The 126,768-nt window shown below is 37.5% G+C and overlaps 8 protein-coding genes, 1 long non-coding RNA gene, 1 other non-coding gene and 2 pseudogenes across 16 annotated transcripts; 5 read left to right on the forward strand and 7 right to left on the reverse strand.

The window, feature by feature from the left end:
* Positions 1-1,612: 1,612 nt before the first annotated feature.
* Positions 1,613-2,924, forward strand: LOC148586878 (uncharacterized). The gene is made up of 2 exons (XM_088514375.1): positions 1,613-2,003; positions 2,194-2,924. Exons 1-2 carry the CDS (start codon positions 1,613-1,615, stop codon positions 2,922-2,924), a joined length of 1,122 nt encoding a protein of 373 aa, XP_088370501.1.
* Positions 2,925-15,189: 12,265 nt separating this feature from the next.
* Positions 15,190-17,800, forward strand: LOC132175808 (pentatricopeptide repeat-containing protein At1g20230 pseudogene; annotated as a pseudogene).
* Positions 17,515-32,051, forward strand: LOC148586879 (UDP-glycosyltransferase TURAN-like; annotated as a pseudogene).
* On the reverse strand, positions 19,939-22,265 carry LOC132176547 (uncharacterized). The gene is made up of 3 exons (XR_009439533.1): positions 22,129-22,265; positions 21,154-21,204; positions 19,939-20,224 (listed from the first exon to the last, which is right to left on the reverse strand). It is a non-coding gene; the product is annotated as an uncharacterized LOC132176547 (long non-coding RNA).
* Positions 32,052-37,970: 5,919 nt separating the features above from the next.
* On the reverse strand, positions 37,971-42,463 carry LOC132173500 (Ribosomal protein S5/Elongation factor G/III/V family protein). Its single transcript, XM_059585018.2, has 4 exons — positions 42,366-42,463; positions 41,429-41,508; positions 41,245-41,332; positions 37,971-40,780 (listed from the first exon to the last, which is right to left on the reverse strand). Exons 2-4 carry the CDS (start codon positions 41,429-41,431, stop codon positions 38,340-38,342), a joined length of 2,532 nt encoding a protein of 843 aa, XP_059441001.1. The 5' UTR covers positions 41,432-41,508; positions 42,366-42,463; the 3' UTR covers positions 37,971-38,339.
* A 3,628-nt stretch (positions 42,464-46,091) lies between these two features.
* On the reverse strand, positions 46,092-46,429 carry LOC148586880 (seed maturation protein). The gene is given in 2 exon segments (XM_088514376.1): positions 46,092-46,332; positions 46,334-46,429. Coding segments are annotated over 2 exon segments (270 nt in total). The 5' UTR covers positions 46,363-46,429.
* A 4,680-nt stretch (positions 46,430-51,109) lies between these two features.
* Positions 51,110-53,522, forward strand: LOC132174825 (Pentatricopeptide repeat (PPR) superfamily protein). Its single transcript, XM_059586514.2, has one exon. The coding sequence runs from the start codon at positions 51,432-51,434 to the stop codon at positions 53,133-53,135; it is 1,704 nt and encodes a 567-aa protein (XP_059442497.2). The 5' UTR covers positions 51,110-51,431; the 3' UTR covers positions 53,136-53,522.
* Positions 53,523-56,474: 2,952 nt separating this feature from the next.
* On the forward strand, positions 56,475-63,405 carry LOC132173326 (SNARE-associated protein-like protein). Of its 7 annotated transcripts, none has more exons than XM_059584789.1 (4): positions 56,475-56,757; positions 61,675-61,839; positions 63,019-63,072; positions 63,162-63,405. In XM_059584789.1, exons 1-3 carry the CDS (start codon positions 56,505-56,507, stop codon positions 63,069-63,071), a joined length of 471 nt encoding a protein of 156 aa, XP_059440772.1. In that variant the 5' UTR covers positions 56,475-56,504; the 3' UTR covers position 63,072; positions 63,162-63,405. The 7 variants fall into 7 exon arrangements, with proteins under 7 accessions (XP_059440772.1, XP_059440773.1, XP_059440774.1 ...); XM_059584790.1 differs by having other exon boundaries at positions 63,179-63,405; XM_059584791.1 differs by having other exon boundaries at positions 63,211-63,405.
* Positions 63,406-86,546: 23,141 nt separating this feature from the next.
* LOC132176789 (small nucleolar RNA Z122) lies at positions 86,547-86,635 on the reverse strand. The gene has a single exon (XR_009439648.1). It is a non-coding gene; the product is annotated as a small nucleolar RNA Z122 (small nucleolar RNA).
* Positions 86,636-86,837: 202 nt separating this feature from the next.
* LOC132176601 (uncharacterized) lies at positions 86,838-88,561 on the reverse strand. Its single transcript, XM_059588856.2, has one exon. It carries the CDS (start codon positions 88,352-88,354, stop codon positions 87,131-87,133), a length of 1,224 nt encoding a protein of 407 aa, XP_059444839.1. The 5' UTR covers positions 88,355-88,561; the 3' UTR covers positions 86,838-87,130.
* Positions 88,562-119,677: 31,116 nt separating this feature from the next.
* On the reverse strand, positions 119,678-120,121 carry LOC148586881 (uncharacterized). Its single transcript, XM_088514378.1, has one exon. It carries the CDS (start codon positions 120,119-120,121, stop codon positions 119,678-119,680), a length of 444 nt encoding a protein of 147 aa, XP_088370504.1.
* A 5-nt stretch (positions 120,122-120,126) lies between these two features.
* LOC148586882 (uncharacterized) lies at positions 120,127-122,939 on the reverse strand. Its single transcript, XM_088514379.1, has 7 exons — positions 122,370-122,939; positions 122,035-122,324; positions 121,880-121,959; positions 121,494-121,762; positions 120,844-120,921; positions 120,456-120,702; positions 120,127-120,233 (listed from the first exon to the last, which is right to left on the reverse strand). Exons 1-7 carry the CDS (start codon positions 122,937-122,939, stop codon positions 120,127-120,129), a joined length of 1,641 nt encoding a protein of 546 aa, XP_088370505.1.
* Between the last annotated feature and the right edge of the window lie 3,829 nt (positions 122,940-126,768).

The raw sequence follows: 126,768 nt of genomic DNA on the forward strand, positions 1-126,768 counted from the left end.
TTGGATTTTGGATGAAATTCACCATGTCAATTTCTAATTCATCGTCTATATGTGACATGTTATTGAATTTGAAACACAATTATATGATGGTGTTGTATTTGTACAGCTTCTTTGTTGTTCTTGTGTTTTAGACTCGTTAAATCTTTATTTTGTTCTCCTAAAAAAGGTTATAGGTAATAGAAACATGTGAATTTACTATTTGAAATAAGAGAATGAATATGAAATTAAGGTTTAAACTGAGATTATGGATTTGTCTAAAATAGATGGTAAATTGCTTGAAGTAAGTGAGCTTTCACAACCTTCTTCTCTATGAAATTGTCCGAATTGCAAATAATGTCAAAGGGGGGCCTCTTATGCAAAATGAGAATCTCCAACAATTCGAAAAAAATTAATTCAATTCATTAAAATTATTAGTTTAGGATGGCCAATTCAATAAAATTATTCACTAAAAATCTTTATTTGTAGGATGGCCAATTCAAGATTAGTGTTTGAGGTCCACTATGGTGGTAGATTCAACAGGACACTTGGATGTGAGTACGTGGGGGGTGATGTGGTAGTCCATACAGAAAGTGTTGACTATGATGAATTGTCATACTTTGAATTGGAAGCCATATGTCGACACTATGGGTACAACTCAGGGGACTTAATATTTTTTCAAGAACCTTGTAAAAGTCTAGTCATTGGTTTGCATTTGATTACATCTTACCATAATGTACTATTTATGGTTGCATCCAATACTAGTCATAACATAGTTCACTTATTCGTTGTTTCTTTCGGGGAGGGTGTAGTTGATGAAGAAGATTGTGAGAAAGAGGATGAAGATGACGATGGAGGGAGGGTTGACCGTAATGACTCTTGGTGGCGTGATAGGATTAGTGATAATGAAGATCTATTTGACGTAGATGTTGATGACATTGATAGTGGGGCTAGACCATCAAATACAAAACCAAATAAGTCAAATGTAGTTGAGTGTCAGGAAGAGGAATAGGATAGGGATGAAAGAGGTGTTGATGAGGGTGATAATAATAGATGTGATCAACATGATAATGATGAGGGAGAGGGTGATGATGATAGAAGTGATCATCATGGTAATGATGAGGGAGAGGCTGGTGTTAACCAAGGTGAAGGGAATAACAGTAGCCGTAATTTAAAGAAATCTTGTGATGATGACGATGATGATGATGATGATGATGACAACTCTGAAATGGGTAGGAGTGATATACTTGAGTCACCAGTCATCAATGACGAAGATTGTGAAACACAATATGCATGCACATTAGATTTTCATGCTATGGATCTAGGGGATCCAGCCATTAAACTTGAGATGAAATTTTCAAACATTAAAATGTTTAGGGAAGCTGTGAGGGTGTACAATCTGAAGTAGGGAAAGGATGTCAGATTTAAGAAAAATGAAACAATGAGGTGCATAACAGTATGCAAGGGTGCCAAATGTAAGTACATGGTGTATGCAAGAAAGATGCCTGATGAAGAATCATTTCAAGTCAGATCTGTACAATCTAAATACATTTGTGGTCGAAAATACTGAAACACCATAATCAACTCCTCTTGGATAGCACATAAGCTAATTGGCAAATTTAGGGTTCAGCCCAACATGCCTTTGGATGTAATCCAAAATGAAGTGAAGGATAAATGGCGTGTTGATGTCAACCCAAGTATGATGTACAGAGCTATGAGGAAGGCCAAACAAAAATTATATGTGAATCTTGAGGACCAATATGGGAGGTTGTGGGACTATTGTGAAATCTTGAGGCATACTAACAGTGGAAGATACGTTGTGATGAAAGTTGACAGACCAAACCCAAATTTGCATCCAAAATTTGAAAGACTATATGGTTCTTTGGCAGCCATGAAGAAGGGCTTCTTAGAGGATTGCAGGCCGATCATTAGGGTAGATGGGATGCTTCCTAAAAGGACCATTCAAGGGCCAACTCCTTTCTATAGTTGGAAGGGATGGGAACAACATGTACCCAACTGCTTTTGCGGTTATTGAAGCCGAGGTCAAAAGTAGCTGGATCTGGTTCCTTGAAACCCTTGTGTCTGATCTTGGTACCCATGCTAGGCCTACATTCATTTCAGATCGACATAAGGTAACATTTTTTTTTCACATTTTAAATATTCATGCAATTTGTTTGAATAATGTTTTGGTAACATAAAATTATTTTATTTTGCAAGGTCTAATGCCAGCTTTTGAGGTTGTTATGCCAATGGTTGATCACATGATATGTGTTAGGCATTTATATGCCAACTTTAGAGACATTTGGGGGCATCGAGGGTTGGCATTGAAGGAACAGTTATGGTTTGCAGCGTCTTCATACACAGAATATGAATTCAATGATTATATGGAAGACTTGAAGAAGATGAATGAAGGCACATATGAATATTTGAGTAAGATTGACCCTAGTACATGGTCGAGGGCATGGTTTAGTGACTACCCAAAGTGCAACCTGCTAGTGAACAACATCTGTGAGTGTTTCAACTCATACATTCTGAAGGCTCGTGAGAAGCCCATCTTGACCAAGTTGGAGATGATAAGGAAGAAGCTGATGAGGAGATATCAAGCTAAGAGGGAAGGGATAGAGAAGTTGACTGAGAAGTTATGCCCTAGGATTGCTGCAAAGTTGGAAGAAATTGGGTTAGAAGCAGTGGATTGCATTGCACAGTATGCTGGTGATTCAATGTTTGAAGTTACTTGTCCGGATAATAAACAGTTTATGGTAGACCTTGGTAGAAGGAGGTGTAGTTGTAGGCAGTGGGAAATTACTAGAATCCCATGTCCCCATGCAGTGGCTACTATACTTTATGATTGTGGGGAACTTGAAGATTATGTTGATGAATGCCTTACTATAGAGGTGTACAAGAAGGCATATACTCCAGTCATATACCCAATGCCTAGTGAGGAATAGTGGATCAAAACAAGTCATGATAAATTGGAGCCTCCAAGAGGAAGAATTACCCCGGGTAGGCCAAAGAAGCTAAAGAGAAAGGCTCCTGATGAGAGCAGAGACCCGAGAAATCCATATCGAATGAGGAAATATAGAGCAAGAGTGAAATGTGGGAAGTGTAATGGCCTTGGACGCAACAAAAGGTCATGTCCAACAAATAGAAGTGAATTATCTAACAATAAGAAGTCGGGTACAACAATTGTAAGTTTCTCATACATATATATCATGTTTAATAATTATATGTTTTATAATATTTATAGTTCGCTGTTATACATAATACTCAACTTGTTTTTGATGTTGTGTGTGCAGTCACGAAGTATTGGTTCCAAAACACCTAAAGTGACCAAAGGCGAAGGCAAACAAACTGTTGTGCAAAAGGTAGTTGAAGGACTTGCTATTTACTTTTATACATGGTAATATTGTGATACTCAACTTATTTTTTTCTTATGTGTGCAGTCACAAAGGGTTGGTTCCAGTACACCTGAGGTGAGCAAAGGCAAACAAACTGTTGTACAAAAGGTAGTTGAAGGACTTGCTATTTTCTTTTATACATGGTAATATTTTGATACTCAACTTATTTTTGTTCTTATGTGTGCAGTCACAAAGGGTTGGTTCCAGTACATCTGAAGTGAGCAAAGACAGACAAAAAGTTGTGGATTATTGCGTTTATTTTGTTCAGTGATTTGGTATTATTGTAACAAGTTATTGTACAACAATTGTGCTAAAACTTAAATGATATTTGCCATCAATCTCAACCAATTTTGTTTTTTAGCAGGATATGTCTTTAATTAAGGCATTATATGGTGGTGGACTATTTTGTCCACAATCATCTACTGTTTTTAAGGTAATTAAATCTAACCTCATACCTGTTTCCTATTTGTTTTTTTTTACCCTCATAATTATCTTTTATATAACTTTTTTTTTATTATTATTATTATTTTTTTTTACATATAAAGAAGAAGGGTATATCCAACAGGAAAGCATCTACAAGTGTTGGTGCACATTCCAAGAGAAAGGAAATTGACATCCCACAGCTTGTTGACGAGCGAGAGCACACACCTCCCCCTCGATTTGCTGATGAACGCAGAGAATTACCACCCACCAGGGGTGCTGTCGAAGGAAGAGTATCACCTCCCCCTGGAGCTGCTGATGAAGGAAGAGTATCACCTCCACCTAGATATGCTATTCATGAACATGGATTTGGTGCAGGCATTGTATTACCTCCAGCATGGGGTGTGTCACTTAGAGCCTTAATAGATGATCTAGTACTTCCTACATTGTCCATAGGAGGGCCTGGAACAAGGACTCGCCATTCGAATCGAATAGCTAGTATTTGTCATAGTGTTCCAACAAAAAAAAAAAAAAAACACTAGCCCAATACACATTGACCTAACTGAAGATGATTGTCAAACTGAAACTGCTGCAAGAAGAAGGCCATCGACTAGGGGAGGCCGAAGTTTAGGATTTGCAAGAAAAGGCCCATTAACTAGAGGTGGTTCAACTATATCAACTGGAACTAGGGGTGGTGCAGCCAGGGGTGGGGCCACAAGGGGTAGTGCAGCCAAGGGTGGTGGAATACCATCTGTGGTAGGCAGAGGTGGTGCAAATGCTTCCTCATCATCAGATCAAGTGAAAGGCAAACGCATTGTTATAACAGTCCAAAAGGGAATAGAAATTATGGAAGCCAAGAGGAAAAGAAAAAATCCAGATTGGAAGCCATAGCAAGAGATGTTTTAGACTTGTAAATTATCATAATGTTAGTTTTGGTATGTTAGGTGTTATGTACAATGACATGTAAATTTATTGTTTTGGTATGTTTTGTGGTTTGTAATTCACGCCGATCTTTCGATGTTTGATAGCAACTGGTATTAGGATCTTTAATGAAATTTATAGCTTTGGTATTTTTGGTATGAGGATCTTTCAATGTAATGTACAACTTTGATATTTTTGGTATGTTGTTTTGCTATGAGGATCTTTCAATGTAATGTACAGCTTTGGTATTTTTGGTATGAGGATCTTTACTGAAATTTACAGATTTGATATGTTTATACAGCTTTGCTCCACTAACTATTATTTAATGGTGTTATCCACTACATACTTGTTGGAAGGTCTTGAACACAATAATGCAAAATAAATTCCACTTGAGACTAATGGAGTTAAACTAGGGTTTAACCCTAAACCCTAAACCCTTAAACTAAACAAATCCCACATGGGACTAATGCCTTTAAACTAAACAAATCCCACATAGGACTAATGGAGTTGGCAAATTCATGATCCAACATAGCGACTAATGTCTTTAACAAAATAACTCCACATAGGACTACATAGTTCTATCACACTACACATTGGTTACTATATTAACATATCACAAAACCACAACAAAAAACTACAGCACGATCCACTAGCTTCACCATGACGGCTAACCTCAGGACAGCATCACACGACCTAATTTGCAGACATGGTGACCATTGGGAATGTATCCAAAGAAGAACATGAATAGTGCGAACATCATTATGATCCATGAACATACAATGATTGTATAGTAATTCTTCTTCATTGCATTCATATTTATGTCCACAATCTCGATTTGTTTACAATACTGGGATATCTCATTCAGCAATTGTTCCTTCATATGCCGAGCTTCACTCTCCATTTCTGCCTTTAGCTGTGCAGTTGTTTTCTCATTTTTTGCTTTCACCTTCCCAACTTCAACTTCAACCAATGTTTCATATTGTTTCGCTTGAGCCTCCAAATATTTATGCCTTTGATGCAAACAATGTATCACCTTCTTACCAAAGGAACACATTTTAGGATCAAGCCATTCAAAGAATCCACAGTCTTGGTTAATCTACAAAACACATTACAACTAACAATTACCAACCGAAATTAATTAAATAAACTAAACAAAAGCAGTAAACAATGATGGTTCATATACTGATTACATAAAATATCAAGTACTTGCCTTCCAGTTTTCGCAACTGACAAACCTCCTTCCAAAGTTTTTCTTAGTGTTGGCAGTTTTGACAATAGTTGGCCGCTCGCAGAAGCAACCGTGCTGCACCACAGATGAAGAACTGCTATGAGCAGAACCAAAAAAGCTTGCACCTTCATTTGAGGTATCCATTTTACATGATACAGTAATACATAATTAGTCCACTTGCACATTTGTTTTATTGTTGATCACATTTCAAAGCAACCAAACTACCATCATATACTCGAACTCAAGGGGTAATAATGCATGCATGTGACTAAGGTATTCTGAAACCTACACTATTCTTTTTTGGCAAAATAATTAGAGAAGGAGATGAGTTGAGGAAGCGTATTTCAGGCTGAGCTTCGGGCTTATACTGACGAGCTTTGTCTGCTCCTCTCCTTCTTTAATTAATTACATAGCACTTTATTAACTACTACCTTAGACCACAGAAAATAACGACAGCCAACCAAGCTACAAGTCCTTACAACTGTTCACTACACAGTTAACTCATCAATTAATTGTTGCAGCATGAAAAACGTAATGTTTATTAGAGGCTAAACCCTAATAAAGAAGAAGAAACAAGAGGCAAATAATATTTCCCTAAAGAAAAGGAACTCTAAACAATATTCCCACAAAACCCCTAATTTTACACAAAACACCTCATTTTACACAAAACCCTAAAACAGTAGATGATCTTATATTCTGAAATTGGGGCATACCTCCTAAGAAAGCTAATTGTTGTCATCTGTGTGTCGAAGAGGGGAAATGGCAAAGAAATCTCCACGAGTTCGTTGCGGTCGCTGGGTTAGGAGCACGAGAGTTCTGGAACTCTCTTCACGTTGTCGTGCTTTAGGTGTGAGGTGTGTGGGTTTGTTGGAGTTAAAAAGATGAGGAGCAACACGTGTGTGGGTGGGGTTCAAAAGGGGAAGGGTAATCACGTAAAGCCATTAGGTTAGATTGAGGGAAAAATTGGAAGATAATGGGTTAATATGTCATGTGAGAAGCATGTGGGGCGAGTTCCATCCATTTAAACGGAAAAATTTAACGGAGGGTTTAAATTGAAAATGTTTGAAACTTTAGGGGGTACATTGCCAATTTTTAAATTTTGGGGTTCAAATTGAAAAATCCCTGAAACTTCAGGAGAGTAAACTGTATTTTCCATTATCAATTACTAGCTTGCCCTTACAGTTAGACCCCCTAACACTACCAGCATCTGCCCTCAATCCACCAGCAGCTCTTGATCTTGTGGCTAACCCCAATAATTTCTTCTTCCTGGTTCTAACTGCACAACCTGCCTGCAGATTTAAAAAAAAAAAAAAAAAAAAAAAAAAAAAAAAAAAAAAAAATCATTAAAATCAGCTATAAGATAATCAATTCAAAATCAGCACATACAATTAATAACAAACACATACATTGGATTGGCCAGTTGGTTGGAAAGCAGACGGTTGTGCAATCTAGCTCACCACGCTTGATTGGGTTGTTTGAGTTGTATCATGTCCAGTACCAATATTGGTTGTTTTACCTCCTCTCTGCCATTTTCTTCCAGTACTGGTTGTTTTACCTCCCCTTTGTCTTTTACTTCTACTGATCCAACCAGAAAATAACATAATAAAAAACTATCAATGAAGGACTAAAATTAAAAGAATTAAATTAACATAATTTAACAAAACATTGACAAGAGATTAGTTCTAACTTACTATATCAAGATTCCAATCAATTCCTGCAGTGGATCTTTCATCTTGCCTCTACCTTGCAAGGCATGTTCTCTTGTTGTGACCCCATTTCTTACATCGCCCACATTGGTTCTTGTTGCCTCCTTCCTTATTATGTTGGGATTTCTTGGCTCCTCAACCTCTCTCTGTCTTATCTTTCTAGGTCTCCCACGACCTACCATTGCCTTTGGTGGTTCAATAATAGTTAATTGCTCTTAGGCCATTGCTCCTCATTGGGCACGGGATAGATGATGGGTTGATATGTTTTCAAGTACTTCTCCTTGCTATAGTAATCACTAAGAAAGTCTATTGGATTTCCACCATAGTATAAGATGGCTGAGATGGCATGATTGCATGGTGTACTAGTGCATCTCATTTCCTACACCCACATGTTATGCCATCAACATTGACTGCAAATCGTTTGCCAAGACATTCGACCTCAAAAATGCCATCGCCGGCATATGTGCACTAACAACGGCTGACACCATCCTCTTCCTTTTCCAACTTTGCCATTATTTTTGGTCCTAAACTACCCTCCATTACAGCAATCAACTCCCTTTTCCGAACATACCTCCGCATTAACTTATTCCTAATCCCTTCCAACATTGACAGTATTGTCAAGTGACGGTACTTCAAGACCCATGAGTTGAAACACTCACTACAATTGTTGTATACCAAGTTAGACTTCGCCATGGTGTTGAACCATCCACTAATCCAAGTACTGGGATCAATCTTTGCAAGATAATTGTAAGCAGGCTCACTAATTTTCTTCATCTCTTCCATCGCACTATGGAAATATGTATGAGTATAAGATGAGGCAGCAGTCCAAAGCAGTTCCTTCAGTAGTATCCCCTGGTGAGCAACAATTCTAAAATTTGCATACAAGTGTCTCATACATGTACGATGCTCAACTATAGGACAAACATGTTCGAGGCTTGCTACTAGGCTCTGCACATATGGTAAGAGAAAATATGGTAGACTTTATTTGTAAACGACAGCTTTCGTAAGTGCGATTTTGGCAAAATAATTTCAAGAGTGTTTTCGTAAGGTTCTATCTGAATGGGCAGGGGTATAACAAGTATATCAACAAAAATAAATCACATGCGCGGCACATGAGATGACCTCCGTTAGGATTTCACAAAAAATCTTAACAGAAGGGGGTAAGTGGAACAAAATTAAAGTTCGATATACTAAAGTGATTGATTTTAAACTTTGGAGGGGTGTTTGCAAAAAACGCATAATTTCAGGGGTTAAGTGAAGTTACCCCTATATATATATATTGGAAACTTCACTTACCCCCGAATTGTTACTCTTTTGGAATGTTCTCCTAAAGTTCAAAAACCCTCAATTTAGTGTATCGAACTTTTAATTCTTTTTCAATGTCCCATCGGTTAGGATTTTTCGTTAAATCCCAACAAAATTCTCAAAATTCCCCCCTTTTTTTTTAGAAAAGATATTTTAATTTTTTTTGCAAAGATTGAGGCATTGGTATTTTTGCAAATAACGTTAAATTCGGACCATCGCCTTAATCTTTGCAACTTTTTTTCCTAAAACAAATGGGGGCATTTTGGGAAAAGTAAACAGAAAAGTTAACGAAGGGGTGAGATTGAAAAAACGTGAAAGATGGATACACTAACTTGAGAGAAATTGGACTTTAAGGGGGACATTACAAAAGTGATGACAATTTAGAGAGATAAAGTGAAGTTTTTTCTTTTTTTCGTTGCCCATAATCACAAAAACATTTGTGAATGTTCTAGGTTGTTCCAAAGGCGTGTATACTTTCTATTTGAACATGCTTCTGTGGTCCTAACCTTTTTTTTTTTTTTCCTGGGCATAATGGGTAAGTCAAGGAGACCAATTGTGGCTATCTTAGCCAGACATGACTATAGTAACACCTATTTGCTGGGAGGTGCACATGAGGGGCTTAGACGGTAGGAACTACAAGCGCTCCCTCAAGTCCGACTGAGCCATAGCCTGACCCAGTCCCCACCAAGGCATTAATTAATGATAATTTAAGGCGGCTAATACTAATTAAGCATGTGTGGAGATTCTCCATTTCGGAAATTTGAACTCACGCCCTAGTACATTCTCTGACCACTTGATAATTTCTTTGAGTCATTGAACTACCACCCTTGATCCTTGATGGTAGTCCTAACTTTTGATAATAGATGATAGTCAAGTAAGAGTGGTGATGAAAGTACATACATTAGCGCAATATGTTGTTTGACACATATATGGCCAAGTGAATTACTGGACTACTTGCTTATGGTTTCTCTCTGCTACATCTTCACACAAGATTGCTCAAAAAAATTGCTAGAACGTACAAAATTAAACCATTAAAAAAGTTCACATTGACCATTTTGATATAAAATGGAAAAACAAAAACATTGCATGTCATTTTTGCAACTAAAAACATTTTTTTAGTTTTGTTACCAAGAGTAATAGTCAAAAAGCGTTTAAAGTGTAGTTACCAAACAATTAAACAACTGTTAAGCTTATCAACGTAATTCCAAATAAGCTTTAAAATTAATCTTAAATGAATTTTTAAGGTTGGAGACCACACCTCATGAAACGGAGGATATTAGTTCAAATCATATTTTTCTTTTCTATCCCTTTGTGCGGACATGTTAAAAAAAAAAAAAAAAAAAAAAAAAAAAACCTCAATAAATTTTTACAAATGAATATTTATAATCTTTTTATCATAGGCTAGTCCCGGGTCGCAGGAAATCGAAGCCCAAATAAGAATGCCATGAATTGGTATTTGACCCACTTTCCACAGCTCTTTTGACGTTTCCAATTTGGTTATTGGGTGAATAAAAAGTTGGAGAGCAAGACAGCGAGAGTCCATGTACCATGTAAGTTGTGATTTCAGGGGATTCTCTGTAATGGCTGGTAAGCTCGCATTCCTCCATTTATTTTCTTGAGTTGAGTGGAATTCAAACTACATTTTAGGAATTTATGAGTTCAAGCCCTGAATAGTTTTCTTTTTCTTATTTTGATGTAATTATAATGGGCGATTTTGAAGGCAAAAAAGGAGAAGAAGATCAAACGGAGAGGGAGGGCGTGCGTGGTGGTACTCAGGAACCTTGGCCATAGCCCTCGGATGCAGTATCATGCTCTCTCACTTGCCCGTCAGGTGTGTTCAATTTTTTTTTTTTTTAATTATATATATACACAATTAGATGATCCTAGCTTTCTGTGGTAAATTATGAATATCTCCTCGCTTCCTAATTCCATCACTAGCGAGTTCCTCTTAGCGTACCACCATCGCCTTGCTTTTCTAGAGAACTTGTAGGTTGCGTACTTGACTCTTTGCTCCTCAGTGTAGTCCATAACTCGTAGCAGTTCCTCCAAGTTCGTAAGACAATCCTTCGCCACTCTAGAGTTTAGGTTCCCCTTAAACTTCGGGAAAAGATGCTCATAAAACTCCTTGAAAAGAGCAACCCTTGATTCCACTTGGAGTCCCTTCTCCACGTACATTGACCAAAGCCTCTGCGAGAAGACTTGCCACAATTTCTAAAGCTTGTGTTGTGTCCAGAACGTTCCTTGTCTTTTCATTGAGCTAGGATGGTCCCTTACCATTGTTGCTCCCAATGCCATCGTGCAATGACATCTTTGCAGTCACAATGATCATAGAGCCCTACTTCAAAGCGCTACGTCACGTCTCGCTCAAAATGTCAAACCTAATCGCAAACCTATTCTTACTAAGGGCCTAAACTACTACCACCTTATCCAAAGTACTAATGCAGATCTAAGCTTAAGACCGTAAGTAACTATCTTAGTGCAAATCATACCTAGTCTCCAAAGTTACATCATCAAAGCGGTCCTAACCCTGACTTCAATACCATATCAAATTCCTAAAATTCTCAAGTCCAACATCCTCAAGATCGTCAAGATTCAAACCTCTGTATCCCTTCTATAGATTGAATCCATCCTATGCTCTGGTAGATTATCTCCTAGCACCTAATAGATCAGTTCCTAGAGTCTGCTAAGCCAAAAGCTCTGATAAATCTAGATTGAATACCTAATCGATCAATTCCTATGGTCCAAAGAGCAACTGCTCTAATACCAACTGTAATGGCCCGAAAATTAATTAACTTGTAATTAATTCCACGGTTCGTCTTCCAACCTTATCCTTCACAAAACAAGACTCAAGGACCTCTACTCCTCGAAAATAGAGGATACTAAACAGCGGAAACATCAAGATTCTATAAACATTAATCATTACAACCAGAGCGTCTACCAAGGAACATCAAAGTAGCTAAAATCATACCATCCACATCATCATTACAAGAGATCTATGCTACACCTTAATATGCAAGCATGCTTCAAGCTCTTAAGTCTACAGCATAACTCAGAAGTACTAGTTACTATGAGTACTCGCCTAAGCTTGCAATAAGTCCTTAAGCATCTCCCGGATCGAATCCTCTAAGGTAACCGGATGCTTTGCGGTATCCATTTTCTACTAAACAATCTATAACAGTATAATTGTACATATGGAGAAGAAAAGAGAAATAATACAAGGGTAAGTCTGACAACTTAGTGAGTATAAATGCACATGACGTACCCGTCATTAAATGGTGAACTCAATTGTTTATAAAGCACATGCAATATTATGAGATGACAGTTTATCATAAATGTGATATAGATATAATATATAATTATAATATAGAATAACAGTAATAGTTCAACCGTATAGTCTACCCAAAATATTACCCCTTCTCAGCAGGATTGACGCTATCCCAAGGGACCTGTAATACAAAGCTAGTGCCCTAGCTATTGTAAGCTACTGTACATAACATTAGTGATACGACCGAGTCCAACCTAGGGTGGCTCACACCATTAATGATGTTCGTCCTATAGTGACCATCCATTAGGGAATGGCTGCACCTTGGTTACGAAACCATTGGATCCAAAACCTACACACACACACACATTTGACCATAAAGTTAACTTGTATAGTAAGCCCATGACCATTATACCGCACGTACCGGTATATCATGTCATACGATGCAATTAGTCTTATCAGTCTTTTACATACATAGCTTTATAAGCCTCATTGTTATCTTATTAATCAACACACGTTTTCATAAAAGAAAGTTCACGGTAGTTCCAAAATGTATTTCATGAGAGTTGCAAAATATGCATATTTGATATATATAAAATTGACGTGCAATGCAGGAAAAAGTAACAATAAGCATCCATGTGAGTTTGTACTCACCCGGGTCGTAAGGCTCCTCCATAAAATTTCCTTGAGGCTTCATAACCTCAAATACTAAGAAAAGACCTATCATCAGTTCTAATCCAACTAAAATGAACCTAGAACATGAAAACATAGGCTATCGGATGACTAGCCAAAGTGGCGTTCCCTGAAACACTTTTGACCATACGTCCGGGTCCGTGGCCGTATGTCTGCCCAGAAGGCTCTTACGTCCGGTCTCGTGGCCGTGCGTCCACTCAGAGAGTTTTAGGAACCTCATTTGGTTCAACTGTCCTCCTATCCTCCCAAATCGATTTCTAAGGCTACTAAAATGCTCTTTAAGACTATCTAGCTCAAAATAAGGTCGCCATGCAATAGAAAACACAATGTAATGCTAAGCCCAACTCTAAACAAGATCAATGGTAAAACATGTCTAAAGTTTCAAACCAACGTCTAAGCTACTCTAGAAAGTATTAAAGAGCATAACGACTTAGAAAGAAAAGTTAAGCGCAGAGAGTTACCTCCTAGAAGCAACCTTCAAAAAAATACCTCTCCTTCTCCACAAAAGGGCTTCTGGTAGCCTGGGGGCGAGTTTGAACGAGAAAAGGGTGAGGGGTAGGGAGTATTTATAGGTGACGAAAAGTTGAGGGCGCTACCAACTCTTCGAAAAAGTAGAGGACATCCGGTACTATTGGGGCGTACGTTTGCGTACTATTCAGCCAACGATCCAAAGGTTGCATCGTACGTATAGGTATTATCCAATGGTCAATTCAAAAAGTAGAGTACATCCTGTACTATAAGAGCGTATGTCTGTGTACTATTTGCAGAATACGGATTACTATTGTCAGCGTACGTCTAGTGGTCCCCATTCGTACGTCTGCACTAAAAACAAGGGCGTACGTACGGTGGTCCCCCCCGCGTACGTCCTCAATTACAGACAAGAGCGTACATCCCGCAGCCCTAGCGTATGTCCAGTCCGAAAGTTCAAAATTTCCAAAATGCCCTTCTAGCTGTCCCTATTGACCCAAAGTCCAAATTAACCCTCTAACTAAGCTACCTAAACTTAATTAAATATTTGGGTCACTTAGAGTAACGATTTATAGTCCAAATTAACCTTCTAACTAAGTTACGTACCTAAGCCAAGGCTAAACAATTTAAAAAGTGGGGATAAATCATTGTGACGTCCCACATCGCCTAGGTATGGAGATGGGAATGTGCTTATATGTATACTTACACCCTTAATGACAACAACGCGTTTTAAAGTCATGATGGTTATAAACCCATCAGAACTCCGCAGTTAAGTGTGCTTCTACGAGAGTAATACCAGGATGGATGACCTCCTGGGAAGTCTGATTTGAGGGAGCCAAAAGCAGACAATATTGTGTGTCATTGGGTTGAATTATTACATCAACCAACAACCTTCCTTTCCAGTTTTGTCTATTTTAGTTTACATAATGCAACTATAAAAATACAATAAATGTTATACATCATACTTTTATTTCATTTTTATTTTAGTTTGTTGATGTGATACTGTCAATCAGACTTTGAATTTTTTAACAATGGCGATTGGCAATGTCACACCAACAAAATAGAATAAGCCTATGTTTTCTAACATTTCTCTAAAAAAAAAAAATTTTAATAAAATTTCCTTGGGGCTGTATGCCGATTTCACAAGTCTCGGTCTAGTCTCCTAGGTAAACTATGAAAACAAATGAAAATTTAGGGTATTGGAAAAAAATTAGAAACTTGTTTCAGTTCTTAAACTAAAAACTGTTCTCAAATAGCAATTTCAGATTTGGCCCCACAATTAATATATTAATTTGAAGAGGATACGTGTATTTATCCTAAAATCAAACAAATCGGCATACAGCCCCAAGGAAAATCAAACATTTTAGAGCAGTCACATTGGGCTACTCAAATAACTAAAAATTTATTTTGGTTAGGCCTGTAGTAAAAAATACCAAAATAGAGTTTTCCCATATGGCAAGCTACTTTGGCTAGAGATTTAACTAGTTGTTATAGTGCCCAACAAATTTATTAAGTAATATAGCTCAACAATGCATAATTTAAATTAATAAAAAATTCAATTTGATTATATTTTCTTTTTAGGAATAGTGAAAATAAATAAAAAGAAATAATATTTTAAATAAAATAGTGAAAATAAATAACTAAAGTAATAGGCATGATATAAGTGTTTTGGAAAATGAATAGTTAAAATAAAAAAAACTTATTTTTTAACTAAATTTTTTTAAATGTTTATTTTTTTGTACTTACTTAAATGTTTATTCCCTTCGAACGCGTGGAGTTTTTCTTTTGCGCTCTAAGCGGTGTCGTTTCTTCTTCTCGTTCGGTTACCATTCGCTTGTTTTCCCTCTTTCTGACTGTAAGAAACTCCCAAGCTTTGTACATGAAAAGCGCAAGAGGCACTAAAACCTCAAAATCCCATGACTCCAAAGCTGCCCACTAACCTTCCCCCTCTCCTAGGCTTTAAGCTCATCAAGGCTTCGTGCTATTCTGGTGATTTACAACGCGCACGCCACCTGTTCGATAAAATTCGTGAACCAGACCTACGTACGTGGACTATCTTAATTTCAGCTTACACACAACATGGGTTTCCTTGGGACGCTATAAAGCTTTACACTACATTGCGAGCACGAGAAATCAATCCCGATAAACTAGTACTCCTATCGGTTGCTAAGGCATGCGCCACTTTGGGTGACATTGTGAAAGCCAAAGAGGTTCACCATGATGCGATTCGCTTCGGGTTTCACTCGGATACTTTGTTGGGTAATGCGTTGATTGATATGTATGCCAAGTGCAAGTATGTTGAAGATGCAAGACGGGTTTTTGATGATATGCGGGTAAAAGATGTGATTTCTTGGACCTCGTTGTCGTCTTGTTATGTTACTTGTCATCTACCTAGAAAAGGGTTGGAGGAATTTCGTGAGATGGTGCTAGATGGGGTGAGACCCAATGTGGTGACGGTGTCTTCAATTCTGCCTGCGTGCTCTGAACTCAGAACTTTGAATTTAGGACGAGAGATTCATGGGTTTGTAGTGAAGCATGGAATGGGGGAGAATTTATTTGTCTGTAGTGCGCTTGTTAGCATGTATGCTAGTTGTCTAAGCATAAGGCAAGCCCAATTGGTATTTGATAACATGTCTCAACGAGATAGTGTGTTGTGGAATGTAATTTTAACAGCATACTTCTCAAATAAAGAATGTGAGAAGGGTCTTGATTTATTTTATCATCTGAGAAATGAAGGTGTTAAATTAAATGATGCTTCATGGAATGCTGTCATTGGCGGGTGCATACAAAATGGACGCACTAAATGGGCCTTGGAGATGCTTGGACAGATGCAAGATATGGGTTTCAAACCTAATCAGATAACAATTACCACTGTCTTACCGGCTTGCGCAAGTTTGGAAAGCTTGAGAACTGGCAAGGAGATTCATGGTTATATCTTTAAACATTGGTTTATTGAGGACTTGACGACCACAACAGCTGTTGTTTTCATGTATGCTAAATGTGGTGACTTGGAACTATCACGAAGGGTCTTCAGTTTGATGCCTAAAAAGGATACTGTTGCTTGGAACACAATTATCATTGCAAACTCCATGCATGGGAAAGGAGAAGAAGCCTTGTTGCTCTTTCAGAAAATGTTGGACTCAGGAGCCAAGCCCAATTCTGTTACTTTTTCTGGTGTTTTGTCTGGTTGTAGTCATTCACTACTTGTTGACAATGCCCTCTTAATTTTTGAATCAATGAGTAGGGATTACTCAATAGAACCTGACAGGGATCACTACTCCTGCATGGTTGATGTACTTAGCCGTGCTGGTCTCCTAAAAGAGGCATATGAGTTTATACAGAAAATGCCCATAGAACCAACTGCTGGTGCTTGGGGAGCATTGCTTGGTGCATGTAGAGTACATAAGAATGTGGAGTTAGCAAAAATTGCAGCGAAGCGGCTTTTTGTGATTGAACCTGATAATCCTGGAAACTATGTATTGTTATCCAATATTTTTGCCACTGCCAAACTATGGGATGAAGCCTCAGAGATTAGAAAATTGATGAGAGATAGAGGAATTACAAAAGAACCCGGCTGCAGTTGGGTTTAGGTGAGGAATAGTTTCTACTTTTCTACTGTTGGTGGTAAGAAGAATGAACACTGTGATAAGATGTACAAATTTTTAGATGAATTGGGTCAAAGAGTTTCCAGTGCTGAATTTGTTCTGAAAGATGTGGATCAAGAGGAGAAAGAGGGGATACATTGTGACTGCAGTGAGAATTTTGCAGTTGATTTTGGGATACTCAATTTGATTTGGGTTATATAGAAATTACGGATCTTTGGGGACTGCCATAATGCCATTAAATTCAGACCAAGATTGTTGGTGTGCATATCATTGTCAAAGATCCCTCCAGACTCCACCATTTCAGGGCTGGGAATTGTTCTTGTCATAAATTTTTGGTGACTTTCCAAATCCACCTTATAGGATGAAATCCTAGTAAAAATAAAAACCAGTTTACGCAATGCTATCCAGGAGGTGCAGGTGCAGAGGATAGAATCAATTTATTTATTAGAGTAATAACTATGGGAAAGCACTGGGGACTGCTATTCATCCTGATCTGAATATACCCTAACAGTTAGAGATCCTTAATTAGATGATGAGTTCAGATGTGGGGATCACTTGGCTTGTAAGGTAGCTGGGGAAGAGCTGGTTGTCTAAGACACTGCCCAGGTGCCACGCAAATCCTGAACCTCTGTGGCATTCATTTGAACCGAGAGAGGATATTTCACTTCTCAGTTTACTAGACTTGAGAGGTTTTATGGTGTAAAGCAAGATGTGGACATTATTTATGTTAGTGAAATTTTATTTTTGATGTTTTCTTGAACTAAATTAATTTATGAATGTACTTAACTTTTAGATAGCCATGATGCATGGATTACTATTGTATATATCACCCCATTGGGATTAGTATACCGCAAAAAATGGGACAATGCAAAAAATCTGAATTATTCTCAGGTGTGTTCAATTTTGACTTTGAATGTTCTTTTTTTTTTTGTTTTTTTGGGATATTAATTATATACTTAACTCTCTGACTCATGGGTTGCTGCTGCTAATGCTAACCAGTCGCAATTGAATATACTGCAACAATGCAACCAAGCAAGCTGAGAAAATTAAGTGCAATAATCATTTTTGGAGTGCCTAGTCACCGATGGCCCGTTCAGCCCACCACGTCAAACAAGTGTCGAAAGCCCTTTTGATCCTTGCTTCCTTCAGGCCACTTTCTTACACCACAGACCACTTGGAACTTGGGCCTTGAATCCCACTCAAACTCGTCTAGATTAGGGGTCCGAACGAGAGCCTATGGCTCCGGTCAACGACAGGCCGAAACTACAAAATGAGTCCACTAAACGCTATATAAACACTATCAACAAGTCCCCTAAACCTCATTCCCTTTCTTAAACCAAGAGAAAGCTACAATGTTATCCAAGATTTAGAGAAACACTTTTGCTTCACTACCTTGCAAGTTCACTTAGATTTGGGTTTTATACATATGGGTTTTGCTATTGTTATCATTACCTAGATGATTTTGGTTTTATACATATAGGTTTTGCATAACACCTGGCATCTGAAAGTTTATTTTTCAGTAAATAAGATGACCTCTTAGTTTGATTTTCCACATTTCTTGTGTAATATTTGTGATGTGATCACATCTGCCATATTAAAACAAAATCTTTGTAGTATTTATTAGATTCTTAGACTAGTATTTTTGGTTTTGTGTGTGTGTTTCTTTTTGTTTTCTGATTAGTTGAGCAGGTAAATTTTTTTAAACAATGACATCTTTCTTTCAGAACCTCATATAAGAATTTTGGCCTTCACTTAGAAGCAGCGGTAATGTATGATAGGTGTGTTGCTGCAATATTAAATTAAGATGATTCAACCAATGAAGAGGTTATCTGGAAGGAAATCTCTTAGGGAAAACAATACTTGTACCCTAGGTTGTTGTTCATCATAACAGGTAATGATGAATTCTGTTGGCTGGATTTTCCAGCAAGACACACTCCAAGGACAGTAGATTAAACAAGGGAAACACAAGAGAAAAAGAAGAACAACTTGCTGCAGAAAATGAGTAAAAAAACAGAGGAAAAACAGGGGAGAGGATGAGCTTTATTCTGAATAGAGCTTCTAGCTCTTTTTCGGTTCTATTTTTTCTTCTTCTTACATTACAACTTTTCTGTAGCTGCACAATACAAAAGACGAGAAACCTTTTACAAAAGTAAGTTCTAGAACCACACGTGGCTTCACAACAAACACACATTTTCATCTACTACAAACTAGATTTTAATAAGCACAACCAAAGGTAAAAATTGACAAGTCAAAGCACATTAATTTGTAACATTCTCCCCATTAATGTGCTGTTCTTGAACTCCCAATGCTTCTCTCAATTGCTGGAATTTCTCCTTTGGCAATGCTTTGGTGAAAATGTCAGCTACTTGCTCATCTGACTTGCAAAATTTTCAGCTCCACTTCACCTTCTTCAATAGCTTCTCTAATGAAATGATGTTTGATTGCAATATGTCTGTTCCTGCTATGGTATACTGGATTCTTGGCCATTGCTATGGTTGATATGTTGTCACAATGCAAGTGTACAGCCTCTTCTTGCCTCTCACCAATATCTTCAAGTATTCTTCTCAACCAAATTGCTTGAGATGTTGCTAATGCTGCTGAAACATATTCAGCTTCTGCTGAAGATTGAGCAACTGATTGTTGCTTCTTTGAGGACCAAGAAAACACACCTGATCCAAGTGAAAAGGCATAACCTGAGGTGCTTTTCATATCATCAACATAGCCACCCCAATCACTATCACAAAAACCAAGCAACTTTGTGACGACCCGCTTGATAAAATCATGTTTAAAAATTTTTCTTTTAAAAACCAATGACTCACAACAAAGCAAATTGTCACAGTGGCATGGCGATACCGCAATATGCCACGAACCCATGCATTAACCTGGTTGACAATATTATAAGTCTCACAGAACTATATGCATCATCCATAATTATTTAGAGTTTATATCTTTACAGCGAATATAAATAACATAGACATAACTTAACACATTTGAGCTGACAATACATCTATGTGAATAATGCTTACATACAAAAGAATGGCTATACAAATGTGTCATATGCGACACGAGCCATGGACAAAATACCAACATCTAAGCATATACATAAATGCTCTAATAAAGAGGGCTAATAACTAGTCCAACAGAATCAACCCCCGACGCATCTAGGCCTCAAACATCGTGGCCCAAATACATGGCAATAGGATCCTCATCTACCGTCTCTGTACCTGCATCCACAACATTGTCTGCACCACAGGAATCACCACCACCCATGATGCAGGCGGATTTCATGAGCCAGCCGTCTCCATAAAATAGAGACGCTCAGTAGTATAAAACTTACTAGTTTTATCAAAAATAACAATTGAACTTTGTTCACACTTACAAGATACATAGCTCACAATAAAACATAGGGAATTCATCATGCAATGTTTAGCCATAACAATGTACATATATGTTCCATCTTATACCAGTCACATATGCATATTGATACATCTAGTATAAAAATCATACAAAACCAATCATCATCATTATACAATCATATGCTATTCATGCTTATCCTCATACTCATCATCTTGTGCTGGTTCCATTCTGAGGCCAACTCTACGGTAGGAAACTTGTCATCACTACCGGGAGCCGTCACCCCGTTTCACTTATACATATGAGGCCAGCCCTGCGGTAGGAGACTTGTAATCACTACCAGGAGCCGTCACCCCGTTTCTCTTTTACATATGAGGCCAACCCTACAGTAGGAGACTTGTCATCACTACCGGAAGCCGTCACCCTGTTTCTCGTTATGCATGGGCCAGCTCTACGGTAGGAGACTTGTCATCGCTACCAAAGTTGAACCCCATTTTCATATCAATGCATATGCCATGTTCATGCTTATGTCAATAAATCCTTGAATTCATATGCTATCATAACTCATATCATAAAATCATAGAATCATGTCATAAACTATGCAAACCATCAAAATGCTCATAACAACATAATCATCACATTATCTTGCAAACTCATAAAGCTCATAGAAACATTTCATCAATCATTCATCCAACACATCTCATAAAACATCATCAATAGTCATAGTATCTCAAAACATCATGCATCAATCGTTCAACCAAAACATCTTTTATACTTTAAAAATAGTACCCTTTTGCCCAGTAAGTTAAATACTTACCTTGTTCGCTTGAGTACCCTTCGGTGGATTCTTGACTCAACCGCAATGCACCTAAACATTTATATAATAAACACATAATTAAGCTCTATTCTTAGCTTAACAACTCTCACTATTTAAAAATACTTGAGCACTACAAGTATCACGTTCTATTGGTCATCCCAAATCTATTCAACTAAAGCCCTTAAAATCCATTATATATATATATATATATATATATATATAAAGCTAATGCATTAATTATCTAATAGCTTAGTTACATTGAACTATGATTCTACATCATAATATATTAAATCACTAAATTTTGATGCATATACATAGACTCTAGGTTAAGCATTACACTTAACCCTATAATTGTTATTCTCTTCTAAGCCATTTAATCTAGCAATTTACCCCCAATTTTATAGTTCTCATAACACTTACAACAATCATTATGATTCTATTATGACATATTAGAACATAAACCCTATAGTTATCAATTTCCATGGAACCTATGAAAACCTAGGATTAATTAACACTTTAAATGTAATTAACCCATTTAGATAGCATTCCTAGTGTTCACATACCAAAAGCCCCAATTTAATTCAAACTACATAAAATTAGGGTTTATGTTCATACTTTACCAATAGGTAAAATTAGAGTTTCAACACATTAATTCCATAACCCGGAACTTGTATAATGCATAGCAATCTATAACACATAAAAGCCCCAAGCTAATTTTAGGAATTAGGCTTCTAATTAAAATTCTCCAATTTTTGGACCTAATTAGAAATTCCCCAAATTATTATGATTTCTAGCTTAGAATGCAATGGGTAGGACAAAACCTTAAAGAGAAACTAGAGATTCAACCATATAACAAAATCTCATTCAAGAACCCTAATTTTCAGACCAAAATCAAAGCCCCACAAATCCTCACAATTTATAGCTTCCATCCCCACAAGTATAACGAAAATTACAAGAAAAGACTAAAGCTTTTACCTCACAAGCACCCATGGCCGAAACCCACATTAACTTCCTTACTTTCTTTTTTCTTCTTCTCCTTCTTCTTTTTCTTCTTCTTTCGAACGGCCAGCAACACCTCTCTGTCTCTCTCTCTCTCTCTCAATCTACAGCTCTTTCTCTCTCTAGCTCGTTCTCTCTCTCTCTCCCTATCGGTGTGGTGTGCATACGTGAGAAGAAGGAAAAGAGAGAAGAGAAAGAAAAGAAAGAAGGGAGGGGGAGAGTGCACGTGAGATGGGAAAAGGGAGAAAGAAATGGGATAAGGGAATAAGGGATATCCCACATAGCCAATGGTAGCCCAACACGTGGTATTAGTTAGATTTCCTTTTTATTTTAAAGCCCCATCTTTCATAATTTGCTATATTACCACACCTCATATTAATTCTATCTTTTTTCTGTTCTCTTTAATTCCCCACACTACATTTATTTATTCTAACCACAACTTATCATTACCATTAATCATTTACAACACTATAACTTATTATTACACTTTATTATTCTAATATCATTAACCTATTTTATTTATTGATCAATTGTCACACTAACATTATTATTAGTTAATCTCTTTATTACTAAAACATATATTACATAAGTATATCATCATTAAATAATATTGCTATTATATTATTATCACACAAATATTATTATTGTTATTAATCAATCTCATATATATCTAAATTATGATGAAATCATTATTATTATTATATCTATTATTCTAAATTATCCCATGTGCAATTTATCCCATTAATTAATTCATATTACTATAAGGTTACTAGTATAGCTTCATTATTTTCTCGGATCTTACAAACTTTACCATGGAATTTCTGCAATACCTTATTCCATAACTTGTGGTGCCTTGAATGTATCTAAGCACCATTTTTGCTACTGCAAAATGAAAATGGCTTGGAGAATGCATGAACCTTGATAGCAAACTTGCTGCAAACATAACATCAGGCCACGTAGCGGTGAGATATAGCAAGTTTCCAACCAAACTTCTATAGATAGTAGCATCCACCTTTTTTCCTCCATCTTCCTTCTTTAATTTTTCATTTAATGCAAGTGGTGTAGCCATTGGTTTGCAACCAACCATTCTGAATTTTCTCATAATTTTTTCAGCATACATTCTTTGTGAAATGAACACTCCTTTGTCTTGATAAACTTCAATACCAAGAAAGTAATGTAGCAGCCCCATATCACTCATCTCATACTTGTTCACCATATCTTTCTTGAATTCTTCAATCATTTTAGCATTGCTTCCAGTTAATATCAAATCATCAACATATAATGCAACAATAAGCAAATCAACATTACCTTGATGCTTTACATACAAGGTTGGCTCACTCTTGCTCCTTTTGAAACCACTTTCATTGAAGTAATTGTCAATATGGCTATACCATGCTCTAAGAGCTTGTTTCAGCCCATACAAAACTTTTCTTAGCTTATACACTTTCTCTTCTTCACCTTAGATGACAAATCTTTGAGGTTGTTCAACATACACCTCTTCTTTCAACTCTCCATTCAAGAAGGCTGATTTGACATTAAGTTGGTACAATAACCAACCTTTTTGAGCTACTAAAGAAATTAAAGCTCTCACTGTATCCAAGCGAGCTACTGGGGGCAAAAGTTTCATGAAAATCAACTCCGGGCTGCTGTGAGTATCCTTTTGCAACTAGCCTTGCTTTGTTTCCTTGAACCGACCCATCTACATTATACTTCACTTTGTAAATCCATTTCACACCAAAGATTTCTTTGTCTTGAGGCCTATCAACCAACTTCTATGTTTTATTTTTTTCAATAACTTCAATTTCATCTTCCATAGCTTTTCTCCAACTATCTTCTTTCATTGCTTCTTCAAAGTTTTCAGGTTCAACAACACAAAAGTTGCACCTTGCATAAATATCATCCAAATTCCTCAATCTCATTGGACTTGAGCTTGGAGAAGTTGAGCTTGAGCTTGGAGATGATGGTGAGCTTGGTGATGGAGTTGAACTTGATGATGGGTGAGTACTATCATTATTGCTTGCACTTCCTTGAGCTGGACTTTGATGTAAAACAGTCACCGGAACCAATTGTTCTTCAACTTGGCCTTGCTCCCAATTCCATTTAGATTTCTCATCAAATAAGACATCTCGGCTGATGATTACTTTGTTGGTTTTCAAGTTGTGCAGCCTATAGCCCTTTGACATTAAGTTATAGCCAACAAATCTCCACTTCTCACTTGTCTCATCCAGCTTGTATATTTTCTCCTTTGGAATTTGAGTATAGCAAATACAACCAAACACTTTGAGATGCTTGATTGATGGCTTTATTCCACTCCAAGCTTCAAATGGTGTTTTATCCCACACGGCCTTGGTTGGACATCTATTCATCAAATAAATAGCTGTGTATACAGCTTCAGTCCAAAATGCTTTTGGTAAGCCTTTTTCATGCAACATAGACTTGGCCATCTCCATAACAGTTTGATTCTTCCTCTCGGATACCCCATTTTGTTGTGGAGTATAAGAGATTGTCAACTGCCTCTCCACACCTTCATCTTCACAAAATTTATAGAATTGATTTGAGATATACTCTTTCCCTCTATCACTTCTCAAGACTTTAATAAAACAACCACTTTGCTTTTCAACAAGACATTTAAACTTTTTAAAGATATTAAACACTTCAGATTTTTGTCTTATGAAATAAACCCCAAGTCATGCGACTATAAATCATCAATAAAAAAAAAATGAAATACCTGTTTTGAGAATGAGAAGGAGTTTGCATAGGCCTATGTTAGTATGCACCAATTCTAGCATCTTCTTAGCCCTCCATGCTACATCTTTGGAAAATGGTTGTCGATGATGCTTCCCAAGAGCACAACCTTCACAAACTTCATTCTTTCCATTAATAATAGGAAGCCCTTGCACCATATGTTTCTAATGTAGTAGCTTGAGACTATGAAAATTCAGATGACCAAATCTTTTATGCCACAACCATGATTCATCAATTACACTAGCTTTTAAAGCCATGTCTTTGGCATATTTGAAAGTGAGTGGAAAACTTCTATTTGGAGCCATTTTAACTTCAACCACAACCAATTTTTCTCTTCCTTCATCATAAACTGTACAAGTACGGCCTTCAAAATGAAGAACATAATCATGCTCCATAAGTTGTCTAATGCTAAGCAAGTTTTGATCAAGCTCCAGAACAAATAAAACTTCACGAATTTTCTTCAGCCCTCTCTTGGTTTCAACTCCAACATTGCCTTTCCCTTTAACATCTACCAAAGCACCATTTTCCATCTTCACTTTAGAATGGAATGAAGTGTCTATGTGAAGGAAAATTTCCTTCTCCGGTATCATGTGATTGCTACAACCACTACTTAAGAACCATGCATCATTTTTCTTCTTGGAAACATGTTGACAAGCATAGAACAAGTTCCCTTCACTTTCTTTCTCCTCAGTGAAATTAGCTTGTTGATTGTTCTTCAAGAATCTACAATCCTTTTGCAAGTGGCCAAACTTTTAGCAATTAAAACATTAAGGCTTTCCTTTGAACCAACAATCTTTTTCAACATGACTACTCTTCTTGCAAATATTATATCTTTGTGAAGAGCCTTCCACACTTGGTTTTCTTTCATATCTACCTCTACCTCTTCCTCTTGGACTTCTTCCTCTTCCTCTTGCTCTAAAACTTCTACCTCCTCTAGTTGAGTCCCCTTCACCTTGTTCATGACATAATGCTCTCTTTTCAAAAAAATTTGAATTAACAGTGAGCTTAGATTGAAATGCACTCTCTATTGACTTTTCGGAGTGTCGTTCCAACCTTTGCTCATGAGATTTCAATGAACCCAACAACTCTTGGACACCTAAACTAAAGAGGTCTTTTGTTTCTTCAATTACACCCACCATAGGATCAAATTTTTCATGCAAGCTTATCAATATTTTTTCCACAATTCTACGATCAATCATATTTTCACCATAAGCTTTCATTTGATTTACCAACTCCAAAAATCTAGTGGAATAATCTTTCACACTTTCATTTTCTTTCATTCTCATATTTTCAAAATCTCTTCTAAGAATTTGGAGTTTGATGGCTCTTACCTTTTTATCTCCTTGAAATTCTTCTTGGAGAATGTCCCAAGCCTCCTTAGCTCTTGTTGCTCCCATAATTCTTGGAAAAATAGTTTCAAATCATCCCAAGAGCTTCTGCATCTTTGCTTTTGTTCTCCTTCAATTCCTATTTTTGAGCTTCGGTCAAGGTTGATGTAGATTCAGGTATTTCATATCCTAATTCTACCATCTCCCATAAATCTATGGAGACAAACAAGGTCTTCATCTTTATAGACCAAAAATCATAATTTTCACCAGACAAAATCAGTACCTAGACATTGCTCCAATTCATGCTTGTGTTGGCCATGGATTCTCCTTCAACTTATCATCTTCTTTCTCTTCAAATTTCTGCCCAAAGCTCTTCTTAGAACTAAGCTCTAATACCAAATTCTGTTGGCTAGATTTTCCAGCAAGACACACTCCAAGGGCAGTAGATTAAACAAGGAAAACACAAGAGAATAAGAAGAACAACTTACTGCAGAAATTCTGTAGAAAATGAGTAAAAAAACAGAGGAAAAACAGGGGAGAGGATGAGCTTTTTTCTGAAGAGAGCTTCTAGCTCTTTTTCGGTTCTATTTTTCTTCTTCTTACATTACAACTTTTCTGCAGCTACACAATACAAAAGACAAGAGAAACCTTTTACAAAAGTAAGTTCTAGAACCACACGTGGCTTCACAACAAACACACATTTTCACCTACTACAAATTAGAGTTTAATAAGCACAACCAAAGGTAAAAATTGACAAGTCAAAGCACATTAATTTGTAACAAATATATATTTACTTATGCACACAATTGTGCACACACCAACACAACTATAGAAAGTGTAGCATCAACTTTGATGCAAACATATTTTGACTTACGATCTAGTTCTCCCCAATAAGGTAAAGGGCTTGAAAAGGAAAAGTATGAAGAGAAACTAAGGAGGTTACACCTCAAATGTGTGGCATTTCGCACTATGTGGCTGTCAACTGAGGATTACCCATTGCTCCTGGGTAGGTTCTTTATTCTTGATTTCTTCTTCTCTTCTTTTTTCCAGTAAGGTATTTAATGTCAACATATTTGCTACATTGGTAGGATAGGCAAACCTGGGCATTTGTCTGTACACTTCCTTATTAGGGTTAGACCTTCCAATGAAGGTAATTTAATTCATTGTCAAATTTCCTGTTATGACATAAAGCTAGACACTGGGCATGTAGAAATGTTTAGGAGCACAACCATTCTTAAGGAATAGTATTATAACTAGAATCAAATTAACAATGGTGTATTAGGTTGTGGATATGTTTGGTTGTAGACTGCCTGTTTGTGCTGTTTTGTACTCTTGGTAAGCTTTAATTATGGCTTCTTTAGTACAATGCCTTTATGTGGGCTTGACTTATGTTGTATGTTGTTTTAATGATGGTTTGACAGTTTTTGAAGCATTGAAGAACTTGTAAAAGTTGAGAGAAATTCATCGTCTTCAGAGCTAGCTAATGAACTCTTGGTAAGTTTAATTACTTGACGAAGGTCATGTACGGTCATTAGTTGTCAGGTAATGAACAATTTCTTCTGGTATAACATGTCATACATATTGAGGTATATATATATATATATCTTCTAAACCTATAACATCGATATACTTGTAAACATTTAAACATATCGCCATGTTGTATGAAAAATATGTGAATGTCTATGTATGAATATACTAGTGTCATTCTTCAGAGAGAACAAATACTGGACAATTTTATTCTAAACAATTTTTCATAACGTTTAAATTGACCATTTGGCTGGCATAACCAGTTTGTGTCACTTCACTCCTATATGTGCATAATATGATTGAGCATGGTGTTTTTTACATGATTTTGTTTACAGATGATTCACCTTAATTGGGGCTATTAATAGGAATGGAAGCTAACAATGATAATTCTGATGTATCAAAACAGCTGCATTTCATGAATCTGAAAATTAATACATTCTATGCCCAACTACTTTCTTGATGCTCCCATTCTTGACAACAATTTATACCTTTATTTGCTTTTTAAAATGTAATGGATCCATTTAATTAACATTGGGTGAGTATATGTAGTCTTGTTCTTAAAACTTTAGAAAATATACAGAAAATGAAAAAGTTTAGGACATAGAGTGGCAATGTATAACTAGGTAATTGGTGCTTAACAGTGCCTCCATCAAATTTATCGCAGGACTGGTTCATGATTGTCAGCACTTAATATCTATGTCTACTTCTAACAATACTTCATATTCACATCCATCATTTGAACTGTGCTTCTTCTTTTTTTTCTTTTTTTTTTTTTGATGGAAAACCCCCACAAGGCAACATAATAATGTAAATTTGAAGGGAGTAAGCTTTGGCGTGGTGATCATGTGTAATTTAAAGCAATAGAACTCCAACATAGTTGAACATATCCTCCTGAAGCTGTGGGCAATTTGGCCTACTACATCGGACCTAGGACAAGAAAGGAAAATTTGAGAAATTGATAGTTTAAACATTTCTATATTTATCTAAAATGTAGCAAAGGAAACGAATGTATGATAACTATAAAGAAAAGTTAATCTTCCTTCGAAGAATTGCTAAGAAAGTGTAGGTAAAGAAGCACACATTGGAAGCCAAATACAGAAAAAGATATTAGATCTTTTTGTTAATTTCTTATATAATGAAAGAAGAGGAGAATGGATGAGTCAAATAAATAAAGTTAGAGTACATTCTGTTTCATTTTGGTTGTTGAGAAAACTAAAGAATAGAGGGAATTTTTAATTATATGTGGTAGAACCGAGGAATGGTTCAACCCCAAAAACAAACACATAGGCAATATATATATATATAGAAAATAAATTGTAGTACTTAATAATAAAACATCACAACTAGAACACAAGTATTCTTTTTACAAAGTGAAAAACCCATTGAATACATCAAAGAGAAAAACCATTCTATGGCTGCTAAATCCAAAAAAATCACTATTACAAGGAAGATTCAAAATACACACATATAAACTTACAAAGCCCCTTTGTAAATCTAATATTTCGTATGACGACAAGCTTCCCGCTTGCTTCCGTGCTAGCTAATATTTTTAAAGTGCATTTCCTCACCGATCCATCAGTAAACTCTTTGGTGTACAAGGGTTGTGTATGGTGTGGTTTGAGCAAAATCAAGAACAAAGTCCCATGTGAGATAAAGCTTCAAGCTTTTTAGAATCCGCACTTGGGTTAACCATGGTGAAGGAAGGTGTACATCTAGAGGGATTCTAGGATGTAATGTTTTCACTTTCTTTTTCACTAAAAAGTTCAAAGTTTGGTTGAGAGCAATGCGAAAGATAGATGCTAAATGAAGTCAAGATCTGATTTTCATCCTGCAAAAAATACACATCGCATCATGACGGGAGACATTCATGTCAAGAAGTGCAATTAGGATTTCATCGCTAACTTTCTGACATTTGGCAACTTTTAGCCGGTCACGTCAAGACGGGCTTTGCACGGGACAAGACATAAACTTTCTGACTCTATCTTCGTCTTGACAGGCTTTGAACAGGGTGGTAAGGCAGTAGTTTCTCTATAGCTCTGTGTTATGTCTCCATTGTGACGAGCTTCAACGAAAGAAGGCAGTTGCTTCTCTATGGCTCTGCTTCATGTCTCCATCTTGACAGGCTTTGAATGGAAAACACAAACCACTCAAACACTTCTTTTCACTCCGAAACCTTAGTTGATGAAAGATATTACATGTAAGATTTTGACCACTAAATGAAGCCAATTTCTAAAATTTAACAATATGTTTCGTTTTTTCTATTTCAGTTTATTATTTTATGGTGTATTTGGTACCTATTTGCCAAGTGGCAAAGTTTGGTCACATGAGTTTCACATCCCCTATTTTGATTATTCTAAGAGTAGTTCACTGATGTAGGTGTCAAGTTGTTAATATTTCAGAAGTATAGGTAAGAAGAGTGCAATTAAACCCAATCCTTTAGGGGAAAACAGTTATTTTTATGATAATATAAATACACACCATCTCATATGGATCATAATCTGGAAAAAAATAAATAAATAAATAAAACTAGGTTAGGGTGTCAACATGTGATGGGGCCAATTTTTCAAAACATGTGCTTACCAATTATCTGGGTCACAACAAAGAATTATCTTTTCCAACATTTAAGCTGCCAAAATGATAAATATTAGTTTTTGTGCTTTCAGCGTCAACCGAGTCTGTCTAATTGTGAACTCCTAATTGGTTTTCGGCCTCAGCTGTGAACATTTAAGTTGTCAAACTGATAACTATTATTTTTTGTCCAATATTTAAGATTCCAAACTGATAAATTTTTTTTTTTACCTACCCAAATATTATGAACTCCCCAATTCGTGATCTTTTCAATTAATCTGGTAAGTTCGTACCAACTGGAGTTAATTTGGGATCCTTGGATCCTTCATACAATACACTCTAGTTTATGAATATCATTTTGGATAAATACCACCTTCTCCCCCCAACACCCCACGGACATCCAGGACAAGAGAAGAAAAGGCTATATATGCTTTGGCATCCCTTGTTAACAAATAAGTGCAATTTGCTCCCTCCACTAAAATGCATTGCTATTACATTCTCACGCATTTTACTTATTTTGATATCTTGGTGTATTATCTAACATCTTGAGGTAGCTAGCTATTGAAGTTGATGAAAATTGGAAGCATCCTATATATATATAGGTGCTTGTTTTAGTATATTGATTTGTTAATATCGTTTACTAAGTTGCTTTTGAGTATTTTTTGGAGAAAACCTTTTAAATTCTCTTTGAATCTTCATGCTCTTCAAGGGTTTTCTAGATGGATGTGACGATCTGAAGTTGCTGAGAAATGGAACCTTGGAAATGGGTTCATCTGGAAGGTGGGCTACCGAGTGGGAAGCACATGCCAAGCCATTAGTATCTAAGGCAAGTCTATTCTTTCATATTCTCATATCTATACTAGAAAGTGAAATATAGGATACATAACTGATGCAGATCAGGTCACTCAAGAATTCGGACATAAGCGTTTGTTCGCAGGGGCGTTCAAACAGCTGTTCGAACGTGCAATTCTGGAAGGCTGGCAGAAGACCCCGTTCGGAGTCCCGTCCGAACGGCCTATGTTTCTTTATGTTTCTTTGTCTTGGCCTTCCGGACGGGCGCCATCAGTTTGTTTTATTTTCTAGCCGATTTTATGTTGTTATTTTATTAGGGTTAGGGTTTTAGGGGTATTTATATCATATTTTATTAGGTTTTGGGCTATAAATATATGCTTATAGCCTCTAGAGAAAGGGGAGTTTATGTTAATTATTGATTTTTATTAATGAGAATTAATCATAGTTGAGTTTATTCCTCATTTTCCTTCAAAACCTAAAGAGTATTTAACTTTTCAAGAAGAATTCTCAGATAATTGATAGACTCAAGATCTAGAATTACCTATATGCTGCTTTATTGTTATCTTCACTGCAACCTACCAAGTTAGATTGCATCAGTTGATATCAGATCTCAATTACTTTCCATGAATGGGGAGGAGTGACCGTTGTACAAACATGAACAAGGTGTACGTGTGCACGGAGACAGCCCGTAAGGAGCAACCGGCAATTTGCATGCGACACATTAGTGGTGGGCCGAACGGTTGTCGTCGCCAACCAAGACAGCAATTCACAGAGGCAGAAGGCAAATCTATTGCTGAACATTGGCAACACACGAAGGATCGACTCAGAGCTATGAGGGATCAAATTGAAGACCTCACAACCCAAGTATCCGACTGGTGTGGTCAACATGGGAATGGATCCGGAAACCCTTTTGCGGAGCACAGAATGCACGGACGTTAGCACCATGTGCAAGCTTATGCCAGTAGGTGGGTGAATGGCTTCGAACTCAATATTTTGAAATTCTACAGGGATCTACAACTCTTCAAAGGGGTGTCCGATGAACAACGAGCCTCTTTGGTGGTACGCACATTCCAAGGAAGAGTTGCTGCGTGGTGGCAACAATTGAAGCAAAATAGGGTGCCGCAAGGCAAATTGAAGATCAATAGTTGGGAGAAACTATTGAAATACATGCGAGTCACCTTCTTGCCCCATAAGTATACCATGAGCCAAAAATCACAGAATTGGAGACAAGGGTCTATGGCTGTGACAAGAAAAATAGAAAACTCTTACAAAAAAAAGGTGTTTAGGGAAACATGGGATGAGGCAAAGAGTCCACGACAGGCCAATTTAACCTTTACCCAATAACCTCAAATCCGTCTATCCAATCTATATGTGGAGGGGCAAGGTGAGTCCGTTGATGAGGAGTTCCTAGAATCTGAGATCCTTAATGAAGAGTTCGAGTATAAAGATGTTGAAGATCCTTCACAATGGTTCGTGGATTGGGATTCCCCCACCAACCTATGATGATGATGTCGGTGAGGAAGATCCCATTAAAAGACCTTTGCCATCCGACCTAGAGGAAGAGTATGTAGAAGAAGGGTCTTCTCCTATGTTTGACGGCACCTACCCCGAAGAAGATGACCCATTGGAAGAGGAAGAGCCCACGGATGACATCACCGATTATGAAGAGGTTGATGAAGACCTGCCAGGTGAATATACTACTTTTAATGGTGAAGAGGTTGATTATGTTGATTTCCTTGGTGTTGAAGATATTTTAAACTCTCCTAACAATGATTATGATGAGTTTGATGTGGATCAGAAAAATTATAGGTTCATAAGGGAAACAGCGGCTGACCCATTCTTGAGTATTTTCATGGCACGTGGGAGGGAGAAGAGACAAGAGAAGTAAGGCAAATCCGAAGAATTGTCAAGTGGTGTGTGGGACCTCACAACAACCCTCAAAGTATTTCAATGATGAAGAACACCATGCTTATTATGGGCTGTTGTCTTGTTTTGATCTTGAGGAAGGGCAAATGGAATGAGTTGATAGGGCATCTGAAGGACCGTGGAAAGAACCGACTGAATTCGAGGTCGAATTGTCTCCAACCAGGGGAAGATGATACAGATTGGATAGCTCAAGAATTCGGACAGAAGCGTCCATTCGCAGGGGCGTTAGGACGGCCGTCCAAACGTGCAATTCTGGAAGGCTGGCAGAAGACCCCGTTCGGAGTCTCGTCCGAACGGCCTATGTTTCTTTATGGTTTTTTGTCGTGGCCGTCCAGACGGCCATATATCCCGTCCAAACGAGCACCGTCAGTTTATTTTATTTTCTAGCTGACTTTATGTTTTTATTTTATTAGGGTTAGAGTTTTGGGGGTATTTATGTCATATTTTATTAGGTTTTGGGTTTTGGGCTATAAATATAAGCTTATAGCCTCCAAAGAAATGGGAGTTTATATTGATTATTGATTTTTATTAATGAGAACTACTCATAGTTGAGTTTATTCCTCTTTTTCCTTCAAAACCTAGATAGTATCTAGCTTTTCAAGAAGAATTCTCAGATTATTGATAGACTCAAGATCTAGAATTACCTATCCACTGCTTTATTATTGTTCTTCGCTGCAACCTACCAAGTCGCATTAGTAACATTTATTTATAATGATAATTGTTGGGGTCGTTTTCCTCTCTCATGTTTGAGTTCCCTAGGTGGCCTTTAATTTAGGGGATAATACAATTTGTTCTAAACCTCATGAGAGATTTTGACTTTCAGGTTATCTCTCAGAACTTTGATTGGCTAAAAGTTACAATGTTTCATCAGTTAATGGTCTCTCATCTGTTGTATTGTACTAAAAGGTTACCTACTTTTATATGTTGAGTTGATATCTCAGGAAAACTGGGTGTCTGAATTGGAATTTTATTTGTTGTATTTTGCTAACTTCTATCTTAAAGAACCAAAGTATACTTAATTGTAAGGGTGAAAACCCGGTCCCGGTTCCCGGTTATTGGCCAAAACTGGGAACTGGAACCGGAGTACCTGGTTTTTGATTTTTGAAAACCGGAACTGGAACCGGGTTCCTAGTTAACTGGTTATACAATAACCGGCCGGTTCCGGTTGGCACCCGGTTATCCAAACTGGGTAACTGGTTTTTAAAATTTTTTTGCATTTTGGGTTTATTTTAGGTATTTGGCCTAATTTTTGGGCTTATTTTAGGTATTAGGTTAATTTTTGGGCTTAGTTTAACCATTTTGTGCCCCATTTAAAAAATAATAATAATTCAAAAATATTAATAAATATACTAAATTCAAATATATATATATATATATACCCGGTTACCCTGTTAAAATCTGGTATTTAAAAACTCCAAAACCAGTAACCAGAACCGGGCTCCCCGGTTACTAGTTTTTCCCAACCTGTTTTCCGTGTTTTTTTTTATATATATACCCGGTTACCCTGTTAAAATCGGGTATTTAAAAACTCCAAAACCAGTAACCAGAACCGGGCTCCCCGGTTACTAGTTTTTCCCAACCTGTTTTTCGTGTTTTTTTTTTTAAATAAATAAATAAATTAGGCTTACAAACAAATTTTACAAAAAAAACTTTTACAACATAATGTGGCACAATATAATTGGATTTCTCAAAAGTTGAATTTATCTCATTTTCAATCATGTTGTGCCACATCGTGTTGTAAAAGTTTGTTTGTAAAATCTTGTTTGTAACCCTAGCATTCATCTTGTTTTTTTACACGCCTACTTAATTGTGATGATTTTTTAAAAAAAATAAAGATTTGATCAACAAAAATTTCTGGTTAATTGTACTATCCCTCATTTTCTTCTTTTGTGGTGCAAGGGAGATGCTATTTAGGTTCTGTTTTTATGTTTTATGGCTTAAGAGAGTAGCACATGACATGGAACAGTAGCATGTAAATCTTGTGCCACTCGAACAAGAATTATCGGTTGATAATTTATGTTATGTGAAAACTTCAAAACTCATGGCCATCTTATGCATACTTCGTAATAAGTGGATTGCTAGATTTAGACCATTCATTTTGTATCAAATGGTTTCATTTTGTTAGTGATACTATGAAATTGGTGTAAATTGAGGTACATGCATCTAGGGGTAGGGATTAATCGGTTACCGATTACCGACCGTTTACTGAAATTAACCGAACCGATATTAACCGCAACCGATAGTTATCGGTCAGTAATTGGTTAAAACTTATATACCAATAAGCTTATTTGTCGGTAATCGGTCGGTTAATAATTTGTTATCAAAAAACCGATATAACCGATAAGGGGGTACAAATGTAATTCTCAATTTTTTTATTTTTCAAAATATACAATTTATAAAAAATTTGGTGCATCTTGGGCATTATTGTCTTCAAAACTGTAATCAATTTTTTTTTTTCCAAAGTTACTACCCAAATGTTTTATCATGGCAGGATATATTATTTTGCGAAATATGTCATCATCTTATTGGATAATGACACATCACTACAAACCAACTTTTGAAAAAAATAAATAAATAAATAAAAAATAAAAATAAATGTAGTATTTCTCTGATTGATTGGGTCACCATTGATGCAACCAACTGGTGGGTCTATCTATGGCCACGTCCAACTGGGTTCACATGTTTAAGTATTGAGCTAGCCCATTAGGGCTAGGTTTATTAATTCAATAGATCAAAAGCGCAATGAAATTACAATCCCAAGCCCAGAGCAACATTAGTAAGACAAACCAAACCTCAATATTAATTATGCGGAACGTAAAGGTCTACATAAAGAGTAATGTTACACATACTCTTACTTCTTTACATCCACTTCTTTACACTTATAGATGGCTTTTAAAACTACCATTAAATTTTAAATTGATCTTTATTAGATTTTAATCTAATAGTGATTTTAAAAGCCACCTATAAATGCGAAGAAGTAGATGTAAGGCATTTTTACGTGCTTTAGTGAATGGGATAATGCATATTGTACCATAGTGATGATAATAATGAAAATATTAATAGTAAATAAGTTGAGATATTGCATGTTACCAGTGGGCTGGTGAGTTGCGTGTTGCTAGTATCATATAAGGTAAGGGTGATAATTAGCTGTTAAAACAACAATGATATAATGGCTTGTACCGAGGGTATAAAAATAACATAAATAAGACTCTACTAAACCAAACGATCATTGTATAACTATCATTAATGAAACAGTAGACTTATTTGTTTGTCTATGTAAACATGGTAACGTCATATTTAAATAGGCTATGATGCTAGCTAGTATGGAGGACTCTAGTGTTTGTTTTGGTTTGTTTTGGTAATCACTGATGTTCTAGCTATGTTGTTTTGATATGTAATTATTTCCTTCGTTATGTATTATAGGACTCTTTAAGCTTATGTTTCCTTATAATGTATAATTACTCTTAAACATGTTTGCTTATGTGCAGCATGTGACACTTATGTTTATTTGATGCACTAGTGTGTATTTATTGACGTAGAAATGTCACGTCCGAAATCAGATATTTTCACTTACGCTTTTATTGTGTAAAGGCAAAGAGTTACAATTTGTTGATACAAAAGTTTTTGTTTTTTTGTATTGCTTTTCATTAGTGCTCGCCAGTTAGTTTAAAAGAAACCAGTTGGATAATTGAAGAGTATAATAATGAAGGACTTTGTCGAATGGGTTTGGCTATATATCCTTTACTCTATTTTGTAACATAATGGATGCTCTTTCCTCAACCCAGATGCAAATTTGTTTCGTTTGAAACTGATTTGTGAAGATTAGGGAAAACATGAATTTTGTGAACAACTAAATCAGCCCCATAGAGACATGATTTACGAGTAATTTAGTTTTAGACACATACGTTTGCTATAAGGGTAAAGCCCTATAGAGCTACATTATGCTCTCTTATTGATTAATATGATTGCTTAAGAGGCTATATTTATAGAGCTTACAAATGATTTGAATTTATTCAAAACGAATCTAATCCTAATCAAATCCCTTCATTTTGGGCAATTCAATTTCATCAAACCTCTAAATTTAGCATAATCCAATCTTCATTATAAAGATTTTTATCTTTATCATCTACTCTAACATTCTCTCTCAAACTAAAGGTAAAGATTCTGGAAGCTTAAGTTTATAAAGAAATGTATTTTATTTTGCTGCGCAGGTTGGAGATAATGGCCAGAAACTCGCTAAAGTTGGGAAGAATTAGCAATGGTGACCGGAGATGAGTCTTTAACAACAATAGGCTAAGAAACTTGGGGTAAAAAAGGCCTAAAATGAGTCAAACAGGGGCCTAAAATGCACATAGGTCATCAAACAAAACCAACAAAAGTCGGACCTGTGCAATTAAACAAGACCAACAAAGGTCTAAAGACTAGGCGAAAAAATGGGTCACATGGATCAAATATGGCCATTTGGCTTTATTTTTTATTTTTTATTTTTTATTTTCATTTTTTATTGAATGATGCAACCTGACACAATACCTGATGAGATAAGAAAAATTGTATGATGAAGCAAAAGACTCGAGGGACAATTCAGGTAGACTTTATGCGTGTGGTACATGTTTCATGACCACCAATGGCCCACACAAAAAAACAGTAACGAAGCACAAAAATTATTGGGTCTGAAAAGGAGTAGAACAGCTACAGTGATGAAACACGAGAGGCTGCGCACTCTTTGACCACACAAGAGAGAAAGAATAAAATATTTATTTTTTATTATAAAAAATAAAAATATCATAAAAAAGAACCATCTCATTTCACAGATCCAATGAATCCCGACAAATTCAATAGTAAATGCACATAAATTTTATCATTTCTCATTGCTCACAGCTAAATAGAAGTAAAAGAATTTGGCACTAGCCACGTAAGAAAAGAAGCAACACATTACGAACAAAATAGTATAGCAGAATGCAAATTAATGAGTCAACGAAAGCATTCGGGTAAGCACATACTCTTTAAGTCTTATCAATCCGAAGGGCTGAAGATATAGCAATTATTTTGGCCCTTGTAAAAAGAAAACTAATTCTTAAAAGGTGCAAATGTAAAAATACAGAGCATCTGAAGTTGTTCTAAATCCAAACATAACGTTAAAAAAACAAAAACAAAAAGGAAAAACGAAAAACCAAACAGTTGATTAAAATCCATAGAGTGTGCTGCTGCTGCTGACGACTCCTGCTCCACGGTAACAACATTGAAAAGAAAACGCAGGCAGCAGAGGGTTAAACAGGTTGACAATGAGAAAAGAAATGAAACTTATAGCTTGTCCTCGAACTCGGAAAGCGGGGTCATCTGCTCCTTCAAGCCCTTTCTCTTGCGGATGTCTGCAACAAGCTGAGAAGCCTGTGATCCAGCTTCCAATGGATCTGATGCCATCATGTCCCAGTGATCAAAGACACATTGGGGGAAAGCTTGCCCTGAGGTTGCAGCCCTCAAAGTGCTTGAGAATCCGAAAGATTCAATGACAGGAAGGTATGCCTTGATGTTGTATAGTGGGGTACCAGGCCTCTGAATTTCCTCAAACACATGCCCACGTTTCTGGTTAAGAACACTGTAGATACCACCAAGTGCCTGCTCAGGAGCTTGGATCTCAACCAGGTATACTGGCTCAAGAAGCCTGGGCTTGGCTGTAATCTGGGAAGCATAAATAACCCTCCTAGCAGTTGGAATCACCTGACCACCTCCTCTGTGAATGGCATCAGCGTGAAGAACAACATCACAGACTTCGAAGCAGATACCCCTCATGTTTTCTTCAGCCAATGCACCTTCCTTAGATGCCCACTGGAACCCTGCAACAACAGAATCCTTAATTTCATTCAGGTACTGAACTCCCTTACACATATCAACCACCATGTTAGGGCCAGTGGTCTCAGGGCCAAAACACCAGATTTTCTTAGCTAGATCCTTATCCCAACCAAACTCCTCAGACAAGATTTTGGAACGAGCTTTAGGATCATCCCTTGGGCCGATGCGGCCATCATCAATGGCCTCTGCAAGCCCCTCTTCCATGGGACGTGCTTCCATGTACAGACGGTTATGCTTGTTGGGCGACTTGCTCATCACAGTACGGCATGACTTCTCAAGGACTGTCTCACGGAAGGAGACAACAGGATCAGACTTGATAATCTCCGCTCCACCCATGAAATCATCCTGCAAATCCTTCAAACAGATCTCAAGGTGGAGCTCTCCAGCACCGGCTATGATGTGCTCCCCAGACTCTTCAATAGTACAGACGACCATAGGATCTGACTTGGCCAAACGTTTCAGGCCCTCAACAAGCTTAGGAAGGTCAGAGGCAACCTTGCATTGAACAGCCACACGCACAACAGGTGACACAGAGAACTTCATGGCTCGGATTGGGTGTGCATCAACTTCCTTCTCGTTTGTCAAAGTAGCGTTCTTGGTGATATATTGATCCAAACCAACCAACGCAACAGTGTTACCACAAGGCACATCCTCAACTGTTTCCTGCTTCTTACCCATCCAGATAACAGTTCTCTGCACGCTCTTAACATACAAGTCCTTCTTTTCCCCAGGCACGAAGTTGGGACCCATGATTCTGACCTTCAAACCAGTTGAGACCCTTCCAGCAAAGACCCGACCAAAGGCAAAGAACCTACCCTTATCAGATGCAGGAATCATTTTTGATACATATAGCATAAGAGGCCCATCAGGATCACAGTTCCTGATAGCATTAGCATAAGCATCATCAAGGGGACCCTCATACAAGTTTTCAACACGATACCTTTGGGCCTTGGATGGGGAGGGAAGGTGAAAGATCATCATTTCCAATAGGGCACTACTTGCTGGAAGCCAGGTCTGCATCACACGTTTCATCAATGCCTTACCCATTAAGTCCTTCTCTTCCGACTTCATGGTGACACCAAGTTTCGTCAACATGGGCCACAGTTTGTCCTTCTGGTCATTCATGCAAGTGTTGATAATCTGCTTGATAGGTTCATAGCAAAACTGAACAAAACCACGCTTGCAGGTGGGAGAGCCAGTATTCTTGCTGGTCCATTTCTTCGTAGCTGGGTCAAAGAAGTTCTCACCCCATAGCCGTTCCATCATTTTTGACTCGTCAACTCCAAATTTGGACGCATACATCTTTGCAAAGTTTGTCAGTGTAAAGGCCCAGCCATGCAAACCAGCAGAGAAAGCAACTGTTCCTTTCTCGGGGTAAACCTGGACATCACCAAGGAGGGGATCTTCATATGTAGCCATGATGACATTAGCATTCTCAATAACCCTCTGGAATGTTTGGTAAGCCTCCTCTCCATCAACCTGGAGCTCAAGAAAACACCTGTCCATCTTGTTAACTGTCAAGACAGGCCTAATCCTTTCTCCCAAGGCCTGTCGAAGCACGGTTTCTGTTTGGACACAAACACCTTCGACACAATCAACAACCACAAGTGCACCATCAGTAATGCGAAGAGCAGCAGTAACCTCCGATGAGAAGTCAACATGCCCGGGGGAATCGATGAGATTGATAAGGTACTCATTCCCATGTCTCTCTCCCTTGTAGCTCTGCAGAGCCTCATCAGTCATCTCATAGTAGAGGGAGATACCAGTAGATTTAATTGTTATGCCACGCTCCGCTTCATCCGCACGAGTATCTGTCATCCGGACATCACCTGCAGTTTCTTGTGCAATGATACCAGCAGCAGCCACAAGAGAATCCGTAAGTGTAGACTTCCCTGAAATTTTATAACCAAATACATCGTTAAAACTTGAAGAACCAAAACATTCAAATAACATTGTTAAAGTAGTATAAGGCATACTATAGAAAGCCATAGAACAAGGGCTAAAGTTCCAACATCAAATAACCTTCCTGGACTTCAACAAACCAAACAAAAGATATTGCATAATAGGAGGCATACAAATAAAACTAAAAGTAGGCATTTAAAAAACGACAAGTCAAAATGAGCATCCATCTTGCCCCTAACGGATGTAAAAACCTCCCACTTATGCATGCTACAGTCAACTGCAATACCCCCTATCAACAATACCACAAATTTATTGCTCGACTAGTCCTCTCTTGCTAGAGACAAATGTTTAGTCATATATGCAGATATAAATTTGCATAAATGCAAAACTTACATTAGAAAACTTTCATAACTAAAAATAAACCTAGTAAGCCAAAGTAAAATAGAAATCATACCATGATCAACATGCGCAATAACAGACATATTACGAATATTGTGCTTGTAGTCCATAATCCTACGAAGCTCGTCTGCTGTGAACTTCACCTGCACACATCACAAACAATTTTTCATTAACCACAAATACAAAATAGAAAACAAAATCAGCAACCAAACAAGCCATATAAGATATAAATGACGTACCATCTTGGCTGGCCTTTAAATGGCACGAAAAAAGAAAAGGTATTCGCACCGAGGTCTTCCTCCAAGAATCAAATTAAAACCTGCCCACAAGAACAAAAATTTTAGTCACGGTTTACATTGACACACGCACAGAGCAAAGAACACAAATATAATATTGTTTTAACCCAAATTATACTTTTTTTTTCTTTTAACAACCATAAGACAATCTATAGGGGAAAAACACATTTGCTGAGAACAGGGTCCGCACAAATCATAGAATCCGCGTCACCCAAGAAACAGTATGAGCTCCATTCAAACATGTAACTCTCAGCAGTCATTAATCAACAATCTAAACATCCTAAAACCTCTTACAATAGTTGTATTTGTTTCAAGAAGATAACATATATATATATATATATATATATATATATATATATATATATATATATATATATATATATATAGCGATTTAACCAGTTCCATGTAGGATAATTTTCGGGGGTGCGGTGCACGGGACGGGGACGGGGACGGGGTTTACTCTGCAGGGTGGTCCGAAGTAGGTTCCTCGACACAAGAAAAATAAAATAAAAAAACTACACGCATATGTATATATATGCAAAGGAACAGAGAAGAAAATTCAGCAAAGAAAAAATAGAATACGGAACCAATCAGAATCAAATGTAAACATTATGCATATATACATATAAGTTATAACATAATTTTGTTCGATGCATAAATACTGCACCCTCCCAACAAATCATCAAGAAAGCCAATACAATACTATTTGCTTATCAGCTGTTTAGAATCTGGATTTAAAAGAACAACTATAAAAACGATTCTCAATAATCAGTCTCGTCCGGATCTCCAAACGAACAACACGAAAAAACGCAAAAATATACAAAGAAAGCGCAAATGAATCATTAAAAGAAGTGAAGCTGAGGACGAAGGAAGAGCAAACCTGAGGGCAGCCTCTCTGAGATGCAAACGTACTGTGACGGTGAGTGAGCGAGCGAGCGGGCGAGAGATGCCTATATCTATATATATACACATGTATCTTGTGGTCGACCTCGATTTCGCCTAGGGTTTTGTTATTCGCTGGGCTGGGTTGGATTTCGCTGACTTGGGCCCCGAGCCTACTATTTTAAGGCCCAAAATAGAATACCAAATTAGCCCCTAAAATGTCTGATGACTGCGACTGCTATGTCTCAATGCATAGTATCGATATTTTAGGTTAATTGATTAGAAACATGCAGCAAACTTAAGTGGGATTGGATTAATAAAAATAAAAATTACAAAAAAAGCGAGTTGGAAACCACAAATTAAACTACAGTACATACATCAACAGTGCAAGATAAAATTTAAAATCTTTAAATAGGCCCAAAAAAAATGGCTTGGTGACGGAGAATAGGGAAAAAAAAAAAAAAAGACTTAGGGACGGTAAGGTCTTTTTGATTATGGACACCACACCCAACTGGGTCTTTAAACCCTGGCTAGATCATGGGTCTATGTGATAGAGATAAGATTAATATTAGATAGGTTTAAGGATTAAAAATTGAATTGAAATGATCCCTAAGGGGTAGCTCAATCGGCTGTGAACCACGCCTTATGAAGCGAAGGTCACAAGTTTCGAATCCCCCTACCCCTTTCCTTGTGTGGACATGTCAAAAAAAAGAAAAAATAGTTGAATTGAAATGATTATTTAAATTAGAATTATATTAGAATTATGTTTAATTAGAACTCTTGTCAGTTTATACTTCTACTGTACTTTATTTAAAGAGCATATTGTTGTTAGTGGAAAATAATGAAGAATTATTAAGCAAAAGTTTATTTGTGGTCTATTTCTAATCATAATTGGATTTGTTTGTAGTCTCTCCTATTCGAAAGGAGTTCAATATTTCTGTTTATAAAGAGTGGTTTATAAGGAGTTGATGTCCATCACTTTGACCATTAAGACCCACGATCTAGTCATAGTTCTCTTTTCATGATATTTTTTTAAGACTCATTTGGTAGGGAATAAAATAATTATTTCTTTATTTGGTTGAACATTATTTCAAAGAATAGCTATTACCAGGAAAATAATTATTACTTTATGAAAAGAGATGGAATGGTTTTCCAACCTTTTTTTTTTTATTTTTAATTTTTAATATAAAACTAAATATACATTTAAAAAAAAAACTGAAAATCACAAAACCATAAAATGGGACCCTTTTTCCCGTGTTGATTGTCTTTGTTGTCTCCTCCTTGATGTTCTTTCTCTCTGTTTTTTTTTTTTTTTTTTACTGGGTTCAATATCTATGTATGAGAAAAACGAACCAGCATCTCCATCAAAAGCCAAGAACTTTCCTAATAAAGTGTGACCCATATGTCAGTAATTTAAATTATAATTAGGAGTGTTTCGTAATTTATTTCGAATAAATAATAATTTGTGAAACTAAATAAATTAAAATTAATTTTATTATAATTTTTATTCAAAGGAACAATTGTTATATATTAAAAATTTGACATACCTATAAATAGTAACGACATAGGTCAAAAATAATTCTCTTTCTTCTAAATTTTGTTTTGGGTTTCTGTTGTTGAGACGTTCTTTGATTGAGCAAATATTGCTAAAAATAATTCTAACGTTTATGTTTTTTTTTTTTTCTAATTGAAAAGAGGGGGGAGGGGCGACCAGTGTAGATTTCTCCCCCTGGGCGTGACCATAGGGGCCCCCCTCGCCATGGAATGTCCGGTTTGAGCCATAGCTACTGCCTAAGCGGCGAGCCCGTCACCACAGCCCCACAAAGGTGCGAGTTGGTAAAGCCCAGAGTTGAGCACGCACTACTACCACAAGCGGGTTCGAACTCGTGCCCCTGGAGGGAGGGATTTACCCGGCTGCTTTACCATCTCGACTACCACCTTGGTGGTTTCTAACGTTTATGTTAATTTGTTCAAGAATGCCATTTTTGTTGGTTTTGGTTTTCTTTCTGATATATAGCCTCTATCAATAAATATCAATAAAATTAATTACGTAGCGAAACGTCTGAGTAGACTTGAAAGACACCGCATGCATGCTGTAGTGGAAAATGGTACCGTTTTCCACTAAACGGTACCGTTTTCCAATGTTAAAAATTAGGTTTAAAAAATTAATAATAAATAATTCATTAAAACTTAAAAATTATAAAAAAATAATAATTAAAAATCTAAAAGTATTAAAAAAAAAATTAATAAAAAATGGGCTTTCATTGTTCCAGGTCGTCGTTCATCATCTCCTCCGGCGGCGGCATGTCGAAATCCTCCTCCATTTTCCCACGCACAAGAACAATGCTCAAAACTTGCAATAGAGATGACCTGTGCTCACTAGCAACCTTTATGTCTGTGTTCATGTGCTGCAGAAGCTTGAGAAGGACACCAGGAACAAGATTGGCAATGTTTTGTACCTTCAATTTGCATTACACTGAAAATCCAGATGGAGAAATATTCAAGATTTCAAATGTGAACACAAAAATCTTGCAGAAAGGGTCACAAATATAGAGTTTTTTTTTTTTTCTTGTGACATTCTCAAGGTCAGAAAGGGTCCCATTCTCAAGGTCTGCGCGTGGAAAAATGGAGGAGGATTTTGACATGCTGCTGTCGGAGGAGATGATGAACGACGACCTGGATTTGCCGGACGAGGGCCCCATTCTCAAGGTGTGTGTGGGAAAATGGAGGAGGATTTTGACATGCCGCCGCCGGAGGAGATGATGAACAACGACTTGGATCTGCCGGACGAGGGCCCCATTCTCACGGTCTGCGCGTTGGAAAATGGGGGAGGATTACGACATGCCGCCGCCGGAGGAAATGATGAACGACGACCTGGAACAATGAAAGCCCTTTTTTTTTTTCTTTTTCTTTCTTTTTTTTAATTTTTAGCTTTTTAATTATTATTTTTTTATAATTTTTAAGTTTTAATGATTTTTTTATTATTAATTTTTTAAACCTAATTTTTAACATTGGAAAACAGTACCGTTTAGTGGAAAACGGTACCGTTTTCCACTATAGCATGCATGCGGTAGTTTTTCACTACCGCATGCAAGCCAGATTCGAAAGACAGAATATGACATCGATATCTCCGAAGCGATCTAGTTCGAACTCACCTACACAAATTACAATGTCTTACACATCCCCTCGTACGTGTAGAGATGTTAAAAAATAAATAAAAATAAAAAATAATATGACATCGATCCCAATAAGCCAAACAAAGCCCACTGGTGAAAGGAAAAAAAAAAAAAAAAAGGGAAAATTTCACTTTAACTCCTTGAAGTTTCACTCGATTTTACAAATTCTCATAGCTTTTAAGTCTCTTATTTTGGACCTGTAAACTTTCAATTACTCTCAATTAAAACCCTTAGTTTTAACAGTTAAAAATACAAAAAAAAAAAAAAAAAAAAAAAAGATCAAAATATCTTTGATTTTATTTTTTTTAAATAAAAAAACGTTTTGAAAGTTTGAATTTTATATAAAAGTCAGGGGTATAACTATCATGTAACGTTTAAAATCTGACATAGGGTCCACATTGAGAGTAATTGAAAGTTCAGGGATTCAAAATGAGAGATTTGAAAGTTCAAGGAGAATTTGTAAAATCGAATGGAAATTCAGGAGCCCAAAATGAAGTTTTCACAAAAAAAAATAATAATAATAATAAAATAAAAACAATAAATTTGAATCAGGCCACTCTCTTCATGTTTCCACTGGTGTTGATGGTGGTGGCGTCTCCGCCACTTTCCGAGTCACGGTGTTGTTGAGCTTGGCCGGTAGAATCTGCAGGATGAAGGGCTGCGCCGCCTTCAGATATATTTCGGGCGCCGGAAAAGAGATCAACCGGTTCAAAGTCTGCTATCTTCCCACCTTCAAGAGGCGTGTCGTGCTTGTAAAGCACCCTCACAACTTCGTCATCATTAATCCTCATACTCGATATCATCCTTGCTCTTCGCCATTCTCTCAATGATCGATTTCTCTTCTATGTGTGTTGGGGTCGTCTCCGGTGACTATATAAGCTTATTATTGCAGTACGTGGTAGATTATATCAAGGAGAAGTCGACAACTATAACTTAAAACTGCCGCGTGGCTTCCTTTTTGCTCTCTCTTAGATTTGCCTCACCGCCATGTTTTTTCTGTGGGAAATGTTAGAATGCAATAATTTTCCTACATTTTCACCACAAAAAGCTGATGTGGCAGGTCACTCTTAATAATTTATTGTTAAAATTTTCTTTTATTTTTAAATCAAAACAAAAACTGTACAAGGGGGGTGGCTAGTCCTGACTGGCCACCCCCAATGGCTAAATCCAAAAAAAAATAAAATAATTCTTTTTGGTCCTCAGGGTGGCCGGACCACCCCTAAGAGACTAGGGGTAGCTTCGGCCACCCTAGACCATCCCTTGCAGTTTTTGTTTAGTTTTTTATAGTTTTTTATTGTTTTAATTTTGACTTAAAAATAAAAGAAAATTTTAATAATAAATTATTAAAAGTGGCCTGCCACATTAGCTTTTTATGGTGAAAATGTGGGAAAATTATTGCATTCTAGCATGTTGAAATTTCTTAGCTTTGCAAGAATTTTTTTAGGCATTTCACAGAATGTGTAGATGATTTGGAAAATGAATAACTACTAGTAGAAATAGAAGAGTGTTGAATATAACAATACATATGCAAATATTGGAATTGAATCAAAATTACAAAAAACTCCATATATTTTTTTTCAAACTCAAAAAAATAAAAAAATAAAAAAAAATAAAAAATACTTGAAATAAAATGGGTGGCCGACCACCCATTGGTGTTGTTGGCCACCCACAAAAGCGGCCAGGGGGTGGCCACCACTTAAGCAAATATGGGCCCAAAATGCGGTAGGGGTAGTCGCACCACCCTAAACGACTAGGGGGTGGCCCCCCGAGGCATCTAGGGGTGGTGCGACCACCCCCGACCTCTTCTGCGGGTGGCCGACCACCCTAATAGGTAGTCAAGCCACTCACTTTATTTTTCATATTTTTTTATTTACTTTTTATTTTGTTTTAAATTTAATTTTAAAAAAATTTATATGGGTATTTTTGAAAAGGGGAAATATAATATGAGTCCTTAAGTTAACGCGTCAAAATTAAAAATTCCCTAGGTTTTTTTTTTTTTTTTTTTTTTTGTACAATTTACTCCTTGGGTCAATCGAAACTACAACAAACTCCCTACCGTCAAAATTTTTTAATAGCCGTTAAGGCCACTAAAAACGCATCGTTTTACCTTATTAAAATATTAAATTTTTATTAATTTAATTTAAAAAATTAAATCTAAAAAAAAAAATTTAAAAAAAAATTGAAGGGTGGCCATGGATAGCTGCAAGCCACCCCATGGGTGGGCCACCCCTCCACCGATGGGGTGGCTCGCGGCCACCCCATGGGTGGAAAGGGGTGGCCGCGAGCCACCCCAAACCACCTGGGGGTGGCTGGCGGCTGCCCCATAGGGTTGTTGCCACCCTTGGCCAATCCCTCAATTTTTTTCTTTTTTTTTTTTTAAAAAAAAAAAAAAAAAAAAAAAAATTAGATTTAATTTTTAAAATTAAATTAATAAAAAAAATTAATAGTTTAATAAAGTAAAACGGTGCGTTTTGAGTGGTTCTAACAGCTGTTAAAAAATTTTGACAGTAAGAATTTTATTGTCATTTCAATTGACCGAGTAAGTAAATTGTCGAAGAAAAAAAACCTAGAGAGGTAGGAATTTTATTGTCATTTCAATTAACCCAGTGAGTAAATTGTCGAAGAAAAAAAACCTAGGGAGTTTTTAATTTTGGCGCGTTGACTTAGCCTCCTAGGGACTTATAATATATTTTTCCTTTTCAAAAATGTATTTCATTCCTTAAGGATTAATTAAGCCACTCATTTTTAAGTTGCTTAACTAATCATGTGCGTATGAGATTAGTAGTCTCATAAGAATAAACTATTCCCGGGAATAATGTATTATCAAACAAAGAAATAGCTATACCTAGGATTAGTTAGTTTATTCTAAAATTCTATTTTACAAACCAAACATGGCCTTATTGTTTAATAACTAATCTTGTTTTTTTTTTTTTTTTTTTTTTTTTTTTTTTTTTTATGAATAATAACTAATCACAATTTAAAGTCGATCAACTAGACCAATTTTTTTTTAGTTTTTTAAGCTTATATATTCATTTTTATAACAAAGAAAAAATAATAATAAAATAATAATAATAAAATAATAGTTAACTAAAGGCTCCGTTTACTTCGACGTAAAATGGTTTCCAAAAAATAATTTCTATATTTTACGGTGTTTACTTCGACATAAAATAGTGGTCAACGGAAAATATTTTCCTTTTGACTGAAAATTCTTCTTTAATTTTCGAAAAATGGTTTACGGTTTTGAAAACCGTAAACCATTTTCCAACTATGAGCATCTCATTCTTAAATCAATAGACATTGCCAAGACCCACTCAGAACCTTGCCGAGACTTGACCGGGTTTCACCCAGGACTTGACCGGGACCTAACCGGGACTTGCCCGGGACCCTCACGGGACTTGACTGGGACCTGCCCGAGACCTACTCGGGACTTGACCGGGACCCGCTAGGGACTTGCTCGAGACTTGCCCTGGGCCCCAGCGGGACCTGCCCGGGACTTGCCCGAGACCCGCCTAGGACCTAACCGGGACTTGATCGGGACTTGCCCAGGACCTGCCCGAGACTTGACCGAGACCCGCCTGGGACTTGCTCGAGGCTTGACTGAGATCCACCCGGGATTGCCTGGGACCCCGGCGAGACCTGCCCAGGACCCTAACCGAGATCCTCCCTGGACTTGACCGGGACCTGCCCGGAACTTCACCGGGACCTGGCGAGGTCCCGGACAAGTCCCGGTTAAGTTTCAGTGGGGTCCCAGGCAGGTTCCTGCGAGGTCTCGAACAAGTCCCGTGCAGGTCCTGACGGGGACCTTATTGGAAAGTAAAAAATAAAAAAATAAAGATATTAAAAAAAAAATTATTTTCCGTGTGCAAGGTAAACGCTGTAAAATGTTTTCGACGGAAAATATTTTCAGGTAAAATGGCTTTCCTGAAAATATTTTACGAAAGAAACTATTTTACGTCGAAATAAACGAAGCGTAAAATAGAGGAAGATATAAAGAGTTTGATATTTGGTTTATTTTAAAAGTGACTCTTTAAATTAGAAAAAAATGATTTTATCTTTAAATTTAACTTTTGTTTAAAGAGCTCACTAAAAATGCTCTCAGTTAAGTAACTGAGCTAACTATATTGTGCCAATTTAGTATACATATAGTTTTTTTTTTTTTTAATCAAAGTGACATATATAGTTAACTACTTAATTATACTTACATAGTCAGTTGCTTAGTAATATTAAGGGTGCGTTTGAGAGTAGGTTTTTTAAAAAATAATATGTGATTTTAAACTAAATCGCAACTTTAAGGTGTTTGGGATTGCGATTTAAAAAACACAAATTTTAAAATCGCAAAAAAATCTGCGATTTGCATAAGCTGATTAGAGGGTGCTTATTTGAAAATGTATGAATTTAAAACAAAATCACGATTTCTATTAAAAAGATATTTGGCGCAATAGTTACATTTTTTAGAACGGGAATGAAAAAAATATCAAGAATACCCACCTAAAGTATATTAAAACCCTTATTTTATCTTTTTTTTTTTTGTTTTTTTCTTTATCCTCTCTGTCTTGTTTATCCTTATTGGTAATTTGGTCATGAAACCGTAATTATATGCTAATGTTATCCAAACACTCAATAGATAAAAAAAATACTTTTTAGTATGTTTTACCAAACGTCTGTGCGATTTTAAAAAGTAGCGATTTTAAAAACGCAATTTTTAAAAACGCAATTTTTAAAATCACACTTATTGAAATCGCACTCCCAAATGGGCCCTAAGTTAGTACTAATTAATAACTTAATACATTAGTTAATACGAAGTTAGTATGCATTTATATACATACATACATGTGTGTGTCACAGTGTCAGCATGTGTATGTGTATGCGTGTCATACTTACCTGTGTCTTTTTTTTGTGGTCGTAAATCGAGTTTAAACGAACAAATTAATTTATTTATAGTCCTAGTCACCATACCTACAGCAGCGGTTGTGGGTGTTCACCATACCCACCGTCCACGGCTGCTGTGGGTTTCACAAGAGTCACGACACTATTGTGTGTCGGGATACTTTTTATGTATTGATTGATTTATTTATTCTGAGTTTTTAAGAATATTTTTATCTTATTAAAAAAAAATTAAAATGTTTTTGTCTTACAGTTAAAATTGAGCAGATTAACTGATTACTGACTAATTATCAACCGCCTACTGAATTGATGGAACTGATATTAACTGCAACCGATAGTTATCAGTCGATAATTAATTAAAAATTTTATACCAATTAACTTATCTGTTGGTTAAAATTCGATACCGAAAAACGATATAACCGAGAAAGCTAAAATTAAAATTTCGCCATGTTTTTTCAACGTTACGTAGGTAGAAATTTCTAAAATTAAATATAATTTTTTCCTCTTATTTTCCAATAGCGAATTCCTTTATAAAATAGCTGCTTCGTGTTAACTCGGGTCAAGTCAACTTGGACTTGTGAACTCGGGTCAAGTTAACTGCTTCGTGTTCCGAACGCGTGTGATGGCACGTGCTGTTCACGAATCTTTCTCGCTTGGATAACAGTAGAGGGAGTTGTGGATGTGTCTGGCCCCAACCATTTTTCAGAAGAATCAAGATTGAAAGAAACATCATCAACTGAAATCCAGTGTATGTTGATCCCTCTTCCTCTTTTCTGTTCTGTTCTTGATTCTTGATACTCTCTCTCTCTCTCTCTAAATTTGTTTTTGCTGTAAAAGATTCTCTGGCCCCTGGTTATTTTTTCATACTGTAAAGATCGATTGTTATATCTATAAGGGCCAACCCAGAATTTCGATTATCGTTCCCTATGCGTAGAGTAGAAATTCAAAACCTTGCATTAGAAAAGCAAAATCTCAACTTCTGAAACTACAATTGATTCTTTGCCATGGCAACCCTGCTGAATTCAGTGTCCCCTATTGGGAACCAATCGCTAGAAACTACAAGAAAGGGTTGTGGGTTCTTCTCTCAAATCCCAAATCTCCACACATTTTCGCTCAACAAGGGCTTTTCTAGAGTTTTGGCATCTACCCAGATCACCATTTCTCCAAAAGACACTGTTGTTACTCTGCCCAACTGGAGGTCTGGGAAGAGCGACGTGAGAAGTAGGGAACTTAGACTCAATGATGCATTTCTTCATTTGGAGTATTTGGTAGGGAAGGGCCAAAAGCCTGATGTAGCTCAAGCAACTCAGCTCTTGTATGATCTGTGCAAGGCAAATAAGATGAGAAAGTCGATTAGAGTGATGGAGATGATGATTTGCTCTGGTATTATACCTGATGCAGCTTCCTACACCTACTTGGTGAATTATCTTTGTAGAAGAGGGAATGTTGGGTATGCAATGCAATTGGTGGAAAAAATGGAGGAACATGGCTTTCCAACCAATACTGTTACTTATAATTCGCTCGTTAGAGGACTTTGTATGCATGGTAACTTAAACCAGAGCTTGCAGCTTCTGGATAGATTGATGCAGAAGGGTCTGATCCCAAATGCATTCACTTACTCCTTCTTGCTTGAAGCTGCTTATAAGGAGAAAGGAGTAAATGAAGCCATGAAGCTGTTGGATGAGATAATTGCCAAGGGTGGGAAGCCTAATTTGGTTTGTTACAACATTTTGTTAACTGGGTTGTGCAAGGAAGGTAGGATCGAAGAGGGCATTCGGCTCTTCAGGGATTTCCCTTCCAAGGGGTTCATTGCAAATGTTGTGAGTTATAACATTTTGTTGAGGAGTTTGTGCTATGAGGGGCAGTGGGAGGAAGCAAATGAGCTTCTGGCTGAGATGGATGGTGAGGATCGCTCGCCCTCAATCGTTACTTACAACATATTGATTGGTTCACTTGCTCTGCACGGCAGAACTGAACATGCTCTTGAGGTATTAGAAGAAATGATGAGGAGACGGTTCAAGCCTACTGCTGCAAGCTACAACCCAATAATTGCTCGTCTCTGCACTGAGGGGAAGGTAGATCTTGTGGTTAAGTGTTTAGACCAAATGATTTGTCGTCATTGTACTCCCAATGAAGGAACTTACAATGCGATTGCTGTGCTCTGTGAGGAGGGGATGGTGCAAGAGGCTTTTTCTATAATTCAAAGCTTGGGTAATAAGCAAAACTCCTCTATGCATGATTTCTACAGAAGTGTGATTACAGGCCTGTGCAGAAAAGGGAATACATTTCCAGCATTTCAGCTTTTATATGAGATCACAAAGCATGGATTTACGCCAGATTCCTACACCTATTCATCGTTAATCAGAGGATTGTGTATGGAAGGAATGCTAGATGAGGCTATGGAGATATTCTGGGTAATGGAAGAAAATAACTACAGGCCTGATACTGACAATTTCAATGCACTTATACTTGGATTTTGCAAATCTCAAAGAACAGATTTGTCCTTTGAGGTATTTGAGATGATGATTGAGAAAGGGTATATGCCTAATGAAACAACTTACACCATTATTGTGGAAGGGATTGCCCACGAAAAAGAAAATCAGCTGGCAGCTAAAGTTTTGAAAGAGTTGCATCTTAGGCAGGTTGTGAGTCAGAGTACAGTGGAAAGACTTGTTATGCAGTATGACCTTGAGGGTCTCCCAGTATAGATAACATGAGAATACCAAGAGTATAGAATGAAGCAAACATGACCATGGGTTTTGTAGGTGAAAGATTTGTTTATTCAGTTTGATAGCTATGTACAATCATGGATTTTGTAGATTGGTCAATGAAAGAAAGCCTCTTTTAGAAGATGATATTGTATGCTATTGTTTAGAAGTGAACAAGTTCACGCAGGAGGATCTCAGCACTGTGGTAACCCTTTATTTGCTTCAAGGTCTATATTTATTTGTAAATCGGAGCCAGTTAATTTTGTAAACACTTTTACTTTGAGTTCACATAGCAACTTTAGTCTAACAGCTGATATGTAATTTAGCTGGTCACACCTTACCTAATGCAGACCAATTTTTTGGTGCCTTTATTTTATTTTATTTCAATTGTAACTGCTTTTCAGTTACTTCATATCACCAATAGCTGTTACAAAAGTAATTTGAAAAGAAAGATTTGGAAATTGGGTAGCGCTCTTAATTAATCATAATATTCATGTGTACTCTCAAGCTTCCAATTGGAGTGTGGAAATAGAGAAGTTGAGGTACAAGAAAAGTGTCGTTGATATATCACACTGTTAGGTTAACATGATCCCTGCCAGATTCCATCATTTTTCCTGTTTCGTTTTTCGTCATAGTAACCATGTAGAACTTTTCTTTAAACATTGCTCATCTACTTGCTGGGAACAATAATATACAACAAAAGGTTTAAATAAGAAAAGGAGTGTAACTCCCTTGAGGAGAATAATGTCTGTTATTGCTGGAGACATGTAGCCTGTTTGGTTGCTGTTTTGGAAACATGTTTTCTGTTTCCAAAACAGCAAAACCGTTTCTCCCATGTAACCCTCGCGTTTGGCTATCAGTTTTAAAAACAAAAACTTAAGAAAACAAAAACGTTAAAAACACAGAAATATGGAAACAACTTTAAGTCGTTTCGAAAACAGATTTGTGTTTTCAGCAAAATAGCGCTCAAAACACACATGGAACCTGTTTCTAACTCAAGTGTACAGTGCCGTATAGTACCCATAATCCATGGTTCTAATCTTCGCAGCTCCATTTTCTTCGACCTTCTTCATCTTGCTTGGCGTGCTTGTATTCATTCCCCACCTGTAAGCTCAGAGAAAAATCACTCCCCCAAGTGCATCTCAGTGCCATTACTCTCCCTCTATTTGCCTTCATTTACCTTATGATCGATTGCAAGTTTCTAATTCTGTGGCTTTTGGATGTTTTGAGTCAATGTGATATTGTATCTGCCATAGGATGGTTTGAGTCAATTTTGGGGAAATTAAACAAGCCATATGGTACAATATCCTAGGAAGTGTAGTGAATCTTGATGTAGAAATTACTTGCATATGAGTAAAATTAAACTCAGAGTTTACTAATTTAATTAATACATGATTATTTAGACTTCCTGTAATAAAGATTCCTAAAAGCTGTGGCCATGAGTATGGGAGATGGTGCTGCTGTAAGTAATTCCTGAAATTACTTGTGTTAAGTAGTTTTTCTCCTCCTTATTTGCGAGTTAGTGTTTCCTTGGATAACATGCTGCATTGTCATTGTCTATATTCAAGCTTTGGCATTGTAAGCTCACCTAGCTGTTGACCCTTTCATTTAGAGAATCAAGAAAATGATTTATTCTAAAAGCACGAACACAAATGTATAGTAACTCTGATGGTTATGATACCATCTGGTTCATACTGGATCTTTCGATGAAGTCCCACCATATTCAATGGGATGTTCAATATCATTTTTACCTGAGTTGCATCTTGCATTATATTTAGATAGTTTATTTCATTTTTTGTTGCCATCTTTAAAATTGGTATTTGTATAATTTTCATTTATAGTTTATTGTTGTGGATTTATTTTTTTAGTTGTGCCTTTGATATTAATACTATATCTCTTTCAATTATTTATGGAGCTATCTTTTCTTTCTGTTAAGATATTAGGAATTGGATTTGCAACATTGAGTTCATTGATTAATCAAAAGGGTAGGTGTTTTGTGATTAATCAACTTGCAGCAAATGCTGCTTTTTCTCCTGGTGGGCAAGATTCTGAGTTCATTGATGGAACACACAACTGCTTATGTAAATAATACACTCAATTAAATAAAAGGTTATCTATTTTTTAAAGAATAATTATTCCTCTCATTTTTTAAGAGAAATAGTTATTCCTCATGAAAGAATGACACTACTAAATGAAAGAATGGCTATTTCATAGGAATAGTCATTTCATTCTTGCGGTCTATTCTGCGAACCAAACGGAACATAAATGTATGAGAGAAGGATGGATTGTGGATGAATATGCGACTCTGTAGCCTTAAAAGCTGCTGACTGGGCTACTATATGATCTTTTCCTCATTCTCTCTATCCCTCGCTGTATTTGTGTGCTTGCCCATGTGTTCTATATTGTTAACTAGAAAGGAAATTCTGTGCCTACCTCTTAAGGGTCAAGCTCTTTTTGATGAGTATGGCATCAAGTTCTTTGAAACTGTAAATGGCAAGATGCTGTCGAGATATAATCTACGTTTAAAAATGGAAACAGAAAGACAAAAAAATGGTGGGAATCGAAAGACAGAATGCATCCACGACCAAAATCTTATTATGCAAATGCTTGGGTCTGGTTGAGTGAACTGAATGGTCAACATTATCATTAGACAAATTTAGACTGGTCTTTCTTTTCTTGTCTTGTGGTTGTTATTTTCCTGTCCATTTTCCTAAATTTCTTTTGCTTGTGGTAACCTTTGGGCTTCCATACCTTTTATTTGTGTGAACCCATCCTAAGTGTCCTTGTATAAGTGGAATGCCTGCAATTCCCAATTCCCGAAATTGAATATGTTCTGCCTTGTCCAAAAGCTTTACCATAGTTTCATCAGTTCACCCTTCATATATATATATATATATATATATATATTTATTATATATATTTTTCTGAAGTCCAAATTTTCTAACATGTTTAAATAAACCAAGCGGGTTGTTGAATGAACTGATAAGTGTGAATAGGTTCTTTCAAATCAGTGCATCCACACGTTATATTTGTTGTCTTAATGTCCTCAAGAAGTAGCTCAATCGGCTGAGACCATACTTAATAAAGTAGAGATCACTAGTTCGAATTCTCCTTTCTTCTTGTGCGGACATGTGAAAAAAAAAACCAAAAAAAAGAAAGAAGTGTTTTAAGTGATTTTTCATATTAATCATTTTAAAAAATAAATCATTCAAAACACGCAACCCCAAGGGGTGCGAAAGTGACACTAATATTTCAATATGCTTTTATTTAAAAATTAAAATAATAATAATAATAATAATAATCTAACACCGAGGGCAGCACGTCTGTTGATATCCATTGTCTAAAATCTGGTAGGAGAGCTCCAACTGAATGGAAACCCCAGACGACAACCATTGCCATTCCACCGGCATTGAGAGCAGCTTTGCTTTCCAACATGAAAATCAGAAACATCTCTCTCCAAATTCACAACCTGAATCCGACGTCGTCCAGTGCTCCTCAGATGCTGTGGCCAGAGGGCTGTCTTCGACGCTCGCCACTGTGATCCGGGACTTCGACTCCAGAGCTCAGGACACTATCGGAAGCCAGGACCAGCTCTCCTCCGCCCTCGATCGTCTTACCCGAGGTTTTTTGACGTTTCATCTCTTTCTTCACCTTTTATGAATCTTTTGAAATCTGTGATATGCTACTCATTTGTGTATTGAACCAATTTATTTCCATGAATTGATACCTTGGAAATCGATTATCAGTCCCCTTCACGTACTTCATCCTCATCTTTTATCAGGCTCTTCCAAGGAAATGGCTGCCCGCTTTCTAAGATTTGGATATAGTAGAAATATGAAGAGGGGGTGGTTGAATGGTATAATAGGCTAGTGACTTCTTATGGAGTGGGTTGAGACAGGGAGACCATCATCACCGCTATTGTGTGTGGTGGTTATGTAGAGGCATTGAGTAGGATGATGGCTGCTACGGTGGATAGGGGACTTTTGTCTGGAGTTTTAGTGGGTTCAAGGAACAATTAAGAGTTTTTAGTGTCTCATTTACTGTTTATTGATGATACTTTGATTTTATGTGATGCAAATTCCGAACAACTATGACATTTGCAATTTTTTTTTTTTTTTTAATAAATATTTTGAAGCTTTTTTGGGATTGAAGATTAATTTAGCAATATCATAAATCGATCCTGTAGGCGAAGTGAGAGATGGAGAAGGATTGGCCAGTATTCTTGGTTGTAGAGTATCGTCATTGCCGGTGAAGTATTTGAGTTTACCATTGGGTGCTTTTTATAACACTATCTATTTGGAATGACATTATAAAAAAATGGAACGTCGGTTGGCTGGATGAAAAAAGCTTTACTTATCTAAAGGTGGTAGATTGACTATGACCAAGAGTATGCTATCCAATTTACCTACTTATGATTTGTCTCTTTTCCCTATTCTAGTGGGAGGCTAATAGACTTGAGAAACTTCAAAAGGATTTTTTATGGGGCGGAATGATAGGAACCAACAATAAATTGAACAAAAATAGGTAGATAATTGATTATGATTTGTCTCTTTTCCCTATTCTAGTGGGAGGCTAATAGACTTGAGAAACTTCAAAAGGATTTTTTATGGGGTGGAATGATAGGAACCCACGATAAATTGAACAAAAATAGGTAGATAATTGATAGATAATGAACTCCACTTAAGGGTTGGAGACAAACCACAAAGACACAAGTCATATTACAAATTAAGTACCCCAACCAATCTCTAGACTCTTGGCTTATACTAGGCTTACAAACCACTACTCACTTAACACATCTAGTAACCACCCATAATACAGACTAACCTGTAACGCATAACTACCCACTAACATAACATAACAACTGAATACTAACTACCCATGTAGCACTAACATGAACTAGGATAATAACTACCCACTAAGCTACTACACCCCATGTCCTTGATGTTCTTCTAGGAATTACTGCATGATTTTCACTATCACGGAATTAGGGATAGTTTAATTTCATTTAGTGAATTGGTCAAAGATTTGTACTTTGATAAACTCAGGTTGGTTGGGAGTTAAAAAATTGATTTAGTTTAATTGAACCCTTTTGGGAAAGTGGTTCTAACGGAATGCTATGGAGAGAGAGGCACTATGGAGATTGGTGATTGAGACTAAATATGATAGTCAAAAGGAAGGTTGTTGCTCTAAGAAAGTAATAGGGCCATTTGGAGTGGGAGTGTGGAAATTCATAAGAAGGGGGGTGGGAAATGTTTTCAAAATTTGTTAGATATGTGGTGGGTGATGAGTCAAAGGTCAGTTTTTGGCTTGATGTATGGTGTGGGATTGTCCATTGAATATATCTTATTCAGACATGTTCAGTACTGCATGTAGAAAGGATGCTTTGGTAGCAGATAGCGTGTAGTTTTGAGAATGCAATATTCACTGGAATGTACTTTACAAGGCCAGTTCAGGGTTGGGAGGTGGAGGTGGTCTTATCTTTCTTTGAAATGTTGTATTCTTTCAGAGTAAGACAGGAGATTTGGATAGAATAGGATGTTGTCCTTCCAAAAGGAGCAAGTTTGAAGTGAAGTCGTTTTATCTAGTGTTAACTAGTCCAAATAGATCTTCTTTTCCTTGGAAGAGTATTTGGAGAGTCAAGGTGTAATGGCCTGCACCAACTGGTATGATATTGCCCGTTTTGGGCTTCAGCCCGCATGGTTTTGGTATTGGGTCTACTCCAAAAAGCCTCAAACTATTTAGAGAGAGCATGTTCCTATATATATATATATAAGCACATTCCCTTTCGTACGCTAAGGCAATGTGGGATGCCACAATCACCTCCTCTTGGGACCCAGTGTCCTCGTTAGTGACCTGCATGGGCTTGTGCACACCCCCCATCTCAAGTTGGGCTCCGTCTTTGATAACAAGGCTTCCTCGCAAGTGGTTTCTTTTTTGTGTGGACGGGAAAATATTGACGCTGGATGATTTGAGAAAGATAAATGTTGTGGTGGTTGAGTGTTGTTGCATATGCAAGATGAGTAGAGAGTCTATTGATCACTTACTAATTCATTGTAAGGTATCAAGAGAGCTATGGAGTTCTATATTCTTAATCTGTTTGGTGTTGATTGGGTAATGCCTAGAAAGGTGAGCGATTTGTTAGTGAGTTGGGGAGGTTAAGTAGGGCATGGTAATACTATGGAAGTATGGAGGTTGGCTCCATTGTGTTTAATGTGGTGCCTTTGGAGAGAGAGGAATGCTTGAAATACTTATCAAAAAAAAGTTCAACCCATGTCCAGAATATCTTGAAATTGCCCAAGTTAAATAAACGTGAACCAGTAACATATGGTCTTTTGAAGAAAATAGATAAGACTCTCAGACACATGTACCAAGAAAACATTCTAAAGAGCTATACACCATATTATTCTGAAGAAAACATGTAAGACTCTCAGACACAAGTACCAAGAAAACATTCTAAAGAGCTATATACCATATTATTCCTCCAGGTGTTTCCTTGATAGGTAATAGAATAGTGTGGTTTGCTTGGCTTGTAATAGCTTCTAGTTCAAATACTGTAAATACTTAAAAAAGAAAAAGAAAAATGTTTCCTTGAGCCAAATGTAGTCTAAATCACTTATGGTGTGAGGCGGCACCTTTGAGGGTATGGGTTGCCCCATTGCACTCTTGCAACTCAATAGGAGGTTGCTCTACTCCAGGGGGACCCTTTCCAATATGCTGCATACTGAGTTTGTTGCTAATGGATTGAAGATTTTCTCTAGATTAGAGCACAACAGAGAAATAGAGAAGCTTGACCTGCATTTTCTAGACGACATAAAGTATTCATCAAAAAAAGTTTTCTACACAACATAAAGCCACAATTCTCTGTTAGTTTGCAGAGAATAAAAAATAAAATAAAATGAAATTTTGATTTTAAACACTTATGTTTCCCATTGTCTTTTTCTAAGAAGAATTCTGGAAATATTAGTTAGAAAACGTTGTAACGAACTATATTTCTCGTGCCCCAAACGAAAAAAATTCAAGATTAAAATTGAAATTTTCTCAGCAACAAAACAGACCTTTACCATTGGTTAGTTGCTGAGAAAGATGTGGTTTTTACATCATTGGGTATTAAGATACCAAAATATGGAACCTTTCATTTTCTTACAATTTCTTACCAACCAAACGAAGTACCAAGGAATGTAGCAATTCATTGTGAAGGCAATGACTCATCTCAAAAAAGTGGATAGCGTAATATACTTTTAACATGTTATGAAGGGACAGAATAGTATAAGCAGCAGTTTAGTATGATTGAAGCATATCTGTTCAAGTAAAGTTCTGTGCAACTATACTTGCTGGACCAAAATAATTGAGTCATGTGGGGATGATTGACTCCTATTTTTATTAGTTGACTACAAAATTAGATACTTGGCAAAACTGAAACACCTACGGCCACACTTGAAGGCCTAAAAGCACAACTAAGCCTGTTTCTGACAAATTAAAACCTATGACCACTACCTACTACCTGACCTTCAAAATATGGATGTCCTATTGTGGGCTTCACATCATTTTAGAAAGTTATATAGAGCAGAACCAGCAATATATAGCCTCAAAGAATAGACAATGTAAGATTTGGTTTTAACTAGCTTAGTTACACAAGGTTCGAAGAGGGCCCCAAATCGCTTCAATTTTTTTTGGGATTGAAGCTTTCATTCGAAATCACATTTTTGTTTGTTTTAATTAGTACCTTATTCCACATAAATGGGGATGCTTATAATGCCAAATTAGACCTGCATAAAAAGATAAAGTTTTTACTCTGTTTTAGTATTACCTATCTATAGTTATAAGATTTGCTGAAGGGACAATTGGTTGGCTAAGAGCATTCCCAACGAAGGAGCCACATGGTACTTTTATCTAAAATGGCTAATCAGATTTGTAAAAAACCCCCCACATTGGATTAGCAAAAAAAAAATACAAAATGGATTTCTGATTGGATTAGCAAAAAAAAAAAAAAGCTACATGTAGCAGCACTTTTCTAGGGAGCCATTTTACTTTTATTGTTTCTCTCATTTATTTTCTCTTTTTCCCAAAACTTTTTCCACTTTTCAAGGGATAATGATGAGAATATTCTTTCACAATTTTTAATAAAAAGATATTGAAATGATATAGATAAAAATATAGCTAATCGGATGTAGGAGGCTTTTAAAAATTTATTAGCTAAACTAGATAAAGTGAGTTTTGAGGAGTTAATTTGCATAAAAATTTGGCTCCTCCATTGGGAATGCTCTAAGCATGACTGAAACCAGCTATATGCAAACTGTTTGTCTTGACAGACCCTTTTGATAGTATACCTCTGAAACTATGAATAATGATCTTAATTAGTCCATTTTACCATGATACTTTGCTAGTACTAGGCTATTAGATGTTGAAATTCTGAATTGCCTCATTATGGATGGATGTGATATTTTATTAGATCCAGTTCCTATGCATTGCCTTTTCCTTGTCCTAAATAGAAATGTAATTTATTATGTTGACATTAAAAAAAATCACGTGCTTTTGACAGAACTTGATCAATTGTTAGAAGATGCACCCTTGCCATTCATCATGCAGCATGCTGCCAAGATTTTGGGTGTTAGAAAGAGAGTCTCTTCATTGAATTCAATTCTAAAATCCATACAGCATCGAGTTGATAATATAGACCGAATGCTATCTGTGGGCATGCTACATGGTATTTATAATTGTCCCTAGACTGCATGTTATGTTTTATCTTATTTTTAGACTGTGAATGAGTTTGTAACTCTTTCCGTACTTTTCTTTTTTGTGGTACAAAATGCTCAGTGGTCAGTAACTTCATTATGCTTTTGCTGCTAAATTTATGGTGCTTTTGGCAGTTCTTTCAGTTTCATAGTTGAGCGATTTAACCATTAAGTTCATGTTATGAATCATGCGAGACACTGATGTGTAGTGTTTAATTTAAATTGAAGATGAGCTGGATTTTTTAGTTTTTCTTTTTGGGGTCTCTTTTTGGCTTTTTTTTTTTTTTTTTTTTTTTTTTTAATTTTTTTAATTTTTAATTTTTATGGGCGGCTAAATAAATTTTGATAAATTTTAATTGTAGCCATAAAATCATTTGTTTTTGTTTGTAGTCATTTTCTAAATAGAAGTATGCTTGAATCAAGGCAATATTTCAAAACTCAGGTTAGATTACAGGCAAAAGCAACAAGTTGACTATATTGTAGTAAGAATGGTGTGGGAAATATTTGTTCTTGACTAAATGCCACTTGATTGCAGCTCATGGTACCATCATAAATCACTATCACAAAATAGAAATTCTTGAATGCTGGCTTGTAAGAGTAGATTATGTGGCCTGGTTGGTTAATCATGAAAGTAAGCTATACGAATCTGTTTATCTCTCAACTTGGTCAACCGGTGATTGAAATCAAATAAACTATTATACGTTTGTTTCCAGAAGCTGTATTTAATCTTAGACCATTTTCAATATGCACTGTTATCCATCTAATGACCTTTTTAGTCTTAATCCACTCAACCTATTTGTATGTGAGAGACGTCTGACTTGTATCCTCTTGAAAGGAGTTTAATTAGTTACCTCTATACTCTTTAAGAAACTAATATGTTGTTTGATGCCTGAGGGTCAATACAATTCATCACTTTCCTACTACATAAGCTTTGATTTGAATATTGTAGGGACATAAGTCAGATGCATGCCTATTTCTTTTGGCTGAAGTTGCATGAGCAATTAATAGTTAGGAATCTTATGCACTAGTAATTACTCATGGGTAAAGAAACATTTTGGTTCAAAATTTGAATAATTATTATACCTGATTTATGATTTATGGTGTTGTTTTACTCACTTTTCATGTTGCTTCATATGCTTGCAACTGAAAAGGTTATATGGATCATGCAGAGAAGATGGGAATCGAAAGTTCTGGACATCATTAGGGTACGTCATGTAATCTTTCCTATATGTTCCTTTCTTCTTCATTATTTTTTTATTTTTTATTTTTTTGTTTTTGTACTTGCATTCTATAGTTTTTCAGTCGTAACAGGGATTGCAAGATTATGAATCCAGATTTTTCAGTTGTAGTTTTTCTTTTACTCTCTGGTAAGGAGAGCCTCACTCCAGCTGGTAGTGAAAGACGGCCAAGTTTTGTTTTGTTGTGAAGAGACTGGTCGGTATAATCTTAGAACCTCGTGCAAAATCATCTTCATCTGTGAATTGAAATGTAAGATTGCTTTACCAAACTTTATACGCTTTATGGCTTCAAGAACTCGTTGCATTACCAAACTTATATGCTTTTTATGCATAAATATATAAATGCGTGAATTAAATGTTATAATGTTAACCATGTTAACCATGGATATATAAGTTTTTGGGCACCCTCTCACTGTAAACCGGCTTTTAAGGTAAATTTTACTTGGATTTGTATAATTTTTTATTAAAGTTGCTGCCACATTGAGTATGAAATTAGATGCGGCTCGTTGAGCATGGGATTAAATGAGTTACGGTTTTGTGGTCAAGTCACGAAGGGGACGATATATAGGCTGGATTAAAATGTCTTAGTACTCTGTATAGGCAGAATGTTAAAGGCATTGAATATAAATAAGTGAGTGGAGCCGTCAAAAGAGAAATGGCTACCATTGGATCAATGTCGATAGAGTGGGCTGTTGTGAACATTAGTTGCGAAGCACAGTGATATGGAATGATGCCAAGCGTTTCACATGTCTTAAGTATAATCTTTTTTTTTTTTTTTTTTTTTTTTTTTTTTTTTTCATGTTTATATAAGTTCTTTGGTATCTTTCCCCTTGCAAGCTAATTTTCAAATATGAGGTCTACCTTGAGTTTGTATCATTTAAATTGATAGGTTGTGGTTGGGTTGTGAGTCTTGTGACTGGAAATGCAATTTGAGTGAAACAATTTTCCACTTTAGATAGGACAGCACAAAACGCTAAGTGCGGAAGAATATCACAAAACACTAAGAGAGGAAGAATCACATATTGATTACAAATATTTTTCTGATGATTTTAGTAACAACAAATTTTTTTTTTTCTCAAAAAGAGTAGATTACAATTGGGTAACTAACACATATGGTCATAAGATTTCAAATAGTAAAATAATGATAAAATTAACTTTTATCGTAATCTTAAATAACCTAATCATAATTAATTGAAGAAAAAAATATAAAAAAGTTCCTTCAACTAATGGTCGTTTTTAAGAAAGCTCTACGAAGTTTTAAGTGTGCTAAAGTGATACTTCAAATTACTAACATGTATCAAAAAGGCCACTCCATTAGATGCCCACGACAATTTGGAAGGAAAAGTGGTCATGTGCCTAGCATGTTACCACTTTCCATCCAAATTGATGGGTGGCAACTAACATAGTGGCCTTTTTGCCACACGTTGGTAGTTTGATGTATAACTTTAGCTCACTTTAAATTTCACGAGACTTTTTTAAAAACGGCTATTAGTTGAAGGGGCTTTTATATATATATTTCCCTTAATTGAAATTCTATTTTAATTAAACTACTAAAACCATCTCAACCTAAATCCTTCCTAACATTCACATTCTACCTTGAAAAAGTTGGAACTTTCCCTGTGGATCATTAGAATGGTCTATATTGGGTTTGTTTGGTAAATGAGTTGGGGTTTCTCTTGTTACTATTCATCACCATTTTTCAAAAAAATTAACATCAAAAGATTCTAATTTTTTCACTTTTTATATTACATCAACGTCAAAATATTTTAACATTGTAACTTTTTATATCACATCATTCACTTTTTATTATCATTTAAATAAAATAAAATAAAAATCTTTACAAAACAAAACTTTTTCACTTTTCCATACCACTTTTTCACTTTTTTTTTATACCAAATATTCTTATCATTTTTCATATCAATTTTCATCAACCACAGTGTCTAGGCCAACTCATTTACCAAACACCACCTGGAACAATGCTTCACATCGTGCGAATGTTTTTGTCTCAAAATATGTTTTTTTTTTTTTTTTTTTGGAATTTCACCCAACTAGATCCTGATCTTCCCCTTGGCTCCAAGAAATTCCACAAACCTCTAAGATGTCCCCAAAGCATCGAACTATGCTTGAAAAAAACCAAGACTACAGCTTACCCTCAAAACCTCAAGAACACAGCGTTCTTTTTATTTCTCAGATTCCTCTTGTTAAACAATTTAAGAATGTTCTAGATGTGTTGAAAGGTAAGGGTTTATGCACTGACTTAGGGTTAACTGGTTCTCAAAGTCCAAATCTTTCATGTAATGGCCAAGTATTTTTACCTTAAGGACTTTTATAATTATTAAGGAAATATAAGTAGTATTTAATCTACTACGAAGATCGAGACCCTAGGCATAGAATATAACACATAAATCAAAACTAGATCAAGCTTTCTCACCTTAAAGGTAGGGCTCTTTGCCCTTAGAACACAAAATGGCTACCCTAGGGTTTTAGGGTTAACAACTTTTTTGGTACATGGGTTTTAACGTTTTTATTTTTTTCCCCTAGGTTTTAAAACATGACAAATCTAGTACCTCACATATGAGAAAAGATAAAATCACTACTTCCGTTAGTTTCCATCAATCCCAATTAACTGAAGTCCACGTCATCTACGTTTATATCGCGACACATGTCCTAAAAATTAAAAGTAAAAAAATAATAAAAAAACTAATAAAATAATAAAATTTTTTTTTAAAAAAATGATCTCATCCAAAAAAAAAAAAAAAAAAAAAATTAAACCCAACGTCTCTCTTCTCCAGGTCTCCAATACAAACACTAATCTCTCTCTCCTTTGTTTGGTTAAGAAAATCGAGGAAAATAACATAAATCCAACACATTGTATAATCTCTTCCTCCCCTTTTTTTATTTTCATTTAGTTTAACAACCAAATAAAGAGCGAAATCTCTTTAATCTCTACAGAAAACCCTAATTTTTGAACTTGTGTTCAAAATGAATGAAAAATGCTTGCATGCAGAGAAAGAATAGTAGGTGAACAAGTCTCAGGTGTTGGCGTCGAAGCGGCGAACATCAGGTTCATGGAGCAACAGTGCTTGGTGCTCGAACAAAAGATCGCGTCGCAGAGCTTCAAGATCTCGGCCTAGAAGTCCAAAATAAAAAAATAAAAAAAAAATATTGAAGGGGGTGGCCAGAAAGCCACCCCTAATCGATCATTTGCTTTCTTCCTTCACTTCGATCAAGGATTGCTGCTTGAGGGGCTCTTGCCCATGTCTAATGCCTTCTTAGATGAAGACGAAGAGCTGGTGCTCTAACCTGATATCGGAATAGCAGCTGTGAATGGAATGGAGGAATTGTCCAAAGCGTTATTTTGTCTTTGATTACCCTAGTTAAGATATCCCATGCAAGGAAGAGAATTGGTAATAGGCTACAGAGAGGATACTTTGCACTTTCGGGTCAATGATGAGCTTTTTCTCTTTCTCCTACTATTGAAGCACATTAGCATCCGCAAATGATCTGCGACATTGACTATTTTCTTTCCATGCCATGACTAGGGGTGGGCATAGGTCGGCCCGCGTTTTACCCATATTCAGAATCCCGTCCGTATAGGGCGGGTATGGGTTTTGAATTCCGAAACCCAGTTTTACAGAAACTGGTCCACCACATATCGGGTCTTCGGGGTCAGGGCGGTTTCGGGTACGGGTCGGGTATTACTTAATGGCTTTTTTGTAATATATTTGCAACAGAATGGCTTTTTTGTAATATATTTGCAACAGATTTGGTTGGGCCCAAAACTTCTGGGCCTATTTTTTAGGGCTTTGTAACTTTGTTTCCCATTTTAATTTTTTGTATATACAATGTAACATGATAAAAATTAAAATGGACATTTTTTTTTTTAATGTTAACCAAGTTCAATGTTTGGGCTTTTTCACGCTAAATCAAATTCAAGACATTATATATATATATATATATATTTGAAATTGATGGAATAAAAATTTTTCCATTTCATACGAATTGAATAGAAAAAAAAAAAAAAAAAATCTAAAACCCACTGTTACAAATTGAAGACACACAAAAAATCTAACCTAAACTTAAATTATTTCAAATAAAACATAAAGCTTAAATTTCAGCTCATGTACTTAAAAATTCCAGCAATAAAACAAATCCAACATAGACGACATTAAAACTTTAATATCCAACACACACAAACCTATGAAGTTCATCAGTTCAACACAACTTGATGATCCAGCCGTCCAACACACACAAAACTTAAAAGATTACATAAAATTTAAGGGGAAACTTCACTAAGGACCCCCAAAACTTTCACCTGTTTTAAAATACCCCCATAAACTTCAAAATCTCTCAATTTAGTCCCCTAAACTTTCAATTGCTCTCAATTTGGACCCCTCCACCTAAATCAATCGTTAACACCAAACGGAAAACGAAACACGTGACCTGCACGTGAATTTTTTCACCTAAACTACCCATTATACCCTCATACTAACTAAGTTAAATGTCCAGATTACCTTCTTCAAAAAAATTCCAAATTAAACTTTAAAGTGAGATCTCATTCAATATTGCCAATGTGAAGTGAAAAGTCATCTTTCGAACCCATCCATTTTCGTTGTCGGTGAACCAGAGTAGACCCTTGAACTTTTGGTGTCGATTTCGTCAAAAATCGTGTCTAACTCAGTTCGTTACTGCTATAATCAAGTACAATTTACGTTTTGTGTATCTTTACGTTTCGTTACTGTATTTTAGGGTTTGTAGTTGACGTTTATTGAAAGTTGTTTTTGATCATTAATTTGTATTTGATATTTGGGGTTTTTGCATGTAACACTTCTAGAATGGATTTTGTTGAGGTTTTAATGTGGCTATTTTTGTCGATTTGCAGTGGGTCATCCGTGGGATTCGTCCTTGTCGTTTTTTTTTTTTTTCGCATTGAAGGTTGTTGGTTGCTGATTCGTCCTTGTCATTTTTTTGGTATTGAAAGTTGTTGGTTTCTGATAATGTTGTCGAAAGTTGTCATATTGTTTGGTAATCTTGTCTTCTGATACTGAAGTGTGGCCCCCAAATACCTTTTTCTTTGTCTGATCTAAAGTGTGGTTCCCTAGTTGGTGCTTGTGTTGAACATGTGATTAGCACGACGAATGTAATACATTAAATATAAGCGTGGTCTCCTTCCATTACTTTTGCATTATTTGGTTGCTAATTTTAGGCAAATGCTATTTTCATTCCCCTCACCATCTCATCTCACTTTTTTTTTTTTTCTTTTGTTTGTTTTTGAAAAAATCAAAATGTTGAAAGAGGGAAGATGGTGGGGAGATAGTGAGGGGAATGTATTGTAGCAACCCTCCTAATTTTAATAGGGACAAATAAAAATTAATATGGGCAGGAGATAAAATTTTTTGTGAAGTTATTATTTTTTTAGGTGTCCAATAGATCTTCTAGATGGACAATATTGGGCTACTTTTTTTTTTTTTTTTTTTTTTTTTACTACAATTTTTGTACAAACTTACATGTCGGTTTATATTATGAATACCATGCCACATAATGTTTCATGTGATTAAGCAACAAAGTTTAACAAATAAGAATAAGTTATTTAATAATTGACATTATAAATACCAAGTAAACTACCATATTAGATGATGAAAATTTTGGTTGGTTTAGTCATTCTTTTTGAATGGTTCTTTTTGCTTTTTAGTTGTGATGTGAGCTAAACAATTGAAAGTTGGTTTACCTTTTTTTTTTTTTTTTTTCCTTTTCTAACTATAATTGAATGTATAAACCGGTTTATATTATGAATGCCATGCCACATAATGTTTCATGTGATTAAGTAACAAAGTTTAACAAGTAAATGTTAGTTATTTAATAATTGACATTATAAATACCAAGTAAACTACCATATTAGATTATGAAAAATTTGGTTGGTTTAGTCATTCTTTTTGAATGGTTCTTTTTGCTTTTTAGTTGTGATGTGAGCTAAACAATTGAAAGTTGCTTTACCTTTTTTTCTTTTCTAACTATAATTGAATGTACAAACCGGTTTATATTATGAATGACATGCCACATAATGTTTCATGTGATTAACCAACAAAGTTTAACAAATAAATGTTAGTTATTTAATAATTGACATTATAAATACCAAGTAAACTACCATATTAGATTAAGAAAAATTTGGTTGGTTTAGTCATTCTTTTTGAATGGTTCTTTTTGCTTTTTAGTTGTAATGTGAGCTAAACAATTGAAAGTTGCTTTACCTTTTTTTCTTTCCTAACTATAATTGAATGACTTTTTGTTGGTATTGTATTGTATATTTACAACTTTGTCCTTCTATTAGTGTTTAGTGTTTGCACATTTAAATTTGTCAATGTAATGAATGTAGCAGGACACATGATGGGACCACACACTATGATGTTTGAGGTGCACCATGGGGGTACTTTTAACAGGCAACATATGGTTCATTATGTTGGGGGCGATGTTAGTAATTACCTAAAGCCATATGATAGTTCTAAATTGAAAATTTCGGACATAGAGGATATATGTAAGACATATGGGTATAGGTCTCGGGACCTTGTTTATTATTGTGTACTAGAATATCCTTTAGAACAATAGTTAAGACTTATGTCCTCTGACCACGATGTAACTGAAATGGTGGCAAACCACGTAGGTCATGATCTTGTAGTGTTGTATACAATAATTTATGGTTTAGTAGATGTTGTTGTAGAAGGAGATGATGAAGAGGATTCAGAGTATGAGAGGACAGTTGTGTTTATGAATGATGCTTTCTAGGATTCAGTCCTTAGTGATGATACTGACTGTCTTGACTCGGATGAGGATAGTGCTCTTACTTATAGGGACATTGATGAGGGGGTTGGAAATGATGAAGATGCAGAGGTTGATGGGGCTGACACTGATGAGCTTGGGGGAAATGATGAGGATGGGGATGAGGATGAGGATGATGATGCTGGAGAGAGTGATGCAGGTGGAAGTGATGGACAACATAGAGGTGAAGAAGAGATGGAAGAGAGAGAAGAGAGTGATGATAGTTCATATAGGGATGATAGTGATCAGCTTAGGTCACCACATGATAGTGGTAATGATAGTGCATTGCCTTCCCGGAGGGATGTAACCAAAAGGGTGCAGTTTGATTCTATTGATTTAAATAATCCTACATTGATTAAAGGGAATACATTTCACAATGCATCTGAATTTAGAAAGCAGTGAAACAGTACAATATTATAAGAGGGAAGGATTTGAGATTCAAGAGAAATGAGCTTAAAAGGATTGTCATAGTTTGCAAAGACCCAAGGTGCAAGTATAGGGTGTATGAGAGGCAGTTGAAGAATGAGATGACATTCCTTTTAGTATCCATAAGGCCCAAACACACTTGCACTAGGAAGTACCAAAATCATATGGTCACTTCAACTTGGATTGCAGAGTGGTGCATGGATAGATGTGTTGCATAAAAAGGTGAAAAACAAATGGAATGTGGATGTCCATGTGAGTTCTCTGTATAGGGCAAGAAAAAAAGCAAGAGAAGCAATCTATGGGAAATTGGATGAGCAATACCATCGTTTGTGGGATTATTGCTCTATGGTTAAAGCACTAATGTGGGTAGTTGTATGATTTTGATGGTTGAGAGACCAATGCCTGAAGTACCATGCAGATTTCGAAGGCTTTATGTTTCATTGGCAGCCATGAAGAATCGCTTTAAGGAAGGGTGTAGGCCCGTTATTGGTGTTGATGCATGTTTTCTAAAGGGTATGTATAAGGGGCAGCTAATGGCTGCTGTTGGCAGAGATGCCAACAACAACATGTACCCAATTGCAATGACTGTGGTAGAGGCAGAGACAAAAGATAGCTGGACATGGTTCCTGGAGGCGCTTGTAACAGATCTTGGTCCAACTTGACATAGATGGACTTTTATTTCAAATCGACAGAAGGTAATTTAAGAATAACTTATTATTCATATAAATTCAATGTTTGGTGTAATGCATGCAACTAATTATGTTTTCAACTATTGTGCAGGGCCTCGTTCAAAGCCTAGAGCAAGTATGTTCGCAATCCGAGCATGGTACTTGTCTTAAGCACTTGTATGCAAATTTCAGAAGTGAAGGTCATCGGGTAGTGCTACTGAAAGATCTTCTATGGCAAGCTGCTGCAGCCTACACAAAGCCAGAGTTCCACATAGTGATGAATGAGATAAAGAGAACTAGCAAGGATGCCCATGCATACCTGGAGAAAGTTGATCCTAACATATGGTGTAGGGGTTGGTTCAATACAAATGTCAAGTCTGGTATCTTACACAACAATACATGTGAGAGTTTCAATTCTTGGATCAAAAAGTTCCGTGACCAGACAATCTTGACCATGTTGGAAGGAATTAGATGTAAATTAATGAAAATGTATGTGAGAAAGAAGGAGTTGATCAATTCAATGGAGGAGGCCATAGGGCCAAAGATTAGAAAAAAAAACTTGAAAAAGAAGAGGATGAAGCCAGTAATTGTTATTGTCCATATGCTGGACAGGATATGTTTGAAGTTGAGTGCCTTGGGAGGAGGTTTGTTGTAGATGTGGATGGTAGAACTTGTGGCTGCAGGAAATGGGATGTAACTGGTATCCCATGTTCTCATGCCATTTCAGCCATTTTACACCAAGGTAGAGACCCTAATGATTATCTAAGTCCATACTATAGCAAGGAGATGTATTTGAAGTGCTATGACTACATTATCTACCATGTGCTAAGTGAAGAGCAATGGCCTAGAAGTGATCAACCTAACATTGAGCCACCCAAATCGAGGGTAACTCCTAGCAGACCAAAAAAACTCAGAAATAGGGATGTTGAAGAACCAAGAAACCCTAGTGCAATTAGGAAGGAAGGAAATAAGAATCAATGTGGGCACTGTCGGAAGTTTGGTCACAATAAGAGATCATACGAAGCTAGGCAGCGACATGAGGAAAGTAGGGACTGTACGAGACAATTTTACAAAGAGAATGCATCAACTGACTGGAGTTTGGACATGGTAAGTCACTTGTGTAGTTTACTATATTTATAGTTTGTTGATTAGTGTTTAATTGACTATATTTGTCAGGAATTGTGTTGTGTTTAGTTTACTGTATTTATGGTTTGTTGATTAGTGTTTAATTGACTATATTTGTCAAGAATTGTGTTGTGTTTAGTTTACTGTATTTACTATATTATTGATTAATGTTTAATTGACTATATTTGTCAACAATTGTGTTGTGTTTAGTTTACTGTATTTATGGTTTGTTGATTAGTGTTTAATTGACTATATTTGTCAACAATTGTGTTGTGTTTAGTTTACTGTATTTATGGTTTGTTGATTAGTGTTTAATTGACTATATTTGTCAAGAGTTGTGTTGTGTTTAGTTTATTGTATTTACTATATTGTTGATTAGTGTTTAATTGACTATATTTGTCAAGAATTGTATTGTGTTTAGTTTACTGTATTTACCATATTGTTGATTAGTGTTTAATTGACTATATTTGTCAACAATTGTGTAGTGTTTAGTTTACTGTATTTATAGTTTGTTGATTAGTGTTTAATTGACTATATTTGTCAAGAATTGTGTTATGTTTAGTTTACTATATTTACTATATTGTTGTAGTTGGATGGATCTTCAACTGCCACCTCAGCAACCACTACCACAAGATCAAGAGTGAACACACCATCAAATTGTGCAAAAAGGGGAAGAGTTAACACACCATCAGCTGGTGCAAAAAGAGCAAGAGTGAACACACAATTACAGCATGCACCAGAGACTCCATCACAATATGCACCAGAGCCTTCATCACATCTTGCATCCCAGCCTGCAGCAGAGCCTGCCAGACTAGTACCTTCTTCATCCCATCAAGCTAGAATAGCTAACAGGGCAGCAGCACATTATGCATACAGACCAAATGTGAGTAATTTTTCATTTTTTATATCGGTAATTTTTTATATTAACCCTAACTTTACTGGCCTGATTGTATACCTATATTGCAGGCTAAATCCATATTTGGTCATAAGCAGAAGACAACCGTAGGATTGGCTACAAGGACAAGGGAGGGTGGTAGGTTAAGCGAGCATGTTGGGAGTAAGAGAGAACCTACCAACCATAAGCTTATTGTTGATTTGACTAGAGACCCTGCTGGCCCATCCCCAATTTCAGGTGGTGGACCAGTATGCTCTTGGGGTCCTCCTCGAGTTGGTGGTATAACATATAAAACTGCCCCACCAGATTTTGACATACAAAAGGGTAAGGGGACAACTGCTGACAACCCTCCGCCAGGTTTTGGGGACCATGTTCGAAGAATGAATAAGGGGAAAGAGAAGTCCACCACAGAAGTGAAGAGCAAAGGGAAGAAGAAAATGTGGGAACTATGACTTGTTGTTGTCAACTTTTTGTGTTTGACCGCCTAATGGTTGTGTTTATATTTTGTAAACATTGTAATGATGAAGTGAAAATGGTGTAGATGTATACTTTTGGGAACATGTAGAAACTATGTGACTTGTGGATTCACCATTATGTAACTACTATGCTGAAATTGTTGACTAGTTGGATGATTGAGAAGTTGCTTAGTGGAATTGCATCATGGCCTAGAAGCCATGATGTTCATATGCATGTAGTGTGTCCATATTCAAGTTTTTTTAGCTTGTTTTGACGATATACCCTTTTATAGCTGAAGATAAGTTGTCATGCATGTTTCCCATGATTGGAAACTAGGGCTGGCAAAACGGGTCCGCTGGTCGACCGGTTTACGACCCGCGGGTATCCGCGACCCGTTTAAGCAATACCCAAACACAACCCGTTTAATAAACGGGTCAGACCCCCCGACACGACACGACACGGGTATTTTCACGGGTCACCCGACACGACCTGTTAGACCCGTTTAAAATAATGGGTCGGGTCGACGACCCGAATTTTTTTTTGGTTTTTAAATAAAATATTAATAGTCTTGATTTTTTCATTTTTAATTTTTTGGTTAAAGCTTTGTAACGACAAATTCACCAGACATTTCTTTGTCTTGATTCTCATTGATAACATAAAAAATAGGGCACTCTGCCAGGGAAAAAAAAAAATCATGTATATTTGGTGTTTGACCATAAAAACCAGCCATATATCTAAAGTCCCCAGATATTCATGGAAACATCTGGAAACAGGAGTTATCCTTTAAGAAAATTAAAATATATATATATATATATAGGACCCATTTGGTCTCAAGGATACCAAATCGGCGAAATCGCCATGCTTCCCTTTTCTCACCTCTTTTCTTTGGGCTTTCCAGAACTGCAAATCCTACAAAATCAAAGCATGAGACTTGAGAGAGCAAGAGACTGAAGAGAGAGATACATACCGAATGCGACATCGGCGGAAGAGAGAGAGCGGCAATGTGACGTCGGCGGCGCAGCAGAGAGAGGGGGAGAGCGGTGAACGGGAGAAAGAAAGAGGAGTGGTGAGCCAGTGAGAGAGAGAGTCGCAGTGGATGAGTGGAGAAAGAAAGGAAAAATGGAAAAGGTTGCAGAAAGCAAGAGGGGTGGCGGACCGGTGGTGGCGTGGCGTGAGTGTGGCTGCGTGAGGAGTGAGGACTTGGAACCAAGAGGGTCTGGACAGTGGACTCTGGATTTGGTCTCTGGAGAGTGGACTGCTTTTTCACTTTTTCCTTTTAGGCAATTAGGCAATATATATATATATATATATAAACGGGTCTGGCGGGTCACCCACGGGTGACCCGTGACACGACCCGCCAGACCCTCATAAACGGGTCGACCCGTTTATGACCCAAACCCTTTTAATGTAAATCAAACCCGCTAATTTCGTGTCGTGTTCGTGTCAAAATTGCCAGCCCTATTGGAAACTCTCATAGAATATAATGCAATCTGTTTGTGAGTGTTGGATTCTAATAAGCATCCAAGCCAACTTCAATATTTTATATAACAAACATTCTTTAATTTCAGGTTGGCTGCTATAGGTTATTCACTTGCTATTGTCATTTAAAATTATGGGTTTACGAGCATGTTGCAAACTTTATACTCAACTTGTGAGATTCTCCACTGTTGAAATTGATAGACATCAAATTCAATAGAGGACTCAATTCTGTGAACAAATCCCAAAAACAACTTGTAAATTTGTACCAAAAAAATTCATACAAAGCATTCCAAAACATTCCAAATATTCCAAATTCAACAAAATTGAAACAAAAAACATTACAAAATAAAACATAACCACAAGTTTGATAGGCTGATAACAGTTGGATTGGATTAACAAATGACGACAACAAAAACATGCAAATTCAATTGTCTTCTTCATTTGGTCAACATCAGCCTTGATGCAAGTCCATTAGAAGAAAATAGATAAAACATTATTACAGCAACAAGACACAAACAACATGCAAGTGCAACTTGGAACTTCAGCTGCAAGCCTTTATACTTATTCTTCTGCCTTTCAAGTTTAAGTGTGAAATTAGCAGCATCAACTTCCATTTTCGATTTGATCAGAGCAATTTCAATCTTGCATTTGAAGACTTCCATTGCTCTTTCAGACTTCAAATCATGCTGCCACTCCATCAACATTGACATCACTCGATCACATCACACACAAATGTCTGGTTTAACCCATTTAAAGAAATTGCAACCACGATTTTTTTTTCATTCTGTATAATCACACAAATTAGGGTTTAACCCATTACTAAAACAACAAATATTATATTTATGTTCAAATAAAATTCATAAACCATAAACTTACCACATAATTTACACACGCATAAAACCTCTTGCTATTATTTTTAGTTGTTGAAGCTGTTTTAATCACTGTTTTGCTCCCACATTTGAAAATTGAATGGCTCAATCCTAAATCGCTTACCTCACCCTCGGAGTACTCCATCTTTCACTGTCGTAACCGTGGGACTCCTTCACAGTCTTGAGCTTGTCGCTGGCAGAGGAGAACAAATGTAGGTCGTGGTCTTCAGCTGTTGCAAAACCAAAGTTTTGCGATTGCGATTTCCTCAGAAGGGTGGAAGCCGTGGGTTGCGGTTGCGATTTGCTCAGATTTGCAGTGGTTCATCATGTGAGTCGCCCGTCAGTGTTGGAGTGCATCTTCGAGTGGGATTTTGGCCAGCAAATCGAGTGGGTTTCTCTGGGACATTTAAGTAGTAAGGGTGAGGGAGTATGAGGATATAATGGGTAGTTCAGGTGAAAAAAGTCACGTGCAGGTCACGTGTTTCGTTTTCCGTTTGGGGTTAACGATTGATTTAGACGAAGGGGTCCAAATTAAGAGCAATTGAAAGTTCAGGGGACTAAATTGAGAGATTTTGAAGTTTATGGGGGGTATTTTAAAACGGGTGAAAGTTTGGGGGTCCTTAGTGAAGTTTCCCCAAAATTTAAACCAACAATCAAAAACAGTAACATAGAAACTGCAAGCAGTAGCCATGAAGCAGAACACCCAGCATAGCAACACCTTTAAGGCCTTAGCCTGCAACTAATCTTTCTCAAGTAAAATGCTCATGTTCTTGAAATTGATTTCTACAAAGATAATGAAACAAAAAAGAATTACAATCATAATTTAAATGGATAAATGGAATAAGTAAATAGCTTAAGAAATTAATAAGTTAATGATAAAAAGCTTACCTAATTCGAGCCTATAACTGTCAGTATCATCAATTATCTTTGAATCATAACCATTGCCATTGCCACTAACTATTGGTTTTGACCTTAACCAGTTTTGTGAACATATCAATGCTTCAACGGTTCTTGGAGACTATGAACATCGAAAAGGATCGAACACATGCCCTCCGGTGCTACAAGTAGACTCTGAAGCAACTGTAGTAATGGGTATGGCCAAAACATCTCTTGTTATTTGGGCAAGTATTGGGAATCTAATTGAGTTAACCTTCCACCAATTTAAAATATCAAAAGTAGGTTTTTTCAACAACCTCCATCAAATACTGATCTAACTCCGATTTGTTTTCTACATCACTTTTAGAAGATAGGTACTTATGAAACTTGTTCATGAAGTGAAGTGAAAGGTTGTCGTTCTCACTTTCATCTATTGTCATTGATGAGCATTTTGTCGATTCATTACAATGTTGGACTTGAGATGAACTCCCACCAATGGTGTTGTAACTATCATATAAGTTGTTCATGTGGTTATTCAATTTAGTAATCATATGAGTTGCTTGATTATCATTGAGAGATTCTTTGAACCAAAAGTCTAATGAATCTAATTTGGTGCGTGGATCAAGCACAACCGCAACAAACAATATCATGTTAACATTATCAAGATCTCCCCAATACTTAGTGTACTTTGTCTTCATTTTCTCTGTCATGGCACTCAATACATAATCACTACTCTCACTAAATGCTTGTAAATGTGATTGAATGCCACAAATTTCTTGAAAGTACATATTAGATGTTACATACAAAGAGCCCGAAAGTTGCTTTGTTACATCATAGAAAAGTTTGAGAAACTTGAGAAAAACTCTAACATTGTCCCAATCATCAAAAGTAGGGGCTCTCAAACTCCTTCTCCTTGGCCCTCCCTCAAACAACGTAGAAACAAAGTGCCCATCTTCTTCTTCCATAAGTTGGAAAGCACTTTGACATTTTTCAGACCTTCCAACATCTTATATGTAGAGTTCCATCTAGTTGCAACATCAAGACAAAACCAACCCTTGAACGAAACTTGTTCCCTTTCTAAACAACCCTTATACTTATCGAATCTTGAAGGTGAAGACTTCACATATTTCACTGCATTTCGAACCTTCACAATTGAGTCACTAACATCTTTCAAACCTTCTATCACAATAAGATTCAGAATGTGTGCACAACACCTCATGTGCATAAACTCATTATCCAATATGGTGTTCATCTTATCTCTAGTTTTCCTCTTCAAGTAATCAATAGCAGTTTCATTCGCACTAGCGTTGTCAACTGTGATTGTAAATATATTACTAATACCCCACTCAATCATACAAAACTCAATCTTCTTCCCTATGGTCTCTCGCTTGTGATTAGGAATTAAAGAAAAGTTTATAATTCTTTTATGTAAGTTTCAATCACTATCAATAAAATGGGCAGTGATACACATATAATTAAGATTTTGCACTGAAGTCCACGTATCAGTGGTAAGAGAAACTCGAATACCGGTTGTCAGGAACATTGCCCTCAACTTTTCATTCTCAAATATGAATAGCTTAAAACAATCTTTCATCATGGTGTAACAAGAAGAAATTTGAAACCTAAGCTCAACTATCTTCATGAAATCATGAAACCCTTCACCCTCCACAAACTTAAATGACAACTCATCAACAGTTATCATCTTAGCAATTGTTATCTTTATTTTTTTAGAATTGAATTTCGCAATCACAAGATTACCAACAGAACCTTTTCCCAATTCTCTTTCCTTCTTAGCATCAAAACTCAACCTTGATTGTCACTTACCAATTTACCAAACCTATCAGGATATTTCTTGTAACTAACCCTCAAGTGTGATAGCATGGATGAAGTACCTAGCCTTTTGGAATGACAACTAAACAATTTGCCACAATAGTTGCATTTTGATTTAGGATCCTCTAGATCACCCCCCTCTACCTTGGTAAAATGTTTCCATGCAAGTGATTTGTGCTCAGATTTGTTAGGTTTTGGTGGAAGACCTAAACTAGGATCCTGAGTGGCAACAGTTGTCGTATGCCCACTCCCAACACATTCAACATTTGCATTATTAATGGGAAGCATAGTGCTATCTAAAAGACTAAGAGTAGCCTGAGTAGATGAAGCCAAAGCATCAGCAATAGAACCAATATTCTTAGCACTACTATTTGAAATATCATCCATGAATCTACAAATAATTTTTTTTTTTTCAAAAAAAAAAAAAAACATAATCAACAATTTATAATAATATTGCAATTTTTTTAATAAAAAAAAAAAAAAAAAAAAAAAAACATCAAGTATCAACAATCAATCCATAACTCATCCAATAGAATATCAATGAGATATATATATATATATATCCCTCTAACGACTAACGATAGTCTGATTATATATGATAAAAAACCATAGCAGTTAAAATTATACAATGATGTCATAGAACAACTTACAGTTCAAATCTTATTAATTTTATTGACAATAAAAATAAAATTTAACAACCATGTACCAAGTTGGGATTAGATTCCATTACCTGAAATCCTGAGATTGAAAGACTAAGACAGAGATGGAATTGGGGCGAAATCAACTGAAATTGTTCAAATAAATATTGTTAGAAACTTAGCTCAGAGTCAAAGAGATAGTGAGAGAGATTCAGAGAGAGAGAGAATTAAAATAGTAACTACAGTCGACAAACAAAGAGAGTTAAACCTGTAGAAATCTTGAAGCTTGAAGATTTGAGAGGGCGGCTGAAATATTGAAGAATGAAGCACCCATTTCATAGAATCAGAGGCATGTATAAATTATTGGCAATGTTGCGCCGTGTGGAGTTTGGAATCCCAATTAGGAAAGATCGAAAAGTTTGGGTACGCCGAATCGTCGATTAGGTTTAGGTTAGAGATACTAAGTGTCTAGGGTTTGGCTAGGGAAAAACATGAATTTATAATGCTGGGTTTTGGGCGGGGCGGGTCGGTACCCGCAATGTCAAAATTCGATTCCCGAATTCCAATCCGAGAATCACGGGTTAGATAAATTTCAGCCCGTGACTACAGTAAAGTAAAGGGGATCTGGGCATTTTGAGGCGGGGCGGATCGAGGGCGGGCGAGTTGTTCGGGTACGGGTGGGTTTAGCCCACCCCTAGCCATGACATGAGACAAATCTTTCGCAATTAGTTTGATGGGGTTAGACACTGTGGGTTGCGAAGATGGATGGCGATGGGTTGCGTGGGGGCGGTGATGGGTTTCTGGGTTGCATATTGGTTATAGGTGTGGAAGATGGAGAACTCAAATTTTATTTTATTTTTTTTTAGGTTTAGTTTATTTTACTATTATTATTATTATTATTAATTATTTTTTATTTTTAGGACACGTACCGTATTATAGGAGTGACATGTGAACTTCCATTAATGGGGGACTGACGGAAACTAACGGCGGTAGTGATTCTGTTTTTTCCTATATGTGAGGCACTAGATTTGTCATGTTTTAAAACCCAGGGAAAAAAGAAAAAAAAAAAAAAGGTTAAAACCCAGGTACCAAAAAAGTTATTAACCCGTGGTTTTATAAGGCATTTTCGGTGTTTTCTCAAAAGTTTGGATGTATTATAGTCACATGCACAGTATGGTCATTTGAACGCTTATCCCAATCGTTGAAACGACTTACTTAAAATTTTGTTACCTACTACTTAGCATCGTTCGAACGTTATGGCATGGCATTGTTAGATGATGCACGAACCGTTTGAACATAAAATCAAGAAATCAAAATCCCCTAATTTCAAAAACCTAGGTTGCGAAAATTCAAAGAAAATGGTTAAAATCTCACATAACTTGTTAAATCCTTGAAGACAAGTGTGAATCTTTGAAAACCTTGATGGATTTGCAAGAGACTTGGCCGAAAATCAACTTGGGAGTGTTTGGGTTGAGTGAACATAAAAATAAATAGAGTTTAAGAGTGTTCAACCGTTTTCAAAATCGCAACGCCTCGGTTTCTGAGGGAACGTTCGGCATCGTGACCGAACGTTCGGTCATAAGTGCGAACGTTCATTGGCAAGCTGCGAACGTTCGAATTTTTTATTTTTTATTTTTGAAAGGTACCATGTATACAAATGTATAATTTAGTTTTAACAAAGCTTGTTTGGCTTAGGTAAAATACCTTCAAAAAAGGCCTTGGAGAAAATATTTAAAATAACATTTTGGGTTTGGAAATCAGTTTTAGTACCAAAGACTTGTTAAAATGCTAAGTTAAAACTCACATGAGGTTAAAAATCCATTTTCTTTCATTTGAAACTCGTTTCGAAATACATGAGCACCTATCACTCAAAAGTACCATCACTAAGTTCACATGCGTAACCTAATTATCCTAGCTAACACTAATAAACTAAATAGCATCTATTCAATCTTCGGCGGAATTTTCTTACGGGTCTTCCTCGTCCTTGACCATAGCCTCATAATCCCTTTCAATGCTTAAGAGAAAAGCAACCTTTTGGCAGTTGGTGCCTGCCTGCAGTACTCCATCCCTCAGCAATCATACCTCTTCTTGTTCCATCTTCGCATACTTGTCAGTCACCCGAGTCATATGTTCATGTATCTCCCACTTCCTTTTTTCCCACAGATACAGATTATACTTCCTTGGGATTGATGGAAAATCTCACACATTGATACGTTATGGTACTTTCATTTTGCAGCTACTTGCGTACTATTGGGGTTCTACCATCCCTTCTTCTTCTTTTGGGCCACAGGAGTACGCCGAATTTGGTTAACTTAGCCGGAACTGCCCAATCATGACCTTGCCTCCATATATGTGAGCCTTCATGCTGCTGAGGGAGGCTTGTAACCTAGCGTATATGGCTTGTATTCCCTTGGCCAGTGCTTGCATCGATCGCGCATTTGAGTGTATAGCATAATCAAGTGCCTGTGCCAAGGAATAGGTAAGCTTGTTCCCAACCAAACTATGATTATACAATCAATAGGGCTGTTACTGTAGCCTGCTCCTCATTCAATCAGAGCAACAGAAACTTAAATCTATCCTATGCTCCAGTCCTTAATATGACAAGCCTAGTGCATCATGTCCTATCCTTAAATTATTAGATACGATCAACAAAACCGAATGCTCTGTTACCAAAATGTAACGCCCCCAAATTCGGCTTTGACTAGTTTGGTAGGGTTACTAGCAATTACCCCAAATTCAACTAACTAGTAGCTAATTGGGGAATCGCCTATCTCTAGCATAATCAGAATAAATGCATAGGAATGTGAAATAAATCTGAGTCTACAATCATCACAGAAACATGTATCATCATCAAGCAAAGACATGGAGTTACAAATCGAAATGCGGATATTCTAATCAAACCTGTTTACAGGAGGTAAGTCTTCGACTCATCTTAATAATTTGGAGTAGCAATCTCACCACTATCATTTTCTTAGAAAGAGGTTTCCTACAAGATGTAATAATTGCATAAGCCTTTAATAAGTAAACCTCATAGTAGGGTATGAAATGATTATTGATGAACGGAAATAAACATGCATTTTCAATAAGAATTTGAGTGATGTGTTGTCTCTGTTAATAAACCATAAAAGTATAGTTTTATATGAAATGAAGAAGTACGTTTTTTTTTTTTTTTTTTTTTTTTTTTTTTTTTTTAATTTAAAAAAAGAGGTATAATTCTAGCGGCAATCACCTATTAGCAGGATTGGCGTTGTCCCGAAGGACCTGTAATAAATGCCAGTACCCTGGCCATTGTACACTACCGTTCATATACTATTAGCCCGATCGAGTCCAACCTCGGGTGGCCCAGGCTACTACTAATAATGTGGGTCCAGTAGTGACCCGTTAATTATGGATGCGCTGGTCACGAAACAACCATTAGATTCAAGGCCCATATAATCCATACGCACACATTTGACCATAGAATCAAGTATATAGAGTAAGTACATGGCAATTATACCGCACATACCGGTGTACCATCATACAATGTATTTTATCAACTAATTATTAAGACAGTTACCAAGTTATATAAAAGAGTAAATATGCTCATATCATACACATGCTGAGTCAGCTGACATATCGCACGTTTTTAAGGAAAACCATCATAAGTGTTTACTTACCTTGTACGTACGCTCGAGTAATTTGACATTCCGAATCTCTATTATAACGAAACATGGCTATCGTTATACACAGTGTTAGAGGGTTTACTAAAGACACAAAAGGTATGCATCTAATTAAAAGGTCACAAATCCCTACTTTTATGCATTTGGGGCTCTGGTCGAACGTTTTGTCCAAGGGGTGAACGTTCGACTAGAATAGATAGAGAACGTTCGAGCAGAGTTGAAATGCAAAGCTTGGGATGTTATCCTCAAGTCACCATGTTACGAACTACACTCTAGTCTCTAAACAAGTTCATACAAACATAGTAAAGCATTATATGCAAGAAAAACAAAGAAAACAATTAGCGTTTCTAAAACATTTGAAAACCACTATTTTCCTGGCACACAAGTCATGGCATCTTTTAAAAATTTGAAGAAAACAAGAATAATAACAAGATAACATAGAAGCTTTATGCAAGGTCAAGAGTTACCTTGAAGTGCAAAGCTTGGGATTTTATCCTCAAGTCACCATATTACAAATTACACCCTAGTCTCTAAACAAGTTCATACAAACATAGTGAATCATCATTATATACAAGAAAACCAAATAAAACAATTAGCATTTCTAAAACATTTGAAAACCATTATTTTCCTAGCACACAAGTCATGAAATCTTTTAAAAATTTGAAGAAAACAAGGATAATAACAAGATAACATAAAAGCTTGATGAAAGGTCAAGAGTTACCTTGAAAATAGCAATAATTCCCCAAAACCTCATTCTTCATCTCAAGAAAATCTCCTCACTTTAGGGTTAAGGTTTCAGGTGTAAGAGGAGGCTTAGGAACAAAGGGAGTATTTATAGGGGTGGGGAGGCATGCTTACTTCTACAAAAGTGGAGAATATGTTAAAACGGCTTTTCAGACTGTCACCGAACGTTTGGTACTATTGGGCGAATGTTCGGTGTATTATTATACATTAGTTCTAGGGTTGCAGGTGAAACATTTGGTCAATACCCAGTGGGTCAAATTTTGGTCAACGAACGTTCATTATAATCCCTTGCCGAACGTTCGCACTAAGGACATGGTCAAACATTCGGTGTAGTCCCTTGCCAAACGTTTGGCCAAAGAGTTAGGGTTGGATTTTTAGGGCAACTTTTCAAATGGAGGTTTGATTAAGGGATAAAACACTTCTTTGTTGGTTATAAAAATGTTTTATAAGCTCAAGTAAACGGTTACTTTTTGGATAATTAAATCTTAGAAATTTGGGGGCATCACATTTTCGGACTTTAGTGAACCTACGAAGGACAATCAATCAATATAGGGCAATGATCAGTCGGTGCATATTCAACCCTAACGATCGATTAATGCAGTTTGCAAGCAAATAAATTTTGACATTTCAACATGGTACTCGAAGATGGAAGGCCTATATAAGGTAAGAGATGATCTATTTCATCCATTTTCACCCTCCTTCATACCATAAACTCTAGGAAGAAAGAAAGAGAATGAGGATTCTTAAAGGATTAAGGTCCTGCCTTCAAAGGAGGTAAAAACCCATGCTGTAATCTTGTTTCTTTCGTTATATCAAAACCGTTTATTTGGTTGTACGGCCACTCCTTGGCTATTAGGATGAGAAAATATAATTTAGCGTGAACTGAATTATACACGTCCACAAACAGCTCTTGGGAGCGTTTCAAGTAAATTGCTATAGGGAACTTGCCTAACTTCCAAAGGCAACCCAGCCGCCTTATTGACTCGTCTCCCAATTCCTTTGATCCAACTCTACCCCGAACGAGTCTTCCCCATTAAAGCTAAGCAGTCCATAATCAAACCGCAGAAAAATTATCCAGCCATAACACGTGTACGGAGCAGATACATCGTTAAGGATTTATTTATTTATTTTTTTCTCCTTTCCGTAAATGATTAAAAATAATAGAAAAATAAAAGGAAAGATAAAATAATATTAGTTATGCAGAGCACGTGACAATGTTGGGAGATATAAGAATAGAAATGATGAAATGAATGTACTCTTTTTTTTTCCCATCTGATAAGCGATAACAAACCCCATCAACCAACCCGGTCCAGCTCATCAGGATGGGAGCAGAGATACGATGATGTGACCCCCAACTAGTTCACATGCCCCCACACAACACTGTACCAATTTTATTGTTATTATTATTATTATTGTTATGACCTGGCTGCGTGGCTGTGAATCTCAGGTGCATGGTGGACGAAGATAAGGACGGAAAACATGGTCCAAAATCCTGTGGGCCTCTTTTGCTACCCTACATACCCTAACACAGTAACACATGAAATTTGGATCAAGTTTGGGGGCCGGAGAATCTCTTGTTTTTTTTTCATCCAGAATATCTCTCCCTCTCTCTCTCTCTCTCTCTCTACCTGTTTAGTGGGTGAGATGCTATAATTTACAATTACATCTTTCATCTTCCTTCCATTAATTTCCCATTATTATACTTTTCGGAAAAACAGTATCTCATTGTTTAATAATAGCAGATTCCAATAGGCACGGACAAGAAGACAACTGCCTCTACTCATTACACCTTAAATCAATTACCTGTCAGGGTGCTCTTCTTTCTTCTTTTTTTTTTTAATTAGCAGTAAAAAAAATGAAAACAGCAAGTAAGAGGAGGTCAAAAGGACAGAATTGCCCTTGTAGCAGCAGTTGGGGTGGGGGGTGGAGGGTTGCACCCATATATCACGTTTGTCACAAAGCCCAAACTCTAATGAAATGGGACAAAAGAGACTGGTCCCATCCCATGAAGGGCGGGCAGGTGAGAGACTCTGGTCAAACACCCAAATGATTCAAAAATCTCAAAATCCGGGTTAAGATAAAATGGAGGGGTAAAATAGGATTTACAAAAAATTATTGATTAGAGAGCCTGCACCCACCACCACCACAATGAATAAAAGATTCTTTTATATATATATATATATATATATATATGTTTCTCTCACCGCCTCAACGTCAAATCAGAAGTAGCAGCAGCAGCTTGCTTTAATTTATTGGAAGCGCCAAGACGTGTTCTATTTAGCATTCGCGCAGAGTAGACACGGGACCTAGACCAGCGGGGACAACGACAAACTTAATTTTCGCTTTCACTCCCTCGCACATGGCCCCCTTTCCTTCTTATATACCATGCTATGCCCACCAAACCGTAGGCCAGCTAGGGTCAGCATCTTTCCTCTACTACGCTTGGCGCGCCACTCTCCTCTCTCCCCAATTACCAAATTACCATTGCTTTTTTGGCTCCTCAATTCTTACATCAACGTTATCTAATATTTTTTTATTATTTTCTTAAGCCACCAAGAAAAGGAAAGTAATTGTAAGAAAGAAAAGTAAATGATTAAAACAAGAATTAAGTTAGTTAAAGTAGAGTACTTTCCTAAAAGTAGCTAATTAAAAAGTAAATACATGTATTAAATAATGAAAAAAAAAAAGTCGTTAAGACATAATTAATTTGTGCCTCCATCTCCTCAACTCTGCAAGAATTTAGCGAGAAATCAAGCAAAGCTTCATTAATGGTGGCAATTCCTTTATGGTAGTCGCAAAAAGAGTACACCGATGAGTAAGCTCGTCCATAATAATATTTAATCCTAGCATCGGAATCACACGTGGTCCACAGTCCCGACCACCCCAGGCATAAAGAGATAAAATATGGTAGGTAATTTAATAATAATAATAATAATAATAATAAATACTAGAATATAGAGGAGCGTGGGATCAGACTGACGTGCAAAAAACACTATTCCGCAGAGCTGGCGCCTCTGACCAAAATGTTTGAATCTTGGCATCATTTCCCATGACTCCCACGCTAAACAACAAATCAATGTAAAATTTGCATGGAAAGAGACACATTAGATAAAGCCCCCACCACCCCCTTCCCTTTTCTTTTCCTTAAAAGTAGAGTTATTTTCTAAATCGCAGATAATCTCTAACAAATAGTGTAAACAGTCCTACGTGCTCGTCAAGCGCGTGCGTTACAGAGGCCTCATGAACAGGAAACGAAAAAAAAGAAGAGGCAGAGAGATTCCATATCTTTCAGATCAGGAAGAAGAACAAACCAAGAACAAGTCCTACAACAGATCCTGGAAATCTACTACCCCCCTGGGCTTTGCTTTTACCATCAATGTTAGCAGAAAACGTACGTAGAACAACCACGATGATGATGACAATAACAAGAAATCCCCGCATATTTACACGATCTAAAATCAGTTGAAAGCGAAAGAGAAAATAAAGGAGGCAATTAACCACCTACCCCCGGAAAGAACAATCTTGTGCTGTATTATTTTTCGTGAGATCAGGTTCGATCGCTGCGGTTCCTGCTATTAGCGTGCGACCCTCTGCTGTTCCCTCCGGCTCCGTTCCCTTCTCGCTTCTGCGGCGACGAGAACAGCTGGCCGAATCCGAAGACGGAGACGGACTTGGAGGATCCGCGAAGTGAACATACTGGAACATTGAGAACCGGAGTGACCCTGACGTTGGCGGAGTAGGAGCGCTCCATCCCCCTGTGCTTGAACGGTCTGGGCCCGCCGTTGAAGCTACTGGGACTGCTTGAGCTCCGTTCCAAGCTCTGGAAAACTATCTTCCCCGACGAGTTCATTCTTGGGCTGTCCACCGAAACCCCCCTACTCCCCACCCCACCCGACTGCTCCCCCGCCGTTGCCCTCCTCATCGGGCTCCGTCCCACCCTCGTCGGATTCGGATTATTGTCCGACGATGTTGTACCCCTCGGCTTCACTATTCTCATTCTTGGCCGCTGAAGGGATTTCGGGTTCGGGTTCGCGTTGGGCTTATCCGAGTCGAGCGAGAGCCTCGGGAGATCTTCGTGCTCGTGACCCGATGACGACGACGACAGAGAGAGACGAGAGGACATGGAGACGGACTCACAGTCCGAGTCCTTCAACAATGGTAAGCTCTGTGAAGCGTCGGAGGATGACGACGAAGATTTCGAGCTTCTGTGGAGGAAATACTTCAGGGACTTGGGGTTCGTGCTCGAAGACGACGACCATGACGTCGTTTTGTGGCTCTCAGTTTTGGGGTTAGTGTTCTGGTACAACTTCTTCAACCCCAGAAGCTCCTTCCAACGACTCGAACACCTCGGAGCTTTTGGAGAGAACAGGTAAGGGTCCGTTCCTAAGATTTCCGTTCTCCGGCGAGACTTGGCCGAGTCCGGCGACCTGATCTCTGACGAAGTGGTTAACTCGTTCAGTGAAGGTTTGACCGACGAGAGCAGCAGCGGCATCAGCTTCCCGTCGGAGAAGAGCTCGTCGGCCGGGAGCATGGCGACCGGATCCTCGAGCCTAAACTCGAAATCTCCAACCGGAGCTTCCGGATCTGGCTTCTCTGACGCGTAGTCGGCCACCGTAGAGGGCGGTTTGGGTCCGGCAAGCTTAGACGGGCCTTCCTCGCGGCTGAAGGAGACGCGAGGACTAAGCCAGCCGTAGGAAGGGAAGGTCGCCGGAGGGCAGTCAAGGAAGTTATCCGGCGACATCCCTATGTTGTTGACGCATGCTGAAGCCATTTCCAAAAACGTAGTGCAGTATTTTGAACCTGAAAGCTCCAAGTTTCATCGGAATCACATTGACGGAAAATGCAGCAAGATCTCTAGAGAGAGAGAGAGAGAGAGAGAGAGAGAGGTTTTGTTAGCGCTGTGTTAGGGTTTGGGAGAAAGAAGCGTGTTGCATTAGTGTGCAGTGGTGTCATGCTTCAGGGTACATATTTATATAACTCGGAACTCAGAAGCAGGGCCACCTGCCCCTTTCTCTCTCTCGTTTCCTATTGCAACTCAATGAATAATTTAATTATATATTTCTATTCTCTTTTTCTTTTCCAATTTAATTTAATTATAGTTTTCTCTAATCTGTGTTATGAAAATATCCCAAGGTTTTGAAAACTTGGCTGGACAACACAACGTGTTGGACGATGATAAGTTTAGCAATTCATGAGTGATTGATTTTTTCTTTTCAAAAAAAATTTATATTTAGCCTTTGGATTTTATTTAGATTTCTATTTATTAGGTTTCTAATTCCGACAATAAACTCATTAAATTTTGCCTAAGCTTAAATACGTCTTTTAATCTGTCAAAAGTCCAACATCAATGCCTTGTCAATAGATGCCACATCATCTAACAAAATAAAAATCCATTCTTATATATATATATATATATATATATATATGGTTTAAGGTTTAAGGTTTAGGAAATACCACAATACTCCACTCAAAAAATACTACAATTTGATTAAATCATTATCTAATTTCTTCATTGATAAAATAGTCTGTAAATAGACTACAATTGATAACACGAAAACACATAAAAGATAACATATCAAATATTCAATAAACCTAATCCTAAATAATTAAAATCCTATTTTAACTCAACTATTAATCTAATCTAATCCTAATGAATTGGAATGTAATTTCAACTCAACTTTATTCTATCCCTTATCACTGCATCCAAATACATCGTAGTGGCATCAGAAGTACTTGAGCAACGAGAAGGAACAACAGAACCAGCAAAGATATAAAATAGACAGAGTTCCTCAGTGGTATGACCAAAAAACCATACTCTCCTTGCTTAATAATTGCAAAGTTGGTTTGGTAAGAGCTAGAATTATGGTTTAATTATAAAGGACAAGATTAAAATATAGAATTGAACAAAAAATAATTAATTAACGAAATAAATAAATACAAATTCAATAAAATTTAATTATCTCTTAAAACATGTAAATGTAACTTGTAATTTATATTTTTCTTATTAAGAAAAGATTTACGAGCATATTTGCTAAATTTATCCCAACACAAGCTCATTTAAAATTTAATTGGGGCTCAATAGAATTAATGTTCTCCTTATTTAAATATAAAATTTTAGATAAATACTTTCATTTATTTAAGAGTAATCAAAATAAAATTTATTTGCTTACCTCAAAATTTTTAAGAAAGAGAAACTCTTGTCTTGGAGTCTTGGTAAATCCATTCTAGACATTATGTTTCTTCGCAGCAAAACTCTGAATTTATTAAAACAATATTTTTACAAAGTGTGTTGGTTGATATGTATAAGAGAAATTCTACTCTTCTTAAATTTTTTTTCTCTAAAAATTGGTTTCAGATGATGAGACAAATGACTCTAATTACTTTGACAATTTTTATTGAGAGGCATAAAAATCAGTATTACCTTTTGAGTTTAAGAGCACAAAGTTTGTAATTTGCTTCGAAAAAAAAACAGATTTTAAAATAGAAAATTTGTAACGCCAAGTTACTCCCAAGAGAGTTTAAGGAAGGACAACCATAACATTAAGTGACTCATGTGACTTTAAGAAGAGAAAGTTCATAAAATGACCAATATATATATATATATATATATCGTAGACAAAATGTTAGTTTAGGTTTTGGCACATTCGGTTTGCATGTAAGTTGTTGAAAATGAGCACCTCAACATGTCCCGAAAGCAGATTTTAGAAGGCCCTGTCCGGACCACCAGAAGCCAGGTCCGGACCCAATTTCCAGAAAATATCTATTGAAGGGCATGTCCGGACCGCCAGAAGCTGGGTCCGGACCTGATTTCCAGAAATTGCATTTTGATGAAGAGGTCCGGACCACCAGAAGCTGGGTCCGGACCCCATTTCCAGAAAGCCTCAATCTTTATGAGATGTCCGGACACAAGTGTTGGAGGTCCGGACATCGCTAGGTTACGCATATGTAACCCTAGCCATGTCCGGACCCCAGATTAGCCCTGTCCGGACATGACTGTTTTATTTTCTATTTAAACACGTTTTTGCTACATTTATACGTACGTATTTTGGAGAGCAAAATCAGAGAGCTTAGAGAGAGATATTGTTCTAGCTTATTTGAGAAGGGATTAAATACGTGAAGCCAATCGGAGTTCCGGTGAAAGGAAATCTTATAGAAGAATTGTGCCAGATGTTCTGGAAAGGGCTACTGCGGTAGAAGTCAAGTGGGTCGCTTGTCGTGTACAAGGAAGAGTAAATTGCAAAGGTTTTGTAATTCTTCTTGTATTCCTTATTCTTCTTATAGTGGATTGATTTCCTGGGTTTGGCTGCCCCGGAGAGGTTTTACATTTAGAGAGTTCTCTAAATGGTTTCCTCTTCGTAACCAAATATCTGTGTTCTTGATTTTCATTACATATCTGTATTTGGTTGATTATTGATTGTTAGGTCAGATCTTATTCCGCTTAATATTTGTGAATCACCTAGACATTTGAATAGGTGTCATTTGGAGTCGTTTTAGAATTTTCACAAAATAAATTCATACCAAGGGCAATTGTTTTTCAAGGGTGGGCCTTTGGCCCTCCCCCTCCCCTTTGCCCTGCCATTGGAGCAAGGTGCAACCATCCCTAAAGAACCCCATGAGCGTATATTCACACATCTCCACATCTATAACTGTAACTATGGTGTCCCATATCGCCTGAGTATGAAAATTGAGATGTGTTTATAAGTATACTTACATCATTCATGACAACAACGTATTTTAAAGCCGTGATAGTCATGATCCCATCAGACCTCTGCATTTAAGCGAGCTTATACGATAGTAGCACCAGGATTGGTAACCTTCCGGGAAGTCTAGTTAACTGAACTTGAGGAATTGCCAGTAACCCTACCAAAATAGTTCAGTCTAGTTTTGGGGGCGTTACATTCTATTAAGTTACATAGCGAAAATTGATTTTAGGGAGTAAACTGTTATTTTGGCCTACCTTGATAACCTATAAATTATTTTTTATATCATATGGAGTAATTTGTAATTTAGGTCAACTATATGGACCTATAAATTATTTATTTATATCACAGGGAGTGATTTGTAATTTAAGCCAACCTCAACGTCTAATTTTTGCATTTATCCCTAATTAAAAATTAGGTGAATCCCTTTTAATTCTAGAAACCCATTATAACATCTCTTACGAATCATTTGACAACAAACTTACTTATAATTGGTTTCCCTCATTTGCAGAGCATTTATTTGTTGCTTATTGGACTAGTTTCTGTGGTAATGCCCGCTTTAGGGTTTATTATTTATTTATTTTTAAGTAGTGTCCATTCTAAAGTTGAAAGCGCTTAGAAAAGGACAAAAATCGCATTCACAATGAGGGAGTGCGGATCAAATTTTTAGGGAGATGTGAGCAAATTTCAAGCTTTACTTTTATCTTTGTTTTAAGCGACTCTCCTCAATTGAAATATATGGCCTTTCCTTTTACTAAATTGGCCCAAGGTGCTTTTTCTTGTTAAAATAGTTTTGGTTGGTTAAATGCTTAAAAATATGAAAGAGTCAACTTGATGTTTGACATTTACGTAGTAGCTTTTTTGATGCTTGTAAATTTGCTATAAGTGAACGCTTTTCTGTCATACAACTTGTTTTTTTTTTTTATTATTTTTTTTTTGAATTAATGTGTTTGTTTGGTAATGTAATTTCTTTTAGGGATAACAATGGATGTCTCAGTGAAAGATTTTGTGTCTCCAAATGTGCCTACAGAACTTACACCATCTAAATGCCATGCAGTTTGAATAAGATGATATTGTTTATAATTTTTATGACGAGTATGGGAGAATGATAGGCTTTACTACTAGAAAAAAGTATGTGGACAAATATAAAAAGATTGGAATTGTTACTTCAAGGAGATTTGTGTGCGAGAATGAGGGAATTTGGTGTATAGACAAAAGAGATAGTAAAACAAGGAAAGCTCGAGTGGAAACAAGATGTGGGTGCGCTGCACGTATTGTTATTGTATATAATCAAGATAGTGGCAAATATGTGGTGATTGACTTAATTGCTGAGCATAATCACAATCTTCATCTCTCAACAACTATACACATGATGCCATCACAACGGAAAATGCCTACAACTTAAGCTGCTGATATTGATTTGGCATATGAATCAGGAATAAGACTTAATGATTCTTATCAGCTTATGAGTAAGCAAGTTGGTTGAGGTGATAAACTTGGTTTTACCAAGCAAGATTATAAGAACTATTTACGCAATAAGTGAGAAAGTGCTTTGAAGAAAATCCTTCGTATTATGCTTTTGTGTCTCCACTATTATATGATGAAATAATTGAATATTTTGTATAATTATTTGAGACCTTCCTAGAAGCAATGTCTAGAAAGAAGCCAATTATTATTTTCACCGATCAAGATGCATCAATGTCAGTTGCTATTCAAGAAATGATGCCTGAAATATATCATGCCTTGCGTAGTTGGCACATGTGCAGAATGCTAATAGACACTTGGGCAATCTATGAGTATGATGATGAAGATGAGTTTCTCTCTATCTGAAATATAATGTTGGAAGAATACGATGCTCGTGAAAATAAATGGCTAATGGACATATTTCAATTGAAGGAGAAATTGGCTCAAGCATATGTAAAGGTTCAATGCAGGAATGAGAAGTACACAATTTAGTGAGAGATTCAATTGTGACTTGAAGGATTGCTTGCGTACTGATCTCAATATACTAGAATTCTTCACTCATTTTGAAAGAGTTGTCAAACAGAAACATGACAAGGAGTTAGAAGCATAATACAACTTTAGATAAAAATTACCAAGATTGAATCTGAAGAGCTCACCTATGCTAAATCAAGTAGTAAAAGTGTACACGCCTAATCCGTTTCAGTTATTTTCAAATGAAGTTGAAGAGGTACCACCACTTTTTATTATAGACCACAATGTAAGTCAAGCGACACATACATATGTTGTTGGAGTTTTCAGTGGATGGAAAATACAAAATTATGTAGAATCCTTTGGATCAAAATTTGTCTTGCAATTGTAAAAAGTTTGAGACATTTGATATTTTGTGTCGCCATGCTCTAAAAATTATTGATGAATTAGATATCAAGCTAATCCTTAATGAACATATTACAAAGACATGGAGAAGTGATGCAAGAGATGAAAATGTAAAAGATTTCACACAAAAAGACATTGGGTTAGATACTTGATTGCAATATGTAGATGGGTATCAAGCTTTGTGTCCTAAATATATTCAATTGGTGAATGAAGCATGTGAAACTGAAAAATGTTTTAGTATTCTAAATGCGGTTGTTGCAAATTTGAAAAAAAAACTTTGTCATGCAAATAATTGGCAAGCTAATGCAGAAGAAGATAATGTTAGGCTTTCATCCAATTTTGTGGACAAAGAAGATCAAACATGTGTTTCAATCCTAATATTTATTTATTTTGTAAATATCGTGATTGAAACACATGTTTGATCAAAAATGTGTCAAGAGATCAAATAAAAAATAACCTACTTACAAAATAAATAAATAAAAATAACCATGGTAAATATTTGTTTAAATAAAAATTACATTTTCCCAAAACCTGGTGCTCCATTTGACATTGAATTTTTAATTTGTAGTGATTTTTTTATTTGAATAGTAATTGAAAAAGTATAAAAAGTAAAAATGTTGAAAGTTGATTTTTTTTTTTTTTACAAATAGTAAGGCTATGTTTGCCAATGGCCTTAAAAAATGCCTTACATTATTTCTCTCAAAATCAACCTTTAGCATTCTTACTTTTTACATCACATCAATAACTTTTTATTACTATTCAAAAAAAAAAAATAATAATAATTACAAAACAAGTTTTTTTTGTACTTTTTCATACAAAACATTCTTACTTTTTTTCTCGCATCAATTAAATTTGTTACAGTTCCGGGCCATTTCCTTTTTTTAAGGCCATTGGCAAACATAGCCTAAATGGCTCTTCTCAATCGGAGCTAGGTCTATTCCCCAAAAAAATTCATGTGATGATTTGACCCTCTTATGGCTATGAACTTTGGGAAGCGAACAATGAACAAGGGATGGTAAGAAAAAAAAAATGCATGGTTGAAAGGAAGGGTCCGACGTTGGATGGAGTGAGATTGAAGAGAAGAGAATGGTATGAATTTAAAGAATTTTGGCTCCTTTTTTTTTTTTTTTTTTTAATTCTATCTCATAAGTCTTGCAGTAGGAAAAGTACTAATCACGTGGACTCTTGCTATTTAGGTTGCACAGACCCTACTCTGCTTTGATGGGATCGTTATTAGGCAATAGAATCAAAATCTTCACTAAAAAAATAAAAAATAAAAATCTGTCATTTTGACTTTGGAGTGGCTTACAAGAATCAAAAGACATCAGACAAAAGGATAAAGAGGGAGAGAGAAAGAGAGAGACAGAGGCGGAGGGAGAGAGTTGGACAGATCATCATCCTCTTCAATTCACAAGCTGAAAGACATTGAGGTGTTCTTGGCCTGAGTTCCTTGCTCTCACTGGCCCGTTGAATACTACAAGAAATGGGTCGTTAGAATCGTATTTCAGTTGAAACACATCAGACAAAGGAGATAAAGAGGGAGAGAGGGAGAGGGAGGGAGGTTTTTTTTTTTTTTTTTTGTCCTTTGTAAATGAGGGAAATACAATGGAAGAGACTGGAAAAAAAAAAAAAAACTCATTTACCGGCAGCACAACTTTGTTTGAAAATGGGGATGGGCGTGTGTAGAGCAGAGCTTCAATGGTGGCTTTGGATTTCTTTTTATGGATGGTTTTGTTATTTCATTGATGTTTGAAAGTCGGCGTTGGGGGAGTTCTTAACGCAAGGTTAATTTCTTCAACAGGCACAAAGCCCTTTACACCTTGAGATGACATAAACCTAGCTTTTTCATTTTTTTCTCTGCTGCTTTAAGTGGACACTAGGTGAGGTGCAAAGCCTCACGGAAACTCCTACAACCATTTCACATCGACAATAGTACATGGCCAAATTTCAAGTGCAACATCCGTTGCCAAACCAAGCCATGATACTTTTCTAATGCTATTCCTAATTCCTTAGTTTGGTATTTGAATTTTGTTACTTGATGTTTTGGTGGAAGTTTCAATATTGACTTGTGATGGTACCATCTTGATAATGTTAGTTTTCATTTCAACAAGGCATAGTTTTCAACATTTTTCCAATGATGTATCAAGCACATAATTACCAATGTTAACTACAAACCAAAATCATTTATATTGTATAAGAAACAATAAAAAGAAAAAAGTAAGAAGCTGGATCTCAAGAATACACAAGAAGATTACTATTTCATTTGTGCTCACCAAGGTGGAGCATTGCTTTCAAGTAACCATTTGTTTCTACATCTTCAATTATGTACATATATGTCTCAAAAAAAAAAAAAAAAATCCTCTCCCACAATCTAAATAAGAGTAATCTTGACGCTCTTGTGACATAAGAGTTATAAAAGGTTTAATAAACTATACGTAGAGTGCTTTGAACGTATTACCACTCTTGGTGGTTTGTATTGATATTTATAATCATATAAGTATTAGAGTTACAATGAAACTAGAAGAGTAAAGGATGAGTGCAGGGAATGAATTCTCGTTACATATGGTGACATTTTAGTGTTTATCTACAACTTGGCACTTGGTCAATCTAATCTTCTACTACTTGTGATTATATTGTTTAGTGATGAAGTCTTCTTGAGTGTGAGAGTCTTGAATGTATTCTCCATCTCTTGGCAATCAGTTTTGTGCCCTAACATCCCCCTCAAATGGAAATGGGAAGCAAGAACGTTGAGGTTGTGATACAGAAACTGAAACCGAGTCTCAACAATGGGTTTAGTGAGAACATCTGGAAGTTGATTTTTGCTGGGGAATAAACTGAATCTGGAGTGTTTTTTCAGTCAGTCGAACTCGAACAAAGTGGTAATCAATTTCCACATGTTTGTGTGCACATGAAAGATGGTATTAACTACAAGGCATGTGGCAATGATATTATCACACCATAAGGTGGATGTAGCTGTGAGTTGGATACCAAGGTCTCGAAGTAGAGATTTAATCCACATCTCAGCTGCGGTGTTAGCTATTGCCTTGTATTCGGCCTCAGTGCTTGAACGGGAGATAGTGGGTTGTGTTGTGCAAATTTATTTAATTCGCAAGTGCACGAATCGATTGTAGTTTAATGGATTGCAAGTGCGAGGTTGATCCCACAGAGAATTATATTTTTGAAAGAGCAATTTATATCTAAACTAATTAAATCCTAATTTAGTTCCAAAAGGGTTTTGATTTCGGTTTTAAAAATTAAAAGACAAACATAACCTAATTAAAATAAAGGGGAAACTTCACTAAGGACCCCCAAACTTCCACCAGTTTTGAAATACCCCCCCTGAACTTCAAAATCTCTCAATTTAGTCCATTGAACTTTCAATTACTTTCAATTTGGACCCCTCTGTCAGATTTTAAAAGTCACATGACGTTTATACCACTGACTTTTGTATAAAATTCCAACTTCTAAAACATTTTTTTTTAAAAAAAAAAAAAACAAAAATCAAAGATATTTTGGTCTATTTTTGAAATTTTAACGGCTAAAATTAACGGAAGGGTCCAAATTGAGAGCAATTGAAAGTTCAAGGGACTAAATTGAGAGATTTTGAAGTTCAGGGGGGGTATTTCAAAACGGGTGAAAGTTTGGGGGTCCTTAGTGAAGTTTTCCTTAAAATAAACTAAGAGATAAAATACTAAGGTTTGAGAATCCACACTCATCGAATCGTAACAACATACTTCCATGTTTAGCAATATTAATCTAAAGTTCTCACAATTAAAATCTTAGATATGTTTTACTATACTTCAAACAATTAATCAAAATCATCCCATATATCCATTCATTGCACAAATCACAAGAGGAATCTAATATCAATTAAATCATCAGATGTATCCGTAAATCACAAAAGATATCCAATCTTAATTGAAATACCAAATGTATCCGTAGAACAAATCACAAGGGATATCCAATTATTCAAGCAAATAAAATCAAGCAATCAATTATGTGAAATTATCTTAAATCATCCAGTGTATCCTTAAACCACAAAAGATATCCAAGAATCACTCCACACATTGAAAAGAAGTAAAACAATTGAAATATTAAACCAATAAAATTAGATAAATAAAGACTTCCATGAAAGTATTGATGTTCTTCATCGGTGAGGCTTCATCCCCAACCTTAGTTGGGAATTTAGATCCACATAAAAATAAAACCTAAATCTCAAGAAAACCTAAACTAAAAAGAGAAAAACTATAGAATTTTGCTCTCTGGAATTCTATATCTTTTCTTGAATGCAAAGAAATATATTTATAGGCTTAGGAAAGTCCTAGAAGCCCTATAACCTAGATAATTCGGAGGTCTGTCTCTCAGTCAAAATAGAAGTTGAAATCGGAATAGGATTCGTCCAAATTTGTGTCATTTAATTGCGGGGCGATTTTATCATAGTAACTGTCCGAATTAGGAAAATCCTATTTCACAATGAAATGTATTATTTTGCGTTAGATTTCCAATTCCGCTTGAATCGCTTCAGTCCAATATTTGAGCAGAAAGTTATGGGAAAAATACTGAGATGTGTGCAGAATCTGAATTTGAATCCAATCCGAAATCTTATCCATTCTGAAATTTAATCCAATCTGATCTTTAATCCGATTTAACATTTTTCTTGGACTTAGTTAAACTTAACCATATCATCTAGGTCTTTTCAAAATATGCTTTCTTCCAAACTTTGCATTTTTTTCCTTTAAAGCTGTAGTTTTTCTTCAATGACATACAAAATACTAAAAACACAAAACTAACACAAAACATTAAATAACGACATAGCTAAAAGATTAACTAATGTAAATAAAGGGGGTCCAAATATGCAATATTTGTCACTTATCAGGTTGATTTCTTGAGCTCCATCAGAGAAAGTTAGAGCGAAGAAACACACAATAAGCACCTGTGGATTTTCGATCATCTGGGCACCCCGCCCAATCCGCATCTAAAAAGGCCTCAATTGCGTATGCCCTATTGCGAGTTAGAAGTAACCCATGAGTAATAGTGTGTTTGAGGTACCTTAGAATTATTTTGACCGCTTGTCAGTGAAGTTTGGTTGGCCTATGCATGAATTGACATACTCTGTTAATAGAGGATGCTAAATCTAGACGTGTCAAGGAGAGGTATTGAAGTGATCCAACTGTGTAGCAGTACAAGGAATCATCTTCCATAGGGTCGCCTGTGAAGGTTGAGAGAGTACTTGAAGGCGACATTGGCGATGAAATTGGTTTTGCTTCATGCATATTAATGCATTTCAACAAGTCCAAAATGTATCGATGTTGCGAAAGTAACTTGCCTTTGTCAAGGATTTGGACTTCAATGCCAAGAAAGTAGTGGAGGTCACCAAGATCTTTTAATACAAAGTCTATGCGTAGGTCTTGAAGCAAGTCATCAATAGCTGCTAGTTGAGAAGTTGTAATGATAATATCATCCACGTAGATTAGAATACAAATAGTAACTCTCTCATATTTAAAAATAAATAAAGATGAATCTGCTTTAGATGCCACAAAACCCATGGAGAGGAGTTTGTTACTGATTCGGGAGAGCCATGCTCGTGGCTCCTGTTTTAATCCGTAGATGACTTTGTTTTAACTTACAAATGTGATATGGTAAGGATGGGTAAGCAAAGCCGGGGGGTTTGACTCATATATACTTCTTCAGATAAAAAACCATGTAAAAAAGCATTCTGTATATCAATATGCTTGATGGGCCAGCCAGTTGAGTATGCCACATAAAGGATTGTTCGAATTGTAGATGGTTTCACAACGGGGCTAAAAGTTTCTCTGAAAATTAATACTTGCCTATTGATGAAAGCCCTTGGCAACTAGGCGAGCTTTATGGAGTTCGACCATTCCATCAGCTTTGCGTTTGATCTTAAAAACCCATTTGCAACCTAACATGTTCTTAGCTTTATTGGGGGGAACTAGAGTCCACGTATTGTTGCTAAAAAGAGCATTGAATTCCACCTGCATGGAATTACGCAATTCTAAAATTTTCACAGCATTAGTAAAACAAGTAGGCTTGGCCAAGGTAGCATCTACAACCGAAAGGAGAGCTCTTTGAATGGGGTACCGCATTGTCCCATCCGTGCGTTGTTTGGGTTTGTTAATCTAGTTTTGAGCTCTTGTTACCATGTGGTGTGTACGCATGAGTGCAGGTGGTGAAGGAATGCTAGGACTCAACACATGATTAGCTTGTTCACTAGAAGAAAGGTTCGGTGAGGTAAGTTGTGGTGATACAACATGAGTTACCATGAGAGATGATAGAGTGGGTGTATATGATATAGCTTCAAATCTTGGTGGAGAAGGTTGCACCTGAGAGAAGACTTGGAGATTAGTGGCTGGAGGAGAGGAAACAGGTAGGACTTTAGGTGTAGGAATTAGAAAGGGAAATTGGGACTCATGAAATGTTATATCTCGAGAAATATAAAAATGACCAGACTCTCGGTGATAGCAGCGATAACCTTTATGCAGAGTACTATACCCTAGGAAAACACATGGTCTGGAATGGAAGGTGAATTTATGTGAGTTGTAGGGTCTGAGATTAGAAAAATACGTACAACAAAAAATTTTGAGAAAATTATGGTCAGGAGGGGAAGAGAACAATTTTTCAAAAGGGGAGGTGTGAGCTAACACAGGTGTAGGAAGGTGGTTAATGAGGTGGTATGCTGTTTGACAGGCCTCATCCACTATCGGCGAGTAGAGCAAGGGTGGTGTCAATGACAAGGCGATGCTAACGCTCAACACATCCTTTGTAGTGTCCCAGAATTTTCAAAGCTATTTAAATAGATTATTTTGATAATGATGTTATTTTAATATCCATTGTAGCTAAGGATTTTAATTCTTGGGAAATTTATGAGAGTGGTAATTAGAGAATGGTAATTGGTGAAATAATAGGATAGTAAATATGTAGCACCTCAGATTTTGAAAGTCTTATTTTAGAGATATTAATTTGATGCTATGATTATATTCATATTAGGCAATGATGTTAATTCTTGAGAAATTTATGATATTGTATGAATGGTAATTGGAAATTGGTAGGTAGAATAGTAAGTGGTAGGTGGAATAGTAAGTGGTAGGTGAAGTAGTAAGTGGTAGGTAGAATAGTAAGTGGTAGGTGGAATAGTAGGTGGTAGGTGAAATAGTAAGTGGTAGGTAGAATAGTAAGTGGTAGGTGGAATAGTAGGTGGTAGGTGAAATAGTAAAATGAGGGTATAATTGTAAATTGAAGGTAGAATAGTGTTTGATTTTCTCCTATAAATAGAACTCTTCTCCTTCACAATTTTCACAACTCATCTCCTCTCCCATCTCTTGCATATATATTCTTCCTTCTTCCGCTTTTTACTCGGTCTTTCTTCTTTCTAAGAGTATTTACTCAAAACAGAGAGAGAAAGGGCGAGACCAAGCGCTACAAGAAAGAAAGAACACAAGAGATAGCGGACTTTAGAAATTAGTTTCAAAAGATATACTAGTGGTGTTAGTCATATTGGAGCAACTGGATTCCTTCATACCACTTTTAGCTTCAGTCTAGAGGTAAGTAAATTCACTACCCCTTCTAAAGTTACTTCATGTCATGCTATTTATTCATTCTTTAGTAAATTGTAAATGATTATTTTATTTACGTATTATGAAGTTATGTTGCATGCATGAAGGATTTCTAAAAGAATTATTTAGAAAGTTTATATTTCTTTAAAGGCTTTTTAAGCACAACAAGTTTATATTTGGAAAAGTTTCCATTTTAAGAAAAGAAAGTTGAGAAATGATGATGATTATAAGAAAGAAAAATGATGATAAACCCTCCTACATGTTGCCCTAAGATGCATCAAAAGAAGTACAAAGAAAAGTACAAGAGATGAGATAAATGTTTATGAAATGAGGGCACATGTATGGAGGAGAGTATTTTTGGCCCCAAGATAAGATAAGATGAGAGTTCGGTACCGATACTCGGATGGAGGCGAAACCACTGAAGGAGGCTATGCCAGAAGGTGGTATTCCATCAACAGACCGTTGAGTGCACCAAGAAAAAGAGTTAATTGACGGTCGGGCATGGCTGAGGCCACAGTTCAGTGCCATGGTCACAAGGACCCGCAACCCTCGTGCACAGGGGTAATAGTGTACATGGGCCTTATTATGAGAAAATGATACTATATTTTCAACGATGATATGCTATGATGATTTACAGAGATGATTTATAAAGATTATTTATAATGATGCATTATGATGATGATTTATAAAGATGATTTACAACGATGATCTATTACTAGATGTAATAGTATGTATATGTTACGGGAGATGCAACCGTACATACAGATATTATTATGGCTAGAATTATATTTATTTGCGAAAACGATTTTCAAAACTGAGAACAAGGAGTAAAACTATTTATGGTTATGGATTTTACTTGCTGGGCCCCCTTTGGGCTCATTCAGTTTTATTTCTTGTTTTCAGGTAGAAAGGATGCTGGAATAGGAGGCCGGAATGGGGTGGGAATAATTATTAATTTTCAAAGTCTTTTCATATAAGTTATTGTAACGATATGATATTCCGCAACTAAAGTTTAATGTTTTCTAATTTCGCTTGTAATAAAATCTCTTGAATAATGTTTTATACATTTTTCGTATCCTTTAAAATCAAGTACTCTGATAGACCTTATAGATCTTTGCAAGAACTTTTGTTGTAAAAGAAAAAAAGTGGCAAACTCAGCCTTAACGGGCTGGGGATGTTACATCCTTGTTGTTGATGAGTATGAGGGCAAGATAAATGATGGATTATACTTATGGATTGAAAATATTTGGTAAGGGGGCGAAATTCCCCTCTCCAATTAGATTGCACACATTTGATTTTGGTATTGAATAATCGCTCAACCATGGATTGCAATTTAAGAAAGGTAGACATGACATTTGATTTATGTTGAATTGGAAAAAACCAAGTAAATCAAGAAAAAACATCCACAAATGAAACATAATACCGATTCCCATTTATTGAAATAACGGGGGATGGTCCCCAAACATCTAAATAAATTGAATCTAGAGGACTACATAATTTAGAGCTGGAATCATAAAATGGTAGTTGATGCCCTTTGGCAACCGAACAAGTGGAGCAACACGGAAGAGCTTTATTTATGGTGCTAAGAAGCCTGAATTTAGATAAAATGTGGCAGACGACACGAAGCGCAGGATGACCCAAACACCTGTGCCAGTGAGCCGCAACTGTACATTCACCAACCAATGCATAACTTAATCGATGAAAGTGGAGAAGTACGTAGGAATCAGTAGAGGCCATCTTTAAGTTGACCGTGATGAACAGGGATCTTTGTGTGACAATCCTTGATCACAAAATTAGAGGAATGGAATTCAAAGAAAACATCATTGTTAACAACAAATGGACGAACATAAATTAGGTTTTTACAAATTTGTGGCACAAGTAGAAGTTGTTTGAGTAAAAACATACAACGGGGAACAGATAGTGTTGCTGATCCTATGTGAGAAATAGACAAACCTTAACCATTGCCTATGTGAATGTGGTCTGTGCTCGAGTATTCCTCAGACATAAGGTTGAGTTTGTTCATCTCATTGGTGAGATGATGGGATGCTCCTATGTCCGAATACCAATCCTCGTCCCCAAAACTGGCCTTGACTAGCTTGGCAAGGTTACTGGCAATTACCCCAATTTAACCAACTAGTAGCTAAATTGGGAACTGCCCATCTAAGTATTATCAGAGTTAATGCATAGGAAGGTGAAATAAATCTAAGAAATCTATAAATCATTACGGTACAAGTATAACCCTCAAATTAAAGACATGGAGCAACTAATAAAATGAGAAAATTACAATATATCCCCCCCCCCCAAAAGTTGATAGCGTTTTTCAATTCGAATATCAAAGTTTTAATTTTTGCAATCGACCCCCCACAAAGTCCCAATTTTTTTCAATTCGACTAATATTATTCCAAAATTTCCATACTACCCCTAATTTTTTATTTTATTTTATTTTATTTTTTTTATTATATAAAAAAAAAAAAACAAATTTGGGAGTGCAAAAATGGCCAGATGGCCAAAGGGATGGCTATGGCCACCCCGAATTTTTTTTAAATTTTTTTTATAAAAAATAAATAAATAAAAATTAGGGGCAATATGAGAAGTTTTGGATACAATTGGTCAAATTGCTAAAATTTGAAACTTTGGGGGGGTGGATTGCAAAAATTGAAACTTTGGTGTTCGAATTGGAAAATGCTGTCAACTTTAGGAGGGGTAAACTGTAATTTTCCTTCATAATATAAAGCAAACTTGACAACAGCATGAAGATCTTAAAGCAAAGTTTGTAGTGGCAACCGTTCCACTCTTAGGCTCTAGGAACTAGCTCCCTACAAGAGTAATAACCGCATTAAGTCTAATGACTTAGTAAGTAAACCTCAAGATGGAGTATTACATGAGCCCAATTATTCAGCAGAAATAAACGTGCAGTTTTGGTAAACATTGAAAATGTGTGTTGTCTCCGGTAATATACCTTGAAAATATCGTTTCGTTTGGTAAAGGGTGGTGTACTCCTGACGGCAATCGCCTAAGTATTTTAACGCAGAAAAATTAATGCTTTATAGGTTATAACTATTGAAAGTGTATAAGGATCATACTCTACGTCTTGAAATCAAGTATTCAACAAAAAATAATAAGCCATATTATCAAACACAAAAACATGCACAACGGAAGTATAAATCAAACACATCCACAACACAAGGTTTGTTTACAAAGTGGAAAACCCTTGAGCACCTCAAGGTAAAAACCACTCCGAGGCAGCCAAACCCAGGAAACCACTAAAAGAAGATTCACAGTTACAGAATAGACGATATCCAGACCCTTGAGCACCTCTAAACTTAGTAAGAACGATAAACCTATCAGCTTGTCTCCATCGTGACCATCTTCAAACAGTGACTTCCTTTACCGACCCTTTAGTAGACTTTCTTCAACAAATACCAATCAAAGACACCATCTTTATCATCATCAAGTGACTAAGGCAACACGTCAAAGACTAAGACGCCAAACAAGAGGAAGGGCAGCTTCAAGCTATATCATGTCCCCTCTTGAATATTAATACCACCAGGACCCAATGCTAGTGGAGAAAAAAGAGACTTTAGTGAAGAGAGAGCTCAACAAAATAAATTCCCAAAGTTTGCAGTGAACAGTGACAGGAAAACTATTTATATGAGAGATATTTTTTTCACCACATCCTAATGGGACACTTTTCCGTTATGACAGGAAAAACAGATTTATAGATCTGAGAATTCCATGTCCTAACGAGAAAGCAATTCCGTTATGACGGGAAGAACAAATGTCTCCTCTTCGTCACATGTCTCGTCTTAACGCACTAGCTGACAGGAAACCAGGGAGTCCAACTTTGGTCCCCTTACATGTCTCATCTAGATGAGAAAACAGAGGCTTCAATTTTGCTCTCGTCACTTGTCTCGTTTTGACGAGAAAGTAGGGAGTTCAAATTTTGCTCCCGTCACATCATCGTCTTGATGCAGTTCCTGACGAGAAACCAGTGAGTCCAACTTCTGCTCCTATCACATCCTCGTCCTAACGCCAATCCTAACGAGAAACTAGGAAGTCCATCTTTGCTCTTGTTGCATGTCCCGTTTTGACGGCACTCTTGATGGGAAACCAGTAGCCCTTCAATTAGTCCCGTTACATGTCCTGTTCTGATGGAAAACAAGGAAACTTCTTGGAAGACCTTTAAACACTGGGAACACCCCTCAAACATCCCTGAAAGTTTTAAATACACAAAATATTACAAGAATAGTCATTAAATTAGGCCAATCTAAAACCTAACAAGTATCATATATGGTCTACCCGAAATATTACCCATTCTCAGCAGGATTGGCGCTATCCTGAAGGGCCTGCAATACAATGCCAGTGCCCCGACCATTGTAAGCTACCGTCCATAACACTAGTGGTCCGACTGAGTCCGACCTCGGGTAGCCCACGCTACTAATGATGTACGTCCTGTAGTGACAACTAGTTAAGGTTGCACTGGTCACGAAACAAGCATTGGATCCAAGGCCCATATAACAAGATACACATTTGACCATAGAATCAAGTCCATATAGTAAGTCCATAGCCATTATCCCGCACATACTGATGTACCATGTCATGCAATGCATTTTATTGACTAGTTATTAAAGTAGTTACTAAGTTATTATAGAAAGTAGACATACTCATATCATACGTGTGGTCAGTCAGCTGACATATCCGACGTTTTTAGGGAAAGTGTTCATAAGTGCTTACTTACCTCGTACGCTCCCTTGAGTCCTCCGACATCATGAATCCATGCTATAACGAAACACAACTTATCGTCACAAGCAGTATTAGAGAACTCTACGAGGTTCCATCAAACGAAAAGGAACTAGTAAGACCTTCGTTCCCTAGGGCGAGCGTTCGGCCAGGGGCTATGGTTTTGGTCAAAAATCCCCAAAATGCTCATAGGCTTCTACCTAAGGCTATGGGTTGGTGTCTCCTTTCCTAGGCTTAAAATAAACACAAACACCACAAGAAAACACAACAAAGAATCAAAGAGGTGTTAAAAGCCTTTTGAAAACATTCTTGGTTTTGTTAAGAAATGGGCACATCCAAGTGCAAAACATATTATTATGCAACTTTTAAAGAGAACAAGAACAAGGGTGGGTTAAAAACGTTTCGAAATCGTTCTTGTTTTACAAGAAAAAGGTACAAGAACTTATTATGGCATCTTTAAAACTTGCAACATTAAGATAGTAGTAACAACAATTAGAAAAGCATGAAAGAAGGATTAAAAATTCACCTTAGAAGACAGCAAGAGTTCCAAACCTTCTCCTTCTCCAAGAACACTCACAAACCTCACAAGCTCTTGAAAATCAACCCAATAGGGTTTCTCTAGGGCTCAAAGGGCATAATGGGTGGCAAAGGGCGTAAAGGGCGTGGGAAGTGGGGTATTTATAGGGTAGAAAAGCTGTGAGCTTCGTAAGAGAGTTTATGAAAAGGAGTGAGTGCTTGTGTACTAATAGGTCGAGCGCTTGTGTATTGTTCAATACTGGTCAAAAATGATTTTCAGGTGTACGATTGGGTAAAAACCATCGGTCAACAAAATAGTCAATTAGCGCTCGGCCTAGTCCCCACACAAGCGTTCGTGTACAGTAGCAGGCGAGTGCTCGTGTGGTCCCCCACTCGAGTGTTCGTGTACTGTAGTTCAGAAAGTCCAAAATTCAAAAAATGCTTATCTAGTTGTCCCTAGTGACCCAAAGTCTAATTAACTCTCTAACCAAGTTGTTAATTATTTTGGGTCACTACATTCTCCCCTCCTTATAAGAATTTCATCCTCAAAATTTGGTTTTAGTAAAAACAAGATCCTTCCGATGGAGAGGGCTTTAAAAACAATTGAAGGATAAGATGAAAGATAATGGTTTTAAAAGAACATATGGATGATAAGGTTTAGGCATGCATAAATAAACCCATGAAAAGAAAGAAAAGAAACAATCGCATACATACAAAATTGCCACCACCAATGTGGACTTATTGTGTAGCAAAATATGTACAAACAATTAACCAAGCAAAAGTCTATAGAAATCGCCCCACAAACGAGGTCGTCTACGTCTCCTGGGGCTGGGCTTCGTTGACCTTCGACCCGTGGTGCCTTGTGTACTAGGGCTCACTCTTCCCAAGTTGACACTCGGGCTCCGAATGCCATAATCTCTCACATCGAGTGGAGGTCCCGCCAAGTGACTATGAATCCACGGGAGTGATTGGCTTCCTGTGCCTTCCACATAGCCTGGAATGCCGTAAATAGTCTCCCTAGCTCCAAGGTGGAGCTACCTACGGACTGCTGAAGTCCACTGGGCATGCTATAGATGCGCTCATGATCAAGGCTGTTATGAAATTTTAAAGTACTCGTAAGTACACGAATCGTTTTGCAATATAATGTTGTAAGTGCGAGGTCGAACCCACAGGAAATTGTATTTTTGAAAACTAAATATATCTAAACCCTTAAATCTTACCTAGTTCTAGAAGATGAGTAATTTTTTTTGTTTGCGATAAAAAGAAAACATAAACTAAACAAAGCTAAATTAACCAAAAGATATGGTACTAAGGTTTTGGAATCCACACTCACCAAATCATAACAACATATTCTCATATTCATCAATATATATCCGAAGCTCTCACAATAAAAATCTTATGTATGTTCTACTATGCTACAAAGATTAATTAAATCATTCAATGAATCCGTTCTTTGCACAAATCACAAAAGATATCTAGTTTAAAACAAAATCATCAAATATATCCGTAGAACGAAACACAATGAATATCCAATATTTTGATAACATAAAATACAATCAATCAATTAAATGAAAAATCATCAAATGTATCTATAAATCACAAAAGATATCCAAGAATCATCCTACTAATTGAATTGAAGTAGAACAATTGAACTATTAAAACTCATAAAATCGGATAATATCAACTTATATAAAAATATTGTTGATCTTTATTGGTGAAGCTTCATCCTCAACCTTAGGTTGAGGAATTAGCTACACATGATTAAAATTAAAACCTAAAAACTAAAGAAAAACTAAGCTAAATGGGAGAACTACTCTGAAATTTCGTACTAAGCAGTCTCTGTGGCCTCCTCTCCTTTTTCTGAAGCTTTAGATCCTATTTATAGGGAGCAAAAAAACCCTAGAAACCCCTAGGAATCCCATAAAAATTGTACTTCAATCTCCTAGTCAAATTAGGAAGCAATCCTAGTACAAATCGAAATAGGATTCGTCCAAATTTTTGTTCTTAAATCGCAGGATGCTTTTGGCATAGAAAACGTCCAAATTAGAAAAATCTTATTTCATAATGATTTGTAGTATTGTGAGTTTGCTTTCCAATTCCGCTAGTTTCACCTTAATCCGATACTTGAGCTGAAAGTTATGGTCAAAATACTAAGACATGTGCAGAATTAGAAATTTAATCCAATCCGATTTTGACTCCAATTAGATAAATTCCTATTTAATCATTTCCTTGATTTGGTTAAATTTAACCACATCATATAAATCTTCTCAAAGTGTGCTTTAAGCCCAAAATCAATGTAATTTATTGCATTTTTCTTTGAAAACATTAAAACAAAACAACATCAAACAAATAACAATACTAAGGAATTAACATATGAAAATTTAGGGGCTCAAATATGCAATATTTGACACACATCAATGGTCGTTCGATGGTGTGGACGAGGAGGCTCTGTTAGTTGCACGTCTTCCTTGTGTCGCCCTCGGTGCTCGTGGTGCTCTTGATGCTCACTCGGCCACATGGAGATGCGACTTGCTCACATTGAGGTATCGGGAAGTAAACGCCCCCTTCCTGCGTGACAGTGGCAAGATTCTTGACTAGAAGGACTTGGAAGATCATCACGTGGTATACAAGCTGGTCATCGTCCTTACGGGCATTGACCTGAAAGCCTCCTTCTTCCTCCATGCTCTTCTGATGGGGGCGCCCATCATCAAAGCGTTCGACCATCTGGCGTTGATTGGGAGTGAGTCGAGTGGCCATGGGAAATCGGGGTTGGCCACCCTTGGCACCTCGGCGATTTGGCAGATGACATTAGGGGTCATAAGGATAGGCTTATCCCTCAGCCAGGTCTTGAAGGAATCTCTGTCCCGAACATATAGGTTCGCGTAGAACTCTCGAACTATTTTGGCAGCGGTTGGCCCACGTTGGTCACATCCATCCTTTTTTCTACAATGATGTTGTGGCTGTGGTAGAGAGAGCTGTATAGGTGCTCCGTTTTGGCGACTTTGAAGCAATTGCAGTCGTAAAGGTGGTCATCATCATCTAAGTTCAAAACCGGTGTTGGCCTTGACGAAAGGGGAACCATGAGCAGGGCTAGGGATTGGAGACTCGTCGGAGGTGGCCTCCTCGTCTACCTCCTCCATCTCAAAGTCGGAGTAGGAGCCGGAGTCGGGATCCTAGGTCTCCTGGATCAGGGATCAAGCCCTGTGGAATCGGGCTGGGTAGGTCGAGGATGATGCTGCTGCGTTTGCTTTGGTTTGTGCCATCGTCCTGCATCGGATTAAGAACCATCACTACCAATTCTATGTGCAATCTTTACAATAACTGATCTAACTATAAAAGTGGTAGCCCAGTCCTAGAAACTAAGATTCCCCCTATACGTATTAGGAAAAATGCAAGGAGATATTGGAAAAACATGGGGTGCCTGAAAATGAAAACTTAGTGGAGTTGTAAAGGGGTTGGTTTGTAGTTTAGAAATGGGTGTTCGGTTGCAAGGGTAATTAGGTCATTTCAGACTCTTAGGCCAGACACCTAAGTCTAACTAAGTGAGAGTTGGTAGGTTCCAAATGTCGGGGCTGACTTCAATCTCAAGGTTGTCTAGAGGGGTCTTAATAACAAGGATGCCCTTAAGGGCGAGAGGTGGGCAAGGTGGGGTTATCTAGGCGTAGGGGTATTTTGGTCATTTGATAAGAATACCAAAATTGAAAAAATATTTGTAGTGACCCTAATAATTAACTAAGCTTTGGTAGCTTAGTTAGATGGTAAATTTGGGTTTGGGTCACTAGGAATAGTTGGAAGGGCACTTTGGGTATTTTGTACTTTTTGACTAGATGTATTCTAGGGTTGCCGGATGTACGTACGCGGGGGGACCACCATACGTACGCCTGCAAATAGTACAAGGACGTACAATGGGGGACTACCGAACGTACGGTACTTTTTGAAGATCCATCGGATAATACCTGGACGTACGATACAGCCTTTGGATTGCTGGGCAAAAAGTACCGGACGTACACCCCAATAGTACCGGATGTCCGTTACTTTTGAAAAGCGTTGGTGAGCATCTCTAGCTTTTCTTCTCTATAAATACTAACCCTACCCTCGCCCTTTTCTTGTTCAAACTCGCCCCAGGCTCCCAAAATCTCTTATGCACTTTTAATGCTTTCTATAGTAGCTTGGATGTTGGTTTGAAACTTTAGACATATTATACTTTTGATGTTGGTTAGAGCTGGGTTTAGCATTCCATTATGTTTTTTATTGCATGGAGACATTATTTTGGATAGGTAGCCCTAGGAGGCCTTTTGGTAGGCTTAGAAATCGATGTGGGTGGATTGGAGGACGAATGGACAAAATAAGGTTCTACCTAAAACATTCTGGGCGAACATACGACACCGAGCCCGGATGTACTGTCAAAAGCGTTACAGAGAACACTAATTTGGTCGGCCGTCCAATAGCTCCTGTTTTCATGCTCTAGGGTTGTTTTAGTTAGACCTAGGACGAATAGAAGGTTTTCCACAGATTTGGAGGACCCAAACTTGTTGAAGGAGTACTCGGAGGATTTAATCGACAGGTGAGTTTTAACTCACATAAGGCTTGCTGTTATTTTTCATGACTGTACGTCTATTTTGTGTACCAAAACATGCATATTTGCAACTCTCACGATTTGCACTTGTTGATCATGAACTCTAGCATTTTCGAGAAAAATATTGTGCTGAATATGTTAACAAAGTGAGACTTGTAAAAAAGCATGCATGTAAAATACGGACAAAATAAATTGAATCGTGTGTCATGGTTCACCAGTATGTGTGGTATAATGGTCATGGGTTTACTATACATGTTAATTTCATGGTCAAATGTATGTGTTATATGGGCCTTGGATCCAATGGTTGTTTCGTGGCCGGCGCATCCTTAATGGGCGGTCACTACAGGACGAACATCATTAGTGGTATGGGCCACCCGAGGTCGGACACGATCGTGCCGCTAGTGTTATGCGTGGTAGCGTACAATGGCTGGGGCACTAACATTGTATTACAGGTCCCATGAGATTGTGCCAACCATGCTAAGAAAGGTTAATATCTCAGGTAGACCATACTGTTAAACTATGACTATTACCTATATCATATGCATATATCATATATTTATATCACATCTAATTCAAAACTATCATTATGGAACTATTGCATACTTTACAAAAACCAGAGTTTATTACAAAAACTGTCATGGGCATTATATGCGTTAACATTCACTAAGTCTTTAGAGTTACCCCTTTATTTTATGTTTTTCCATTCCATTACGAATAATTGTGCGGTTTAGCTAGCTTAGAGAAAGATGCGTTCGGAGCAGACGTGAGTGATCGCGCAGGATTTGATTCACGTAATTTTTGAGGACTTGGATTCAGTTTGGTTACATTCTATATGGACTGAGGGATGAACCACCCGTGAAGACATGATCAAGATTGTTATCTCTTTAGCTTTGCTTAAACTTAGGATTTGATCTGTTGATCTTTTGTTAAGACAATTATATTATGGGTTGTAACCTTATTTGATGATGGTCTGATGACCGGTACATTTGATGATTATCTTTATATTACGAGATATTTTGTTTACTTTGGTGTATGAATGTGTGGTTGTGTATGTAATGCTCTTTAATCCCATAGTTTAGAAAGTCTTCCGCTGAGTTCTCTCGTCTATGAGAGGTTGAAATCTCTGAGTTTTGTCCCGTGTGGGATAGGACTGGGAGACGAACCATGGGATCAATTACTAGTTAATTCACTTGCCCATTGGGGTCATTACAATATTAGGCTTCTTTGAATAACCCAAAAATAATGGTGACCTGAAAATGCAACGGCACCGAGGTAGTTGAGAAGTCATGAAAATTTTAGGTCTAGGCTTTAAGGGCGTTTTGGTAATTTTACATTAAACGATTAGCACCAAAATGAATGGTGCCGCCCTTGGGGTAGTTCAATATATCGGTGACCTCATGATGTGAGGATACCAGAGTAATTGGGTAATTATAGAAATTAGGGTTTAGGTCTTAGGGGAATTTTGGTAATTTTGAATTCGGACAAAACACCGAAATTCGTTTCGGTTAAGGTTGATGGCTCGAGGTGTTCGGTACTGCCCAAGGACAAGTCCCCAGAGTGGCGTCCTCAAGATGTGAGGTTACCAAGGTATAAGCGTTAGGGTTTTAGGGCCAAGGGCATTTTGGTCATTTTCAGGTCCAGACAAAATTTCAAAACTCAAATGGCTAGATTCATAGGTTAGGCTTTCAATTCAAGTGTTTGAGGCTCAATTCAATAGGTAAGCCTGACCCTTTTAACAGAATTGGGTCGTCCCCAAATTAGGCAAAAATACCCAATTTGGGAGTGAGGAGTATTTTGGAAGGATTTGGACAAAAATTCTAAAATCCGAATGGTCAAAAATGTAGATCGGGTTTCCAATTAAGGATTTGGGCTTCAATTGGCCCATAGGACCCACTTGAGATCACAAAATCAAAAAGAAAAATTCGAATTTAGGGCAAAACCCCCAAATTCAAAAGCTAGGGCTTTAGGTTGATCAAAATTGGTCAAGGGAGTGAGTGGTTTTGTTCAAAGGTCAATGTGGGGGTGTTTAGGTCACAACCCATGCATCAATTGCATGGTAGGGTCAAGAAAACACAATGATTTCAGATTTAGGGCAAAAATTCCCAAATCCGAATATGTGGTGGTTTTGGGAAGGGAAATAGGTTCTAATCACAACAACATCTATCCTAACATAACAAGTAAACGTCTAGATGTTCAATCCTAACCAAAAATCAAGGAAAGATGAAAACCCAATTCGAAAACTCTAAAATCGCAAAACGAGAAATTTCGAATTTAAAATGGTTAGAAGCATATACGTCGTTTAAAAGATGGAACTGAAACATAAAACTTAGGGAGACAGCCGAAAACGCTCGGCCGTTTTTTTTTTTTTTTTTTTTATGAAAAAAAAAAAGAAAAAAAGAAAAGAGGAATCATGTGGGGCTCTAGGTGAGTGCTCGTCCTTGGGGGCGAGCACTCGGCCCGAGACCCAAATTTTATTTTATTTTAGAAACCAGCAGTTCAAAGGCAAGATATTTTCTTAAAATAATTGGGGGTATCAAAACAAGGCTAGTTGGGCTCGACATGAAAATATATTTTATGAAATTTGAGGTACGAGTGAAATTCATTTTCTTTTTGAAATTCATTTTTTGGAAACACATGAGCATCTAATATAAAATGTACTGCTAAGTACGGTGCGTAGCCAAACTACCTCGTAACTGTCTATCCAAAATCTACCCAACCTCTAAGTCTAGCATTCCCTAGTCGATCCTACTGATGGGTTTAGTTCGTAGTCCTTGTCAATGCTGGAGAGGAAAGCGGCCTTTTGTCGCTCAGACCCAATTGGCAGGGCTCCTGCCTTCCGTAGTTGGATTTCTTCTTGCTCCATCTTGGCGTACTCATCCGCGATCTGAGTTGGGTGCGTCTGCATCTCCCGCTCCCGTTCCGGGCTAAGTGATGAGTGTCAAATACTGCATAGTTGAGCCCCTTAATTTATATGTATTAATCCTTTAGCTGTGTTATAATCTAATGTTTTTTTTTTATCTTTGTTATTTTTGTGTTTTGCAAATTGCTAAGGGCAAATTGCGGACTAAATGAAAGAAATGCGAGCGCTGGAAAATGACATCAAGCAGTGCTCGTCCAGACAGTGAAAATACCTGTCCGAACAGACATGCCCTTGAGCGTACTGATCATACGCTCGAGCGCACACGGGGGAAGAATCGCGTGTGCCCTAGCAGCACCCGTCCGGATGGTGGAAACACCCGTTCAGACAGGCGTGTGCTCGAGCACATTGATCACGCGCTTGAGCGCACTCAGGCAAAGCATACTTGTCTGGACGCTGAAAAGGTCATTCCGGAGGGATCACTTATTAGATTCCGTAGGTTCAAAGCCTAGCGCCCTGTTTAGGGTAAAAAGCCCTATAAATAGAAGAGACATAGGAGGAGGCTACAGGGGGCTGCATAGTCCGAAATTCCATAACTTTTCTCCCTTGTAGCTTAGTTTTTCTTTAGTTTTATGTTTTATTTTTGATAATCGTGTGTAGCTAAATTCTCAACAAATGTTGAGGATGAAGCCTCACCAATGAAGAACAACAATACTTTCATGTAAGTTAATTTTGTCTGATTTTATGGGTTTTAATGTTTCAATTGTTTTACTTCAACTCAATTTGTGGAATGATTCTTGGATATCTTTTATGATTCAAGGATACATCTGATGATTTGAGATAATTTAATGTAATTGATTGCTAGGTTTTCTTTGTCAAAAAAAAAAAAATGGATATCCTTTGTGATTTATTTTACGGATACATCTGATGTTTTGATTTAAATTGGAATTCTTTTGTGATTTGTGCAAAGAATGGATACATGACATGATTTTGATTAACTCTTTGAAGCATAGTAAAACTTATATGATGTGGTATTTTTGTAACCAAAAATTTCAATTATAAAATTACCACTCGCAATAGAACGAATCTCGTAGGATAGGGCTATATTGAGGGTGTCGAACCACAAGGACTGCAGGGGTTTAACTATCAAAATTTGGAAGATTAAAATTAACTTAATTCAAAAGAGAATGATTTGTTTGTATGAATTTGAAGTGCATAAAATAAACGGAAATAAAAGAAGTAAATATATGAGAGAGAGAATAGGGTATTGACTTCACCACGATCCGCACATCAATGGTCAACTGTATTCAATTCTAGCTATTTATTCTATGCATATTATAATTCAAACAAGAAACACATAATTGAAAAATAATTTCATACAATCAATGGAATAGCATAATCCATCTTCGGTTGGCACGGATCATTTACCTAAATTACACTAAACTAGGGTGTAGTACGATCCATCTTTCCTAGGTATGGTCTATCTAACCGTATTGATTGCATGTCAATTAAGAACCATTGTATAACCATCATTCTGATGATCACAGAAAATAAGAATGATTTAAGTTCAATAATAATAAAATAATTTCTAAGACAAGATAAGAATTGTACTAATATTGAATTGGAATTGAAGAACAATTGCATTTAATATGAAGAACATAAATCAATTGTAGCAATCCTAAGAGTTATACAATCAATATGCATAAATAAAAGAACTAGAAATTAAATATAATCAAACCATTGTGCTTGGAAAGGGCTACATCAATACCCCACAATTGGGTTTAGCTGCTCATGATCTTCTAGGCTTCACAGACAATTTACTGAAATTTTAGCTCTAAGAGGCGGTGTGTCTGTTTACAATGTTTAGAGCCCTATTTATAGGGATTTGGAAAACCCCAAAACCCTAGAAATCGTCAGAAAATCAGAAGTCAGTCGCCCAGTCCAATTGGGAGACTGAAAACCAAGTTCAAGCTGGAAAAGGATTCTTGCCGTGTACTGTACGCCCGTGTGCGCTCGATCTGAGATTATGTGCGGCGCTCGAGCCTAGCTGATATGTGCGCGAGCGCAGGCATGCGCTCGATCCTTGGCCGCAGACGCTCGAGTGCAGGTGCGCTCGATCTTAGGAGTGCTGCGATCGATCCTAGATACAGAATGCTCCAATTGTTGTCTTTTACGCCCAATTTCCAATGGTTTGTCAAATAAGACCTGAAACACAAAAACAAAACAAAATCAAACAGATAACAATGCTAAGGAATTAAGATATGTAAATTAAGGGGCTTGAATGTGCAACATTCAGCCCTTATCACACCCCCCAACTTACATATTGCTAATCCCTTAGCAATACAAAACAGAAAATAAACTGAAAACAAAAAGATAAATCCAGCTTTTGTTGGATGTACGGTTGCATTTAGCATATGCAACAAGCCTTGTAAACCCCTAGGAATTCCCTAGTGGACGAGTGAAGTCTCGTGTGGGTTTTCCAGGAATGATACCCACAAACATTTTCTAACCATGTAGTTCCTAAAAATGCAATCTCATGACCATCATGGTTCTCAGTCATTAACAGGCTTAATAAAACAAACACCATCTTCACAATTTCAGGAAATTACAACTTAGCTTCAATCATGGCAATTATGAGATATTACAGAATTCAATTAGTGTATGTGAACTCAACACATAGTCATGGGGTTTCAAAACTATCGCAATCACGCATGGATCAATACTTCAAATTCATTAGGCAACAATTTCTTTTTCTTTTTTTTTTATGTATTTATTTTTATAGCTTACTTAGCTCCCTTAAGCTTTCTGATTGACCCATTTATCGAGTGCTAGGCCAATGACTCCCAAACCAGATGGTTTTAGGGCATTAGGTGTAAAGACACCCCTAAGGACTTACTAACTCAAGTCAAAAAGGCAACAAAGCTAAGCTACTTTTCGTTTTTTTTTTTTTTTTTTTTTTTTTTTTTTTTTTTCAATCAAACCAAACTTCTCACTTTTTGACACAAACACTCACTGCTTAATGAGGCAAGAGGTCCGGTTGCTTGGTGGAAAGTTTAAAATGATTTTTTTTTTTTTTGAATTGATGCCAAGGTCATTTTCCCAATAAGTTACCCAATTTATTCCAAATATTGAAACCAGACTGTATTGATTCTAGATTTTATGCCCCACAGACTACATGCTAGTGTGCTTGTGAAAATCAAATTGAAATAAGTAATATTTCATGCTGCCAGTGAGAGTAACACAATTTTAATTCCTTAATCAAGTGATCATGCGTTTGTCATATTAAGCCCATCAATGAATTTCAAATCACAACAAAAAAATGAATTGCATGCTCAGAACTAATATGTATGCCCTCACCCCTCAACTTAAAATGCACAATGTCCTCAATGTGTGGAAAACAAGAAAGCAGCGCAAGGGATAAAAGAACTTGACCAGTCACTGTGGCGCAGAAGAAGATGCCCCTGAAGCAGGTGGCAACCGTGCTAAAATTGCGTGCAACAGTTCTTGTTGGGCTTCAAACCGTTCATCTGCCTAACTCCTATCCTCCGCCCTCTGGGTAGCAAGCTCAGATCGGAGCTCTTGTAGTTCTTTTTGGAGCGACTCATACTATGACATGGTGATAGTAACGGTCGCTGCCGCTCCCGCTCTGTCGACCGGCTCAGCTGCATGTGGCTCATTGTGTACAGGCCCATTAGCTTCCCTAACAACCTCAGCTGCTGTAGGCTCCCGACTTTGTCTCGGCATGTGGGAACAACTCTGGTTCCACTGGATCAGGGCAAACTGGGGGTGTGCAGAAATCGGCCCATCTACGGGTGGACCCTCAATGCCGCGAGTGTGAAGGATATGGGTGAGGAGAAATGGGAATGGAGGCCCCCATGAAGACGAGCCCTGAGTGCTCCTCACAATCGCCCCGTCCCAAAACTTGTGTATCTGATCCCAAATGAGCTGGGGGATGGAAATCCAAAAGGCTCTCTGAAAGGCGTCGAGGGCCGCAAGGAAGGGGCCACGCCTCTGAGTCTTGTGTGCAAAGGGACACACATTTCGCTGCAAAACGAAGTCCACGAACCATAGGCGGGAAGGCAACAGAACCTTGCTTGTGCAGTTGCGGAGGTTGTCGGTGTAACGGCCGCGGCAAATATCGTCCACAATATATTGCATGGTGAGATCGGTCTGTAGGTCGGAGTACCGAGGGGAGCCATCCCGAGCCAAAATGTCAAACGGGCAATCATGTGAACACTTCAAAGAAGTAGCAATGTCGGCAGTGGTCAGCTCAATGTCCATGCCCGCCACTGATGAAGAGAGGATGCCCGGCCAGGTACAGTCGAATGTGAGATGGGCATAAAATTCCTGGACGAGCCTTTCGTAAGCAAAAGGGCTGACCTGCTGGAACAGTGCAGTGAGGCCGCCCACTTTGTTGCTTGGAGGCTTCGGAAGACGGTGTCGACGGCAAATGAGGTCTCCAAGATGAGCTTCCGTTACTTCCCACGGCGTGGTAATGGCTAGGATGGGGCCTCGGGGGTGATATCTCGACCAGGGGAAGGACGGGAGGTAGAAGCGGTGGTTGGAAGCAGGATGTTGCTTCGTTGAGGCCTTTTGTCAAGCACCTGGTGGGCACTTCAAAAGGACAGTGGTTGAAAACCACGTGGCTTGGCGGCCCAACCCCCTGTAAAATGAAGAGAAACCAACACAGAGCAGTCTGTGTGCGGTAGGGCACTCACGGACTGCGATTCCCACACAAAATTTAAAAGAAATTGGGGCTCGGTGGAGATTTTGGGGAATGAGGAATGGGGAAGAAAAGATGGATCGGGGAGGGAGAAAGAGAATGGGGAAAAGTCGGTGGTGGTGGTTTGTGGTTGTGCGGCGGCCGGAGGGGATACGGCGGTGGTGAGGTGGCGTGTGGTGGAGGTTTTGTGGTGGGTGAGGTCAGTGTGGAACTACTGGGTGAAGTGGGTGCGTGGGGGATGCGGCGCTTGGAGGGGGGATTGGGGAAAAGAAAGGGGAAGGGGGCGTGGCCTAAAAAGGTCACGTGAGACCCCTGAACGAGTGCACTCGAGCGGCACTAGCGTGCGCTCGATCGCACTTGCGCAGAGGTTGGAGTGGATGGGCGGAGGTACACTGGAGCGCTCCGGAAGGTACGCTCGAGCGTACTCGTGCAAGTGTGTGGTAGTGTGGAGTTGCTGCGCTCGATCCCATGCAAGGTGGGCTCGAATGCAGGCCCGTGTTCTGGGATGGAGCACACAGTGGATGCGCTCAAGCCTAGGGTGTCAGTGCCCTAATCAGAAATATAGATGGGATCCGTCAAATTGACGGATTCCACGTCTGTACTTGGCTTGAAGTTCTGAATGCAGGGCTTTAACCTCTGACCGTTGACCTTGAACAAAGTACCATCCTTTGGGTCCCGCAATTCGTCCGCGCCATGGGGCGAGACCGAGGTGACTATGAAGTGGCCGTCCTATCTGGAGCGAAGCTTCCCAAGAAAAAGCCGGAGTTTGGAATTGAAAAGCCATACCTTCTAGTCCGATACAAATGTCTTGGGCAAGATATGTTGGTCATGAAAAGCCTTAGTCTGCTCCTTATAAAGGTGAGCACTATCATATGCATCTCACCGCAGCTCCTCCAACTCTGTCAACTGAAGTTTCCGGTGGGAACCAGCTACTTGCATGTCGAAATTGAACTGCTTGATTGCCCACAGAGCCTTATGTTCTAATTCCACAGGGAGGTGACACGCCTTGCCATAGACTAGCCTATAGGGAGACATTCCAATGGGGGTTTTGTAAGCTGTGCGGTCGGCCCATCACGCATCATGGAGGCGCAAGGACCAATCCTTTCGGTTTGGCCTAACCGTCTTCTCCAGAATGTGCTGAATCTCCCGGTTAGAAACTTCCACTTGGCCACTTGCTTGAGGATGGTAGGGAGTGGCTACCTTATGTGTGACAGAGTACTTGAGGAGCAAGGCCATGAAAAACCGGTTGCAAAAGTGTCTACCTCCATCACCGACGATAGCCCGAGGAGTACCAAATCTGCTGAAAATGTCGGCTTGGAGGAACTTCACCACAACCTCGGGATCATTGGTCTTTGTGGCAATGGGTTCTACCCACTTAGAGACATAATCTACTCCTACCAAAATATACTCATATCCACAAGATGGTAGGAAGGGTCCCATGAAGTCGATACCCCAGACATCAAAAATCTCGACAATAAGGATGGGATTCAATGGCATCATGTCCCTCAGAGACATAGCTCCTAGGCATTGACATCTCTCACAAGCTCGGCAGAATTCATAGGCATCTTTGAACAAGGTGGGCCATGTGAATCCGAATTGTAGAACCCTGGCTGTTGTCTTCTTGGCACTGAAATGACTTCCACAAGCTAGAGAGTGGTAAAATGTGAGGATACTAGAAAATTCACTCTCAGGGACACAGCATCGGATGATCTGATCAGCACAATACTTGAACAACTCTGGATCTTCCCAAAAATAGAATCCAACTAGCTTGAAGAAGTGGTCCTTATCTTGCTTAGACCAATGAGAAGGAATCCGTCCTCTAGCTAGATAATTGACAATATCGGCATACCATGGCGGACTTCTCGGAGTGACTTCAAATAATTGCTCATTTGGAAAAGAGTCAGGAATAGGAACCGGCTGGGTGTCTCCAATAAAATTTGTGACAGATGGTCGGCAACAACATTCTCAGTGCCCTTCTTGTCCCAAATCTCAATATCAAATTCTTGCAGAAGGAGTATCCAGCAGATCAGTCGGGGTTTTGTTTCCTTCTTGGCCAGTAAATGTCGCAGAGCAGCATGATCAGAAAAAATGATAACCTTTGATCCCAGAAGGTATGAGCGGAATTTATCCAGAGCAAAGACCACAGCTAGCAATTCTTTCTCGGTGGTTGTGTAATTGACTTAAGCATCCATTAGAGTCTTGCTAGCATAATAAATGACTTGGGGAAGCTTGCCTACCCATTGTCCCAAAACTGCACCCACAGCATAGTCAGCCGCGTCACATATGATTTCAAAGGGTAAAGACCAGTCAGGAGGCTACAAGATGGGAGCAGAAGATAACAGAGACCGGAGCTTCTGGAATGCCTCGTGACATGCTTCATCAAAGTGAAAAGGGGCGCCCTTAGCAAGCAAGTTACATAAGGGCCTTGAAATTTTACTGAAGTCTTTAATGAAGCGGCAGTAGAAGCCTGCATGCCCTAGGAAGGAACGGATTTGCTTCACTGAAGTGGGTGGTGGTAGATTTGCAATGAGCTCAAATTTGGCCTGGTCCACCTCAATACCTCTTTTGGACACTATATGGCCCAAAACTATACCTTCCTGCACCATTAAGTGGCTCTTCTCCAGCTTAAAATCAGATTAGTTTCTTTGCAACGTTGAAGCACAAGTGACAAATTATAGAGACATGTATCAAATGAAGATCCAAAAACAGAAAAATCTTCCATAAATACCTCCAAAAATTTCACCACCATGTCGGAGGAGATAGACATCATACATCTCTGAAATGTGGCAGGTGCATTGCATAAGCCGAAGGGCATTCGTCGGTAAGCAAAGGTGCCGAATGGACATGTGAATGTCATCTTCTCTTGGTCTTGGGGATCAACTGCAACCTGATTATACCCGGAATAGCCATCTAATAAGCAATAGTAGCTTTGGCCAACAAGATGCTCCAAAATTTGATCAATGAATGGGAGCGGGAAGTGATCCTTCCGAGTGTGGGAATTGAGCTTCCGGTAGTCGATGCAAACACGCCATCTCGTGGTTGTGTGCTGTGGAACCAACTCTCCAGCAGAATTCTCCACAACAGTGGTGCCGGATTTCTTTGGAACTACTTGAGTGGGGCTCATCCATTTGCTATTTGAGATAGGGTAGATGATGCCTGCATCAAGTAACTTAACTACCTCTTTCATCACTACCTCCTTCATGTTGGGATTCAACCGGCACTGTGCCTCACGAGAAGGTCGAGCATCTTCTTCGAAATGGATCCGGTGCATACAGATAGAGGGGTCGATGCCTTTCAAATCTGCCACAGTCCACCCAATGGCCTCCTTGTACTGCTTTAACACTGCGAGCAGACTGTCCTCTTGGTCTTTTTATAGGTCGAAAGCAATGATAACTGGCAGAGTGTTGTTAGACCCAAGAAATACTTACTTGAGTGTTGCAGGCAGGGGCTTCAGCTCAAGCTTCGATGCAGACAGTAGAGATGGGACATGAGGAGTGCTTGATGTCGCAAGTAGGGGCTCCTTTACTACTCTCCATGGATGGAAGTCTGCACTTGCAGCTGTTTCTAGCAAATCATGGACCTCCTTGATGTACTGGTCAGTGTTGAATTCTTCAAAGTCAAAGTAATTCAAGCAGGCTTCCACTGGATCCTTTGTCAGGAGACTGGGTAGTGAATCTTCTCCATATTCTTCAATGCTGTCCAAAAAGAAACACTCATTCTGGTCAGGAGCATGCTGAAATGCAGTAAAGATATTTAGCCGAACCTTCATATTGCCAAATGAGATCTCCATGACTCCAATTCGACAGTTGATACAAGCATTTGCTGTGGCTAAGAAGGGACGCCCAAGAATGACAGGAACCAGCTTCTCCGGATTGGGCACAGGCTCAGTATTCAGCACTATATAGTCAACTGGAAAGAAAAATTTATCCACCTCGATGAGCACATCTTCTACAATCCCTCTAGGCTTCTTAATTGACCGATTAGCTTGTTGTAGAATTACTGTGGTGGGTTTCAGCTCCCCTAGGCCGAGCTGCTGATACACTGAATATGGTAGTAAATTCACACCAGCTCCCAGATCTAAGAGTGCCTTATCAATCTCTCTTTTTCCGATGATGCATGAAATTGTAGGAGCCCTGGGGTCCTTGAACTTCGGAGGAGTGTTGTGCTTAACCAGGGAAGTCACTTGCTCAGTCAGAAGAATTTTCTTGGGGATGTTGTTTCTGGTCTTCCGCTTTTGAGTACACAAGTCTTTAAGGAACTTGGCATAGGCAAGCACTTGTGCAATGGCAACAAGAAGGGGGAGATTGATTTTTACATGTTTGAACATCTCCATCATTCCTTGTATTTTCTCTCCTTGTTTCCCAAAGTAGGAAGGTGCCTTGAGACGTTCTGGAAGGGGGCCGGTGGCTCATATGGGATCTCTGGAATGGATGCTGCTGATGACGAAGCCTCATTGCTCACTTGTTTGCTTTTGTCATTCTGCAGATTCTGTGCAACCTTCGTGTGTTCATCCTTCTTCTCCTCCACATGATTGTCAACTATTCTGCCGCTTCTCAAGGTGGTGATGGCTTGAACTTGCTGATGGTATAAAGTGCCCTCATCTACCATGTAGTGCCCCTTAGGGTTTACCACCGGCTGACTTGGAAGCTTTCCTTCATCCCTTTTGTTGATGGTGTTGGCAAGTTGTCCGACTTGAGCTTCTAGCTTGGCAATGGATTGGGAATGTGAGTTGACTTTTTCCTCTTGAGATTTGACTGACTGCTTTAACTCGTTGGTCAGCTCATTCATTGCTTTTATCATCCGATCCTCAAAATTAGACTCTGAGGGGGACTGGTAGTGCTGCTGTGGAGGCCGGTAAGTGGAATGAGGTTAGTAGGGCTGTCTGTTGGATTGAGCTTGATTATGTGGCCCTGGGGCTGAGTTGCCTTAACTTGAATTCTTCTATGAGAAATTTGGATGATTTCTCCACCCGGGGTTGTAGGTATTGGAGTACGGATCATTACCCGGTCTTGAGAAAGCTGCATTAACCTGCTCATTAGCAATGTCAGTATAATTTCCAGTAACAGGGCAGTTATTTACATGATTCAAAGGATTGGAACAGAATGAGCATGATTCAATGTGTGTGTGAGCAGCATTAGGAGCAAAACCAGCAGCTGGTGCCCTTCGTCTAGCGGAAACCTGCTGAAGAGAATTGTTACTCAAGTTTTCAAACATAGACCATGCTTCATCTTCGCTTTTGAACATGAATGTCCCCCCGCATGATGCATCCACCTTTTTTTTATTGGACTCGGTCAGGCCATCATAAAAACACTACACCAGCTACCATTTTGGGACAGCGTGGTGTGGACATGATCTAAGCAGGCTTTGTAGCCTATCCCAAGTCTCATGGAAATCTTCTCCCTCATACTAGGAGAAGGTAGTGATGGCTCTTCTAGTGTCATTGGTCATGCCTATGGGAAAGTACTTAAGAAAATTCTTGTTGCAATTGAGCCCAAGAAGTGATAGAGTTGGGAGTTAAGGATTGAAACCAATGTTTGGCTTTTTCCTTGAGGGAGAAAGGAAAAAGACGCATCCTTAGTGAATCCATTCATTTTAGTGGTATCACAAACTGCTTCGAAATCATTGAGGAAGTCGTAAGGATTTTCAGTGCTAAGCCCTAGGAATGAAGGAAAACTTTGTATAGTGCTGGGCTTAATTTGATAATGGGTTGCCGTAATTTCTGGCAACCTGAGACATGTGGGAGTAGTGTAAGTGGTATGAAGATAGTGATCTTGCAATGCTACGTGGTTACCGTCCCCCATGGTCTCAGTGGAACTCTCTTCTTGCAAATTAGAGTTCTTTTGGGATTTAATTTACCGAAGGGTGCATTCAATTTCAAGGTCGCAAGAAATTAATGGAAAAGACAAAGAACGACGACCTCTCATAAACTAAACAGAAATTTAAAAAGAACAGAAAGAAAATAAGCTAAAAATAGAAAACAAACAAGCTCACAAACGGCCTTAGATGCATTGAGGGTTCTGGATGCAAGCTGCCGCAAGTGCGCTCAATCGCACGACAAGGTGCGCTAGAGCGTACTACCGCAGATGGGTGTGAGCGCATGAGGAGAGGGCTCGAGCGCTGCTGACTTGGTGCTTGCTGAAGTGCGTCCATGCGCTCGTTCGCATGCGGTCTGTGCTCGATCGAAGTCACAGAGAAGGCAGCTTACAGACCTGTTTGGAAATTCAAAAAAAAAAAAAAAAAAAAACACAAAAACAGAATTAAAGTTAGCAAGGGAAAACAGGAAATCAGATTATTTAGCTAAAATTAATCCTTAAAATTTGACAATAAAACCGTTAAGCAGTCCCCGGCAACGGCGCCAAAAATTGATGTGGTATTTTTGTGACCAAAAATATCAATTATAAAATTACCACTCGCAATAGAACGAATGTTGTAGGATAGGGCTATATTGAGGGTGTCGAACCTCAAGAACTGCAGGGGTTTAACTATCAAAATTTGGAAGATTAAAATTAACTTAATTCAAAAGAGAATGATTTGTTTGTATAAAGTGCATAAAATAAACGGAAATAAAAGAAGTAAATATATGAGAGAGAGAGTAGGGTATTGACTTCACCACGATCCGCACATCAATGGTCAACTGTATTCACTTCTAGCTATTTATTCTATGCATATTATAATTCAAACAAGAAACACATGATTGAAAAATAATTTCAAACAATCTATGGAATAGTATAACCCATCTTCGGTTGGCACGGATCGTCTACCTAAATTACGCTAAACTAGGGTGTAGTACGATCCGTCTTTCGTAGGTATGGTCTATCTTACCCTATTGATTGCATGTCGATTAAGAACTATTGTATAACCATCATTCTTATGATCACAGAAAATAAGAATGATTTGAGTTCAATAATAATAAAATAATTTATAAGACAAGATAAGAATTTTACTAATATTGAATTGGAATTTAAGGACAATTGCATTTAATATGAAGAACATAAATCAATTGTAGCAATCCTAAGAGTTATGCAATCAATATGCATAAATAAAAGAACTAGAATTTAAATACAATCAAACCATTGTGCTTGGAAAGGGCTACATCGATACCCCACAATTGGGTTTAGCTACTCATGATCTTCTAGGCTTCACAGACAATTTACTGAAATTTTAACCCTAAGAGACAGTGTGTCTGTTTACAATGTTTAGAGCCCTATTTATAGGGATTTGGAAAACCCTAAAACCCTAGAAATCCTCAGAAAATTGGAAGTCAGTCTCCCAGTCCAATTGGGAGACTGTAAACCAAGTTCAAGCTGGAAAAGGATTCTTGCCGTGCACTGTACGCCCGTGTGCGCTCGATCCGAGATTATGTGCGCTCAAGCCTAGCTGATATGCGCGCGAGCGCAGACATGCGCTCGATCCTTGGCAGCAGACGCTCGAGCGCAGGTGCGCTCGATCCCAGGAGTGTTGCGATCGATCCTAGATCCAGAATGCTCCAATTATTGTCTTTTAAGCCCAATTTCCAATGGTTTGTCAAATAAGACCTGAAACACAAACAAAACAAAATCAAACAGATAACAATGCTACAGAATTAACCTATGTAAATTAAGGGGCTCGAATGTGCAACATTCAGCGCTTATCATTATATAAGATTTTTATTGTGAGAACTTTGGGTAATATTGATGAACATGGAATATGTTGTTATGATTCGGTGAGTGTGGATTCCAAAACCTTAGTACTTCCTTTTGATTTATTTCATCTTATTGAGTTTATGTTTTATCTTTTGTTTTCAAAACTCAAAAATCAAACCTTTTTTCGGAACTAGGTTAAGGTTTAATTAGTTTAGATAAATTTTGTTTTCATAAACACAAATCGCTGTGGGATCGACCTCGTACTTACAATCCTTTTACTGCAAACGATTCACGCACTTGCGAGTATATTAAAATTTTCACAACACTAAGGTAGGGGTTATATTTTCCGGGGACAGGTGGAAAATTCCATACCACTAATATGTTGGGACGCTTCTACTTTGCTGTTGTCTAGCCACCCTTGGAGTCTGTTTGTGTCACCCTTTCTTGACTCTAACCTTGAGGCAGGGGCTTCGGCCTCCGAAAGGGCCTGGTTAAAGTCTTTCGTTTGATGGGGCGAGGCTTGTATCCTTGTGCATAGGG

The sequence above is a fragment of the Corylus avellana genome, chromosome 3 (genome assembly GCF_965113065.1).
Source record: "Corylus avellana chromosome 3, dhCorAvel1.hap1.2, whole genome shotgun sequence".
In the NCBI taxonomy this organism is placed as follows: Eukaryota; Viridiplantae; Streptophyta; class Magnoliopsida; order Fagales; family Betulaceae; genus Corylus; species Corylus avellana.

Coding starts and splice junctions, on each gene's coding strand:
- LOC148586878 (XM_088514375.1), top strand. CDS start 1,613: ATGCCTTTGGATGTAATCCAAAATGAAGTGAAGGATAAATGGCGTGTT. Junction 2,004..2,193: donor TGTACCCAACTGCTTTTGCG/GTTATTGAAGCC, acceptor TTATTTTGCAAG/GTCTAATGCCAGCTTTTGAG.
- LOC132173500 (XM_059585018.2), bottom strand. Junction 40,781..41,244: donor TATTGCGCATGTTGATCATG/GTATGATTTCTA, acceptor ATAAAATTTCAG/GGAAGTCTACACTTACGGAT.
- LOC132174825 (XM_059586514.2), top strand. CDS start 51,432: ATGGCAACCCTGCTGAATTCAGTGTCCCCTATTGGGAACCAATCGCTA.
- LOC132173326 (XM_059584789.1), top strand. CDS start 56,505: ATGGAAACCCCAGACGACAACCATTGCCATTCCACCGGCATTGAGAGC. Junction 56,758..61,674: donor CCTCGATCGTCTTACCCGAG/GTTTTTTGACGT, acceptor TGCTTTTGACAG/AACTTGATCAATTGTTAGAA. Junction 61,840..63,018: donor ATCTGTGGGCATGCTACATG/GTATTTATAATT, acceptor GCAACTGAAAAG/GTTATATGGATCATGCAGAG.
- LOC132176601 (XM_059588856.2), bottom strand. CDS start 88,354: ATGGCTTCAGCATGCGTCAACAACATAGGGATGTCGCCGGATAACTTC.
- LOC148586881 (XM_088514378.1), bottom strand. CDS start 120,121: ATGTCTCTGAGGGACATGATGCCATTGAATCCCATCCTTATTGTCGAG.
- LOC148586882 (XM_088514379.1), bottom strand. CDS start 122,939: ATGGAGATGTTCAAACATGTAAAAATCAATCTCCCCCTTCTTGTTGCC. Junction 121,763..121,879: donor AGGCATCGACCCCTCTATCT/GTATGCACCGGA, acceptor TACTTGATGCAG/GCATCATCTACCCTATCTCA. Junction 120,703..120,843: donor GTGCAGTTTTGGGACAATGG/GTAGGCAAGCTT, acceptor CTGGGATCAAAG/GTTATCATTTTTTCTGATCA.